The following is a 144,179-nucleotide window of genomic DNA, read 5'->3' as shown; positions in this document are numbered from 1 at the left end:
TAAAGACTGCTTAGTTTCTCTCTGTGATCCACTGGTAAAAAGGTCCAGTGTGCTTTGGCCAGCATGGAAACACATTTCAGTTATAGTGGGATTTTATATTTCCAAAATGGGGGATACAACATTTTCCCCTTTCTGGTTCCCAGCAATCTGAGGGTCAGCTGCAAGTTCCATTAATAACTATCACATGACCTGCATTGCTTACTCTGAATACCTGCAGACCCATCTCCATCACTTCATCTTGGGACTCTGAATTTGCAGACACAGATTTCCCCATCAAGTTGGATTTTCCTCCTCCTCTACTTCCTTACCTCCCAACCTATTCTTTGTAGCATCTTGCCTGATGAAGCGATCTGGGGATCTTGAAAATTTGCATAAGAACATAAGAAGTGTCCTGATGCTGGATCAGACCAAGGGTCCATCTAGTCCAGCACTCTGTTCACACAGTGGCCAACTAGCCATCAGCCAGGGATGAACAAGCAGGACATGGTGCAACAGCACCCTCCCATCCATGTTCCCCAGCAACTGGTGCACACAGGCTTACTGCTTCGAATACTGGAGATAGCACCCACCATCAGGGCTAGTAGCCATTGATAACCTTCTCCTCCAGGAATTTATCCAACCCCCTTTTAAAGCCATCCAAATTGGTGGCCATCACCACAGCTTGCAGTAGTGAATTCCAGAGTTTAACTATGCGCTGTGTGAAAAAGTACTTCCTTTTATCTGTCCTGAATCTCCACCAATCAGCTTTGTGAGATGACCCTGGGTTCTAGTATTATGGGAAAGGGAGAAAAATGTCTCCGTATTTATTTATTTATTTATTTATTTATTTATTTATTACATTTTTATACCGCCCAATAGCTGAAGCTCTCTGGGCGGTTCACAAAAATTAAAACCACAAAAAACATCCAACAGGTTAAAAACACAATTACGAAATACAGTATAAAAATTGCAACCAGGATAAAACCACACAGCAAAGTTAATTATAAGATTAAAATACAGAATTAAAACAGTAAAATTTAAATTTAAGTTAAAATTAAGTGTTAAAATACTGAGTGAATAAAAAGCCACATTCTCCACACACTAAATCTGTAGCCACATTCTCCACACAATGCTTAATTTTGTATACTTCTATCATGTCTAAATACCTTTACACCACTAATACATTTGTGATCTTTTGGTTGACCTAATAAAGGCATCACACTAAGCTGAATTTTGGAATTTTCCTTAGGTCAATATGGGATTATTATTAGGATTATTGTATAATTTGGAGAAAGCCAATAGTAACATCCCTAAAGCTCTATCATTGAACCGTTTGAAGTTACACAGCAAGGTAATCCCAAGTTGGAAAAAATGTAAGTGTAATTTGCAGGGAAAGGACAAGAATGGGGAGAAGTTGTACCCTGTCGTTCTTCCCAGTAATGAACCAAGACCCTGCAGTGTGAGTGAAAGGGGGAATTTTCTAAACCCATTTAACTGATTCCTTTTGTGTGTGCATGGTTGTCCATTGGGTGGGAATGGATTGTGTTTGTAATTTACCTTCATCCCTATGACTGTCGATATTTTGAAAGAATATTTGCAGAGGCCCCAGGAGTGGCTTACTGAAATAACTGTGGAAAAAGCCACAGTGAGTTCTTAGACCATTCACAGTGCATAAGAGTGATCATCTTGTCATATCCTGGTTGTGCTTTTTATATTGTATTTTGTATTTGTGTTTTTAACTTGTTGGTTGTTTTATGATGGTTTTAATTTTTGTGAACCGCCCAGAGAGCTTCGGCTATTGGGCGGTATAAAAATGTAATAAATAAATAAATAAATAAATATCAGACAAGGGGCTTCTCCAAATGAGCAATTTATAGCACGCTAATGATTGGCCACTCACAGAAGTTGGTGGGATAATTAGATAACATCACAAACAGCCAGGACGTCTCCTGCAGTTTCCCCTGACAATTCTGTGTTTTAAAAACACAGAGATAATTCAGTGTCTAATTTATGATGGCTTAATTCTGTCACTAGATGGTATTGTTTCATTGAAAAGAATAGCTGCAATAGCATTCCCTTTTCATTTTGAAATCATGTGGTTGCTGCTGTTGTGAATGTAAAAAGATCTGAGATCTGGTAAGGGTGTGGGGTTTTTTTAATGTAGAGATGCCCAAGTTCTGTGGAATGCAAATGGGGTGGGGGAATCAGAAAAACGTATTTGTTTATGTGCAAAATTGAAAGTATGCGGTCCTACCTTTTAAAACAAATCTCAACACATTTTTTTTCTTTTGGCTGTCATTCAAGAACACATTCAACTTTTCCATAAGTAAACTGGTCCAACTTCTAACCTATTAAGTTTCCATTAAGCAGTACTTCAGCTAAAAGATTTGCTGATGGTGAAAGTCTTTCCTTTCTTAGCTATAAAACTTCCACTAAATCAAGCTCTTCAGTCAAAACACTTCTTGAGGGTATATTCAAAGCCTTCCTTTCCCAGACCGGTTTCTGTTACATGAAACCACAAACAGCATTTTTCTTCAGCAAAAACTGGCCCCATGTGGGGTAGAGCCAGATGCTGGGTGGCCAAGACAGGCTTCTTGACTCTGGGCTTGCTCTGACATGCAAAGGGCAGGTGAAGAGATTTTGCCAGGTTGAAGTGGGAGTGCCTGGATGCTTTCAGTGATTGCGCCAGTGAACGAGGGAGGCAAAGATATCTGAGTGCAAAAGGTCCCCATTTCAACTCCTGGCATCTTTAGGTAGGGCTGGGAAAAGTCTCTGTCTGAAACCATGGATAGCCGTCACCCATCAGTATAATAGGGTGACCAACTGTCAAGATTTCCCCAGATTTGTCCTGGTTTTTGTTCTTTCCATAGTGTCAGGGGGGATTTTCTATAATTTTCAATAATGTCCTGGAATGACACACCTTCCCCTTTAAGGCTGCCATTAGCATGGCAGGAGGGAATGACATGCTTTCTTGAGGCACATCATTCCCCCACCCCGAGCTCCAATTGAGGTCTTAAAGGGGAAAGTGGGTCATTCGTGGAAATTATAGAAAAGGCCCCAATTGGAGTGGGTGGTGGTGGTGCCGAATGAAATCCTTTCCCCTCCTCCACTCCAATCGGGTTCTTTAAGGTGGAGGGAGAATAACGTACTTTTTGCAGGACTCAGAAAGCTGCTTCCCCCTACACACACTAGGTGTCCTCTTTTTTGGTTTCCCAAATATGGTCACCCTACAGTATAAACAAGACTGAACTTGATGCTCTCAGTTGGTAGCAGGCCGCCTCCTACCTTCCTGTACTGGAGGTCTGCAAACTGAGAATTTTCTCCTTGGGTGTTCAGTGCAAAGTGAGAGTAGTGGTCTTAGGGGAAGTGAAGCCCCTCAGCAATCTTGGGTCCCTGGTGGATGCCTCACCTTCCTACCCCTCTGAAGGAAGCCTTGCTGCTGATGTTCGTTTATCTTTAACTGTCCATAAACATTGCCAATGTACAAGGTGTAAGAAACATACAGATGCCAAGTCCAGACTGATCATGGGATGGCTTACATCTTGCTCTTCTAGGCTTCCTCTATCAATACACAGATCATTCAGCCACAGGCCTTTCTTACTTGTTTATATGCAGTTCACTTGGATTCTCTCTAATGGTATGAGCAGTGATTATGAAATATGGAAGATACAGACAATGATAGACTGATGTACTACAACATTTACGAGCTGGAAGGCGACACTATCTGTTGTTCCCTTGTTAGACATCTGTTCTATTAGCAAGTAAAGTAGTTTTCAACACTCTCCCAGCAAAACTGCATATATTTCTATAGCCAGCTATGTAAAAGTAGCTGGTGGGAAAAACCTCCCGCGTGATTATCTAAAATGGGAAGAATGGGATCTGGTGGATCCTCAAGTGCACCTGCTCTGCCTCTGTTGTGCCCAATAAGGTGGATTGCATGTGCTCAACTGGAAGCCTGGTCTGTCATCTGTAAAGAGTCAAGCGGAGCAGTAAATCACCATCACTGAATGCAGTGGTGATGTTATACAAATACACTTAGTAAAATAGATAATAAAATAGACCAAACAAGATGTGGTATTAATTATGTGAATGCAGTGAATGTGCATGTTTTCTGTTCTTGAAATATAGCTCCTGGGGAGCTGAAGCCCTGCCAGGAACGTGTAACCCTTCCTCCTGCCACAGTCCCCCCTCCAAAATCTCCCCCTCCCTCTGCCAGCTGCTCTTTGCATCAGGAGAGAAGCCTCCATTGCTGTCAAGGGCCCACACTGTGTTGGGATCAGAAGCTGAGGTAGGTCTATTGATGATCTTCATTGGGGGAGGGGAAAGCTCTCCCCCCCCCAAGGGCCTTGCCCCATTTGCCTTGCCATGTTTCCAATCGCAATATCATGCATATGAGATTCTGATCAACCAGGCACATATTTCTGGTTTCCTTTTCTTGACCCCTTGGGGGGGGAAAGCTGACTCAAATCTGAAACTTTTTTTTTAAAAAAAAATCTTAGCTGGATATCCAATATTTATGGAATGCAGAGGGAACAAGTAGGCAAATGAGCCCACTCCATAGGATTTTAATGCAAAATTTATTCAAGATTTTGATTTGGTTCCCTTTTGACATTTCCTATCCTATTATTCACCCAAAGCACTGCTTTGAAAATGGAAAAAGGGCTCGTTTTCACACGTAATATTTTCTATTATTAATATTCTATGTCTGACATTTGAGGGGAAATTGCTATTAAGAACGTATCATATGTTTTAGCTATTTTGAAGTGTGGCTTTTTTTTAACATCTGCTTTGTCAGTGTAGTGGTTTGTATATTCAAATTATATAAGCATTTCAAACTGATCTCATTAAACATTAATCTAGGCATTGATAACTCCATTCTCATCAGCTTTGGAGCATACTCCTTATCTGAGACAATTTTATTTTATTTTCCCTCCCTGCTCTCTGCCCCTCTTTTTCTTTCTCTCCCTTTCACCCCCAACTCTCATTCAGTATTGTGGTATAGTTCTCAAGAACTTGTTACAGTTCTGATTATTAGGAAAGAAACCAATGCTCTTGAATGGTACACAGTGCAATCCTAGGCATTTTACTGAGGTCATTGAGACTTACTCCCTAGTAAGTATGTTTAGGGTTGCAGCTGTAACTGGGGATGGTTTTTCTCCCCTGTTGATGCACAAGGAATTCGGCACTTCCATGTTTCCAGTTAAGCACTCAATGCACCTACATTTGTTGTCTCAGTCTGTACATTTGCAAAGTTCTGTTAAAGGTGGATGGTTGCTACTGTGCTATGAAGTCTTTTTAATGTAACTATTGATATTATCGTTGTCTGTTTCTTTGCTCAGTAACCCAGATGATCTCTCAACCACGAGCAGCAGAATGAGATTTAGGCCAGTGGACACAACAATGTTCCCACTTGCCAGTATCAGCCCTGCTATTAGGCAGATTGAACAATTTGCCTCTGGCAGCAGATGCTGGGAAATGGTAGCAAGTGGCTGGAAGAAAGTTGTGTGCCCCATGGCCTGCTTTGTGCTCCCTAAGCTAGCCTGATGGCTTCAGGTGCAGTGGAGAACACTATGCCATCACCAAGAAAGATTCAACTGCTAGTCCAGTTGGCTTTTGTACACTGAATGGGAGGGGCGCCATCTTGTTCTTGCCACAGGCAGCAAATTGTCTTGGGCCAGCCCTGCCATCCACCCACCTCACCTCAGGTTTACGATTGTTCTCACTACATAACGGAGATGAAAGGGCCCTGGCATTACAAAGTCCTTCTAACTTGGGAAACTCTACTTAGTGTTGTTGGACAAATTGTCCTGTTCTTCCTTCTAAGGACGAGGCCAATGGCCCCTAAGAAGACATGGTCAGTCTTTAGAGGATTCAACTCAGAGTTTTATTAGTTGCTTGCAAGCAGGTCCCAGACTGTAGGCTCTCGCTCTAAAGGCAGCTGGACCCAGAACAATGCATTTAGGCAGTTTATATACTTTAAAGTTTACATAGTGTAGAAAACATGCCCCACCTTTGAGGTGCTATATGCGATATATGTGACAGTGTCTGAACAATCGCAGGAAGCTGGTCGACTCGAGCTATGACCTTTAGTCAGCACCAGTAGAACAGAAAGAGAGGCCAAGTACAAATGCGAAACCTTTTTAAAGCGTAGAAATGCCTATTATATTGGAGGACTCTTTTAAAAAGGATTCCATTTCAGAAAAGAAAAAAAAATGCTGGACAAATTGCTTCTTGTGTCACACACTACAGTTCAAGTAAGTCTTACTAAGGCCTGGGGAAGAGTGTGTAAAAGCAGGGATAGGTAAACAAAAAACAGTGGTGTGGAGGAGGTAGGCCCGTAGGGTTGCAGCACTGGTACTTTTTTTATTAGCAGGGGTGCTGATATCATCTGCCTCCCACCCACCCACACTCCAGACTTCCCTGTTCCCTCTGAGCTTAGCTGAAATTCTCACAGTAGCTGGAGAGGAAATGGATTTCCCAATGGCTTTAAAGGGAGGTTGGATAAATTTCTGGAGGAGAAGGCTATTAGCGGTTACTCTTCCTGATGGCTATGTGGTACCTCCACTAGCAGATGCAGTAAGCCTATGTACATCAGTTGCTGGGGAACATGGGCTGTTGCACCCATGTCCTGCTTGTAGATTCCTGGTTGACGGTGGACTAGATGGACCCTTAGTCTGATGCAGCGTGGGTCTTCTTACATTCTTAACAATACATTGTTCCTTGTTGTAATCAAAGTTTGTTGGGATGGCTTGGTCTTGAATGGGCCTTTAAGACCCATTAGTGCCACAAAATACCTGGTGGACATGAAAACTGATAGAACTTCTTTGTTGACCGGAATCAACATAGCTGCCTGACTTTGGGGTCTCTCCTTGGGGATGTGGATATGGGGGCTGCCATGCTGGAGTGCCTGTACTACAGAATTTACCACTACATCACTGTAGATCATTCTTCCTGCTTCCTGCCCCCCCCCCTTGAAATATTTCTGGAAGGCTTAAGAATCCTAACATTCATTCTGTACTAGCTTAGTTTTGTACCTCGAGATGACATTTAATAGAAGGCTCAAATTGGACAAGTACACAAGCGAAATCTGGTGCCCCTCTCTTTCCATATGACATTATACACATTGAAGCAATTTGAGGGGATGGTTGCCTGGAGCCCCTCGGCCAGGTCCTCATTAATCTGCCTCTTGTATGGGGGTTAGTTCCCCTGTGGCCATCACAGGCCTGCGAAGGCAGCAATAGCAGCAACACCAGCAGCCTGTGGAGGTTGTTGTTGTTAAACAGTTTGGTTGGCCTGATATCCTACTTTACAGAGAAGAGTAGTTTGGGGAGCTGGCAGAGGACAGTCCTCTATCTGAAGGCCTGTCCAATCTAAGTTTGGCTTAAAAGCTGAAGAGCCTTAAGAAGGGAGAGGAAAGGGACCTTGAAGTTGCCCATCCACAGTTAACATCTGGACAGCAGACTGAACAAGGCACACAAGTCACCCAATCATTCTTATCTATGATGGTGAGAAGTGTCGTATTTCTGTTTATGCTATAGTTATTATTTATAAGTGTGTGTGTGTGTGTGTGTGTGCACATATTCAAATATTACATAAATAGGTGTCATCTTTTGTACTGTTTCTTAGAATTCCTCTTCTTCTTTTTAGCATGAGTGGCCACACTAGCAGAACAGGGTAAACATGGGGTGGGGTGGAGCACTGGTGGGGAGATAGAGAAAAGGGGAAGGGAAGGGGTTTTTAGGACAGAATTCTTATTCTTTTGTTGTAGATGGGAAGGAGGGGCTGAGAGATAGGGTCCGCCAAAGACTGGCGTTCATGGTTGAGGAGTTCAACTGAACCTGGCACTTTCCAGTTTTCTCTCAGCTACGGCAACTCAGTTTAAAAGCTTCATCCCACGTACCTGCTTCCCTTGCATTATCCCCATAGTGCTAAGCGTTCGCGGTTGTTGTTGTTTTTGCTACCGGGCAACAGTGATCCTTTGCATACCAGGAAGTGAGTTGAAGGGGGGAAATGTAAAAAATCATTAAAAAATCAATGGATGACCCAATTCAATTCAAATTTGGTATGCTTAAAGCTCTCCCTAATATCTATTACTGTGCCAATTTTGGTGTCTTTATCTTTAAAGCTTACGCAGATGTAAGCATTTCTTTAAAATCCTGCTCCTGCGCCCCAGCGGCGTCTCGGAAGATATGCTCAAAATGTAGGGGCTAAATATGGTGAATCTTTTTGCTGTATTGCACAATTAAGGCAGGATGCATGGGAGTACTTCACAATCAAAGCAGATTATAAGGTGGAAAACTTCTGAGTCCTTTGCATGCAATTCGCAGTGATTGCACAGTATAACACTGGTGTGATAAAGCTTTAAGACAGAGAAAGCTGCGTGCTGGTTCTGTGCGATGTCAAACAGCTCTCTGCATTTTCATGACTGGTAAATTGCAACAAAAAATCACTGTTTTTTCCCTTGATGACTCCCCCCTCCCCCCAAAGCAGGCCACTTTCTAAGGCAGAGGTGGAAAGTTATTTAATTTTGCTCAAAGCTTAATTTATTCTAAAAGAGAGAGTTTTCTAAACCAAAAACCTTGAGGGCATTTACATCCACTGCATTCTAAATGAGAGAAGAAATCATTATCCAATCTGCCTGTCCCCATGTCATCCCTCTCTCTACCCCCCCTCTCACACACACTGCATGTGTATGTATATGTGCATGCGTGCATGTGTGTATTTATCTCGCCAGATGCTTATATATCTTTGAGAGCTGGCTTTCTTGTGGCGGGGACAGGATTTCATTTGAATGTTCATTAGCCAAAAACACCTACTTTCCACAGTCTATCCACTTCACATGATTTATAATTCAGCAGGAGCCATGCTGCTGGTGACCTTGCACATCATTTTTAAAATTTCTTATTCGTCAGCTGTTGCATATCAAATAATGATGCAGGTCTGGAGAGTCAAGGAGGTGCCACTTAAAATATCTTGCCAACTTGCTACTTCAAAACATTAATGTTCACATCTAGAAATAATTAAGTATCTAATGACACCAACCTTTGGCACACATTCCTTTTTACAGGACCACAAATAAAATATCAACTTTAATATGGTTTTGTTCAATCAAGACAAAATACTTAACATTTTTACAGCATTTTAAAGAGATAAATAGAAGAGGAGGTGGAGGGAATGGGAGGGAAAGATAAGCAGAAAGACTTAGGCAGGGGGAAAATACAGTGGTTCCCATATAGCAGGCTTAGATTAAAGGTGGGTCTACATTGAAAAAGGCTGAGGATTTCTGCACCATCGTAATGGTTTGCCATGTGGCATAGGGCAAGAATTGTTGGAAGAATATAGTTTAAGATGCTGATCAACCCAGGGCAATTTTAGCATACCTTTATGACATATAAATATAGGACATTTTCAGCAATCTTATCTTTTCAGTATTGGTCAATCCATTGGAGGACTCTTGCACATCTGAACTAGAGAGGATGCAGGGCACTCTCTCAGATTGTACAAAAGGCTGCTCAGGCCTGTTTCTTTCAGCCGTCATCACCTGCACTCCTGGGAAGCTGCATATTGTGAGGGAAAGCGATGGATAAGTTGTCTCTGAAGTAGGTTTGCTGCTAGGGCCAGTACCAAGGGTCAGCATGACTGGGCGCTTGCTAAGGGCCAAATTCCAGCAGAGGCCCATGGACAAGAACCCCCGGAGTTGCTCCTCTTCACCTTTGCAACCTGTTTGTTCACCTGCCTCTCGATCCAACCCAGAAAACAGTGCGGAGAGGGAGCAGCAGATGCAGATGCATACTTTCTCATTGGTTCTCTGCTTGCCGAGAAAACAAGTTGAAGCAATGATGAAAAAGAGGAGGAGGACCAATGGTTGCTGGCGACAATTTGGTTGAGAAGGTAGACCCACTGAGGGAGAAGGCCCATTCAGGATGTCTTTCCCAAAGGCCCTCTACAACCTGGAACCAGCACGACTGATCCACTTGTTAAAAGACATCTCACTTGCCTCTGAGAAACCCTGGGGGTGAAAACCATTAACAGTTACTGCATCTGGCATTCTTTCCCAACTTGGTACTCTCTGGATGGCTATTCTAGCTTGGGATGATGGGAGTTGTAGTCCAGGACATCTATAGGGCACCAGTTTGGGGAAGGCTGGTCTGTGGATTTCCACTGCCACTTTCTACAAACAGCTTAAGAATGGGAGTACTAGTAATAGTTTTTAAAACTCACATGTTCTGTGCAGAAGAGATATCTCCTTTGGGAATACTTGAAACTCACAGGCATTTTCTGATGGAAAATCAGAAAGAATTCAGCTTTAAACACACACAAACATCTTTGTTCACTATTCTTCTCATCTACAAAACTGGAGAAACCACCACTGATCACTCCCTTGGGAACCCCGAAGATGAAAATGTTTTATGCAGGAATTTAATGTCAAGGATTTTCTGGTCTCCTAGAAGTTTACAACATGAATTCATTGTAACAATATTATTCCTGAAGCCCAGACACAGGACTGAAATACAATTAAGGCAGACTTTGATAGGTTCATAAATTTTAATTAACTCTTCACATTATTGAGCTGCCGAAAACAAAAATGGCGCTCCCCATTTGTAATGAGTAGAATCAAGATAGACGACTCGCTAACAGTTAATAGAGCAATGGCATTAAATATCTCAGGCGCCAGAGAACTAAGCCATTGCTGCAATTTCTCTGTGTGAAAGTTGTTAATCAGGCTAATGGCATAGCATCTTCCTGTGTGCTATTCCTGGAATATGGTTTGCATTCTTTCAAATGAAAAACCTGCATTAGCACATTCTGAGACAGTCAAAGAATTCTACAGCCTCTAAGTTGACACAAAGAGCAGATGAGCGGTAAACCTTAGACCGTATGGTTGAACGCTTTTGCATCGAAAAGGAGATCCCTCCATATGGAAAGCTAGTATATCATGGAAAAACATAGAGCATGACCCTCCTCCTTGACATCTAGTTTTCTATGTGAAGGGATTTTTTTTTGTAATATGGAAAATTTCCACCATGTGATCTACACATTTGCCCTCTAAAGTAGCATAGCCAAGGTACAGGTTTACCACTTACCTGCTATATTTGTGCAAACTTACAAACTTGTAAAAATGTCTCCACAATGGCCATTTGATTTGTTCATTTTCTTCCTTAACAGTTTTAGGTCAGCTTCAGAAATACTTAGTTATCTATTATTAAACTTGCATTATTTAATTAATTACAATAAACAAATCAACAATGGCTTTGGCTTTCTTCTCCTTCAGAGAGGTCTGGGAAGAAAGTCTGCACAGTATTCTAATTCTCAAATGTAAAACAAGAAGGCTAGCTGTGTGATCTGTAGTTCATAGTTCTGCTTGAAAACATTGGCTAAAATCTGTTTCTCCCATTTTCTTGCTGATGCTCCTTTGATTTAGCTTTATTGATTTTTATTATTATTTTATTTTTTGCATTTATGTCCCACCTTTTTTCTCTAAGGAACCGAAGGTGGTGTACATAATTTTCCTCCTCTCCATTTCATCCTCACAACAACAACCCTGTGAGGTAGGCTGTGACTGGCCCAAAGTCACCCAGTGCGCTTCTATGGCTGAGTAGGGACTAGAACCCTGATCTCCCAACTCCCGTCCAACACTCTAGCCATTACATCACACTGCTATCTAAGTACCTTTTCCCGATAACCTCTTCTCTCTCATGCTTCTTTTAAAGAAATGCAACCCAATATATCACTGTTAGTCCCCTACCAAGTCTTCTTTTTAAAAATATATATGAAAATCATACATAGAATGATCAAGCAACTGGAGCAGGTCCCCTACAAGGAGAGGTTACAACATCTGGGACTGTTTAGCTTAGACAAAAGGTGAGTTAAGGAGAGACATGATAGAGGTGTACAACGCTATGCATGGTGTGGAGAAAGTAGATATGGAGTTAGTTTTCTCTCTCTCTCTCTCTCTCTCTCTCTCTCTCTCATAATATTACAACCCGGGATTGGTGGGAGATTCCAGACAGATAAAATGAAGTGTTTCATCATAAAGTGTTTCATCATAGGCCGCCTTGAGGCCCAGTATTGGGCAAAAGGCGGGATACAAATAATAATAATAATAATGTGCATTGTTAAACTATGGAATTCAACTCTGTAAGATGTAGTGATGATCACCAATTTGGATGGCTTTAAAAGAAGTTTAGACAAATTCATGGAGAAGGACCATCAATGGCTACGTTATTTCAGCATTGGAGTCAGTGTACTTCTATATCCCATTCACTGGGAAATATGATCAGGAGGGTGCTATTGCACTAATGTCCTATTTATGCGTTTCCACAGACAGTGGCCTGGTTGGTCACTGGGTGAACAGAATGCTAGACTAGATGGACCCTTGGTCTGATCCTGCATGACTCTTCTTATGTTCGTATGTGTAACAAATGTACACAGTTAAATGACCAGCCTATATTGGCACAAACTTTTCATATTAAACATACACATGAAAGATGGCATGGTAAAATTAAGAGCACACTGGGCTTTGACCAGGGGAGAGTTGGATTCCAGTCCCTGTTGAGCACATTAAATGCATTGTTTGACCTTGGGTCAGCCTCAGCCTCTCCCTCTCCCTGCCCAACAGGTTTGTTGTAGTGATAATAAAACGAAGGGGAGTCACCATAAGGCGGGTCAGTTTCTCAGTTTGATCTAAAGCCAAGCAATCCATTACAGAATGACGTAGGATCAATTTATTTTCACACAACTACTCTGCCTGAGGACAAATCATTCTGAAAGGGAGTTTTCACTTCCTTTCTTTAAAAGTAAGACAGAGGGAGAAAGAACTGGAGTATCATATAACAAAGCACAAATGTCTTTTTACATGACATGCTAACCAGAAATCATTAAAAAACTAAAGTTCTAATGGGCTAAAATTGATCCAATGCTCTCTCTGTATGCATCACTTGTATTCTTGTATTATATGTCCCCACCCCACCCTCCCGCATACTAAAGGTGCTTCCAGATTAGGCTTTTATCCTGTAATTGCCCAGTCTCATTGAGGGAATTTTATGGGTAGTGGGTGGAGTCCCAGACATTATCATTGTCTGTTTGTAATTCTCTGAGTTTTCCCACCACTTTCCCTCACCCTTTTACTTTCCACAAAAAAATCTGTTAAGGGGGAAAAGATGGAATGCATTTTGCTTGGTAGTACACCCTAGGAAACCATTCAGAGGGATGTGAAAAACGTGCATCCAGTTACCACTGCAGAGCTTAGCAAATATTATAAGGATGGGTCTCTTTTCCTAGGCACTACCCCCTTTCTTCATGTATTTCACTTTCACCCCTTCCTAGCTAGATCTCCCCTTTTCCTTACAGTTATAGTCAACTCTATACTTCCCCCAACATGGTTTCCCCACCTTACCAACCATACACACTTAGTAATAATCACTCCATTCCTGAATCCATTCACTGAGGAAGATTTTCCTGAGATGTCACTGTGTTAAACAGGTTGGAAATTATTTTGCAATTGTTTTGTGCTTCAAGAATTTCAGGTGAGAATGAATAAACAAAATATGTTGTTGATGAATTAAATCTTAACTCCATGTTTGTTTGTTTCCTTGTCTTGCCAATCATTCCTTGCATTTGAGATGGTCAAGTGGACACAGAAGGTATAAAATATAGGGCTGACTTCATGGGAAGGAAAATCAGAGCCTGCAAAACTGTTTCAAAAATAGTTTTCACTTGCACCTTCAAGATTCTTCTTACCATCTAATTTTTAAAAAGCTATTTCCAAATGTGAGGAGCCATCCAGGGTCACTCTATAATCCCCCAAATATTCTTTGTTGCCCAGCACAGCAGTCAGCCAGTTAGGGCTGGTTAAGCAGAAGGAAATGGAATGAGGGCAGGGACTGTTTAAATGGCTCAAAGACTGAAGGAGAAGGTGAGGCAGAAGCATAGGATAAAAGTTTGAATTTGAGAAACTTAGAGGAGAGACAAGAAGGACAAAGCTAGAACAAAGAGGCTCAGGAGGAGTGGCTGGAAAGAGCAACTGAAAAGGAAGGAAGAACAGAAGGACAAAAGAGCAGCTGGCTCCTTAGAAGGGTGAAGAGCTGAAGAAGAGGAGTGGCTGCTTGGGAAACACAGGAGAAGTCTTCCAATGTAGCAACAGTCAGAAATGCACAGGAACAAGTAGACAAGAAAAGAGTTGCTCAATTTCACAGCAACAATTTTTCTTAAAATATTCTTTTTCACACTTGGTCTTTGTTTTTCTGTATGTCATGGAGTCTTCAGGCAAATCTCAGCTATCTGTCTCTGGGTCACTCCAAACTGTGAAGCCGTGATGTAGTGGAACTAGGCCTCACAGGCTGAAAGGGCGGGACTTTTTGATTAGCAGGGACAATGATGCTATCTGCCCCCTCCATCAACGCCCCCCCCGACTTCCCTGTTCGTTTGAGCTGAAATTCTCACAGTAGTTGAGGAAGAAACCCCTTCTCCTTCCCCCTCCAGTTCATTGGTTGTCTGTAATAGACATTGTGATCAAGACCTCGGAAGAGAGATGAGACCTCAGAAGTAATTATAGGGTTGCAGAGCACTTCTTTCCAGTTTGCTGTTTTAGACTTTAAAAAAAAGCTTCTGAATGACCACACTATAAAAAGCCAGTTCTATACATGTTTACATAGAAGTACATCTCTCTCTATTCAATGGAGTTTACTCAAAAGTAAGCATGCATTGGATTTTATTATAACTTGGTCATAAATGCAGTTGAAATCAGTGAGATTTACTCCTGAGTAAGGGAATCAAGCCTGGGCAATAAATGAGCTCCATTGAACACACACACACACACCCTGCAATTCTGCCTTAAACCAACCATGCGCAGAATCAGAGGTGTGTGTGTTAATGGGAAGGAATGATTGGGGGGGTGGGGGATTAAAAATTCCTAAAAGATCAAGGGATGTACCAATCTGATTCAAACTTGGTATGCCTAAAGCCCTACTTAAGGGCTCTCATGGGCCCAAGTTTCATCTCTTTATCTTTAAAGATGAGGGAGCTGTGGGCAAGGAGGGTGGGGTTGAAGCAGCAAAAGTATGTTATACCGGCTCAGCACAAGCCCATTTCTTCATTTGACATGGGCATGGAGGAGAACTGCCCCGCCCTCCTCTTTCATCAGCAAGCTCTCCCTTCAAAGCATATGCCCCCAACAAAGGAAATAGTGAGATGGAGGCAGTACACTGGGGCTGAAGGGCACTTTAATTCCTTTTGGGGAAAATAATCCAGACTTTTCCCACTCTAGGAAAACATGAAAAAGGGAGGGGAAGAGGCTGGGTGTCTGCAGGACAGGCATGACGTTATCTGAGTGCCGCGCTGCAAAAAGGTATGATGAGAGTGCGATAAAATGCTGGTGTGGTGGAGCCCTTACTCTCATAAATTAGTACTATTGAAATCAGTGAGGCTTCAGCAGGTACAACCAAGGGAAAACTCATTAGTGGTGCTAATGAACTGCGAGCTGCCAACATCCTTTGGCAAGAGAGCAAAAGAACTATGCTCTGTGTAAATCTCATCAGGAAGTGAATTAGATTTGTTGCCCATTGGCAAAAAGCCAATAAACAGTTTCCTTCTCATAGCATTTATTAACATCTATAGTTGCTGTATGTATTATTTATAGCTTCATTAAAACTGATTGCTCTGGTTCCTAATTCTGAAGCAGATTTCTCTTACCCCTACAGGACAGAAGACTTCAGAAGGGCAAATAACCTAGCACTGTTTCAACAGGCAGTGCTGTCAACTTGCTAATGCTACATTATCTTTTTTTCAAATCAGGAACTGTTTTGTAACAAATTTGACACAACAACTAAAATGTGATTTGTAGGGCCAATACTGAGCAAAGTGTGTGTGTGGGGGTTATCTCAGGACCACTCTACAAATTTGGGGATGGCTTTAAAAGGGGGTTAGATAAATTCCTGGAGGAGAAGACTATTACTAGGGCTGTGCAAGCCTTGGGTCTTGGATTTGGAGTTCTGAGGTCCAGGCGACCATTTTATGACTGAACTGCCATTTTACTTCATAGCCCAAGGACTCCGTACTGTTGAAAGGGCCTACAACTCCCAGCATGCACTGCCTGGGAGAGATCAGCTTACCAACGCCCAGGAATGGCGGGCGCTTTACCAGAAGTGGGATGTTCTTGAGGGAAGCAGGCAGCTGCAGGGTGCCTGTGGAAACAGGTGGTGACCCCTCCAGGGACTGGTGCATCCTGGATTGCACTGGTGAGTGGGCAATCGTGGTGGCAGTGGCGAGGCCATGAATGCCCACTGTTCCTGAGCCCCTAGCCGCTATTTTCTTTCTTTTTCTTTTTTTTTAAGGGAGGGGAATTGTTGCACAAAACTCAGGGCCTTGTTTAGTTTGTCCGTGGGTGGAGAGAAGACCATGCAACATTCACTTTTTCTGAAAATAAACAGATTGGGTGCATATATTAATTTCATTCATTCATTTATTTATTTATTTATTGCATTTTTATACCACCCAATAGCCAAAGCTAGAGAGAGAAGCAATAGGTTGGGAAGAGAATAAATAAATAAATCTTTTTTTAAAAAAACACTTTGTCTGGCTTGGGTGGACAGAGGGGCTTCGAAGTTCTCTGGTTAGTCACTCTGTTTCACAGTGCAATCCTATCTATGTCTGCTCAGAAATAAGTCCCATTGAGTTCAATGGGGCTTACTCCCAGTTAAGTTGTAGCCTTAATTTCCAGTAACCTGTAGGGCTATATAGGGCTAGGGAGTCATAGAACTGGAAGGGGCCTTTCAGGGCATCACGTCCAACCCCCTGCTCAGTGCTGGAATCTAGTTTAAAGCATCCTGACAGATCACTGTCCTTTAGCTGCTTGAATACCTCCGATGACAAAGAGCCCACTGTCTCCCGAGGCAATTGGTTCCACTGTCTGGCTGCTGTGACTGTTGGGATGTTTTCCTTGATGTTCAACCAAAATCTGTCTTGCTGTAACTTAAGCCTGTTATTTTGTGCCCTACAGTCTTGGACAATAGAGAACAAGTTGAGGCCATCTTCTGTGCAACAACCCTTTTGTTAGTAATTTATTGATTTTTAGGTGATTTGTATATTGGGAAGTTTTGACCCAGAAAGGTAGCCTATAAATAAATAAATAAATAAAACTGTTGGGATATGATGGTCTAATATTTACAACCTTATTTTAGTTATTGCCAGACTGGGCTTCTGGCCAATAACCTTATAACAGAGTTTTGCAGCGGTTTCCAGCAAAGTCAGCACAGACACAGATTAAGACTGAGACTTTCAGTAGGTTTAAACAAACCTTTACTGGCATATAAAAATATAATTTAGTTATGGCAATCACAAATACTTACATACGGTCAGTCAATACAGCTCTGATACATAGATGGAGTGAGTTATCATCTCTGATACATGTACATGGGAATACAATGCTTTTTATAGGCTAACTGTACAGTGATGCAACTGCTTGCAATCCCTTAATTGAAACAATCAAGTCACCAATTATTCAATTATGACATCAATGTCCAGGTGCAACGTTGACCTTTAAGTTTTCTGCTGAGTCTTCTGATTCCTCCAACTCCTCAGCAATTAGTAAATCCCTAGAAACATAACCAGGATCCATTCCAGGATCCAATACCCCTTCTTATGTTTACACTGGATTTAACAACACATTGTACAGTTATTTACATTTGTCCTCCCTGAAACCTAAAGTTTCACAAACTTCCCTGTGTTTGGTGGGACCTAGTGGTTTTATGAACCTGTCAGCAAGGTTTTCTTTAAACTCACAATAAACTACACAATAAACTCCACTTGTTTTGTGTTCTTTCATGTTTTGAAAAATTGTGGCTATGTGCTTTAACTTTAACTGTCACTGGCTTCTCCACCAGGACCTAAAAGTCCTTTATTTACTGAATTAGCCAAGTAACCTTACCATACACCAGCACAATACTTAGCCTCATAGGAAAAACTTCACTTGCTTCCTATCTTTTCAAACGTCATCATTAACCTGCTGAGAATAGTAACAAAACAGACAATCAAACTGTTCACTGAACATAACATTTTTCACCACCAAATGATACAAGCCTGAAGTTGCTAAAGCTGTTTCTTTTGCAGGTTGCTTCGCACATTCATTTCCATGGGGTTTTTTCCCTTTGCAATCCTGCAATCACCTTGCTTAGCAAAAACTTCTTTCATCTGCTTGATCCTTTTTCAATCCTAGTAAAAACTCTTTCCAACAACAAAAGATTTAAACATTTGGAAGAACATTCAATTTCAAACTGCCTCCTTAACTTTTCTGGCAACCAGCCGAGGCTTGAATTTCTTCACCCCTTCTCTAACTGCTTGCGTCTAAACACCTTCCTGCAGCTTAGAGATTTTTGCCCTACTGGCAAACTCGTCTCTTCTTTAAGACTGTTTCTTTTCTTTTGCTCGGCACTTTCCCACTGCTGCCTCTCTAAAGAATTCAACTTCTTTACTTCAGAGTAAGAACTAGGCTCATAATTCACACAACAAGCTTCAAAGCCGTACCGTTTTGGTGGTATGCCTTTATTAATTCTTTGACTGCGTCTTGGAGCTTCTTCCTGCTGCTCTTCCTGCCTTAACTCTTGAGTCTCAGTACTCTGACGGTTAACCAACAATTCAGGCTCCTGCCTGCTTTCTAGTTCTACCAGCACTTCCGGGTTGTCATGCACCTTTTTCCAATTCGCTTCACTAAAGTTAGCTGACCTAGAGACCACTATCCTTCCCCCTTCGCACAAGAACCTCCAGTTGTTGTGATCATAACCTACGAATCTCAATTTAATTCCCTTCGGAGAAAAAGTACGTCTCTGTGAAATTGGAACATTTACAACAGCAAAACTCCCCCAAGTTCTCAAGTGCTTTAGATTTGGTTTCCTGTTGTAAAGCAAAAAGAAAGGAATGTTATTTATGGTTTTAGTCCAAGTCCTGTTGCAAAGGTAATTGGCTGCCACAAACGCTTCTCCCCACAATTGTGGCTCTACTTCGGCGTCCTTTAATAAACATTGCATTTTTTCTTTAAGCACGCCGATGCGCCTCTCAACATTGCCGTTCTGATGCGGTGTCCTCGGGCTGCATAATTTATGACTTATGCAAGTCTTTTTACAAAACTGCTTAAAGCCATTCGATTGGAACTCGCCTCCACGATCCGTCAAAATCTCACGTATTTGCTTCTGGAGTTTTCTCTCTATGAATTTAACCCATTCCTGCACCATGCCTAAACATTCAGATTTGTGCTTTAACAAATATACCCACGAAAAACGGGTTTTATCATCCAGAATGACTAAAGCATATCTGGCTCCTCCACAGCTCTCTGGAAACGGGCCGGTCAGATCCATGTGCACCAGTCCCAATACGTGTTGACTCCGCCAGTCTCTGACATGTGGAATATTCCTCTCCTTAGACTTGGCAACTTTACAAATTAAACAATCCAGAAAATTGTTGCACTTCTGAACTTTTAGACCCTCTGAAAAATTCAGAGTTTTGTTCAGAACTTTAAAACTTGAATGTCCAAGTCTCCTATGTAAAACATGGATGCAATTGTCATGGTTAGGAACATTTTCAAAAGTTTCCATACAACCTGCTTGCACCTCTGGAATTTCTTCCTCATTTGGATTGTCCTGTATAAAATACAATCCATTCTGCAGCTTTGCAGTTCCTCTTAGGAGTCCATGCTTCCGAATAAAGCATTTGTCTTTTTCAAAAGACACACAGAAACCTTTTTCTGTTAAACTTGACACTCCTAGAAGAGAATAACTTAAACTGGGAACAAACAATGCATTATCAAAGCATTCTTTCAAAAAAGGTAGTCTGCACGAGCCTTCGCCAGACACTTGAACTTTTTTGCCATCAGCCAGCGTGATAGATTTTTCAGAAGAGTCCCTGAAGTCCTGGAAGAAGTCAGGTCTATTCAAAATCACTGTAGAAGATCCAGAGTCTATGAGCCACTGGAAGCTCTTTCCTCCTGCTTGCTTGCAGAGCTGACTCCTTTCTTCTGCCGTCACTAGCTGCACTGATTTATTCTTCCCTCTGTCCTCTTTGTTGGGCTCTGATTGTAATTTAACTCTACAATCCTTTTGCAAATGTCCCAACTTCTGGCACCTGAAGCACCGTAGAAGTTTCTTAGGTTTGGGCTTTCTTGAAGTTGAAAACGCTGACTCATTTTCCTCCTTCTTCATCAAAGCCTTAACCCCAGTGTCATGCCCTGCATGGAAATGGAGTTGGGAGATGAGGGGGAGCTGGCAGAGGCTGGACCCAGTGCAGACGGGCCTGGCTCAGGTGATGAGAATAGACTGGCAGAGACTGTGGCAGAGCCTCAGGGAGAGGAGCCAAGGCCAGCAGGAACCTCTGCCAGCTCTGAGGGCCTGATGCCGGCAAAGACTCTGGAGGAGCCGCAGGGATCTGAGGAAGAGACGGAAAAGCCCGGTTTCAGCCAGTTACGGGCAGAGAAGGCCACCAGACGCCAGTCTCGCCGTCTCCAACAGAAACGCCAGGCAATCAGAGATCAGCTGCGAAACTCTGACTCAGCACTCTGACTGAGGATAAAAGAGCAGCCGGGAGCCCTGCCAAATGGTCAGAGATTATCTGAGTTTCTTGGCGGAAGCTTTGGCTCTTCGATCTCTTGACCACACGTCTTGCTCCAGATACCGAGTTCCTGAACCCAGCCTTGACTCCCGGACCCCGTGACCACGTCTGACTACTTCTGGACTCCTGTTGCGACCTTGGACTGCTTTTGACTACGTTTTGCCTGTGCCTGCTCCCGTGACTCCTGGACTGTATCTTTGGACCTTGCTGACCGTCGGCTGTGCTTGACCTTGGACTGAACCACTGTGCCTCCATTTTGCCACGACCCCTAGACTCTGAACTGAACCAAGACTTTGCAGTAAGCCTAAATCTTGCTCCACTCCGTCCCTGTGTTGTCTTGACTTCTCACGCCCCTTTTCCCCTCTTGCTTGCTTTCCAAGTTTGTACTTACAATAAACTCACTGTTGCTAAGATCCCAGCTGTGCTCATTTGTCTTTGTCAAGCCATTTGGCGGCTTTCCCGGACACCCTTCATACCCAGACCATTTTGCAAACGCGTCTGGTTTATCGCCTGAACTGCTTTGGGCTGACTTTCTCAAAGCCCTCTTTTGACATTCTTCTATCAATCTGCCTGATATCAAATTTAAAGTCATGTCTTGGATCCGCATTGCTTCTAAAGTTGTCACCAGCACGTCCCAGGACGGTGGTAAGCTTGACAAAACCACATACATTTTCATTTCGTCACTCAGAGGTAAGCCTGCTGCATTTAGACTTTCAAAACAGTTTCTTAATTTCTGCAAATGGGCTTTTACATCTTCTCCCTCTTTCATCAGTGTGCGGTAGAGCTTTCTGGTTAAACTTATTCTAGCTCCTACGGTATCCCTAACATAAACAGCTCTCAGTTTAGTCCAAATAACATCAACTGTGTCTTCTCTGTTTATATACGACAGTTGGTCATTTCTCATGGACAAAACATTTTGGGCTTTCGCCCGCTCAGTGTGACGTCTCCACTCCTGTAAATCTGCTGCATTCAAATCTTCTGCTGGGGCATCTGTTACAACCTCCCACAAATCAAGATTTCTTAGGCTCATTTCTAATTTGAATGACCATGACATGTAATTTTCGTCTAAGTAATTCCATAGGGACAGTGTTCCCAACGTTTAATGCCATACTTTCAATTTAACAGGTTGTTTCTGATATACAACCCCTTCGGTGGTTTAATTTCTTTTAGGGCCTGACCAGCTATACAGTTTCAGCTTCCTCAGCGCCCCCTTAAATTCAAAACCACTCTTGCCAGTTCTCTCCGTGTGATTTTTCAGACACCAGCTATACGAAATAACTTTCCGGCTGCCTGTTCCTATGACTTTCAACAAAGACGCTCAGGAATTTAATCAACCACGGCTTAATCCTTCAGTCCTACTGTTCTTGCTGTAACCACTCTGCTTGCTGGTTGTTTTGGGACCTGGGCCCATAACCTGTTGGGATATGATGGTCTAATATTTACAACCTTATTTTAGTTATTGCCAGACTGGGCTTCTGGCCAATAACCTTATAACAGAGTTTTGCAGCGGTTTCCAGCAAAGTCAGCACAGACACAGATTAAGACTGAGACTTTCAGTAGGTTTAAACAAACCTTTACTGGCATATAAAAATATAATTTAGTTATGGCAATCACAAATACAAATACTTACATACGGTCAGTCAATACAGCTCTGATACATAGATGGAGTGAGTTATCATCTCTGATACATGTACATGGGAATACAATCCTTTTTATAGGCTAACTGTACAGTGATGCAACTGCTTGCAATCCCTTAATTGAAACAATCAAGTCACCAATTATTCAATCATGACATCAATGTCCAGGTGCAACGTTGACCTTTAAGTTTTCTGCTGAGTCTTCTGATTCCTCCAGCTCCTCAGCAATTAGTAAATCCCTGGAAACATAACCAGGATCCATTCCAGGATCCAACAAAAACAACCAATACAGTCAGCTTCATGACCATTGGGCATACTGGCTGGGGCTGATGGCACTTGAAGACCAAATAATCTGGAGGGCATCAAGTTAGGGAAGACTGTTTTAGCCTACCATGCAGGTTGTTGTGAAGATGAAATGGGATGGTGCTATTTATGCTCCTCCAAAACTGTGATAAAGAATTTACTTTCCTAAAACATTATGAGTCATTTTCTGACAACCTCACTGGGGGGCAAATACTTTCTTGCTGCCCTCCAGATGTCTGGGCTATAACTCCCGCAGTGTCCCTACGTTCCTAATCCTTGACCATGGGCCATGTGGGCTGGGGCTGATAGAAGCTGTGGTCGAGGATTATCCCTGTTCTGTGGTAGTGGGATAGCATTTGCATTCCATCATGTTGCCTGCCAATCCACTGAATGTGGAAACAAGAATAGGAACTGTCGGTGGAAGTGGTGAATCTGGTTTTTAGAAACAAAAGACACCTTAGTAGTGTGTGTGAGTGATGTTTGGGTTAGGGTGACCATATGGAAAGGAGGACAGGGCTCCTGTATCCTTAACAGTTTATTGAAAAGAGAATTTCAGCAGGTGTTATTTGTATATATGTGGAAACCTGGTGAAATTTTCTCTTCATCACCACAGTTAAAGCTGCAGGTGCTCTGTCCTCTTTTAAATCTGGTCACTCTAGTATAGCTCCTGCACTTTTACTGCTGTGATGAAGAGGAAATTTCACCAGGTTCTCCATATATACAAATGACATCTGCTGAAATTCCCTTTTCTATGCAACTGTTAAAGATACAGGAGCCCTGTCCTTCTTTTCATATGGTCACCCTAGTTTGGGTGCAACTGCTAGACAGATTAATAGAAGAAGCAGTTGTCATGCACATAAAGAGCAGCTGGAAGCAGGTGATGACTGTTCTTGTCTGACTCTTTCTGATCCTTCTACTTAGTGGGTTGTCAGTCAACGCGTGGAGTTAGTTTGCCAGGGAGGTGTAGTCATGTTTCATTGGTCCCTTTGTCAAGATGCCAAGGCCTCCTTGTTCTGGAGGTGCCTTAAAGTGCATGTCTTAAATTGTGTGTGTGTGTGTGTCAGGGGTGGGGGACACACTGCCTATTAAACTCTCCTAGTCTTTTATAATGTAAAGGTAACAGCAGGTTTCATTGTATTACTGGGGGATTTGAGCTGCCTGGTGTTTTGCTTTGTTTCCAGTCATTAAAAGCAAAAGCAGATTCTCTTTGTTAGATGACAGAATGTGTCAGCAAATTATGCCTCCTTCAATAGAGTATTATTTCTCCTTCAGAAAGTGGAATTGCAGGAAGCTGCTACTTTACACCTTGAAGCATCTGAGAGAGACGCAGAGCATGTCCTGGATACTCTTCCTGGATCCTGCAGGCCTTAACGTTGAGGCCTATCCTCTGATCCATTACTATTGCTGAAGCTGGATTTAACCTCAGCTCTGCACAGAGGTTAGTAAATGCAATAAAAGAAAAATCTGCACAGGGCATTTATCAGTTCAATCCATAATCTAGTTCAGCAGAAGAATTTAGTCCAAACAAAGAATAAGCAATGAGGGTTGGTGTGGGCCAGGGGTCCCCAACCTTTTTGGGTAGGGGGGGCATATTTGGAATTTTGAGTGTGTGTTGTGGATGCCCTCACAAAATGGATGTGTTGGCTTGCATGTTCATAAAATGGCTGTCATGGTAGGTATAGGTGATCACAAAGCAGTCATTTCCCAGAAGGTAAATGAGCATCTTGTGACAAGCCAGAGGTGGGGACTGAGTTTCAAAATGCAAAACCACTCTTTGGGATCCAAATAGAGATGGTGCCGGAGGCAGCCCTTCACTGTCCAGCCTCCCAGTATAAAATATATAATTAAAACAAATACTTAAATAAAATAAAAAATCAAGAGGGGCTGGGAGCCTGGTGGTGCCAAGAGAGGTGTCCCTGGGCCTTTTGGTGCTCCTGGGCACTGTGCTAGACACCCCAGAGACACATGGCATGGTTGGGTTATTGCTTCTTTACTTCCTTGAATGGCTTTAGCTTCTGTGACCCACAGGCCACAGAAGTATATACTTAAATAATCCATGATGAGCTGTGTCGTGTGAACTAAGTCACTGTTGTAGCTCTATTTGGGTTGTCTTTGTTAATACCCATTCTTAGACCCATGAGCTCCACTTCTCCACTGCAACCCCACCCTCACCCCCTGATGTTCATGTGCGAGAGGAGAAATCTAAACAGAGAAGCTCCCTGTGTACATCCATAGATTCCTGCACGCATGATTAAAATCACAGCCCCACTGAGCCAAGGTCTGGCAGAGCAGTTGCCATGTGGAAGCTGTCTGAGCTGATGTCGTCTGCTGATGCATTATGTAGACCAGACCTGAAGTGATATTGTATCACTTACCAGGTGTTACGCTGATTCCTGCTGATGCCATAAGAATTAAGGGCTACTTGCTTTTTGCTCTAAGTTTCCCGATGTTCTTTGACTCTAGAAGGGCCGAGATTCATTTCAATAAGCAGACTTGATTATTGTAGAGAAAAAATGTACCATGTTTTAAATTCTGGACTTGGTAAAACAAGATCTGTGTTACAGATAAAAATGGCCTCTGTTTTTATTGGGGCTTGTGATATATGGAAGAAATTATGCCCCGCCCCGTAGTGATTTAATTAGGATTTTCTGTTTTGCCTCTCCAGTCAGTGTGAACATTCTAATATTCTGATCAGTGTTCAAGATCAATAGTCCAAAAAGCAGCTATACAGTTTTTTTAAAAAAATATATCTTTCAACTCTGAAATAAGATACTAAATATTTATTTATTTTGTAAACCACCCAGAGAGCTTCGGCTAGAAATGCAATAAATAAATATAAATAAATAAATAAGACAGAAAGATGAATGGTATATCCTTGTGGAGACCTAATGTTTGAGAATATTCCTAGCATGCTTTCCCCCTTTTCATAGAGAAATAAAAAGCTTGGAGAAATATTGGCAGAAATGTGCTGATAAGTAAGAATGAAGGTCCATAAAATATCTGTTAGCAGTCTGGACTTATTGGGGTGCTGTGTGGCTATCCATCTTCTGTATGGAAGACAAGACATTAAGCATATGCACAGCGGATCACCATTAAAGAGGCAGCATTGGTTGTCTTGTGACTGGAAAAAAAAAGATGGTTGTATGTTACAAGCTGGTGAATAAGTCAATAAGACATGAGCATGTGTGTGGAAGTGTTCTTTTTGGGTTGTCACAGGAGGCTTGTTCTAGGCAAGAAGGGTCTCCTGCCTCCTTCCCAGCTTACTCGATGGACTCCATGGCCTTATAGGCCCCTTCCAACTCTACTATTCTATGATTCTATGATTCTACCAGAGCTCTGCAGGCAAAGCTCACACTCTCTTCCTGCCCACTTGCACTCACGTGGAAGCTTGGATTTTGTTTCCTGTGTTCAAGATGCTGTTGTTTAGGATGGATCAAAGAATGAGAGAAAAGAAATAACGTACAGTGGGAGCATAAAAGGATGAGACCAAATCTGATCAGCCACTAGAGAGCACCACCAGGCCCTGCTGGTTATAGCTAGCATGGCATAACTGGAGAATTAGGGTGATGATATGAAAAGGAAGACAGGGCTTCTGTGTCTTTAACAGTTGTTTTGAAAAGGGGATTTCAGCTGGTGTCATTTGTATGCATGCAGCACCTGGTGAAATTCCCTCTTCGTCACAACATTTAAAGCTGCAGGAGCCCTGCCTAGCGTAACCAGATACAAAAGGGGACAGGGCTCCTGCAGCTGTAACTGTTGTGATAAAGAGGGACTTTCACCAGGTGCTGCATGCATACAAATGACACCAGCTGAAATCCCCTTTTCAGTACAACTGTTAAAGGCACAAGAGCCCTGTCCTCATTGCCATATGGTCACCCTATGCAGAGTTGCAGCCTTTGTGAGATTCTTGGACATCAGAGAAAAATCCTTCCCCTGGTTTGGTGGCACAGATGTCCAGAGGTCCCAATAGCAAAGGTGTAGAAACTCTTTCAGCCCAAGGGATGAATTCCATTTCGGAGAAGCTCTCAGGAGCCACATTCCAGAGGTGGGGTGGGGCGAAGGGCCAAAAAATTGTAGCTTAAAGCTCTTACGACCAGGAACTAGGCTTTCTCAAGCTTTTAGAATGGGGTGGCGGTGAAATGCCACACAATAGCCAGAAGGGACTATGGGAAGGGGCCATGATCTTCTGGGGAACCCCGGAGAACCAGATTGTGAACCCAGCTGTCTGGATTGGGCCCATGGCTCTGAAGCATTAGGGGAACACTCAAGACTGTCTTATTTCAAGTCAGACTATCTACCCACCAGCCCCAGCAGTTTTCCAGGGTCTCCAGCAGAGAGGTCTCAGGTTTCTCCCACAACCCGGGACCTGAGCCTTTCAACTGGAGATGCCAAAGGTCAGCGGCTGGCAGATTTGAGGCAGGAGCTCGTAGATCTGCCTATTTCAGGAATCTGACCAAGGATTGCAACTGAGGCGCGGGACCTGGGTGTTATTCTTGACCAGTCCCTAACTATGTCATCACAGGTGGGGCCGTGGTTCGGAGTTGCTTTTATCAACTACATGTCCTCCGCCAAGTTCTCCCCTTTCTGTCAGAGGCTGATCTTACAACTGCAGTCCAGGCCCTGGTTCTTTCCAGACTGGACTATTGCAACCTGTTGTATATAGGGCTTCCCTTGAAGCAAATCCAACGCCTACAGGCTGTACAAAATGCAGCAGCCAGGTTGATCAAGGGGCTCCCAAAGTGGTCTTCTATCACTTTGGTGCTTCAAGAGCTCCATTGGCTGCTAGGGTGTGCTACAAGGTCTTGTTGACCATGTATAAAGCCCTGCATTGCTTGGGTCCTGGATACCTGAGTACTCGCCTTTCTCCTGTGTCTCACCATTGGCAGACTCGCTCGCAGGAGCAGGGTGACCTGATGGTCCCCCGCTACAAAATGGAATGTGCCAGGGCCAGGGCTTTTTCAGGGGCTGGCTCCTGGTTATGGAATAATGTGCCACTGGAGATTAGACAGGCTCCCACTCTCAATTGCTTCAAACGCCTTTGTAAGGCGTTTTTATTTTCACAAGAGTCTGGGGAGGGGGTGGTTTAAATTGGTTTTGAGGGCTTTTAATGGTTTGTGGGTGAGGTTTTTAATGGGATTGTCTTAATGTGGGTTGAGGTTTTTAATGGAATTGTTTTATATGTTATTGTAAAGCACCTTGATGCCAGAAATGGTGAGGCGGCGCTATAAAAATGCTTTAAATAAATAAATAAAATAATAAACAAAGGTTGAACCTAAGACCTTCTGCATGTGAAGCGTTTGTGCTCTACTGCTGAAGCTAAGCAGGTCTGGATCTGGCCAGTGCTTGGAATGGAGACCCCCTGGGAACCACAAGTGGCCTCCTTGAGTGGGATATAAATGTAATAATAAATAAATAAATACAGCAACAACAATTTTATTGCAGTCAATTGACCATTCCAGCAAAAGTTACATACAAAAGGACTGAGCGTACATTTAGTTATTAAAAGGACAAGTAATCATAGAGGATCTAATAGAAATAAATAAATAAATAGTTCCCCTTGTGATTTATTTTAATGTTCTCATAACATATGATTGTATGGACTCATTGAGGCCAAAGGGTGAAGTATCAATTTTAAAACAAACAATATTAACGGCATAGGATATAGGCAGCATAATATCTCTTTTAATTTAATTTAATTTATTTTATTCCACTTCTATACCACCCAATAGCTGAAGCTCTGTGGGTGGTTTACAAAGATTAAAAAGTTTACCAATACAACATTATACATAGTATATAAATCCATTTGCATACAAATGTATAAACAAATAGTACACACCCACACCTTTAAAGCAAATCTGTTTAATTTGCTTTCCAATGATACTGTTTTATTTGCTTTCAGATATTGTTTTGTTTAATGCTGGTGCTAAGTTTAAAACTACCTATTGTTTTTGTCCCCATCACTGCATTATCTACAGCCCTTTACAGACCTGTAATGCAAATCCTGTTACCTCAGTCACTACTGCCCTCTAGTGGCTGTTAAGAAATGCACACCTGAAAATGCTATCCTGGAGAAAAATGTCAAAAGCCGTGGTCAGGCAATACCTTTATTAGGATCGAACCAAAATGTATTCGTTTTTAAATAAAATAAAAGATTTCTAGATGGCTGTTTAGGGCAAACACCCTCCCAAGATGATTTATATAAATAAAATCCCATCCAATGATATAATCACAAAAATTAATACAATAACCGGCCAACCCCCAATGAATGCTTGGGCGGGAAGCTGGCCGTTGTTTTTGGGGAGGAGTGAAATAAACGCTCCCCCGTTGGCTAGGGGGTCATTTGGGGGACTGGGTGGGGGCTGCTCTATATAAGCAGTCCTCACAGGCAATCGGCCTCTTTCGGGTCGCTGATTGCAGGAGAAGCAGTCACCATGTGTGACTGCTTCCATTGACGTGTACAGTGTTGCCCAGTAAAGCCAATGGTAGAGGCTCTGAAGGTTGCTAAATTAGTAGCAGAGTAGCTGAGAAAAAACAAAGCAAGCTGGCTGGCTTCAGGCCACTATGTCTGGTCCAGTTACTGAGGCTTCTTTATAAGCACTGGAGAAAGTGTGTGTGTGTGTGTGTGTGTGTGTGTGTGGTGTGGTTCAGACATAATGCTACCCCATTAAACCATAGGTTTGTTGACCTATCCTGGCAGATGATTGAACAAATCATGGTTTGCTTTCTCAGTCCCTGGGTTGTTTGTTCCCCTCCAGTATGATGGAGCAACATTATGATTATCAATTATAAGTCAGAGAAAGCTTACTGAGAAGGCCTGTTTTTGAGATGTGAAATTCTGTTGGCCACAGAATGACCAACAAGTTCTCCTCTGAAGAGCTCAGAAGTCATCTGGCTATATATAGGGAAAGGTAGGCAGGACCTACACTACTGCTTTAAAATGGTTTATAACAGTAGTGACAACTGTTGGTGCCCAGGACACACTCCATATACAGTCTTCAAACTGTTTTCAAAGTGTCATATCCTGCTTGGTGTAGATCTGGCCATAGTCTTGAGAGAAAAGTACTTGACTTTCATTAAGGCTGCAATGCTATACCCACTTACCTGGGAGTAAGCTATATTGAACTCAATGGGAATTACTTTTGAGTAGACATGTACAGAGTTGCAATGGATACCAGCTTTCCACCACCTTTGCGTGTGCCCGGGTGATTTCGATTTGCTGGGCTTTGCTTTTGAAAGCACATACTAAATAGATAAGAATTTACCACTGGGATGTTTAGTTTCCTGCCTGCCACTGAAATGTTTAGTTCTATGGTTCTCAGGAATAATTTAGGATTACAGCTGTGCACAAATGGCCTCTCAAAATTCTTCACCCCATTTAAAAGCAGAGAAATTTCACCAAGGGGAGGAGTTGCTCAACAGTTGCTCACAGGTGTGGTTCTCCACTGGCAGGGTTGTAGCACAGTTTATTTCTCCTTTTCAAAGGTTTTTGTTTGTTTGTTTGTGGTAGGGACAGGGGTTTGCACTAGGGCTGTGCTCTGCTCCGATTCGGATCACGAATCTGGAGTGGAGTGACCCAATCTGCCTCCTCCAAAGGCGGATCCAAATCGGGTTGGGGGAGCTGCAGATCGAGGCAAAGCGGTTCGCCTCCATCCGGAGCTCCGAATGTAGCTGCTTTGAGGCCTGGGCCTCAGTTGAAGACTGCGCCAGACCACGATGGAGGCAGGTAAGTGGGGGGGGGGCTTACCTGGCTCCGCCACCGCCGCAGTCCATGCGGTGATGGTGCGGAGCCAGGTAAGGGGGAGGGGGCTTATTCAGCCCCCATTTTGCTCCCCCTTCCCCACTTACCTGCCTCCGCCACCCACTGTGGAAGCAAGTAAGTAGGGAAGGGAGCAAAATCTTGATCCACCCCTCCGGATCTCACTCTGCGGAGTGGAGTGGGGGAGGGTCAGATCGACCCAAAGTGGATTGGCCTGATCCGAAAGTTGCTGATCGGGCCACAGAGCAGTTTGGGGGGGATCTGTGCACACCCCTAGTTTATACTGCTACTGCAAATGGGCAAAAGCACTAAATGTGTTGGCAGGCTGGCCCTGATTTTACATCTTCCACAGTGTCCCATATATAACCTTGTTCCAGGGCATTGTGGGGGAAGAGAGGAAAGTTATGTAACCCTACAAAATTAACTGAACTGCACGAAACTGAGGAAGCTGACTCAGAGAGGTGACTCTACAATGAAAGATAGGGCAGTCACACCCCACACACAGCTGGGCAACCTCATAAGTAAGATAAGCATGAGAACCCTGAACCCAGTCCATGAGAATTTCTGTGAAATGTTCTTCTCCTTTGAATAGGGTTACCATATGAAAAGGAGGACAGGGCTCCTGTATCTTTAACAGTTGTACTGAAAACGGACTTTCAGCAGGTGTCATTTGTATATATGGAGAACCTGATGAAATTCCCTCTTCATCACAACAGTTAAAGCTGCAGTAGCTATACTACAGTGACCATTTTAAAAGAGGGCAGGGCACCTGCAGCTTTAACTGTTGTGATGAAGAGGGAATTTCACCAGGTTCTCCATATATACAAATTATGCCTGCTGAAATTCCCTTTTCTATGCAACTGTTAAAGATACAGGAGCCCTGTTCTCCTTTTCATATGGTCACCCTACCTTTGAATCCTCCCCCGAAAGAAATTTCATTTTTGTGAAACTGAACAACAATCTTAGAAAAAAAATGTGAGATGGAATTTCTTTTTGTCACAGTTCTAATTAGGACTTCGTTCTATAGTAGGGTGACCATATGGCAAGGAGGACAGGGCTCCTGTATCTTTAGCAGTTGTATAGAAAAGGGAATTTCAGCAAGTGTCATTTGTATTCATTCAGCACCTGGTGAAATTCCCTCTTCATCACAACAGTTAAAGCTGCAGGAGCCCGGGCCTCTCTTTTATTTGGTCCTTATGGTCACCCTAGATCCTAAAGTGTACTATCTGGATAATTTTTTGTTTGTTGTTTGTGGGACATGAAGCATTGCTTCCAGTTTATGCAGGCTTGTGCTGAGTTAGTGCTCACCTTGGAGTGTGCTTGTTTAGGAAAATGACAGCCCTCCCCTTCTCCCTGCCCCACATTCCTGAGTATTGAGATTAGCATAGTCAAGCAAACCTGCTATTTGTCGGCTCTTAAACTTCCAGATGTTTTGGAAGACTTGATTGGGCCATTTACTAGGATTTACCATTCTGAATATGAAGCTGATCTTTTTGAGGCAGTGATGCTATTAAACTTTTATAGTGCCATTAGAACGAACGAGTTATTTGTTGCATCCTTGAACAACAAGTCTGACAGGGCTTTAGCTCTATCTGATAGAATTTTCTCAAAATAGGGTGTTGATAATTCTTTGTAGGTGGAAGACCGAACAATGGGGGTCATGGTCACAATATCAGGCCATGAAAAAGTGCTTGTCTGGCTATTCATCCAGTTCTGCCCCTTCTCCATTTCCATAGCATCAAGTGTTCCATTTTAAAAGTCACAGTGATGTTACAGTTCCCATTTTGGGTTGTGCTGTGATCTTGGGCCCTTGTGATTATAGGCCACACTCTATGATTGCTTAAGTTGGGAAGTAGTTGTTTTCTCAGCAGTTTGTTCCATATTTGCTCTTTTCTCCTTTTTGCTTGTCCCATTGCTGGTTGAAGGTGCCTGCCATTGGTAAGGATGTAGCCCTTATTAATCCCATATCAGCCTCATGACTTCATTCCTGGATTTGTGGACAAGGAAGTCAGATTAAGATCAAAGTATTGGAACAGTATTGGCAGAGGAACTTTTCCATAACTCGTTAACTGATTCAGCAAAGGTATGTCATTTTGCCTTGACAGTAAAATTACAATTTTGTGGTGCAATTAAAGTCAATGAATCCAGAATGTTGACATCACATTACCCATCCCCAGACTTATCTGTTCATTTCATTCATCAGGGCATTTGGGGCAAGGTGCTGGTAACACCCAGTGTTGTTTCTCCTTTTATCAGATTCATATACAGACCAGTACAGGCCTGCTGTGCTGCCTGTACACATCCAGGAAAATTCTGCTGAAGCAGGTACCTTCAGAGCTGGGCACAGACTCTTGAAGCCCAAGCAGAATGAGGTGGCAGAATGTGAGACAGCCATCTGACAGTAAGACTACTTCAGCTCTAAGCTGGCTCAGACTTTGGTTAGAGGAAACAATAAAGCCAGGGGTGGGCAGACTTCAGACTTGTGGGATCTAGTTTGTCACCAGAACCCAGAAGTCCACAAATCAGAGGCAGGTGCAAATTAATAGGTATGTGTGGAGGGGGTGGGGAGCACAGTGGTTTCAGTTACCTATTGTACCCCATGGGCCATATATTGTACAAATTTACCTCAGTTACAATACACCAGGAATTCTAATATAAAACTCTCGGCATGTCCAATAGAACTACACAAAATGCCAGTCAAAGGCAACTAATATTCTCATTTCATCATGAGACTGAGGTTCCAAGAACAGAAAAAGGCAGTCAGTGGCCTAGGAGGCAACTGGAGCTCTGTAAGTATTCTGGGCTGCTACTGCCACTAAGGCCTCTGAGTGACAAAAGGCATTTTCTCAAAGCCTTTTTGTGATGGATTGTCCTTTTACTGAAACTTCCCTGTATTTTGGAAGTGAGTGTGTCCCAAACATGTGGTGCTACTTTGGGGGGGAGGGGCTTCAGCAATGGCTGGGGGGCAGGGGCACTGCAAGGAGGAACGGAAAGTCGCCTTAGTGATGGATGGACCTGACGGGAATGGGTTCACTCCTCTCATGGAGGAAAGGAGTGAACCCATTCCTGGTGGCCTCACCTTCCGCTGTTTTGTTTTAATAGTTTTTGTTAATGTGTACCTGCGGAGGTGTGAATCTGCAAATCACACACACACACACACACACACACACACACACACACACACTCACTTCTGCTGGCTTCTCTCCTGTCCCCTTTCCCCTGCCTTTGAAAAAAATAAAGTTTGGAATGTCTTTTCAAGCCTTTCCGTTTTTTTCCTTTATCCTTGCCAATATTTTGCCTCAAGGAATGACTAACTGAAAACATGCCAATATACATGACTGCTCAGAAGTAAATCACACTCTCTTCAATGAGGCTTACTCCTGAGAAAGTCAGCGCATTGCTTTTGGGATTACTTTTTTTTTTTAATCTTCACTCCTTCCAACCATCGCACCTGCACAGGAAGCAAACTTGTTGGTATCTTGAGACTCCGCCTACATAACCAAATTAATCCAGTTTAAGGTTATGTTTGCCTCAGAAAGCAAGATTGCTATGAAGTCTATACCACATTCAGGGTGCAGAAAAGTTCCCTACTTCTCCTAAGATTCCCCAGCTTGTTCATCTAAATTTGCATAGGATTGCATCCTAATAGGCTGTGTGTGCCAGGGGAGGGCTAGATGCAAATTCAAGAAAATGTGTTTTTAAACTGCACCAGCATTGGAAGATGCCTCTGCGTAGATTGGACCCTGATTTTCCCTTAGGCTCCTGGACCTCGCTTAATGGCTGAACCTCTTCCCTTCCTTTGGCTATTCTGTCCCTGGTTCCCTGTTCCTTTGCTTCCTTGCCTTTGGGGACCTTTTCTCCAGATTTGTTTTCTCTCAGATCTGGTCACGGTGACACATGCCTTAATTACATCTCATTTGTAATACTGCATCACATTCTGTGGCGTTCTCTTGAAGAGTGTGTGGAAACTTCAGGTGATCTGGAAAGCTGCAGAAGATTATTGACCAAAGGACAGGTATAGGGAACATGTGACTACCATGTTATAACAGTTTCACTGTCTGTGGGCACAACTCAAAGTGCTGGTTATGATCTAGTACAAAGCTCTACATGACTCGGATTTAGATTATATGAAATATTGTATTCTTCCATAATTCCCACCACCACCAGGAGAGGCCCTTTTTTCTGTTCTACCAAAACCTGAAGTGTGCTTATTAGGAACTTAGGAGAGGGACTTCTCATTGGCTGCTCCATGATCTGAAAGTCCTTGCCAAGGGAGACCCACCTATCCCCTTCTCTAATGACCTACTGGCCATCAGGCAAAGATTTTTTTTATTAGGTCAACTTTGGCTTCCTAAACTGACTGCTATGGCCACAATTTGTTCAACTGGTAGTTGTTTTATCAGTTTCATTTATGTTTTACCTACCAGATTTTGTGGTTTGATTGTATTTTACTTTGTATTTTACTGTTAGCTATCTTGAGCATCATTTGGTGGAAAGGCTGGATATAAATAAATACGTAAAAACAAAATTCTGGGATTATAACTTAACAAAACAAAAACAATTGGTTAGATCCAGACTTACTCACAGACTTACTCATAGACTAGACCCATTGAAATCAATAGGACTTAAATTATGACTAACATGTCCCATTGATCTTGTTGGGTCTACTCTAAGTCTGACTAAGTCTGAATCCAACCGAATATATTTCCTGCCTCTATACACTTACAGTACATGTGTATGTGCTCCTTGAGACTCGTATGTTCATGCTTTGACCCCCAGCCCCAAAATATAGAAATGTCACTGACAGCTATTTGTTCAGCATATTGATCTGCAACCCTAAACACCTTTATAAGGGAGTAATTGCTGCTGAACATAGTGGGGACTTATTTTCAAGGAAATATATAGATTGCGCTGTCGGAGGCCAGAATGATCCTGCTATGGTTGCTAAGAGCAATACAATAGGCCCATTGTGTGATAGTTTTCACATTGTGCTATGCTAATGTATACTGGAAAAGGGGATTAAAAACAAATGATAAATACTTCTGTGCATTTATTTTTATTTTTGCCAACCCTGTTGTATACAGTAGCCAGAGAAGTTCCAGATTTTCAAACAGTTTAAAAAAAAGAAAAGAAAAGAAATCCATTTCCTAGAAGCTAAAATTAGATGGGGACATAAAATGGCACATATGTTAATTTAGTAGCGCCACCTCCACCCTTCAAAAAAAAGAAGCAGACAATGTTGGGTTGGGTCCAGATCCTTTGTTCTGCCAGTGAAAGGACACCACTTGTGGAACAACACTTCTGCATCCTCTTCTCTCCCCTGCAGTCCCCTGAACACCCTTCAAATCAGCCCTGGTGGGTTGGAGGATGAGGGTTCTGGACCCAACCCATGATAACTGCAAGAAAATTAAGTTACCATTTATATATAGCCATTTTGTCTTATCTGATTCAAGCCCAATGCATATACACCATTCTGTTTATACATAGAACAAGCAAAGTCATTAATACAACATTCCTCTAGCAATCTCCCTACCTATTCAATAGTGAAATATTATTTTATAAATTCTATAAATTAACATGCCCTTTCAGGATAGGCTCACATCCTTATTAACATAAAAGTAGCACTTATCCAAAGAAGTTACCCAATGGTCTTAAATGGAAAATTCTCAAAGGGAATTATGTATGTTATAGCTACAATTCTGCATTCAGCCATTCTCATGCACAAATCCCATTGATTCCTTTGGGATTATGTATGCATGCATCATTGGTTGCAATATTACAGTTCGTATAAGATGACATAGTAGAGTCTTAAATCCCCAAATACAGTCTTTGGACAATATTTTAACAGAGGTTAATTCCTACAAGTGTAGTCAGTCATAAAAATGTTTAAAGGCTAAATTACAAATCCTTGTGCTTGAAGCTTAACTGACTAGGTTTCTATGCAATCTTTTTAATATTTACATACATTTCCAAAAATTGGATTGTAATTACTGGCCCAATCCCTTTGCAGTCATGGGAAGCAGGGGCAGGCCATTACGTTTTTAAGGGCACCACGTTGTACGAAGCCATGTTCTGATTGCTTAGCTATCTTTCATCCATTCTGACAAACAATATATAGGGAGGTCCCTTGCATAAGGTGTCACTTGAGCCTCAAAATATAAGAATACATAAAGGCTTACAAAACTGACAATAAAATTACCCTGATATCTGTCCCCTGAATAACAATACCAGATCAGAACATGGTCAGCAAATGCAGTTACTTCGTCTCCAGTTTCCTGAGTCTGTTCCAGATAGGCTTTGGGTCAGGTGCTTTGTAAGCAGATTTAAAGTGCTCTTAATATGGAGCTATATAACATGCACAGACCTGTACAGTGAGGGGTCATTCTATGGTATGAATGAGGCATACTTTTTGAAGCTACAAATGCCTACATTTGTGAGCATTAAATGGAAGCTGATGTAGGAAGAGTTTTAGCCACTACTCATGTGTAGAAGAAAGCATTCTGTATGTTTTCTTGCACTGAGATGTTTTTGAGTGACTCAAATGCCTCGAATTAATACTGCACTGTGTTCCCTAGAATGCTCCTTGCATCTGGTATTTGGGAAGAGAGAGACATGGTGGCCTCTTTATTTATACTTGGGCTGGGTTTTGTTGTCATTGTTTTTACAAAAATGCTTTAAAGTTAACTGAATATTAGTTTCACATCTCATATTCATAAAATAAAATATCCAACTTATGGAAAAAGAAGCATCTTTCTAAAACCTGAATGAATGAATGAATATGTGGATCTTGTCAGACCATAAAAACTATTTAGCAGACAATGAAGCTTTCATTTGTTGGAACTTGCCATGTTGAATTATATTTGGCCTGCCTTCATAGACATTTATGTATAATTCTTAGAAAGCTGTGTGTGTATGTGTGTACACACACACACACACACACACACACACACACACTTCATACACATTTATTGAAATGAATATTCAAATCTATTTAGTTATAATTCCGCTCTTCATGGTTTTGCTTTGTTGAAATTTTACAAGTTTCCCACAGCCAGTTTTTATGCCTCTTGATTGGGCACCCCCCCCCAAATTAAAACAGACCGCCACACTGGAGAGACTTATAGGGAGAAGGTGGGCAGGGATTAAGAAGTCTCTCCAGGATGTCTTAATTACAAGTGTCACCATGCCCACTTCCGCATATTTGCCCTGGAGTTGGAAATCCCATGTTTTCCTCCCAATATGCCACTTCCACCCTTAAGCACAACTAACAGTAATAAGACCAGGATTGCTGCCTGCTCAAATTGTTACTGAGAGTTTGATGTAGAGAATTCAAAGTAAGGCAATGTATTCCAAGTGAGATAGGGATATTCCCAAAACAGTTCTCCTCCCATGTCCCTAATAATTAAACTTTAGGCGCTTCCCTAAAGTGGAAGTAACAAATTTAGAAAGGTTATTTTTCATTTTTGTCTTTATTAATAAGATTTGACATATCACACAATAGAATAGTTTATAATAAACTAACAAACATTCATAGGAAGCAGTCAGTTCCACAGCCCTATGTACTCATGTCTGTAAAGATGGTATGTTGATAACATGAAGTAGAAAATCATGGTCTGAAGTGGAGCAATCTTTTTTCCTTTTGTTAATATGCAAGTTGTTAATATGCGAGAATTTCAATTGAGTGTTGTAAATGTCCTTGTAGAAACTTGTCTGCTTTGATATCAAGGAGAGCTGCCTTTTGTAAACTACTTTGCATATATAGATGAAATCCCTACACAGTCATTTCATCTAGCCAACTAAAGTTAGTTGTGTGCAATCCCTCATGTTTGACTGCTGGAAAACTCCTCGACCAATAGCGCACCTTGGCAGATTGGGCAGCTGGAGAAATGTCCAGCCTGAAAAGCATTTGTTACATTTTTGACTGTCAAGAAATTATTGACCAGTATTTCTTAGGGGTTCATATTATAGCCTTTCAGGAATTACCCTCTGTCTTTAACTAATGATACTGCAGTCTGTAATTAGATTCTAAACTAAGGCAGGAGACTTGTTTTTATATGCAATTTGTCAAATGGCAAGCTCAGATACACTTACTGTATATACATGAATAAATAAATAGCAAAAATAATGTGTATTAATCTTGGACCCCTCACTGGTATCTCTGAACAAGAGCAAATATTAAGAGAAAAGTTTAATAACTGTCTTTTTATCTTTTGTCATGACTTATCATCTGTTTGTGGTCCACATCTTCTTTCAACTGTTTTGTTTTGCAAAATCAAACTAATGTAGGGTATTTAAGTAAAAGTGATATGGATTGAAAATGGAATGAAATAATGCCTCTAGTTGATAAAAAGAAGATCATGTCTAATTCCAGTTTATCAACTTGACAGATTATAATGAACATAGTAATTTTTATCATGTTGAATTAAAAAGAAATTGCTCATTAAAGGTAAATAGGTTCTAGTGATGCATTGGCCCTTTTCAGAAGACATTTTAAACCACAGCTTTAATCATGGTAAGCACTGTGGTTAAAGGTGTCTTCTGAACAGGGCCACGGTCATTAATTGCAGATACTTGAAACTGCTTATTAGACAATATGCGTAGTCCATGGACAATGGGGACAATATTGAATATTATGGCTGTTGTGCTTAATCATGTCACCAAGTGGTCTTGCAATCACACAGTATGTGATACTATTCACGCATATGTAGCCAGTAGGCCACTTTATAAAAGTGAATAACAGTATGCAAAGGCACTAGTCCATATGCAGGAATAAAGCTGTACTAAAAGAAAAGAAAAATTAAATACTTTTGATATGCAATGAAACCTCAAATTATTCACACTGTAATATATTTTGAAATGACTTCCTGGTTTTAACCCAGGCCATGTATGTTTATAGATCATTTTAAGACATATGTACATACATCATACATTTATATGGTATATACATGTATAAAATGTATGTGTGTTGTATAGAAAGAGTATTGAGGTCCTCTCTCCATCACATAAAGCAGAAGTGAGAAACTTGTGGCCCTCCAGATGATGCTGAATTCTAATTCTAGCTCCAGCCAGCATGATCTATGGTCAGGGATGATAGAAGCCTCTGTCAACTGGAAGATGACAGACTCCGCACTCCTGACTTGAAGCCTTTTTACATACAGCATTAAAGTGTGTTTGCATTTCCACATTGGAGAATGTGACTATAAAATCGACATAATGTAGTTACCCCAGGTTAATGTCATATATATATTAAAAAATGTTCTTGAATTTTAGTGAAATTATCTTTTTAATTAAGTGCTATCCCATACGGCAGCAAACCAAACAACTAACTCTCAGTACATTTAACAGCCTACCTGTTGGGAACTTGTTTTATGTATTTCTGGGTACAATCAAGAGCCCAGCCCTAATTCTGTAAGGTTCCACCATTTTTAAAAGATATGTTTGGAATGTGACAAAAAAACAGAACCATAATAGTGAAAAAAAATTACTACAGAATTTTGGATTTTGCTGAGTTGCTAATATCATTACTTTTATCCAGCACAAATTACTAGGATTTCAGCAAAGAATAGACCACAACTTCTGTAGTATGCTGGCTTTAATTTATTTGACTCCTACAGTCTCTCCTTCCATGGACTGAAGGCACAATGATATAGCTGCTATAAATATTCTGGACAAGCATCAGAAACTAAATCTGCAGAGAGACAAAAGTGCTGGTCTTTACTGAACTCAGCTAACATCCACTGTCTAGGATTCCACAAAATTCTGCAAACCTCAATCCAAAATTTTGCATTTGAATTCATGATGCACTGTGGTTAAGTTCTCATCATTGTACTGAACTTGCATGCTTTAATAGGCTGCACTTTTTTCATTTTTGAACAGTAATTTTGTGTATTTAAAATAATAATAATAATAATAATAATAATAATAATAATAATAATAAAAAAAATTATTGGCCCTAGGAAAACTGTGACTTCTAATTTTTAACAGAAATGGTCATTCCCACCCATTCTGAAGACTGTGCGCAAAGTCCATCTTGGTGTTATCCAAAAGGCTATTAAGGATATAAACTAGCAGAGAATTTGACCCCAAATGTCTTGTAGCATTGGGGAGGGGAACCCTAACTATAACTGTGGTAGAATAGCCAGGTAAACAGTGATTGAATTGGAATTAGTTTACAAAATACTATCAGAACACAGCAGAAAGAATGGCTGAAAATAAAACATCAGTGCCCTTAAAAGAAAAATTCTATTCGCAGTCTATCTATTTTAGCTGGTCATTGGCACAAAAACAAACAAACAAACAAAAATCATACAGACAATCTCTCTCTCTCACACCCACACCCACACCCACACCCACACCATTTCTGTGTTTTATGTAGACAAAACAACCCAGATGCCCTGTTAGTAAAGACTGAACACAGCTCCATTACCTGAAATCAGTTTCAGATATCTGAGACAATTTTGGCTCATGATTTATGATGTATTACATTTCAGGGTAGCAGTGTTACAAAAATGACATTATCTTATCTAAAAAACACTCATGAAAAAGGTTTTCCTAATGTTTGTACTTGGAATGCATTCAAACCTCTGTGTACTGCAAACAGCCAGTATCAAACATCTCTTCCACCCAAACAGCAACATGCCAAAAGACAAGCACCAATTCCGGCAATGCAAGCCCAGCATGCATCACTTGGCTGTTGGGACATGATGTTTGATGTGAGAAAAGTGAACGATTAAAGGCCCACTGCTGCAACATTTATCTGTCCCGTCTCTCTCTCTCCAGAAAGGAGAAAGATGAGATGGTCATACATTTTTTAAAAAAATGATTCCAAGCTCTAAAAAGAGTGACATGTAGACAAAATGTTGCAACAGTTACAAAGATTTCTGTTGACATTATGACTGGTAGTACTTTGTAACTTTCAAAATGTTGGGCTAGGTAGAGAATTTGTCTCCTGCAGATGCTAGGGGTTCCCATGTCTGCAGAAGGCTTATGACTCAATGAAGCACTTCTGCTGGTAGATTGGAGGAGACAATTTTGCCAATCCTCCCCTCCCCTTTGAGTCCTTTATGCCTCCTGGAAATCTGTTCTGGAGACTAAAAGCACCCTCAAATGGACATTTGAGATCTGGCAGTGTAATCAGGTGCTATGCTGAGGATAACAAAATGCTACTTTCTCCGTATAAACAAGTGCCCCTTCCACCAGTTTAACTGTATTTTAAATGATCTTCAGTTTACCAATTAAAGTACATCAGTCACACACACACACACACACACACACACACACACACACACTCTACTTAACATATTAAAACTCAACTATATTATTAGTGTCAAATTCTATCATTTGAATTATAAAGTTGGAGGCTAGGATGTGATATGAGATATGACTAGCTGGGGGGTTAAATGATTTCTGAATAAAGAGTGGAACTGAACTTCAAACATTCAATTGTCTTATGATCATCATATGAACACAATTAGCTGTCTTATATTAGGCCAGGCTATTTGTCTATCTAACCCATCTAACTGGCAGAGAGAGACTTTCTGGATCTTGGGCAGAGAGAGTCCTTTCCCAACACCTGCTCAGGTCAGTGGTGGAGGCCCTTCTTACTTGCCTGGCATTGAGGGAAGTTAGACCAAAAAGTACATGCCCCGGGAACAGGGCAGGGGTCCCCAGCCTTTTTGGACCTATGGACATATTTAGGAACTTGAGAAACTGCCGTGGACAATACTACAAAAAACCCTCATGGAGGATGTGGCTAGTCACATAATGGTTGTCATGGGGCCTGGCTAGTGAAAAGCAAGCTAAAGAGGTGATGTTGGGGAGAGAAATATCGATGCTAGGGGCTGGGAGGAAAGGGGAAACAGCAAGGAAATGGGGAGAGAAAGAGCAAGTCTAGAGGCTGGGAAGGGAGGAACTGAGGTAGGGGGAAAGAAACATTGAGAGGGTAGAGGCTGGAAGGGAGAGGGAAATGGGAAGGTGAAGAGGTGGAGGGGAGTGAAAGAGCAAGGAGAGCGGGGAGAAAGGGAGGGAAAGAAGGTAGCTACGGATGGGTAAGGGAGAGAAAGAGCAAGGAAAGACATTGGGGGCAGGGAAATAGCGAGGCTGCAGCTCAGGAGTGGGGAGAGACAGCAAAGGGGAAAGTGGTGTGTGGGTGTAACGTTGGGTGGGGCTGGAAAGCAACTCTTTTCTTCTCTGGCTGCCTCCCTCCCTGCCAACAGTTGATCTGCAGCAGGTTCAGGGAGAGGAAGGAGATGCCCTAACATTTTTCAAGGATTTAATAAAAAGAAATTGGGGGCAAGTTGGCAGAGAGTAGGGCCCCCTCACAGGCACAGTGTTGGGACTTTGATCTAGGGTCAGTCAGACCCCATAATTGGAGGCCTTGAAGAAAGACTCCACCCCCTTGTTCTTGATTTGTGTTTTCTCTTGATTGGTCGTTAGCTGCAATTATTTTAGCATTCTCTAGGCTGGATGTTAATTATTTACTGATGTTTATTATTATTTTTGTACTACTATTGAATTGTGTTTTAATATGCAAGCTGCCTTGGGAGAATTGTACCCTTAAAGGAGGCCTAAAATATTTTTAAATAAATAAATAAAACCTGAAACTGTAGTTATCAAGGATTTAACCTCAGCAGCTCAGAGACTGGAAATAATACAAACTAGGAAATAGAATAATTCATCTTATAACCACACTATTTCTTCACACTGCTGGAAAAAAAATCCAATAGTGACACACAAAATGTTCCATTTCCAACCACACAAAGATGAATGGAATGAAGTAGGAATGTTATGCAGAGCTCCTTCACTGCTTTTTGTGTGAGACAGAAATGAATTTCTACATCAGAAAAAAAGTAACATTTACATGACAGTGGTATTGTTTTTTCTGGCAGGGGCTTTCTAATCTGTGTCTTTATAATTATGCCATTTGGCAAAAGTTATGATGCGATCTCCATACAGAAAATGCAGTGTGCAAAGCAGTTCTAAACCTCAACCACTTCTGAAGAGTATCTGCCACAAAACCAAGCGTGCCAGGAAAGCTTTAGATCCAGATGTTATTGTGGGTATACTTTGCACTGAAACATCCCCTATGTATCTTGGCAGTGGCCAAGGAATGCTTTGCAACAAATATTTCAGGTTTTCATCAGCAATATCTTGTTGCAATTGCACCTCAGGGTTAGTTTGCATTCTCATGGATATGAATCTATAACACACACAGTACACAGTTATCTAGGTATGTACAAAATTATGCCAGATGAAATCTATGTCAAACGGTGTGGCAAAACAAAACAAAATCACACTATCCTTATAAGAGAACATTTCTCAATGTTACCTGTAGAGGTGTAAAATGCTAAAAACCATGTATCTTTTGTTCAAAATAATTTACTTTATCGGGATTATGACAGATCATCACACCATGCTGAAATCCTAATACACTACAAAGAGGGCAAAATATATGCAAACCTGTTTTACTTTTTCAATTTCCATACATTTAAGGAAACAATCCAGCCATGCAAGTCCCACTGATTTCAGTGGAAGGTTGAAGCACATGCTTAATTCTACCCCACTGAAACCAACAGAATGTTAGTTTATCATGTTCTAAAATGTTTGTTGCCTACCTTTATGCTTCCTTTTCGAAAGCACCAAAGGGAACAAAACTAAACAAAAAATTAGTTAATGGTCCCAGACTAATTAAGACCCAATACATCTACTGTGCAGTCTAACAGTGGAATCCCATAGATGTTTACTCATAAGCAAGTCTCACTGTGCTCAATGAGGCTAATTCCTAGTAAATAGGTTGAGGGCCAGGATAGTATTTCATCCTTCAGTTTGGCTTACTTTAGGAGAGCAGTCTACACGTTAATTTCTGCCCAGCATATTAACTTGTAACTTTGCTCAATGGCAAAATATTTAAAACTTTTCAAACTATATTTTAGGATCCAAAATTAGAGTTTGGAGTAAAACTAGGGTGACCATATAAAAAGGAGGACAGGGCTCCTGTATCTTTAACAGTTGCATAGAAAAAGGAATTTCAGCAGGTGTCATTTGTATGCATGTCACACATGGTGAAATTTCCTCTTCATCACAACAGTTAAAGCTGCAGGAGCTATACTGCAGCTATACTGTGACCAGATTTAAAAGAGGGCAGGGCACCTGCATCTTTTACTGTTGTGATGAAGAAATTTCACCAGGTTCTCCATATATATATAAATGACACCTGCTGAACTTCCCTTTTCTATGCAACTGTTAAAGATACAGGAGCCATGTCCTCCTTTTCATATGGTCACCCTAGTAAAACCATAAACTCAGAGACAGTAAATATCAGGAAATATGTGGCATTGTTCTCCTATTGTTTATTATAGACAATACAAGTTGGGTAAAAGAAAAACCGAATATTTTATGAGCTTCTGTCTCAACTAAATAGCTTTACTTTCATGATATAAAATACACAGCTAGTGAGGTCCGTTTCTTAATAAATGTGTAAGAATTGGCTCTAGTATTCAGAGAAAAGAAATCTAAAGACCTCTTCGGTTCTAGTTCCAGCTCTGCCTCAAACTCACTCCAAGCTGGAGCAAATCATGACTTCTCGTCATCAATTTCCAAAGCTGTTTAAATGAAGAATCCTTATTGTACTTTCTTCACAGTAGTGCAACAAAATGTATCCAGTTCATGGTAGAGAGAGGCTTGAGGTACTCTGACAATAAACATTAGAGAGAATCCATAATGGTGCAGCAGAAGGAAAGATGAGCAGGACAGCCATGGGAATTAGACTTAAGAGAAGCTAGCTTGGAATCTTGCCAGCCAATGTTGCCCTTGCAGTGACATGGCTGCAAGATCAATCAGTAATGAGTGTGTGTACACACAGTGGCTGTTTAAACAATTCACGAGTTTTTTTTAAAGTATTACAGTACTAAGAAGCAAGACCATCTTGTGAGTAAACAGCTCACAACAACACATCCACAGTGCATTTGCTCATGGCATGTAAGCACTTGAGCCCCAATTTAGCTAAAATGAATCACAATTGAATCCCATTGAATCCAATGGAAAAAGTTAGTCATGCCTAACTTGAGTCCTATTGTTGGATGGGGGCCTTCAACTGCAAGACACTTTATACCAATGAATTTCTTCTCTTTGTATTTAACATGTCCCTTACTAAATAAGTAAGCCATTAGCAAAATAAGAACTGAGTTCTGGCTTTTGTTCCCCTTCAATATAACATCCAAACACTTTTATGCACCTTAGTACCATGGGGTTCATGTGATTCGAGACAAGTTACATCTTAGAGATTGTCTCAGAGCCAGACCATGGTTTGTCATTTGTTTCAAATAAAGACTTTCAAACATTTTAGAGGAAGGATTAATTAAAAAGGACATTTTGTCAATCAATCAATTATTTATTACAGTCGCAGACCAGCAAAATCAATATAAAACATACAAAGGATAGATAAAAAGTGACATAAAAATTGACTGATTGATTGATTGATAAAAAGGACATTTTGTCAATGACAGGCAAACATTTTCTCTAATTAGCATAAAACAAAAATTATATTGGGTTGAGTCTGTATTTCAGAAATTAGTATTTGATGTTAAATGTTATTTGAAGAGGTAGGTGTATTTCCACACAATAGGAGAAGTTGTAACAGACATGATAGAAAAATCAGGGCATAACCTAGTCTAAGAAACTACACTGAAAAAAGCGGGCAAGAAAAATAGCATGTTTCAATTATTCGTTTTTTCAAAGAAATGTCTGCTCCAAAAGGTCAATTGTATCCTTGGTTAATTGTAATGTTAACCACTGGACTGACAGTATGTTATTCCAGCACTTCTTTCTTACAATACCGACACCAGCAGTCTAAAAGTTTACAAAGATATCATGAGAGTCTTAATAATTACATAATTACAATAGAAATTTTAAGTTGAAGGGTTGTTGTTAAAACAATCTTCATAAATAATGTTTTCTATCTCTTCAATAACCTAAAGGTCAATTGGTATGGATAGGATAACGTTTCTTTCTCTTTTACAACCAAATGGGGAACTCCTCACTGCCAACAATGGTTAAGGCCTGGATCAAGTTACTCTCCTTTTGTTTTCTTCTGCTTTTTTCCATTTTCCACAACTAGACCATTTTCTGGTTTGCTTGTACCATTTGCCACAACACCATTGGTAATCTTGCCATTCTTTACTGGCTGCTTGGGCATCTTGTATGTCCGATAGTAGAAGTTACCAAACAGAATAATGAAAGTGATAGCGTAGAAAACGACACCCCAGTGCATCCACTTAGGAAAGGGACAATCAATATAAATTGACATGGCTGTGTGGCCAAGTGTCACGTGGAATTGAACCTGAAATGCAGAAAAACAGAATGTCAAAGGCCATGAGTCATATGCTCCTGTTAGATTTTATTTTATAATTAATTTTGAAAACATGTCTGAACAGTAATAACAGACTAGAAAGAAAAACAGGGAAAATTGGGAAACAAAAGCTATACTTTTGAAACAATTACAAATACACCTCAGTAAAATGATAGTAGCTATTGTGCAAAAAAAGAAAAGACAAAAAAGACATGCACCTGCTGTTTATAGAAACTGAACTACATTAATGACCAACAGTCAGTCATATGCCTTTTACCATGCATTCAAAATAATGATTTCCATGTTAAAGCATGGATATCCCTAAGCCAAGCCTCAACACCTCTGCAACTCTTCCTTATGGCCAAGGATCTACACTACTGCTTTAAAGCGCTTTATAACAGTTTTGACAACTGTATATGGAGTGTGTCCTGGGCTCCAACAGTTGTCAAAACTGTTATAGAGCACTTTAAAGCAGTAGTGTAGATCCTGCCTTGGTAATGGGCAGGCTCCAAGTGGGCCGATGTGCAAGTGGGCCAATGCGCAAGCTGATTCTTCTCTGCTAGAGGCACCCACAGCTTGCACAATGGAGATTCAATACTTCCTCTAGGAACCGGAAACAAGCTGAAGTGTTCATTTCTGGAATGGGGCAGGTTGGCAGAGCTCGCAAAAGGGAGCTCTGCCTACCTGTCCTGATCCAGAAACAACTATTTCGCTGGTTTTGGGGCTTCCAAAGGAAATGCTAAGTCTCTATTGTGCAAGGGATGGGTGCTGCTTGTGGAACGGAATCAGTGGTGGCCTCTTTTTGTGGAATGGTCCACTTGGATACAGCCCTATATCTGTAATAGAAAGTACAGTTAAGATTAAATTCAAGCTTGCTTGCTTTACTTATTGCAATATCCTAAGATATTGTCTTGGGTTGGGACTTCATAATTTTAAAATAGCTGTGGATAAGAAAGGATTCTGATTGAAAATCTATGACCTATATAAAATATAGGGATCAAAGAGGTCATCTCCTTTTAAACTCTTTTTATATGTGGCCAGTGGATCACCTTCCCCCAAACTATACAGGCTTTTTCATTTGTCCATATATAGCAGTATCCAGCAATGATCAACAGGTACAGAGGGCAGCCTTCTGAATCTAATATTTGTAAGCCCGCAGAGTGGAATTCAGAGAAAGTTTGCATGTGTAAGACAAGCTGTGTGCATAGTGTAATTACTGGATCAGCAAGAATGATTCCCATCAATTAACATGCAGATGGGTTCTATATAATTATATTATGTAAGTAAGAAACAACAGAACGTTCTGCTGATGCATATTTCATGGCACTAATACTAGGTATTTTATGTATAATACTATTTCTTGCCCTACACTATTCTGGCTCAGAACTCTGTTCCTATTCTCGATTGCTCTTTCAGATTTACAATAATCTGGATGATGTGATATGAGTACAAATGATCCTGCTTTAGAGGTGTGGCATGCATGATGATCCTTCTAATTCTGCAATTGTAGTATTGTAGGTATCTAATGCACACCATACATAATAGTTTGAAAAAGAAACATTACTTACTAGCTGCATTATGGTCAAGTATCGTTTCCACCAAAGGTACTTCTGGAATTTTGGGCCACAAGCAGCTAGACCATAGTACATATACATAATAACATGAATAAAAGAATTAATTTGGGCTCCAAAAAATGCTGTTGAGAGAAAGAAACAAAAAATAAAAATAATTGTAAGTTACAGGAAAGTTAATATCATCATTATATTTTCTTTATTTCTATTACACATTAAAATAAAGTTTAAATAATTTGATTTCATTGTGGATTACAGTTATGTAGAATGTAGCATACACACAGTGGGAAAATATTTTCAGTTCTAAATATAAAATATGGGGAATTAACATATATAACAATTCAGCTAAAGTTGAAATCCCTAGCTTTGATTCTCCTTACATATGTAGTTGAATAAGGCAGGGGTCCCCAACCCCTGGGCCATGGACCGGTACTGGTCCGTAGCCTGTTAGGAACCGGGCTGCGCAGGTAAGCTGCTTTCACCCACCCACCACCCACCCCAGTGTACCTGGGCGCGGGGCGCCATCTCGCCTGCCCAGCCGAAGCAAAGCCAGGATGCTGGAGTGGGGTTTCCCCCCAAAAAAACCATCCCCTCAGTCCCTCCCCTTCCCGATCCGTGGAAAAATTATCTTCCACGAAACCGGTCCCTGGTGCCAAAAAGGTTGGGGACAGCTGGAATAAGGTATCAGTGTCCAGAACTTAATAGGCCTACTCATGTGGGTAAACAAACGTGTTCATGCTGGGTGGTTGGGAATCAAGAGTCTATTAAGCCCTTTGCTATTTCTTCCATGTGTTGCACAGTGTTGTCAATGTACATGGGTCTTTACAGAATAATGTGAAGGAAAATAGAAGATGAAATTCCTGTCCCCAAAAGCTTGCAATCTATATTAGGCTCCTGCTGCAGTACAATTGTGCTCTCGTTCCCAGCCCCCTTGCATGACATCCTGTGCATCTTTCTAGACTACCAGATGGATTTCATAGACTTTTACAAGCCTGCACCAGCCACGCATGCAGTTTCTATTGGGAACAGAGGTTAGCATGCAAGTTGTGAAAGGCTACAAAGCTCACTCGTGCTTGCCAAATTATCATTCATCAGCATAGCAGTACTGATATTTCCAGCTATAGCTCCTAATTGTCTACTCTCATGCTTGTCTTCCTAAACTATATTTTATAAACTGCTGTGCCAGCACAGAGGTTCATAAGGCAAGGCTCTTAGATATTAAATTAACAGAGTAGAATCAGATTATGTGGTCTGACATGATAAACAAAAGAAAACCCCAAACTGAAACTATTTTGCAAAGGGGCGGTGGCAATATCTGGATCAGGAAGCAAGAAGCTTATCCGCTTCTCGCCTGATAAGGGATGTTTATAGAAGTGCATTTGAAGAGGTTCTTTAAAGAACGTATCCATACCATGGTCAGAACTATTGTGTTACAGGAAAGGGAGATGAACAGAATGAATTGATATGACTAGAAAACGAACAAAACAAAAGGACCAGGTTCTATATGGTATCTTTAACAAACAATTTCTATGTCTAGAGTGAGGTGATGCACATTTCTGGCAGCAATCCAGTGTAGCAAATCCCATGAAATAAATAGGATCTAATTCTGAATAAAATGGATAAACTTCAGTTGTAAGTCCTTTAGGGTGCAAATCTTATGCTTGTTCAGACAAAAGTCCTACAACTCCCAGCATTCTGGGAATGCTGAGAGTTGTAAGACTTTTTTTCTGTCTGAACAGGCATAGGATTGCACTTTTAATCATCACGCTGGATTAAGCAACACACGATCAGCAATTCTATCTTTTTGTGGTTGCAGAATTCTAGCTCAAGCAAGGGCAGACCTGTGTGTTGGTTCATGCAGCAAGCAGAATTAAAACACAAAAAGAAGAATATGTATGCAAAATCTGAATCATACCATTATGCCCATGTGGAAAAAGTTACATAAGCTCTAGGACTACAGTCACATATTTCTTTCCTCCCCCTCATTTCCCAGAGAAGGAAAGATGTCCCTTTTAAATTCAACATTCCAAAAATGCACATATCCTATTACTATAGTAGGGAAACTATTTACATATGACTATCAAAACGAATATTCATTTCCAGTACAAGTTTCACTTTCTGTTCCTTATCAAAGATTACTCACCTTGTCCACCTGCAACCCATTTTATGCCAATCCACCACAAAGTAAACATAGTGAAATGGTGATAGACATGTAGAAAACTGATTTGGTTAAATTTCTTTCTTAGGATGAAAAATACTGTATCCAGATACTCAATTCCTTTTGATAAGAAGTACCACCATAAAGCTCCCGCTATCTGTAACATAGAAATAAGAACGTGAGAATTCATATATTGAGTCAGACTGATGTACCGTTTAGCCCAGGATCCTGTCACTATGTAGACATACCCACCCCATCAGTTCTGGGTGTGTTGTAGCTATGGAGTGCTAGCCCTCTACAGTGTTCAAAATTTGTATCACTGGAGGGCAAACAGGGATGCGCTTCCTGGCCCCTTCCCATGATGACAGGGAACAAGGGGTTGTAACCATGAACATGGCTGCAGTCCTCCATGGAAACCCCGATTGCACAGAATTAAAAGTAAAGCCTCTTATTGCTAAGGGCTGGAGCAAGGCTCCACCCTTAAACATCTTCCTGTTCATTCTGGAAATAAACAGCATCCTTAGTCTACAATCAAAGTGAGTACAAGTTTTATGTATTAAATGGTCTTCCTATATGAAGAAGAACGAAACATAAGTGACATTTTAAAAAAATATTTCATCCCTGCCTGCAAATATTTAAAACTTTCAAAATATATAACTAACACTTGGAAGATTAATTTGAAATTTTAAACTGAAAATCTGAAAACCATACAAGCTGTTCGTTAAAAGACAACTTTAGCCGTCGGGGTTAGGGAACCTGTAGCCCTCCAGATCTTACTGCACTACAACCAGTTGGAGTGCAATAACGTCTGGAGGTCCAGAGGTTCCGCATCCCTGCTCTACAGCATAGGAGAATGCCTCACCAACTCAATGTCACCTGCCACAGATTACTAATACAGGCACCCAATCCCCTAAATCCTACTGCAGAACCTTAATCATATATTAGAATGTATGGCAGAAACACACACACACACCACCGCCGCCGCCATATTTTCTTTATCACAGTTGACCAAATAAAACATTGGTACTCAGCACAGGTTAAAAAGTATCCTTGTTCAGAAAAGGAAAATGCAGTATACAGCAAATCTCAGAATACCACAAAATTCTTACTGATTTCTGATTAAAGCAAAACATCCTGCCATTCTAGAAGGCAATGGAATTTTTTTTAAAGGAAGTCAAATACACACACCATGGGGCCCTCCAAGTGGGTTTTCTTGAAGGTACAAATGCTGTTTCCCAACATTCCTACTGCCAGTCTTGTTGATAGGAACTGTGGAACTGACAACTTTTGTAGTCAACTGTGAACATGAGTGTTTTGTGAAATGTGAATGTACAAGTATCATGGGCAACAACTGGATAATATGTTTTGTAGTGATCCTTGACACAAGCCTCTCCCCCATCTTTGGCTGTTTTATGATCTTTAGGTTTTGTCCTTTTTTATTTTGTTAGAAGCTGAATGGACCACACTTGCAGTACTAAAGTACAGGAGGCTCATACCTCTCTCTCTCTCTTTTTCTCTCTCTTGGTCTGTTTGCTTTTTTGAGGTTTTTTTGGGCGCTTTTTAAAGAACAATATAGGTTTCCAGAATGGATGTGCACTCTTTCTATTAAAAACAAACAAAAAACAGCAAGCAACCCCTTTGCGGAGAGGCTACAACCTTTGCACCTGAACATCCTACAAAAGATAAAATGTGGTTGATGTTCGCTCTGTTTTTCCCAACAACATGTTATCATACATTTCATGTTCTTTAAGTTTTGAAGTAAAATACTTTAGAGAGCAAATGTAGGGTCCTGGGACAGCATCCCAGGGACCAAAGGATTCTTTGGAGTCCCCTCTCTGAGGCCATAAACACTGCTACAACCTTGGAAGGGGACTCTGGAATCCAATCCCTCCCCAAGCCCATTCCCCTACTCTTTTGCAGCTGCCGTGGAAAGAACTGAGGTGCCTGCATTATGAAGTCACAAAAATGACCTCAGAGGTCTCCAAGAGGTCTAAAAGAGTGCATTGCAGTGGGTGGGGAGGGGGAGAGAGAGAGGAGAGGGTGGAAATCTTCTGGCCTCTACAGTTATTTGAAGGACCACCTACATTTGTATTAACCTGCCCATGCCCTAAGGTAGGCAACAGAGGCTCTGCTTATTGGCCCACCAGTATGATCAGTTAGATTGGTAAGCCCTAAAGATGGGCCCTTTTTAGTGGTGGTCCCGAATCCATGGAACTCTCTCCCAAGGGATATACAGTTTCCCAGTCACTTTTGGTACCAATGGTTTTCAAAATTGTTATCAGTGAAACCGCCTTTGTTTACAACCAGTGTTGGAGCTAGTGTGATGCAATGGTTAAGAGTGTTGGACTACAGCTGTTTGGCTCTCTAATCAGTCATGAAGGCCACTGAGTGACCTTGGGCCTGACACCATCTCTTTCAGTGGCTCACTGCAAGAATAAGATTAGGGGGAACCATAAATGCCACTCTTGAGTTCCTTGGAGGAAGGGTGGAGTATAAATAAAACATATCTGATTCCTTCCCTGGCTATCATGTGCCCTGATACTGCTTGCACGAAATACAGTTTGTTGTCAGCCTTGTGAACCACTACCAACAGGTCTTTCCCTAACATATTATTTGAGAGTTATTACTGAGAGAATTTTAACTGAATGCTATAGAAGACAGACTATTTGGTATATATATTTGAGAAATACCTCCCCAAAAGTCTAAATTACATAGCTATATCTAAATTCGCATCTATCTCTGTCTATTTATGTGTGAAATGACTGGTGAAATGGGAAATAAAGAGGGAAGATGAAGGAAAAAGTGACGCCTACAGAGCGAGGAGTTCCCAGTTATAAAGGCAGCCCTGAAATAGTATGAAAGTGTGCATTACTCAATATGTAGCATGGTTTGCCCCTGGGCCTGGTAGTCATATATTTAACTCCCACATCAAGGCCTGAGGGTCACACCCACTAATCATAGGTATAATACAGTAAGCAGTCTGAAAAGCACCACACTGATGAGGACACCACCTTTTGGGAGAAGATAAAAAGCTGAATGTTGTATTTGTTCCCACAACTGGTCAAATAAATGTTTTTGTCATTTACAAAATGTCTCTAAAAGTATTAATTTCACATATGCACTTACACAGTAAGTATTATAAATTTTAATATGTTGCTGGTCTTACAGGAACTTGTAGGCTGTGATTCCAAGGGGACCACAGACAGAGTTGTTTGGGAAATTAGTCTCTTGTCTCTTTAGAACAAAAGTTTGTAACAGTCATGGAAATTAACTAGTTAATGAACTAGTTTAAAATGTTAAAAGAAGTGGCTAACTCTTTACTTTAACTAGTTTTTTTTCCAGCTATCAAGTTTTAACTTTTACTAGTTTAGGTTTTTTTTAGTATAAGTTTTTTTTAAAAAATTGAAAACTGATTTCCCTAGAGTTTTCCCTAACACAGCCACTCTGACTGTTGGATCTTCCGGGGCCACGGAAGGTCTAGCCTGTTCCACGGCTTTTCCTGGCTACATGGCTTACTCATGAGTAGCCGGGAGAAGCCACACACTGGGCAGAGCGCTCCACAGGAGCGCTGTGCCCATCGGGCCGGGGGGAGCGGGAGCCAGGGTCAGGGGGGGAGGGAGATCGCGGTCGGGGGGGAGGGAGATTGGGGGCAGGGGGGGAGCGGGGAAACCTTTTTTTAAAAAAACAACTTACCTGAGCGCTCCTGCCCCTTTAAAACATTAAAAAATAATGGTGGAAGCAATGGGGCTTCCTTTACCCTGTCGCGTCTGACGTCTAGCTAGGAGTGACAGCCCTTGCTAGCTGCAGCGTGGGCTGGCCCCTCCACACGCCAGGATTAACAGGTACATCTAGCAAAGCCCATGGTGCCTTAAGAACTACAAGTATCAGTGTTTCTTAGTACATGCTGGTCAATGGGCCACAGGAGAGAGAACAAGAACAAGCAAGCAGAGACATTGATCCCTGAATGTTAATAAATTTACAGGACCCAGAAGATACGTGAGTAAATAGGCTATCCTTAATTTACAGGTTTATAAACCTAACTGAGATTTATGCCTGTGGGGTTTTCTGATAAAATTCCTTCAGAGGGCCTTCTTGGTGGTTGCTCCCAAGCTTTGGACCTCCCCACTGAGAGACGTTAGGTTTGCTCCCCCTCTGTTACCCTTTGCCAAAAGGCAAATATGATTTTATCAAGCAGACATGTCGCAAGTAAGCTGGTCTGTTAGGTTGGCTGCTGTTTTTACTCTTTTATTGTTGTGCTTTTAATGGATTTGTTTAACGAAGTCTTTATTTTAAATTTCAGTTTTTATTATTGTCAGCTGCCTTGAATGCCATTTCCTTGATAGAAATTCAATAAATAAATAAATAAAATAAATCACACTGCTTCTATATTTTATTTAAATTAATAAAATGTGTACCCCAATTTTCAGCCCTCACTCAGACCCCAAGGCAGCTTACACTAAAAATTAAACAATGAATACAATGCAATCTGACACCAACCCCCTCACTGAAAATGGAGAAAGCACATCTGAACTCGGAGGCTCCTGAGATTGTTGTTTTGAAGCTGTGAAAGGGCCCATATTAAAATTCAATTTGGCTACTCTTAAGTTCTACCAATACGATGAGCAGTCAGGGAAGGTTATTACTATAGGCTTTTGGACAACCAATTTCCTACACCCCAAGGAAGATATTTTGTGGCAGGAATAACCAAGAGAGCCTCAGAACATGAAGTTCAAATATCATTTACCTCAAAGTATGTGTCCATTACAGTACAAGACTGTAGATGGTCAGGGTTGGGCACAGAAACAGCCTTTGTTGAGCATGATATCACTGAGCATGATATCTTTCTGGGGCAATTGTCTGAGTTGGGAGTGGGAGGTACTTGCATTGCAGTGATTTTACTTCTACTAGTATGGTCAGGACTAGAAGATGCTGCTTGAGGGATATTGCTTGGCCGCATGGATTTTCCAGTATGGGGTTCTGTAATGGTCAGATTTCTCTCCCCATGCTGTTCAACATCTGTGAGTGTGGTCATCCAGAGTTTTGGGGTGCATTGCCATCGGCACACTAATGACACAAAGTTCTATTTCTCCTCATCTTCATCAGGTGAGGTGGTAGGTGTGCTAGATAAGTGCCTGGCTGCAACAATGGAGTGGATGAGGGATAAAAAACTGAAGCTCAATCCAGGGAACACTGGATTGGTGGGTGGTTCTTCTGACCAGATGGAGCATGTTCAATCTGTTCTGGATGGGGTTGCACTCCCCTGAAGGAGCAGGTTTGTAGCTTGGGGGATTCTCCTGGAGTCATCATTGTCCTGGAGTCATCTAAGTGGTGCTGCCTTTAAAGATAGTTTGAATGCTGTTGCTTGTGTAAAATAGGGCAGCCATATTTATACTAGGGACCAGAAGGTCTGAACCAATAACACCAATTCTGCCCCCCTTGCATTGGCTTCCTGTCTGTTTCCAAGTTCAATTTAAGATACTGGTTTTGACTTATAAAGCCTTATATGACTCAGGACCACAATATCTGATAGAGTGCTTTTCCTGATATGAACCTACTGTACACTATGATTGTCATATGAGGACCTCCCCTGAGTGCCTCCTCCGAAGGAAGTTTGGAGGATGGCAACAAGGAAAAGGCCTTCCGGGTGGTAGCCCCCTGATTGTGGAATGCTCTCCCACTGGTGTCAACACTGTCATCTTTTTGGTGCCAGATTCTCTACTCTCCTGCATATGATGGGGTTTTCAATGAAATTTCGTATGTTAATGATTTTATTATGATGCATTTTGGGATTCTAATTTTTGTGAATGCCCAGACAGCTTTGGCTATTGGACCATATAGAAAGGAAATTAATGATTAAATGTAGAGGATGGTTGTTGTTTTTAATTGACAGTAGTGATCTCTTTCCTTTTTTTCTGTAGTCAAAATAATTTTGAAAGTAAATGGAAGTGACACTGCTCTTAATAGATTTGCAATTTTCAAATAGTCTATTTGAAATCTGAAAATGTTTACTCTCTGATGTTTCTATACTTCTAGAATACAATTGTGTTCCGAGGCAGTTAAACATCAGAATATGTTCATCTCTTAACTTAAACGACAAGCAAATGCAACTTGGGAAGGAGGGGGAAACATTCATTGTTAGGAAATAAATCCCACTGAGTTTCAGCAGAAAATTCTTCCATCTAAGTATATTTAGATTTATGGATTCACTACGCATGTCTACTCAGAAGTAAGTCTCATTAAGTTCAATGAGACTTACCCCCCAGTTGCCCATGGACAGGATTGAATCCTGAGCTTCTTAGAGGCCTCATCAAGAGAAAATGAAGTGATTTTAAGGTGCTTTCTGATGAGACTTTTATTGGAAATTTACAGAGGGGGCATATAGACCCTGTTCAGATGACACACTAAGCCACGGTGGTTAAGCATTTTGAGCTAAACATTATGGCTTAGTGTGTTGTGTGAACCATTCCTAAACATGATGACTACATAACTACAATTTAAACATGCTCACTAACCATTTGCTACAAAAGGGTTAGCAGCCTAACAATGGTTTATTGTGTTGTCTGAACAGACCATAATGACCTCTTCCATTTGTAACCCAACCACATTTTCACACACTTCTCCCACATTTTTCTTTCCAGAAAGTACCATTAAGGAGGAAAAGATGGAATAGGTGCACAATGCCTTTTGATAGGTAGCTCTAGGAACCATCTCTCTAGAAACATTCTGAAGCCCTAAGCACTCTATGCACCTTGGGATTAAGCCTAATTGAACACACTAGAGCGGACTTCTGAGTAAACATGCACAGGATCAGGCTGTACACCACATTGCAAGGCTTAAGCCACAGGGCTCAAAAGGGCATGGTTAACTGCTTCAGCCATCTAGAACAGAACACTGTCCTTTATTCACTGGATCGTGCTGCATACTACTAATTTTGTACGCTGTGATGTAATGCAGCTTGCTGAGACACAGCATCTGCACTTTTTTATTAGCAGGGATGCTGATGTCATCAGTCACCCAGTCAGAGTTTCCTGTTGCCTCTGAGTTTAAGCTACAATCCTCACAGTAGTTAGGGCGGGAGGGGGGGAATGAATTTTCACAGCAACAATATATTGTTCCTTGTTGTAATGACAAGTATTGAGTAGGCAATGAAGGCTCATTAGCTTTACAACCCATGGAGATGAAAACTCCTAGAACTGGTTTGTTGGTATGGATCAACACAGCTGCTTGCAATTTTGGACTCTCCTTGTGGGTGTGGCTATGGGGAAGGTCATGATGAGTGACCGTACTTCAAAATGTACCACTTTCTGTAAGATGCTAGATAGTCAGCTAGTAAAAAATGACTAGAGAAAGAAACTCACTAGAGTATACTGACTAAGGTTGTGCACTTACCAACTATAGTTTTCACTGTGACCAGAATGAAATACCAGATCAAAATGGATAAGTAGCTCTTCCCTAATAATGCTTTCTAAAAGGTTCCTACTGATAAAGGGCGACATCAGATGAGCATTTATCGCACGCTCATTACTGCCCACTCAGGGTTTTTTGCATGTCCTTTTGATGACACCATCCGCCTCCCACCCCTTCTAGTCTTTCTTCCGCAATAAAATAGAACCCGGTAAATCCAACTTATTTTTTTAAAGTGAAACTTGCTGCCATTTCCTGCTGTGTGCAGGAAAAGCAGCACAATAAAAACGCCCCAGGGTCATTGCTGCTTCCTCTTTCTTTCCCTATGTAAAGAAATCATTGCTATTGTGGGACAGCAGCAGGAGGCCATAGCAATGGTAGGGAAATGCGATCCCCACCCCTCCCCGGTCTGATGAAGCTCATATTATATACTGTGAATATAGAAAAGATACAAGAGTTATACAAGAGACCCAGTTCCTTCGGTTGATATGCCATATGCTTAGCCCTGTGACTTTATAAAAGTATATCTGAATTCTAGAACTCTACCATTTGTACAGCTCCTAACCAAATGCAGGAATGGAGTTGACCACTGACTTCACTGAAGAGATTTCTTTTAATTATCCAGGTATGTAGAATTAAAATGTCCAGGACTAGTTATGGTTTAGCTTTTCCAGCAGGAAAAAAACCAATTCCTGAAGACCTGAGAGCAGTACCCAAGAGCAGTAAATAAAATGCAAACTTTATTTCAGTACTCTTCATTACTTATATGCCTTCTGCTTTACTGCTACTTGTTGCTGAGAAAATGCTCACCAGGTTCAAAGAGAAATGCAAACATTAATCCAGCCAAGAGCATTATACTTGAGATTATATGTAACTGTTATTATCACAGTTTTCATATGAGAAAAAATGATTAAAAACTCTTTTGGCAGTTTGCTCAAGGCCAGCTAGACAATCAGTGAGATAGGTGAGAACAAAGAGGCTTATATGTGTTCTGCTGCCTTAGATCAAGAACAGACAGGTTGCACTGTTAGTAACAGCAGCAGAAAAATAGAATATAACTTTAAATTGTGCTATTTAAAAACAACAACCATCCTTTAAATATATATTGAATAACTGCAAAACAACAGAATTACCAAATAAACATCAACAACAGAACGAAACCCAAAGCATTGATTATCATATTCCATTGGTTCTATAACGTATTATTGAAGCTGGTCTGACACACAGTGATGACAAGATAAAAGATTCCAGAATACTTAACATAAAATGTCCTAAATATATCCTAACTAAATGATATCAGAAATATAGATGACCATTTCTTTTCAGTGAGCTTTCATATATGCAAAATCTAAGGCAGTTAAGACACCAGATGGCATAGAAAGATTACTTCAGCAACTACGATTAAAGGGTCAATGAGAGGTCTCTGTACCTTGTATTTTAAAGTGAACTTCACATTTGTGATAACCATTTTAACAAAAAGCTCTTTTAAATAATGGTGATTAAAAAAAATATATCTCTTGATCACTACCAGTACAGTGTAGTACTGGTACTAGCCTATTTTACATGGGTGGTACATTTCTTCTGTGCTAGGATTAGTTCCTGTGTAGCTAAATGAAATATTGATGCCTAGAAGCTGAAAACTACATACAATCTATCAGTATCAAGCCCTGGTAGGGAAAAAGTTTGAATATGTTTATGTCTATTGTTCAATTCTAAGGAAAATAGGTATACTCCCATCTAGATACTCACACCGATTTTTTCTCTATACATTTTCATAGAGAGGTACAATCTGTATTTTTATGAACTGGCTTCCTATACTGAACTGGTTGGAAAAGCCTTCTCAGGAAGGGTAGCTTGTTTGTTCTTGGATCCATCACTGCCATTAGAGGCTCAAGTAGCCTCTGTAGCTTGAAGCGCCATTTACCAGCTTTGGCTGATATCCCAGCTACAACCCTATCTGGAGGTGGATGGCCTAATTGCACTGAACCTCCTGGTAACCTCCTGTTTGGATTATTGTAATGCGTTGTATGTGAAGGCTCATCTACACCAAGCAGGATACTGCACTATGAAAGCGGTATATAAAAGGCAGGAGCCACACTACAGCTTTATAGCGGTATTGAAGTGCACTGACAAGTGTTGGGGCCCATTGACAAATACCATATACCTCTTTCATTCTACTATATCCTGCTTGGTGTGGCTCCTGCCTTTTATATATATCGCTTTCATAGTGTAATATCCTGCTTGGTGTAGATGAGCCCCGAGTCTTCAGCTAGTCCAAAATATGGCTGTGAAAATTTTAACTGGGACCAAATGCTATCATCATATCACACCAGTCCTTTTGCGCCTGCACTGACTTATCAAGCTCTACATGGCTCGGGTCCTGATGGAATGCCTCCTCCCATATGTACCAGCCTATATTTTAACTCAACCACAGAAGACATTTCTCAAGTGTCCCCTCATTTTGAGGCTTGAAGGGTGGCCACAAGAGAGACGGCTGCTTTGGTTGTCACCTCTCAACAATGGAATGCTCTCCCAAGGGAAGCTCGCCTGGTACCTGCACTGCTAACATTTTGCTGCCAGGCTAAGACTTCCCTGTCCTCCCAGACTTTTAAAATCTTTTAAAATAATTTTAAATCTTTTAGTATATTTTATTATTTTAGTCCATGGAATGTGGTTTTATCTCTTAGGCTGTATTGGCACATTTAGTTTATATTGTTTGTTTTATTATGATTTTATCTGAACGCTAAAGCACCCAAAGAAATTTATTTTATGAGGTGTTAATAAATGTAATAAATTAAAATATAAATATTGTGCATGGAATATAATGCTGGATTGTGGCAATGACCATAATATCAGCAGTAACTATAAGGCTGGATGCTGAAGCCTTACATGTTTGAACCTTTATGCAGTCAGACCGACACATTGCAAAAAGGAACTCACTACCACAAGATGTAGTGATGACCACCAATTTGGATGGTTTTAAGAGAGGATTGGATAAATTCTTGGCGGCAAAGGCTATCAATGGCTGCAAGCCCTGATGGTTGCGTGCGCTATCTCCACTATTCGAGGCAGTAAGCCTGTGTGCACCAGCTGCTGGGGAACATGGCTGGGAGGGTGCTGTTGCACCATGTCCTGCTTTGTTGGTCCCTGGCCGACAGCTGGTTGGCTACTGTGTGAACAGAGTGCTGGACTAGATGGACCCTTGGTCTGATCCAGCATGGAACTTCTTATGTTCTTAAGAAAAATGTTTGCCTTGTAAATTTTGCTTGCTCATTCCTTTTTCCAATATTTGCAAAAAATTAGACAGTTGTTTTAATTTTATTTATGGCTTACACTTATGCAGCATTAAAAAAAAATCCAGCTATCTGTAACAGTTAGTTAAAAAATAAAGGGGTGAGAGAATCTTTGATCCAAATATTTACTGCCACAGAACATTGCCTTCTGCCAGTACAAACCAATTAACCACCAGCCAGTTAAAATAATGAGCATTCTGCTTCAAAAGATGCCACAAAACTTAACTTTACAAGTACTCTCAGATTTTGAACACAAAGCTTTCAAAGACGTCTCTGACATTATAATGAGGATAGGTATTCTTCATCAATAGTCCATACCCTACATAAGTCTACATAAGTTATAGCTTGTGAGTAATTTCCACTGGAGACTTTGCATAGTCACTGTACATTTTAATCCTTAACAATTGGATGTTGCATAGCACCAGTGCCTACTTGACTGTACCTATTATCTTTCTTCAAGATAAGAATCGGTGCTGACTGTAGATGCCTTTCTGGATTGAGTTCAAATGGAAATTCTGCTTCTTTATATGTCATGCTGGAATTAACTAGTGAGTGAGCCTCTGGACATCAGTTTGATTCAGGGAGGGAACTGAATAATTGTTGCTAAACCCCATGACTTTCTCACTAGACTTATATTATAGCAGCTAGAATTAAAGTTCACCAAAACACAGAGAAGCAAAACTGAAGTGGTTCTCCCCTAACTTGTAATACAATGCAGTGAGAAGAGACTGATATAGTTGTCACTAGTCATTAGTTTATAGTAGTACCCACATCTCTTAAAGACAAACAAAATCTGGAAATCATCACTTTGAATCCATGTTTTCCACCTTCCAGTAGCCATGGAATCTCATAAATGACTTTAAAAGACATTATAGCAGGCAAGCTGGCTATTGCTATATACTCTTTGGAAACCTTCCTTCCTTCTTCCCTTTCTTTCTTTCTAGTCAGTGTTTACGACTCGATTCTCACATCTGCGCTATGTGACTTAGGGCCTTGCTAGAACTACCAGGTAACCTGGGCTAAACCCTCGTCTAGCAATGGCCTTAGTAAGTACATTCACATCAGCATAGCAATTCAGATCTAAAGAGAACTTGTAATAGTATGATGAAACTTGTTTGAACTATCAGTTGGATCCTAGGCATGAAATGTTATTTGCATTTGAATCTTGTCTGTGTCTTTGGGATTACTCTCTGTGAGTAATTGTATGAGCTCTTTTTGTATGAGCTCTGTACCGTCTTCAGATCAAAACAAGTACATGAAAATTCTATTGAAATAAGAAGGTATCATAGCTGGTTTTACATTATTAACTGGCAGTCCCCAACCAACTAGTTTGAATTGACCCTCACTTACAAGAAAATATATTTCAAATAAGAATGTACAAGTCCAAACTAAAACACCTTAGTGTCATGGTTTGTATTCTGGTTTGTAGATTACAGAGTATACACTTTGACCTTTCACCAAGTAGAATAAATTAACCTGAACATCTTTAGCATTTGGGAATAGGATTTACTGATGTCCTCTGGATACACTGTAAATTTAGGTGTAGGAAATCACTGATGTTTCTACTATTTCTATTTCCAAGTTTTAAAACTAATTTGAATTTTGTGATGAAAACTGTAGAGCAATATATTTTATATTTAATAGATATGTTTAAAATACTCTATTGAGACTCTAAACCAGCAGCGGGCAAATTGTGGCCTTCCAGATGTTTTGGCTTACAACTCTCATCAACCCCAGCCAGCATAGCTAATGGTGAGGGAATTTTAGGTCCAAAATACATATTATGTTAAACTTGGTTTTTTTTTAAAGCATGCTTAGATTGGCCACTTCTGTTCTGAGCAGCCATTAGGCCAGGCTCATGATCCTCACCCAAACTGAAGGCCCACAACAGTTTCTCACTAAAACATGCCTCCTGAATTGCTAGTTATCACCAACCCCATCCCTGAAGGTTCCATTTGCAACTGAGGTAGGAGCAGATAGTTTTGATAGGAAACTGGTACAATGCCCAGTTCAGATCAGGAGCTTGCACAGCTGATTTTCATTTAAAATAAAGTGACCAGATGAAGCAGGCTTATCAAAAAGCACTCAGACTGGGTTCAGACAACATGATAACCAACAGTGGTTTTAATAGTCAATATTTGTTTTTGTTTTTTAACCCACTGTTGGGTTAGCGTGTTGTGTGGAGGGAATTTTTTAAATCAACAGTTGGTTATTTGGCCAAAATAACCAATGCAAATAAGCAACTCCGAGGGCACCATTGGTTATTTCCTTGGCTGCTGTTGGTTATTTTGTTGTCACAAAACAGGAATGGTCAAATAACAGTTGCTGCTCTAGTCCAGCAGTCAGGTAGTTTTTCAGCAGCAATAGGTGGTGGGATACTGAGGGGGTGAGAGAGGGCAGGGGATGAGTGAGTCAACTTAGAGTCGATTAAAAGTCAACTGAATGCTGATCCTAATCCATCCCATGGTTGATTATTATCATGTTGTGTGGGGAATACCTACTAGACCAACAACTGTCGAATTGATTATTACCCCACCATTGACTATCATGTTGTCTGAACGCAGCCTTAGTGTTACATGTAGTTTGGCCTCATGTTTGGCCTTTCATGCAAGGCCAGCCCTGCCGGTTCCAGACTGTGCACAGAAGGCTCCTCCAACCCCAGTACGCAAGCGGTACCTACTGCTTTTGTGATACAATATTGCAGTTTCGGGAGCAAGCCCCGAAATGGGCAGAAACACTAATTTCTGGAAGGGCAGAGCTCAATAGATCCCTGCTCCTTCCTGAAACTTGCATTTCCACTCATTTTGGGCTTACCCCTGGAAGCGCAATATTACAACATGCAAATGGTAGGGGGCGCTTGCGGATCAAGGCTGTTAGGGCTTTCTGCGTGCGGACTGGTACCAGTGGGGCTAGCTGGCTGTGCCTGGTATGCCCACAATTGGATACTGACCTTCGTTTGGTGTTCCCAACAGTGATAGAACCAGGTGGCAGAAAACTGGTAGGGAATATTAATTCATTGAAGGGCATTTAAGTTATATATACTTGAGCGATTAGTTGATATTAAAAATAACTACTTACCCTGACTTCATATTCATTATCTGAGTAATCCACACTCTGACAGATATAGCTGTATCCTCGAGCCTTTGATGCCATAAGTAGCTGAAAACATTAAATTCTCAAATTAATCTTGCGCAAGTCCTGGTCATTATTATTCTTGAAAGTAATTACTACTTAAAACAAAAGATTTAAAACAATATTTGAAAAGAATTGCCACAGACTGAAAGGAAAGTGGTCAGCTCCTCCTAATAAAGTTCTGCTCTATCAGACTCCTGTTCTCCCCATCATGTTCCTACTCTTATACTAAGTGTGCTGTGTGACAAGATGGGCCATTTACTTCAAATTGCAGCTCTCTCATGCACACTCACACATCACCTTAGAGCCTCCAGCTGTCTGCTCCTTCTCCATGTCCCTAACATCCAGATTACTCGGCAAGGACAGGTTCTGGGGAAGGCCAGGCAGCTGAATGCTTTATGGTGAGGTGCAGCCTGGCCTTGAAGTGAATGCTCCGCCATGCTGGAGCACACTTATTACAGCAGCAAGATTCTGGGCATTGCAGGAGTCCTATAAAACGTCACTCCATGCTGCCGTCTTCACACAGTGGGGTGCAGGTCTGTGACCTTTATCTGTAACTCAAATTGGATAGTTTAGCAACAGAACTATCATTTCATTAGCATTTACTCATCCAAACATTGAATCACAGACAACTGCAGTCCTGCAAATAATATTTAAAGGAAGAAATTCTGAAGATACCTATCACCATTATTGGCTAGCTGTTTCAAATTCCAGTTCAAAGCTGGTTTATGAGTTGCATATAATTTAGAACATTCCCACATGCAGAAGAATCTATTCTCAAGTCAGTTAAAACACTAAAACAATTTAGCTTTTCTACTGGGAGTAAACGAATTATTAATATTACATTATTTCATGGCTATATTACTTTAATTATTAGTTAGGAACACAACTAGGTATTCAATTTGTTAAACTATAGTGACTAATTAAAAATGAATATTTTCTTATAATCAAGTCAATTTCCAAGGTGAAGAGAATTGGTATTTAAATATGTTGCTCATCTTAATTTATTTTCTTCAGTGGTTCACGTGTAATGGCATCCTAGAGGCTGTTTGAACCATGAGTTGTCAAGGCCATGTGAGTGACCCAGCATGCTCCTTCCCTCGACTTGCCATTTCTGCTTTGAATCAGCTTTCATCCATTCAATGGGACTCACTTCTGAGTAGTCATATATAAGATTGTGCTCATATATGAGACAGATAGATAGATAGAATAGAATAGAAATAGAGGTACCTCTTTGAAAATATAGAAGTTAAGTAGAACCATTCCAAAGTTGTAAAAAATCAACAATGAGCGGAACTGGAAAGGCTCCCTTGTCTTCATCCATTTAGGACCCAGCCAAACAGTGAGGAGGTAAAGAGCACTTATAGTCATCGTAGGAAATGGAGATTGCATCAATGGCCAGTTGTCGACACGTTTGTCTAAGAGAAAACAGACAGGAAATGACTGAAAACATGTTTTTGCACTACATTTTAAACACAATTTTATTTAAGCAAGTGGGTTCTGAAACAAAAGGTGCAGTGTGCTCCCCGTTCAGGAATGCCATTTTCCCTCCAACCATTCCCCTCCACCCCCCTCTTCAACCAGCATTCCACACTCACTGAGCATGCTTAGTCCTCATTGGCTTGTTTGAGGGGCAGAGGAGTCTTACCTCTGAAGTCCCCCCCCTAACGTTTTCTTGTACTTCTACAAACCTCAGGGTCCCCCCAAACTCTGCTGCTACCCCCCTCTTTTGTGTGGGTGGTGATCTTTTGACTACAAAACAACAGCATTCAGGGAACTGATGTCACTATTAGTACATACAGTACATTTACTGGCATAATTGCAGACTCAATGTTTTATACTTTGCATATCATTATGTTAAGTGTTGCACAAATAAACAGACATGTAAAGCAAATAGCTAAATTGATTTATATCGCTTTATTGGCCATTCTATTTTATCCCCCATCAACGGCAATGTAAATTAGATTCCTGGAAGTTCCAGCTTGAAAACATTAGCCTTTTGCTTCCCACATTCCAAATGGATTCAGTTCTTAAAAGAAACACCTAAGCAATATAGATATTATATTTAAATCATCATTAGACTAGCATTTTATAGCACGCTTGTTACTGGCAACTCACATACTCAGATCATACTCTGATGCAAATCATACGCAGATTTTTGTGGGTCCTTTTGTGAAGAAAGAGGAAGCTGTTCGAGAGGGGGGAAATCATGTTTCCCTACCATCGCTTTACCTCCTGTTTCTGTCCCCAGTATTGTGAGACAGAAGCAGGAGGCAAAGTGACAGTAGGGAAACATGATTCCCCCACCCCCTCACCATCGTTTGATGACACTCTCAGATTACTCTGTGCATGGAGTTTTAATGGGCCCATTCAAAAGACACCTTAAACCATGGCTTTAACCATGGTGGTTAAGCCAGGAAGCCAGGCTGTGTTCAGAAGACACCCTAAACCATGGTGAATAAGGCTTTTTGCTTTATTCACCATGGTTAAAGCCATGGTTTGAGGTGTCTTCTGAATGGGGCCATAGAGAGGTGTGTACTTTTTTTAAAAAAAAATCCTCACATGTATAGATTGCACAAATCAAAAGTTATGCTTGTTCAGAATTTCCTATATTAAATCTACCCTACTTCACTGTGGAACTCTCCAAGTGGAATGATCTCCCCATTGAGATCAGGTGAGCTCTTAGTGTGGAGTGTTTCTTCCAACAACTAAAAGCATATCTATTTGCTCAGGCATTTTCCTGACCGCTATCATTTCCAGTTATTTTAATAGTATATTTCATTTTTATTATTATTGTTTTATTTATTGGTTTTAATACCACTTTGGGATGATGATGATGATGATAATTTAAATGAAAAGCAGCACAGAAATTTCTGAAATAAATAGATATCCAGTACAAGTAGTTCTATTCTCAAAGGACGTGGATGTATTTGCACACTATACTTTTTAGGGTGTAATCTAATAGAGGGTGTCCCTGGGGAAAAAAGGATATTGTGGAAGTAGGTCTGCAGAATTAATAGTAGGGCTGTTACTAGAGGTTGTCCCAGTGGTGACAACCTCTGCCATCGTTGTGTCTCTGCTGCTGGTGCTCTGATAACAGTATGAAGGAAAACCATTGAGCCCAACTTGTGCTTGATGATGTGGACAAAGTCCTTGGAAAGCTTCAGCTGACCACATGTACACTTGACCCTTGCCCTTTATAGCTTGTAACATCTAACTGGGGTGGAGGTGGGTCTGATTTGGTGGGTCTAGGGAATGGTTAATATGTCTTAAGAGGCTGTGGTGCATCAACGCATAAAAAAGCCCTCCCTGGATCCAGATGTTTGTGATAACTACTGCCCAATCACAAATATCGACTTTTTTGGCAAGGGCATTGAGAAAGTGGTGGCTGGAGAGCTCCAGGAACACTTGGAGGGATGAGATTATCTACACCCATTTCAGTCTTGCTTCTAGCTTGGGTTTGGCATTGACATGACCTTGATTGTCCCGATGGATTACCTTTGCTGGGAGACAGACGGTAGGGTGGCCCCGCTGATTCTCCTTGGCCTCCCAGTAGCTTTTTATACTAACAACCATGATATCTTGCTGAACTGACTTTGTGGGCAGGGGCTGGGAGCATGGTGGAATAGTGGTTCCATTCCTACTTGCAGAATTATTTCCATAAAGTAGTACTGAGGGACATTTGCTCAACCTCTTGGCAGTTGGGGTTAACAGGAGATTTGGTGTGAGGTATTTTCAATATCCTGTCTGGAGATAGCTTAGTCACAGTGACCCATAACCTCTCGTATGGATCACTGTAATGTGCTTTACGTGGGCTTGCCATTTAAAATGATCTGGGAATTGCAACTGGTGCAAAATGTGGTTTCCTAGATGGGGATATGGACAGCTGGAGGAGAGCATATAACATTGATCCTGAAAGAGCTTGATTGGGCTGAATAAGCAGTGCTGATATTGACCTACAAAACTCTAAATAACTTGGGATCAAGGTATCTGAAGGAATGGCTCTCTCTGTATCAGCCTGCTGTTGCTCTTAGATCAAGGGAATGGGGGCAAGACTGACTCATTGTCCCAACATTAGGGAAAGTATATGAGATATGGCATTCATCATGGTGGTACCCCAGCTTTGGAATGCCCTCCACTAGGCTGAAACCCATCTGTTCACCTGGGCATTTATGAGTGGTTAGTGGCTGCTGCAATCAATCTTGCTGCTGATTGTTTGGTTGGTTTTATTATATGTTTATTACAGTAATGTATCACTGTTGGAAAAGGCAGTTCTCCCCACAAACTCTCCTTTCCCAGCCTCCATAGGATTGCTCTGCCTAAAATGTAGGACTGGTACCAAGGCATCACTTGGAAATCATACGACAAACAGGTTCTCATCTTTCCCCCTCAATCCATGTTTAGAATGTTCCACCTTTGAAGAAGGAAGCAGAAAAACACTACACACCAATTTACAGCCTGGGATTAAAAAAAGCAGGAACAGAATAATCTCAAAATACTGCTGTTTTTCATTTGAATAGCTCAGGAGCTAGAATGCAAGGAAACCATGCTAGGTGGTTACTAACTGCTGCCATCAAAACATTTAATAAGTTATAGAAACATCCTTTCAAAAGATAAGAAGGGAGACTTTGTTCATATATGGCTTCACCCAAAAGGTTAGTTTTCCAGGTATATGGTAGTGAACACAGTATATAGTAAACCTGATAGCCTAAGCAAATGATGGGGACATGAGCTAGTTTTATTAATTGCTCAGCAACAACAGGGAAGAAGCTATACAAAAAATCAATGTATTTTATTAGTGTAAGCATACAACAATTAATGTAAATGTCAGATATTGACATCAAAACCCATTAAGAATGCACTTAGCACACACCCACCCCAACACACACACACACACACACACACACACGTATAAAAGCTTCTGGAAGTACTCAAGTCAACACAGATTTATTTATTAGCCATCTTTCAAGACTATAATTACAATATGATACTGTCTTCAACCCAGAAGAACTACCTTATACATTTTTAATATATTTAAATCTCATTTTTCCGTAGGACAAATGGAGGATTCTTCTCTGTTAGAAGAATCAAACCCATCAGTGAAAAAACGAGGACTTCTATATGCTACTAATTTTGTAACTAACAGCTTAATCCTGGTGCTATATAAATAAATAATAATAATAATAATAATGTATTTATTTATTTGTTATTTTATTTATACTCCACTTTTCTACCAAAAATGGCAAGGTGACTTACAGGGATAATTAAAATTGGTTAAAACAATAAAATATATTAAAATACTATAAAAACATAACAATTACATAATAAATACCATAAAAATGTCTTCAAAGATTTTCATAACGTTTTGGTTTTATGTTTTTAATCAGTTTTATATATTTTATATTTTTGTATTCAATGTTGTTACTTGCCTCGATCTAGAGGAAGAGGCGGGTAAGAAATAACAACAACAACAACAATAATGCAAAGCAATTCAGTACATTTCTGAAAAGAAGCAGATCGACGGAGCTGATGTAAGGAAGCTCCGTTGACGGGCCTCCTTCTGGAGAAGAGCACTGCCACTTATTTCAGGGCTTCCCCTAGGAAGCGCTAAATCTCCCTTCTGTAAGCGGTGGGTCCTGCTTGCACAATGGAATTGGTGGGACTCACCACTTGTGGAAGGAGATCGGCGGGGTGGAAAGTAATTGGCAGGGGTGTAAGCATCCTGTTGGATTCTGCCCAATGTCTTCTGCACAGAGCCTTAATATTGCATCAAACAGTTTGGAAAGGTCATTTTTAGGACATAGGCAAATGGGAACTGGCAACAGAAAGTAGGAGTGTATCTCTGTCCAGCCCCCTAACAGGAGTGCTCTGGTTTAAGTTTACAGCCAGCAGGCCACAGGAACTTTGGGGCATGCAAAGAGGAAAAGAAAGGACAGCTTTGTTTTCTCTCTCCATAGTCCTGAAACTCATTCAGCCCTCGTTGCTGTAGTGTGTTCAAGTGATTTGGTTCATGGCTGGTGGAAAGTCTTGAACCCAAGACCTTTATTGATATATTGGGGGTAGGTGGTGGTTCTGGAGAGGAAAAGGCAAAAAATGTTTTCCCCTTTCTCCTCTTTTGAACCCTCCATATATTGGGGAGGGGGGCGTATTTAAACCTTTGGCTCTTTCTTCTGACCCTAATCTCCTTCCAAGATACCACAGACTGAGTAGGCACTTGAGTGAGCCAATCCCCTCTCAATTTTATATTTTCCCCATCATCTGGCATTCAACTGTTCTCAACAGACCATGGCATCTGGAGGCCACTGAACATGCTCAGTATGTTTTGGGCATATTTTAATTTAGAAACTATTACTGACCCTGTTCAGATGACACGCTAAACCACAGTGGTTAAGCATTTTGAGCTAAACATTATGGCTTAGCATGTTGTATGAAGCATTCCTAACCATGGTGGCTACATAACCATGGTTTACACACACCTGCTCACCATTTGCTGCAAAAGGGTTAGTCACCTAACCATGGCTTAGCATGTTGTCTGAACAGGACCACTTTATGTATAACAATGGGCTTCCTCAAATATGCTGAAACCACTATCTTGTATATGGGTTTCCTTATTATGTTCAGATCTCTGTACCACGTCCCACCACTACCACCACAAAACGTGGGTGAATATTGGTAAGGATCACAATGTTTTGTATTAGACTGAACAAATGGGCTCGCGAACAAAATGTTGCAGCCATGCTTTTTTTTGCCAGCCATGCCTTTTTTCAGGACACTCCAGTCCATTCATATATTCCCTCGCTTGGTTTTCTTTCACCCCTCCAACAATCAGCAAGCTCAGTATTTATTGGGCTGTTTTGCACCTCACCAACTTAGCGGAATGGCGGGGTCTACTAAAATTCTTTTGTACTTCTGCAAATCTTGAGGATTGCCCAAGCCTGCTGATAACATTTCTTTGAAACTGGACTGCTTAAGGATCCACATTCAGAGAATTAATTTACTATTAGTATACAGGCGTAGGAAGATAATTAAACAAGCACAATTATCATGCACATTACAGGACATATAATATACACATTTTCTGATTACATTTAATTACTATCATTGTGTGGTGTGCCTTACAGTTCTGTCTTTTATTTATACTTCATACTACCCTATTTGTGTTTTATGCTGAGATTACTGCCTTGCCACCAAGTGGAGTTTGCAGCTGAATGAGGATTTGCCTGTATCTTCAAAATCCAAATTCTTATCCACTGCACTGCACCGTGTACCCAGAGTATAGAATCAAAGAACTGGAAGGGACTTTGGAGGTCAATGCAATTCTATGCATTTTAGGGCATAATTATATGAACGTTTAAACAGAAAACAGTCCTACAACTCTCAGATAGAAGTTGTTGGACTATTTTCTATCCATAGGGTTGCACCCAGTATATTTACTAAGGTGTTACATACATATAATATTTTACAGGAAAAAAAAACTAAGGCAAGAAAATAACATTTGTATTGTCTTCCTAAACCAATGACTTTGAATTCTCAGCTGTGTATGCTTTATCAACTGAATCATGCTATCATAATTCCTTCTGTAATAGGAATGATTAAAATTATTACATACACAGTTGTAGCATCTTTTTTTCTAACTGGCAAACACTGTCCCTCATAAACAGAGAATCCTTCAGTTGAGCATCCAAAAAACCAACTGTTTGTGGTTATTCCCTGGAGAGTCCTATTTCCACTGAAACAGTTCTACATTTCAAATATTTTCTGGGGTTGGGTGGGAGAAGGGAGACAGATGGAAGTTGAGTTATTGTCTTACATCACAATGCCTTAAGACATTCGCACTGTCTACCCATAAAAAACCCCAGCATCTGATCACGGAATGGATTCACCCTCTCTGTGCATCTCCCCAAAAATCTGTTCCGGCGGCAGGGGACCAGGCCACTATACAGCAAACATGAAACTCTGATTCCTTATTTGTAACATTATTTGGCAGGAAAAAAGAACCCTATCACGCTGTTGGGGTACATTGGACCCTTTTCCATTGTGGGCTATGAACCCAGTATTTAATCTATGCATTTTAGGTTTCTGTTTTACTTTCTCGTCTCTTTTTTCCTTTCCAATAGCTCAATGATGATCGCTTAATTGTTGTCAACAAATTTAAGTTAACAGTGTGAGGTCCCATGTACCCCAATAGCTTTTCAGTTACATTACGTTTTTGGAAAGTGGAACCAATTACTTTGTGTTCACGTTAAACTAGAGTCATTCTGACTACACTCTTCCCCCACCCACAGCTAAAAATTAAGGTGTTCATTGGATCTCAACAGCAGGCTGATACTGTCTATGTTTGTTAAATGAGTCCTACTTTCTCCCTTGCTTAGTGGATGGTAGCCATGACTTTATAAATCTCTCAGGACTGACTGAACTTATGAACTTCTGTAAAAACTCATAGATATAATATACTGAGAAATTAGCCTGTTTGATGTCAACTGCATACAACTGCTTCATTTCAAAATTACCACTGCCTTTGCCTGATTAGGACTGACAAGAGTGACCGAATGGTTCAGTGGATTAATGCATTTGTCTTTCAAATCCTAAGACCCAGATTCTAATTTGATCACAAGCAAAAAGGCTGTGTTGTTAAGAAACAGCTCAAAACAAATCACATTTCTAAACCTAGTTATATTAGCACTCCTTATGATAGTAGACAACGAGTTTGTTGTATAATGTAATTTGGAGAAGTACCAGTAACAATAAGAAAGCATGTACAAACATTGATTTTCATAAAATTGTGATGGGTGAATGGAATTTGAAAACTGCTGATGTCAATGTGTTACATATTAAAATGTGGTGCTTTAGTTTGCATAGGTATGCACATTAAAATATGATGAAGTGATTTAAAACCGCCTACCAATAGTTTCAAGGAGATGGACACTGGAATATTTGCTATGAGAAATCTGCATTTTATCTTTAAGGGTAGTATCCAACTCTGGTCTCCCTCTGATGCGATAGCATCACCCTGTAGCCCCTGTCAATCCCAAAATCTGCTCTAGAGGGTTGGGTGACCCTCCAAAGAAGATTGGGGGCAATGCAGGGGAGAGGAAAGAAAATTTTGTTGCATGAACAAAAGTCTTCTTGTGCAGTATTAGATATCCCTCTCGATGTACAGTATAGTGATAAACAAATACATAAATAAAATTTTTAAAAGTACATTCCAAAGTTAGCCACTTTTACATCTCACTAATTTCACCAGGCAAATAAGAATGCATATAATTTTCTGAAATAAATATTTATAGGATGCAAAAGTGCTGGATCAAAACATTGGCTGGATTATAACTATGAACTGCATCCTGAGCATCTTTTTAATCTCAACTTTGCATCCTGACTTTGGAAAGCATTTTTTAAAAAGCTATAGCAGAATACGCCATATATCATGTTAAATGTGCATTTGGTCAGTTAAACTTTCATACAAAAAGCAAATTAATTCCTTAGCTATAAACCGCTACTCACTAATTCATCAGGGGAGCCTTACCAAGTATTAATAGCGATGGCTGCTATTTTCAGCACAAAGGCACTTACAGGGCCAATCTAGCACATCCTTCTGTCCAATCAGCATTCCTTCTTCTGATGCCTGCTATTGCATTACTAAGAGGGGAACATTCTCTGTGAATAAATCTTTGTAGGCCTTCCAGAGCACACTTTTCTCTGGAACAGCTTTTTAAAAGTTGTGCACATCCACTCAAAAGATTTTAACGAATGTTTCAATAAAATGCTTAAGTACACTTTGCTTGACATCACTGATATATCTGATCGTCCCATTATGATAGTTTACAAATACTGATTTGAATATATTTTTCTGGCACTTATCATTAATTCTGATAATCTACTGAGAAACCATTGCTAGTAAAAGAGCACAAAGAAATCTGAAGGGTTCATAATTACTGTCGGACATGCATGTTGGTAGCTAACATCAATAAAACGTTTTACAGGGCTTCAGCCAGCATCCTCTAAATAACCTTACACATTTAATAAGAATATACATTGTTAAACTTCAGAACATGTGGGTGTGGTTCTATATGCAATAACAGGTGTGAATCTTCACAATATATATTATATACTCTTCTGAAAGTGAATTAATCATTGTAGAAAGTTTGCCACTCAGTAATAAATATTTGCAGAACTAGTTCCAATCTTACATACTGGACTCCGCAAACACAAGACAAATGTCAATTATCGCCTCTAATTTAACTATATCCTTTAAATATTTTTTCCTGATCAGAATTTTACTCTTGGAAATTCCTGCATGTACTATACAGAACTTTTAGAAAGACCAGAAGTGTTTGCCACAGAAAATTTGAACTTGGTCTTATAAGTGATCACATCTGTCTAAGTGAATATTTGTTGAAAATAACTTCTGAACTCATTTGTTTTCCTTAAGCTCTAATTCTATACACACTTACCAGGGAGTAAGCCCCATTGATCAGAACGGGATTTACATCTAAGTAGGCATGCACAGGATTGCTTTGTTAAACACATTTTAAAAACTGTTGTGGCATTTTAAAGACTAACAGATTTAGTGTGGCATTAGCTTTCTTGAAATACAGACCACTGCATCAGCTGCATCATCAGTCAGTAAATCTATCCATGCGCGCACACACAGAGGCTGCGTTCGGACATAAGGCTAAACCACAGTTTAGCATTATATGAATAAGCCTAGTCTTCCCCCCTCCCCCAGGCTTCTGCTCCCTCTTCCCTTGGCATGGTCACAAGGAGATAGTTTTACATTAGCCAACTTTAGTGAGCCATCTGAACCCTTAACTGTGATTAATATTAACTATGGTCAGTGAAAACAAGCCATCTTCATAAACTATGGTTTGAAGTTGGCTTATTTCCACTAATCAAAATGAAAGTGAAAGCTTCCAAAGTCAAAGCTTGAGGCTGAATAGAGACGGGGGGAGGGCAAATGTGAACCTGAGGCTTGTTCTCATAACACTAAACCATGGTTTTGCAGTTATCTCCAAATCTGTCTGATCAAACATACTGCACACATGGGCATAATGGCCAGGGAAGGAAGGATGACAACAATGTAACAACATAAGAAGAGCGAAGCTGAATCAGACCAAGGGTCCATCTATACCAGTATTCTCGTCACACAGCAGCCAACCAGCTGCTGACCATGATGCAACAGCACCCTCTCACCCAGGTTCTCTAGCCGTTGGTGTATATAGGCTTATAAACAGTGGGTCCAAAAGAGCATGAAATTTAAGAGGCATAGTCTATGATGTTACTATTTAGTGCTAAAATGCATACGAAGTAAGTACAGTGACCATTCACAACAGCAATAATTTCCAACAACACCATCCTCCAACGTTTGATATGTTAATTTAAAAACAGTGGGACAAAAATCTATGGGCTCGATAATAATAATAATAATAATAATAATAATAATAATAATAATAATAATAATATTTTTTATTTATTTCTTTATTTATTTCTTACCTGCCTCTCCCTCTGGATCAAGGCGGGGTACAACACAAATGCAAACACCATAAAATACATATAATTGATTAAAACATTTAAAACTAATACATTATTAAAGGCAGCAAAGTATTAAAAGGCATCATAAATTTCAACTGGGTAGGACTGCCGGAAGAGATCAGTCTTTATGGAGTCCTAAATGAATACAGTCAAATCAACACTGCTGCAAAGGCAGTCAGAAAGATGAAAGCTATTGCCTCTTGGCCCGGCTACTTTTCAGGAAGAGCTTCATCTTGAAGAACTTAATACCAATTAGAGCACAGCCTTGAGTTCTACTGAAGGTTGAGTTGAATTTCACTAATAGCTGAATAGTTGTAATAGCAATAATGAAAAAGCAAATAAATCTAGTTCCAGCTATAAACCTCAGACTTTTTTTAAAAAAGCTTAAGCAATGAAAGGTAAATGTAGTTTTCCCCAGTGAAATAGTCTGAGATCTTAATGGAAATTCATTCTGATCTTTTAACATTTTATTTTAAGTTATCTAGATTAGGAGATAATTGAGAAAATTTATGCTACAAATACATTTTATATGGCATTCAAGAGAGACCAGAACAAGTATCCTTGACTGTGGCCTCCTGTTGCAACAGCACCTCTGAACCATTGCCTTCCTTATGTAGTATTCTATGATTCTAGAATACCACACAAGGATATCATCCCCAGCCTCTGTTCACCCTTCCAATAGTTAGATCAACACTTTCGTGCCATTTCCTGGCTGCCTACCTGATGATGGGATCTATCAAATGATATTCTTGGGCTGTAAAGGATTTGGGGTTTAGAGTTTAGAGAATTCTAAAAAGAACTCAGAATATTTCTAGTGCTCATGGAGTTACTTACCAACAGTTTTAATTATCTTTTCAAACCAATATGTTAAATTGAAAAGAAGTCTGTAAATAATACTTCCTTGAAGTTTCTTTCAGCTATCTTATTTTCTCCTCTGTTCTCTCTCATTTGCTCTATAATTTGTTGAAACTTTTTTTTCTAGGGTTCATTGAAAAGTTTGTATTTTGCTTTGTTTAATTTCACATATTTATACATTTTTTTTTTTTAAAAAAACATTGTTTGTATATTTTCTCTCCCAATGGATGGGAAAATAAATATGCTAGCTGCTCTATTTTTCCCCTGAATCTGAGAGCATCTTGGTGGAATGGGAGGGCTTTGGATCCAGCAGATCCAAAGCACCGACTGATCCATCCCTTAAATGCCCTTAAAATGCCTCCTTCTTGTCAAAATGATTTTTTGGTGAAATCAATTTAAGAGTTGTTTTAGAATTAAGCACTTAAGTTTAATTTAGATATCCAGTTCAAGTTTACTTTTAGAAATATTAGTTTTAAGGAGTGTTTTATGTATTTTAATAACTCATGAAATTTTGCCTTGATCTATCTATATAAATATATCAGCATAACTGCAAAACTGCTGCAATGATCAAAAGAGGATTTCTAAGTGCAGGTAGCTTTGGAGTATGATAGATTCTCTAAGCTATAAAGTAGCCAGGGCCCTTTTGGATAAAATGGGCCTGCATTCTATTTTCAGGATCTCAAACAGACTGAGGCACCCAGTGGCCCTGTTCAGACAACAAGCTAAACCATGCTGCTTAACCACAAAATGGTTAATGGAATGCAAACCATTTTATGGTTAAGCAGCATGGTTTAGCGTGTTGTCTATATATTACCATGTGTAGGGCAGGTGGATCAGGTTGCTATGAATTTTTATATACTGATTAAGGAGTGGTATGACAAGCAGTTTTTACACCAGCAGAGACTAGAGTGTTTGGCTTGAAAGTGGAGATTCAAAGCTGCCCTTTAGTATGGAGCTTGGTGGGTGATTTGGGCAAGTCCCTATCTTCATACCTTGCAGAACTGTTTCAATACTTAAACCTGGGTCCTCGCTTCACAGCACCACTTCGCCGCTTCTTAGAATCATCGAATAGTAGAGTTGGAAGGGACCTATAAGGCCATCGAGTCCAACCCCCTGCTCAATGCAGGAATCCATCCTAAAGCATACCTGACAGATGGTTGTCCAGCTGCCTCTTGAATGCCCCCTGAAATCCTGTGGTATTGCTGCTGTGGGGTGGGCCTGGGAAATCCCCATGCCAGGAAGGAGCGCATGGTTTCCAGTGGTCATCTGGATACTGGAAACCCCCCCCCGCCCTCTTCCCAGTTTCTGGCGACCAATCACTGGTCGCCATCCACTCAGGAACACCCACGGATTGACCCTGGAACGAGATCTCTCAGTGGAAGGGCTGTGGTGACCTCACTTCTTCAAGAAAAATTGGGATAAGTCCCTGACTTTTCCAAGGCACAGTTTTGGGGAAAAGCCCCATGGTGGCTGCAAATCGGCAGCTGCATCGTATGACCGCAGGCACTGCAGGGCTGAGAAAATGTATAGACATCCCTGCACTCCTTGGAGAAAGAGCGAGCTACCAATGTTACAAACGTGATGCATTAACCACACTATAGCATAGGAGCTGACATCTTTTGGTCAGAGCCAGACTTCGCTCTTACCAGTAGGAGCATCCCCTGAGAAGTGGTCCACCAGCAGAATGGGAACATTTGCTGACACCTTCTTCACCCTGCAGCTGCTTGCACCCTCTGAAAATCTGCTCCAGAGGGTTGGGAAATGCTTGAGCAGATTTTTGGAGGGCACAAGTGGCTGCAGGAGATGGAGGGAACTTACCAAATGTTGCATGCTACCTTCTACCAGTGAGAACCCTCCACTTGATCAATTGCCTTCCATGGACAGAAGAACCCTTCTGTTCATAGAATGTGAAGTTTGGATCCAACTCTTTGTTATTACCAGCAATTTCATCTCAATCAGCCCTTAGCACAGAAGGATACATCTAAAATACAGCACACCATGTTTTAGCAGAAGGTTCTACTTCTACCCATCTTCTCTATAATGATAACAACCTCAGTGGTGTTCAACCCAGAATACCGACAACATGTCATTCCTGTCAAATATTCTAGGGTACCGGAAGTAGGTTCTGCAACTGAAAGCACCTTCTTCACCCTACGCATAATAGGGTGTGTATGCATGTGTTATGTGTGTATGCATGTGTGTATGCATGTGTTATGCATGCACACACAAGTATGCATGTGTTTCTATACTACCAGCAGTCAGTGTCGGGCTCAGTACAGTGCAGCAGGGACTACATCTGGGCAAGAAATCCCTCTCCTCATTTTGCACTTATTAGTTATGTATAATCACACATAATGACAATTGGCTTAGGGCAAAGCCTTCCTTTACAGTGCTAACAGGCTTAGGGCAAAAGTCGGGCTAGCACTGCGGCAAGAGAGGGAGCACTGGTCTGATTGTTGGGGCAATGGAGAAAAATCCCCTTCCAAAAAACAGAATTAGGACAATAGGAAAGCTTTATTTTCTCTTACGGATGTCATGTCATTTGATTGGCTAGCTGGGACCATGATGTCATCATGGCTGGATCACACCCTCTGAATAATAATAATAATAATAATAATAATAATAATAATACAAACACAGTAGCTTATTGAGAAACAATAGTTCTGAACAGGCATGAAAAGTGCATGACAGGTAGAAGGCAAGAATCTTTTATGGATTCTTTACCATTCCAGGATGGCAATGTATCAAAAAACAAAAAAACAACCTCACAAAAATTTGGAGCAGTGTTAGTACAACAATATATCCTGTAGCTAAATCAAGGAAGAAACCAGAGTGGTAGCTGCTTCTACTCAAGCAACTTAATCTACTCAAGCTGCTTCTACTCAAGCAACTATAATGTTTCTCAGAAAAACACAATGTCTATTATTGAATTTTAATAGCAATTGTAAAATACCACAGAAATACAGAGTTCTATCATAATTAAATATGTCAAATAGTATGCTTCAGTCCTATGTTCTAAACCAGACATATATTAAACCATATCGATTCCTTTCTTGGTTTACAATAGTCAGCTGCACACAGCTGCATGTGAGAATTACCTTTGTCAAAAGATGAGCAGTGTGTTAGTTCTAATTTATCGTATTTGCATCCTGTCTTCCTTCCAAATTGCTTAGAGAAGCCAATAGTGTTATTCCATTTTAAAATCATGACAATCCTGTGAGGTAGGTAAGGTTAATATATTGACCCGGCTTGCATAATCATGGAGGAGAAATAAGCTAGGTGGCTTATTTCCCCCACCACACGTGCTGGTGCAGATTTGCAAAATTACCCTTGCCAGTGCAGCTTGCCATGTCATGAGAATCTGGAGAGGATGGCTTGTTGCCATGGTTAACAAGCCATCCAGAAGCCATGGGTCCTTTTTGCCCATGATCTTCCTGTCTGATAAGTGTTGATTGCCGTTTGTTTAGCAGTGTGTTTACAGGGCAAGAGCACCACAGAAACAAAATAGTCACATTTGCACAGAAGGATAAGCCCAAACTCCAGAGAATGTTTCTTGAAACTCCTTCGCTCTCACTTTGCTATTCCTACCAGCAGGGGTGTCTAGGTTAACCAGGAATTCATAGCTTACCATGTCACCTGAACTGGAGCTCCAGCTTGTTTCCCCCCCAAACAACCCAAGAATCATAAACCAAGAACAAACCATGGTTTGAATGACATGGAAAGTGTTGAATTCTGGTTAGTTTTGCTGCTCCAGCTGGTGGGAGGAGCCAAACAGGAGCAAAGGGGAGGAACAAAGCAGGAGCACAAGCTCATAACTCATTCTTTGGAACCCTGGCTCAACATCTCTGTTTGAATGGTACCACTAGTGTGCTATTTGGAATTTCCACTGTGTAGTGTTGCTTCCAGAAAGATAACCCAAATATAGAGGAGGAGCTTCCTTATTAAACACACATCTTGTTAATTTGAGACAACCAAGAAAGGATACAATCCAACTGAAACTAAATTAATGGGAATTTGGGGAAAGCACAGTTGCAGCAGCCTTAGTCATGTTATCATCTTTCTACAGTGAAAGTTCTTTGTGAAATTTCCCTTCATTTCAGCATAAAAATTGCACAGAAGAATTTCCCAATGAAGTACAGTCATAATATCTAACTAATGGTGGTAGTACAAAATATTGTTTACTCCAAAGAAATGTAAACTTAATCACCACAGATATACAGAGATTCCATGCAGAAATAGATAAAATCTACCCTGATCTTGATGGCAGTGAGAAAACTCACAGGAGTTCAAAGTATAAAGAAAGATCCAGATAAAAGTGAATTGCTGCTATCATACCAGTGTTACATGAACTGGACCACTTTAAAGGTCCAACATTCCTGCTTTTGCCTTAAATTGAGAAAGCTAATTAAATGCTTCAAACCATAATTAGGTTATGAAAGAGAGAAAAATCTCAAGCTGTAAGTAAATGTTCACAATTAAGTAGAAAGATGCCTGAAAGAAGCTTGCCATAGTTAAAGATAGCTTTCCCCCCCAGGGTCATGTCTTAAGAGCACAAAATTTCAAAACCTGTTTATCCTTAATTTATCTTCAGCATTAGCAATAGAAGTAAAACAAATGCAATTTAAAACCACAAATATATAGCTATACGTTTTATGGGAAATAATTTCATAGAGATTTTAGCAGTTCTATTATTGTTGCTGGTGGCTTAGACTGTCTTATTATTATTATTATTATTATTATTATTTATTGTCTGTTACTGAAAATCCATCAAGAAGCAGCTTCATTTTATTTTATGGTCATAACTTCTAGTTTCTGTGGTGACTGCTAATCATTTATTTATTTGAACTATTTTTGCACCATCCTTCAATATAAATTCCATGGAGAGTTTACATAAAAGATCATAGAAAAACAATTAAAATGCAAATACTAAGTGAATAACATATCTCAAGTTAATGTTGCCAGTGTCAACAGTATGGAAAAATAATTCTTTTGGAGATTCTTTTCCTAAGGAGGATTTTTAAACACCATTTTCACCAGTTTAAATAGTCTTAATGGAAATTAAATTGTTAAGGAGTTTTAAATTGCTATGGAGTAAATTAAGTGTGATGTTTCTTTGCTGTTTGATTGGAAACATGAGGCTATCAGTCTGCTCTCTTGTCCCTTGTATGTGAATTTGGAAATGAAATTTGACTCTTAGAATTCTGCAACTAAAGTAGATATGAACCTACACCCCCCATGTTTTTAGGGGGAGGGAGCTCTAGTAAAAAAATAAATCTTATTTTCTTTAATGTTCTGAATTCCAAGTAACCCAATTTCCTTAGAATAAATTTATTTTTAGTTGCAATCTAAATTACTTCTGGATTTGAACCTTCTGTGCATGCATTTGCACTTAAACACTATCCTGTACTGTACTCTACCGGTCACATAATTTTAGATAAAATTAAGCACCTCCAAATGTCTAAATGGCAACCAACATAACATTATTAAGACTGCAAATTTACTTAAGAATGTGACCAGGGAACATAGTAGGACCTGTTTCTGAGTAAACATGCAATGGATTGCACTCTAAATTCCCATTTGGAGTGGTGGTGTAGCACTAGGCCTGGATTTTCTAGAACATGTATTTGACTAGTGTAATAATAACTCAGTTTGTTTTAATGGTTATACAGTTCTTGCTGGTATCTCCAAGTAGCAACTCCTTTAAATACATGAATTATGCGTTCTCCCCACCCCCTGTCTCTCTCGGAAGAACACTCTCTAGGCTGGGCTCTTGAATGAAAATGTACTGCCATGGGTTAAAATAAACATTGCGAGGCAGAAATCTGTATGAACTGTACTCCAGGCTTGGTATCCAAGTCCTAGAAGTATGATTACCTAGACAAAAGTGCAACTAGCTTCTGAACAATTCTTCCACATATGTTTGGTTAGGATAGCAGTTTAACAGAGAAATCCTTATCATTCTCTCTCAGATGGAAATACCAATGATAATGAGACTCATGTATAAGAGTGCGTACAATCATAACCTACATAGTCATAGGGACCCATCCATAGCAAGGTAACTTGTTTCATATAATCAATTATCAGAATATGGATTTATGTGGAACATGAGCTCAATCTATTCCAAGTCTAGTGATGCAGATTTGGAAACGTTGTAGAAAGCAGCAATAAAAATATCAAGGGGCAAGATAAACTATTTTATGAGAAAACATTACATCTATTTTTGGGCTTCCCACAGGCATCTGGTTGTGAACAGAAGACTGGACTAGGTAGGCCTTTGGTCCAGTTCAGCATGGTTCTTCTTGCATTCTTTTGCCTTATAAAATCTCCCTTTTCTTCTTCCATTCCAGCCTTCCCATCCATATTTATTGCTGGCAGCTTATGGTTGTGTCATATATTGCCCAATCTACAGTTCTATGGATGTTCAAGTGTGCATAGAGCTTCTGGAAAGAACATCTCTCTACCCTTTTCCTATCCCAGCACTGCAAGCTAGGATACAGTTTGAAATGCACTAAATTAGTTACACTGAGAGACTATGAGCTCCATCAGATGAATGTTTCATTGCACGCTCGTTACTGGGCATTCATGGATTTTTGCAGGTCCCTCTCATGTTGTTGTCTGCATCCCACGCTCCTCCTGCCCCTTCTAGACTTCTTCACACCACAAAAAAAACACCCCAGTGTTTTAAAGACGGAAGTTGCCACTATCTTCTGCTGTGTGCAGGAGAAGCAATGGGATCAAAACGGCCCACTGAATGGGCCACGTGCAAATGATTTACTTCCTCTTTCAAAAGAGGAAGTAATGGGGGACAAACACACAGATGGAAAAGTGTTGGTAAGCAAATGCTATTTTCCCCTGTGTGATGAAGCTCTATATGAACAGTGCCTCTGGAGCAATTGCTTTTGAGTAAAAGGCTACAAAACCAAAACATTTTTCACAGTTCTATTCATATAGTCATTAGCTTCGTGAAATAACATTCTTGTAAAACTAGAGGAAATATGGGGCAAACATACTTTACCATCAAAATACACAGCTCTATGAATGCTTTCCTGGCTGTATCAAATTTTATATTTTAATCCAAATAGCTACAAAATACCACAATATATGAGAGTATCCGGAAGTAGACTGTATCCAGAGGTGCTCTTCCATGTGTAGAATAAAAGAGCACATGGTCCATGAATGAAACAAAATAACAACGGATGAGGTATGCTTCTGTTTCCCTAAGGTGTTGTACAATCTCTGGCAGAAGATCTTCCACACACAGCCTTTCACTAGCTCTTGCACAACAGAATACAGAACAGTTGCACCAACAGAATTTATTCCACTAGCACAACTTTGGATCCAGTACAATGCATTGTCATAACAGGAGTTTGAGAAATAATTTAATAATCATCTCCAGTTCAAGGTGCTGATTTTGACTTATAAAGCCTTACATGTCTCGGGACCACAGTATCTGATGGAACGCCTCTCCCAGCATTAATCGACCCGTACACTACACTCTTCCAAGGCTCTCCTGCAGGAGCCTCCTGTGAGGGAGGCTCGGAGGGTGGCAACAAGGGAGAGGGCCTTCTTGGTGGTGCCCCCCCATTTATGGAATGATCTCTGTGACAAGGCCCGCCTGCTGCCAACATTGTCATCTTTTAGGTGCCAGGTTAAAACTGCCCTCTTCTTTCAGGCATTTTGCAGCATATGATCAGGATTGTCTTTGGCTGAAGATTTTTAATTGTTTCAGATATATGCTGTTGTGCTATCTGTTTTATGTCCTCACATGAAAGGGTTTATACTTTATATAATGTATTTTAATGGTTTTTTTAAAAAAAAAATCTGGGAATTTCCCAGAGAGTTTTGGTTATGGGGCGGTAGAGAAGTATAGAAATATAATAAATGAATGAATATATAGGTCAAAACCAATACAATGATGGCAGAGTGCTATGGCACAATTCATTGTTCTTTTGCCATAAAACTGTATCCTAGCACCAGTTGTTCATCCTACAGATTGTGCAGTTTGAATGTTAAACTGGAAATGGGAAGAGATAATGGGAAAAGAGATTCAAAACAGGTTTGTACAACTATCCTGGAGAGTCCATTAGTTGGACTGTGCCAGCTGTTCTTCATGATAGGGATTGGAATTGTCTCTGTGGAAATTTTACATATGCTTGTAAACTATAAATACAATTATTTTCTTATCAAGCGACTCCTCACCCTCCATTCCAAAGCTGTTCCTGAGAGTTGTGAGACTCTTTACAGTTGCATCTGATATAGCACAAAGGGAACCAGCCTGTTGCTCACAGGGCTCTTTGGGTCCTGTTAATTATTGCTCACTGACAGTACATTGTGAATTGCACTGTTATTTCCATAATCCGGAGAATCTTATGCACTCAGATGTACACACAGGTATCTTGTTCATGTGGATTGCCCCATTCATTTAAATGGAGATGTGATCTATATGCACAAAGGAAAAAATGTGTGCCTTGAGTCCATCTAGGATCTATCTAATCCAGGACAAGATATATACACTACTGCTTTAAAACGGTTTATAAGAGTAGTGACAACTGTTAGAGCCCAGGGCACACTCCATATATAGTTTTCAAGCCGTTTTCAAAGTGTCATATCCTGCTTGGTGTAGGTATGACCCTGCATTCTGTTCACACAGTGGCTGACCAGCTGTCATGTCCTACTTGTGGGTTGTGTGTCAACAGAGTTATGCATGTTTGAATACCCTAACTTCATTTATGTGATTTCTAAAATATATTTTAGCATTCATTTTTTTAAAATATGGTCTTTTGAGAACTAATTTTGTATTCTATCATCTTACTCACTCCTTGTAATCATGTGATATAGACAGCACACGGAACTAAATCATAAGAAGTTATGTGACTTTAATAATTACTTTGTACATATTTATTAATGGCACTAATAATCTGTCAAAAACTATTCACATTTCTATTAAGCTCCTACTCCTTAGGTTTCAGGTCTGTAATTATATAATAAGAATATAATGAAAGCATTAAAGGTTATTTTTCCGGTCATTCTTCATTATTTGCTGCAACCTGAAAGTTCTCAATGTAGAGAAAAACTGGAATTTAAATAACAAGATGAAGACAAATGCTGGGGAATAAGAGTGGAGGCTCCAATAGATTTGGAAAGGATCAAAATTTGATGCTCTAGATAAGGCTTTTCCAACCTGGTGCCCCCCAGATGTGTTGGACTACAACTCACATCACCCCAGCTTGCATGTTGTTGTTGTTGTTGTTGTTGTTGTTGTTGTTGTTATTATTATTATTTATTTATTTATTTATATAGCACCATCAATGTACATGGTGCTGTACTGAGTAAAACAGTAAATAGCAAGGCCCTACCGCATAGGCTTACAATCTAATAGAATCATAATAAAACAATAAGGAGGGGAAGAGAATGCGAAAAGGCACGGGGTAGGGTAAGCAGGCACAGGGTAGGGTAAAACTAACAGTATAAAGTCCGTACAACATCAAGTTTTGGCAGATGATGGGAGCTGTTGTTAACACATCTGGCAGGTGCACAGTCGGGAGGCTTGATCTGGATTCTAAAGAAGGTAACTCTCTTTTGGAACTTTAAAGTAGCTAAAACCTGATTCAAACCTTCAATTTCACCAAGAAGTACTTTTTGAGCAGTCAATTTTCAATAGAGGCCCATGCTGTATTCATCACTGTGAAGGGATTTATTTCACATCCCACTGCCCTGCCACTAGAAACACTTGTAAGGCTAAATTGAAAGGCATCCTGAGCGTGGAAGACAGGGTGGAATTGTGGGGAGTCACCAGGACATATGGCATTAAAAAGTCACATCATGATGATAATATGGGTGAGTTGGCTCTGAGGCATCTGATTAGAGATGGGGAGGTAGAACAAAAGATATTGGGGAATCTGATTTTAGAAATATGGGAATGTTGGAACAATGAAGGGAAACTGTGTAGGTGTCTAGGTGAGAATAAAGTTTCTTCATTCATTGTGCAATGTTGCTGTGCGGTGATGTTTTCAATATGGTGAAATGTTTAATTCATTAAGCAATATTAACACATTGCAAGGACTTTATGATGTGATTGCTGGGCAAGGCTGTAGCAGCGTGGTATAATTTCAAGATGATGTGGATTAGGAAATTATGCTGCAGAGTTCTGATTCATCTGCTGAGTAGTATTACTACTATTATCAGGGAGTTCTACAGTCAGGTTTAAACAAAACCATATGCCTGGGGACAGAAAGCTGATTATTTAGATTTTACTGGACTTGTATGCTATTTGGTTCCCCCCCTTTTTTTTAAAGAGGTTTGGGATTCAAATAACATTACAATAGATGTGTGAAGGCAGAGGACTAGTGAGATATGGAAGAACAAGAATAAAGAAGTACTCATTTCTATCCCATAAAAGCTTCATCTACAACCCTCTAGATTTCAAAATCCTGTCAATACAATAGAAAATGGTAGATGTCAGTGCCAAGTCCACATTTTAACTGTTAGAGAGACTGGAGGAAATTGTTCCATTCTTTTTCCAAAATAAAACTTAGAAAGGACAGTGGTTAAAAGCATGACCTATGGTGGAAGTCCTTGGCTAAGAGTGTTCTTCAGCCAAGAACTCACTGGGAAGGGTTAGGAAAGCCATGCAGTCTTTTGCCCACACCTGTAACATGTGAATAATACATAATACTGGCAGGAATACCTGGCTTACAGGGTTGTTGTAACAGTTACAGTTTGTATGCCTAGGAAAAGCACTATGTGTAACTGTATAGTTGTAAATTTTACAAACATTAACTTGAATATAAAAATTACAAATGCCTGTGATTACAGAAACACAAACACTCTGAGAGCCAGAGCGTAACCATATTCCTATCTGTTTGGACCTAGAGTTTTGGTGTGCTGGCAGGAGCATCCCCAAGTTGAATTCCACTTAGAACACTTCTACTGAAGGAAAGGTGGAGGCAAGGTGATTTTTGCTGATTTGCCCTCCCTCCGCAGTTACCAGCATTTCCTCCACTACTGATCCAGGGGCTCTCCCAACTCTCTGGAGCAGATTTTTGAGGCACATAGGGAACTGCAGGGGGAGGTGGAAGTCAGCAAAGATTGTCTCCACCCCTGTTCAACCAGTGGAACAGGGATCAAATAGCTTTACATTACCAGAAGGACTCCTTCCATCTACAAGATGCTTTTTGTGGATCCAACCTAGTAATTTGGAAGTCAGTATGCTTATTTATTTATTTATTACATTTCTATACCGCCCAATAGCCGGAGCTCTCTGGGCGGTTCACAAAAATTAAAAACATTCGAAGTATAAAACAACAGTATAAAACCATAGTACAAAATAAAATATAAAAGCTCAACCAGATAAAAACACCAGCAATGCAAAATTAAAAATTTAAAACACCAAGTTAAAATTTATTTATAGACTGTTAAAATACTGGGAGAATAAAAAGGTCTTCACCTGGCGTCTAAAAGCATTTCATGTAGGTGCCAAGCAAACCTCCTTAGGGAGCTCATTCCACAGCCGGGGTGCCACAGCAGAGAAGGCCCTCCTCCTGGTAGCCACCTGCCTCACTTCCTTTGGCAGGGGCTCGCGGAGAAGGACCCCTGAGGATGACCTTAGGGTCCAGTCAGGTACATATGGGAGGAGGCGTTCCTTCAGATAACCTGGCCCCAAGTCTTTCATTCCTCCTCATCCATCCCATGTCCCCACAATCTTATGCCTACCCAAAGATTCAAAAGAAACAATACACTAAAAATTCTTGCTTTAATATTTTTAACTAAAATATGTTGTTATAATAACCTCATATTATGCTATTCTGGTAACAACTATGAATGAAATTCAAATACTCTATTAAGCAAGAGAAATTAGACACTGTTTTCTCAAAATGGCAGTAAGTATTCCTTCAGAGAGAAGGAAACAGCAAAGTGATTTCTGTTGTAAGTCCATATTATGATATTTTTTGTGCTGCCAGGTGATCTTTCGGCTGCAGCTTATTGCAGCATATTGATGAGTTATATTGAGGAGGGGAATTAACAAGGATGCAAAAACATTTTGTTATTAAAACCTTATCTTTAGAGCTGACTAGCACAACAGTTTGCTTATATTCTAAACAGTAATATCATAAAAACACTATGAGGAAGAGGAAAAATGGTTCACTAAAAAAAATATACAGCTACTGTATTTTACTTGAACTTTTAAGTTTTGGGAAAATGTGGATTTGGGGTTGTGATCCATGTTAATCCTACTTTGAGTAGACCCATTGAAATGAATGGGAATCAAGTTTGATTAACTGTGGTTACAACCCATGAGGTACAATAACGCAGATCATGCAAGAATGTGCTCTTTGAAGTGAAACATAAGACTAATCTACTATCTGACAGATGGCAGAAACGGGTGGAAGCAGGAAGGAAGGCAGCTCATGTACTAATGAACTCTTGGAATCTATAACCAAGACTACATGAGTTCCATAATTCCACAGCACTAAAATTCATCTTACATTGTAGAATCATCTTGGTGTTTCAAATAAATGGTTAACTATCTTTAAAGGTGTAGAAGCCGTACGAAGAGAAAAGTATAACGGCTACCTCACACATTATGCTTTATGTGTACATAAAATGCAATCCTGACTCCAGAAGGGAATACATGCATGATACATGAAGCTTAACATATGCATTTGCCAAGTACCCAGTTGCCCTTTAATGGGTGAAATGTTTTATTTATCAAGTATACCTTTCAGAAGCCAGGACTGTATGCATAATACTCTAAGGCTGCAATCCTATGCACACTTACCTGTCAGTCCCACTAAACAAGTTGGGACTTGCTTCTAAGTAAACATGTATAGGACTGTGCGCTACATAGCTGCATTATCTTCCTGACCTGTTATCTGCCTAGAATTGTGAACTTGTTCTACTCATGCCAATCCTAAATGACACTCTTGTTTTCTTATAGATCACACTTTGTTATTAAGTTTCTATTCTACAAATCTGTTTTATTATAGACCACACTTTGTTATTAAGTTTCTATTCTGCAAGTCTGTTTTATTATAGACCGACTCCAGCTTCTGTTCTACTTTCAGCTTCCATTTTGCAATGAGAGATCAACTCAACATAAAAGAAAGGGCCTGACCAACCACACCTTGAAAACTAAAATGTTGAAACCAAGCCCACATTTCACTTAATTATAAAGAGCATATAACCATTTAATCTAACTATGCTATAAAGCCATCATTTTGCAGTGTTCACTACGACAATGGCTCAGAACATTTAGTTTACCTTGGAAAACTGAGATCAGTCTAGAGCTTGCATTTACATCTAATGTGCCATGGCAAACACACAGATCCTGAGTTGCTAAAAAACAATATAAAAATGAGATGTTTTCAGCATGGCCTCCACATGTTCCCAAAGCGAATGCCATAGCAATGGGAGATGTGTACATGGACATGTGGTAAACATGCAGCTCCCTCCACTTATTACAGGGTTCACTGAGCCATGATGAACTGTTTGCAAACATCTTTTTAAATATTATTGTGTGGATCAGCCACATGACCTTGTGTATTGGCACATCCCAGTTAAAAGGTGAATTCTTGGAAAGAGCAGCTATGCAGTAATCAACACACATCAGCGGTTAACATAGCTATAATTTACCAAAGTCTATAATACAAAGGATTTTAGATTTTCCTTCCCATTCTAGGTGATTCTAAATGCTTCCTAAGTGATTAATCTTTGCAGAAGTCAGGCAAATATTAAGAAGAGGTTTTTACAGAACCCCACACAGCAAACTTAAATGGAAATGCTCCTTCTGCTGTATTAAGGGCTGGCGTTTCGCAGGCCTAACGGATAGTATGACAATGATAACGATGATGACGGAGAAGAATATCCACTTTCAGAGGTAGAGGAATAGGTGAAAACGGGCCCAGGCTAAAGACCTGCCGGCAACGTTCCGACCTTGCTTCATAGACGGGCACACAGCAGCCGGGTTTAGACATGACAAGACAAGAGCCACAGAGCCATTTTGACCGCTGTGTGACAGTGACAGCAGGCAAGGAATTGGAGACGGAGGGGAGAGGACAGGAAGGGGGAGAGAGGGAGGCCGCCTCTCTTTATGGGCTGGCTGGGGAGATGATGGAGGGAGGCGGCGGGACCGCCGGACCCAGGAGAAGAGGCGGCTGGCAGGTGTTCTCGAGCCAGGCGCGCTAACGGGATGCCTGGGCGGGAGCGAAAGAAAGAGGGCCGGCCGGCCGGCTGCGGTTCGCACCGGAGAGGGGGCGCGCGGCGGCGGAGAGGCTGAGGGGAGCTTAACAAAAGCTGGGCTGCGCGACGCGGCTCGGCGCTTGGTTACCTCTGATGCTCCAGGTCCAGCGGTATAACGCCAAGGTGTCGTTCACCACGTTGGCTATGAGGCCCGGTTCTCCGGCGGCGGGGTGACCCATGGCTGACTAGCTGGCTGGCTGGCAGGCGAGCGAGCGAGCGAGCAGCAGCAGCAGCAGCAGCAGAGGAGCCGGCAAGACGAACTGAGAATGCGCGTGGTTGGGGCTGGTTGCCGGGGCGGCTGCTGCTGCTGCCCTCCTGGAGCTGAGAATGAAATTTCAGTCTCTGTCTCTGGGTATCTATCTCCAGGCTCCGCCTCGCCACAGACGACTCCCGCGCCCGTGGGCCGGGAGGGAAAGGCAAAGCAGAAGAACAGGCGCCGAGGCTGCGGCACCTTGGGATGCACCGTAGCGCTGAGCTCGGCTTGCGTCACGTGACCTCCCTCGCTCTCCCCCCCCCCCTTTTCCCGGTGGCATCTCACTTCGCTCTTCCAGCCTGCCTGGGCTGCGCAGGCGCACACCTTGTGGCACCGCAGGCTGCTGATTCCCGTGCTGCACCGACGATAAAGAGGGGATTCCGCGAGCCTGCGCTGTGCGTAGCTTCGTTATGGCAGCATCAGGGGGTCGGCACACTGATACTACCGCATCAGTCTGCCTAACTAAACTAGGGACTAACTAAACGTTATATGTATTTGGAAAGGGGTGCTCCAAGCTCCTGCTTTTATTTCTAAGGAAAAGGAGCAGCGGGGGGGGGGAGACTCCCCAGCCAGGGACCCCTCCCCCAATGGTACCTCCTCTGAACTTTGCCACCTGAGGGAAGTAGGGCGAACAGATACAAAAGAGGGAAGGGCTCCTGCAGCTTTAATTGGTGTGATGAAGAGGGAATTTCACCAGGTACTGCATGCACACAAATGACACCTGCTGAAATTTTATTTATTTATTTATTACATTTCTATACCGCCCAATAGCTGGAGCTCTCTGGGCGGTTCACAAAAATTAAAATCATTCAAAGTATAAAACAACAGTATAAAACCATAATATAAAATACAATATAAAAGCTCAAGATACAGGAGCCCTGTCCTCCTTTCCATGTGGTCACCCTGGAGGGAAGGGTACTGCAAGCAAGGCCAGGTGGCAGCTGCTCTTCCTCCTCTCTCTTGCTCACCCTGTCCTGAGCACTGCAGCAGGGGGGACTGAGCCCACAATGCTACAATGCCACCTCCTGCTCACTCACTCGCTCTCTCCCTTTCTAGGCAGTGCAGTCTATAGGGTTGATCATGGGGACACACTAATCAACCGGGGTGGTGGTGGTGGTAATAGGAACAGAATGGGAAACAACTGTTGATTAGTGTGTCGTCCGGTCCGAACTCGGCGTCTTATCCCTTTGGCCAATGCAGTGGGAGAAATCGGATATAGCTACCCAGTGGGAGTGAGCGAGAAAAAAGTGGCTCTTGCTTTGAGGAGCATCATCCACCATCTTTCCTACAGACTTGCCCTGTCTCGCTGGTTAGGCCCCAATCCCCACCACCATGCCACTGAAGAGGAAGAGTGCAGGTGAGTGATTGAAGGGGTGAGGTGGCCTACCCCTTCTACAAGCATCCCTCTATGCTTGCCAACATTTCCAGAGGGAAATGTTGGCAAGCGAACAAGAGCAAGCAGAGGTGACTGCTCTGTGCACCCATGTTTCCTCTCTCTCTAGGCAGTGTTGTGGGCTCAATCCCCCCTGCCGTGGTGCCCAAACAGGGTGAGCAAGAGAGAGGAGGTATGCTATAAGCAGAGTATATGATTGCTTTCCCCAACACTAAAATGCAATAAAAAGTATAACAACTAAATAGATATTTGGGTGCTTCCAGATGAGGCTTTTATGGCTCCAGATTGTCATCTTCCACTCAGTCTTCTCACTCCCCCCCACCCCTTCTTAATGTGGAAAATCTGTTGAGCAGTAAAAGCCAGAACAACTGCGCAAGGCCTTTGGATTGCTAGCACAAGGAGCCCTCCAGCTTGAAGCATCCTCCAATCTTCTTGTACATATATATATAGAGAGAGAGAGGGAAGTGTTTGTATATCCTCGATGGACTCAAAAACCACACATTCAATTGTTACGAAACTTTCAGGATTTGTTCTACCTCTGTCTGGGATGGTTATAGGCATAGTCTTTTTGTTCGTAAAGAAAGTGGGGTAATGTAGGAGGAGCTGAAATGGGGCAAGGGAGCAAGTTGCCCAGGTAACAGAAGAACGATGGCAGTTGGGGTGGTAAGGGGAAAGAACGAAGAGTGGAGAAGAAGGGAGTCATGGCTGGCAAAGAGGGAAGCTCAAGACAGTCTTTAGGACCCTTACAGTGGATTCCTGCATTGAGTAGGGGTTGGACTTGATGGCCTTGTAGGCCCCTTCCAACTCTGCTATTCTATGATTCTATGACCCCATGGCAGAAGCTGTGCCTTGGGGCCAGGGCAGGCATAATGTGTCCAACTCTGGCAGCTGTGTAACTTTGCTTGAAGGCTTCGCTCTGTAAGGCTTTGTTATATCAAACTAAGGGCTCTTCCTTGTGCGAAGCTAGGCCCTTTTGCTATTAGCAAATAAAAGGAAGAACAGTAAAGCAACTTAACCATTAAATGGTTGAGCCAGAAGAAATCAGAGCCTGGGTGAATGAAATGGTTTTAACGTGCTACCAAAAAGATAGTAATGGTTGACACCGTACAAATACGTCTGGGGAGAGCATTGCAAAAAATGGGGTGCCACAGAGAAAAGGACTTCTCCCCCATCATAATCTGGTTAACTTTTGAAGCCAGGGACATCCAGAGAAGAACCCTAAAGCAGGTCTTAAAGGCTCATATGGGAAAAGGTGGTCGTTCAGGTACCCTGCTCCCAAACTGTTTCAGGCTTCATTGATCAGTATAATGCATTATATTCTAAAAGCAAACTAGAAATGAATGAAGGTCTTTCAAAACCAGAAAAATATGCTCAGAGTGACATAACTCAGTTTAAAATCTGTCTACTGAATTCTGAAATATTTGAAGCCTTGAAGTCTGCTTTACATTAAATTAACCTATAGCAAAGCCATATCTGCCCAGGAAGGACTTTTGTTGGAAGCCAGGACCTCTCTCATAAGAATGTAAGGAGAGCTGTGCTGGAACTGACCAAAGACCTATCTAGTCCACTGTGGGATCAGTGGACAACCAGCTGCCAGTGGAAAACCCACAAACACCCTCCCATTCATTTATTCAAAGGCATACTGCCTCTGAGACTGGGGGGGGATCTACACTACTGCTTTAAAGCGCTTTATAACAGTTTTGACAACTGTTTGGGCCCAGGACACACTGCATATACAGTTTTCAAAATGTTTTCAACGTGTTTTAAAGCGCTTTAAAAGCAGTAGTGTAGATCCCCCCCCCCGATGTATAGCCATCATGTTAAGTAGCCTTCTTGTAATGAGTCCCTTACTTCCTCCTGGATCAGCCACTTGCAGTCCTCCTGGTCCTATATAATCACAAAATAAACAAACAATGATAGCACATCCGATTAATAAATTTATAGATTATAAACAGATTTTAAAAATGTGAAATGTTTTGGCATAAAATGGCAGCTTCAGTGATGGGTTGACATTTCATACTGAAAAGTTTCTCATTTTTAAAGTGTTTATCATTTTTAAAAAAAATTATAGAAATATAAGCTGGATGCGCTATCATTAATAATTTGCTTTGGTTTCAGAGTGTTGTGCAATGTGCATTGCATCGCCTATATAATGGTTTATCCTGTATCATCATGCAAGAAGGGCAAGAGCAGAGTATAGAAGTGGTTGGCTACATCTCCACATGAACTGTATCTATATCCTTAGGCTGCTATGGCCATGGCTAGATCTACCGGGTCTAGCACGACGGAGGGGGAAGATTCTCGCGATATGGTTAACGCGAGATCTCCCCCTCTGTCTACACGTGGTGCCCAACATCCCAGGAAGAAGAGGACACCGTGCCTGCCATTTTATTTTGTTTTTAAAGGAGAAGGAGTGCACAAACGCTCGAACGCAAAATGTAAAGGGAGCTCTGTGTCCCATGCCTGGGTCCCAGCTCCTCACGATTAATTGCGAGGAACCTGGACAACCCGCGATGCCTGCTCACATGTTTCACAGTCTAGGGATCATCCTGAGACCGGATGAAAAAGTGGTCTAAAAGGGTAGGGCGATATCCCGGGCCAAGGAAGGGATCATCCTTCGCTGCTCCTGGGATCCCCTGTGCGTTATGTGAATGCACAGGGGCGATCCCTGGGACATTGCCCCGTCTAGCCATGCCCTATAACTCAACTGACCTAGATTTCCACTCACTGGAAGCTAGTGCAGGTTAGTAATTGAGGCACATCCTCTCTTGCTTTTTAAATGAGGACTTCTATTTTGATTGGCTGCAGCGGAAGTTGGGGCAAGCTAGCTAGAGCTATATAAGGAGGCAGACTTACAAGGAAGCACCATTCTTCAAGTGTGACGAGCCCCAGTGACAAAGCATCAGCACACAAATAAATTAAGCACCTGTGTGAGGTGACCGGGTTCCAACGACATAATAGTCAACGGTTGATTAAATAGTCCAAAGTAGACTAAATAGTTCACCATTGACTATTGTGTCATCTGGCAAGCATTTTCCACGCAACGGTTGGTTATTTCCCTGAAATAACCAATGCAAATGAACAACAGTGTGCAGAGTTGACAATCTGCAAAACCATTGATTACTGTGTCATATGGCAGGCTCCGCTGACTATTTCACATGCCTACAGAGTCACAAGGCAGGAATGGAAGAAACCCCTGCCACTCTTGCCCTTTGGTGCTCTGTAGGCATATAGCATTCGTCCCAGGAAGCATGTGGGGAGCTGCCGATTGTTCCCAGGACGTGCACAAACGGAGATCGGGGTGGAGGGATGTAAGGGTCTTTCCTATGGCTGCAGCGTCAAACTGCGGGAGAATTCCCACCCCACCCCGATACCTGAATCCCATTTGTGGGTATCGGCAGGGCATGGAGGGAGACACTTGCTGACTTCCTCCATGCCCTGCCAATATCCACAAATAGATAGCTGTGGGGGGTGGGGGGAGAGATATGCTCACCTGACTCTGTCACAGACAGCATCATGTGAGCGTCTCTCTTCCCCGCCCTCTGCTATCCATTTGGAAATGGGGCCAGGGGGATGCCTCCTTCCCCCTGACCCCATTTCCAAATCAATAGCCCGGCGTGGTGGAGGGAGACGCTCACATGACACTGTCCTTGTCAGTGTCAGGCGAGCATATCCTTCCACCATGCCGGGGTGGAGGGAGATGTTTGCCTGACACTGTCAAGGATATAATCAAGGATGGGATGTGCATGTCCCAGGGAACATGGGGCCACCATGATTGTGCCATGCGGCACTGTTTCTCATGAGAATCCCCCTTTGTGCTGGGTCGTCCCACCATCAGAACAGGAGGAGAGTGTGGTGCCAGGTACTGACAGTGCAGTGACCCAGCACGAAGGGGGATTCTCATGGGAATCAGTGCTGCTGTTCGGTAGGGAAGACAGAAAGGGGTTGGGGGTGGGCAATAGTCAACTCTGTACACTCCACAGATAGCTATTTAGGTGGTTACCCAAGACGAAATGATAACAGTCATCTGTGGAGTTGACTATTAACACAGAGTTGACTACTGTGTCTTTCAAACATGGCCTGTTATTACCATTTACTTATTTATTTGTTAAGTTCACTAAGGTAATTATTTAAATCCATAAATCATCAGATGAAGCCAGAGCAAGGGCACAGCAAAGGTAGCTAAATTCCAGAATGGTAACCCTTTACAAACTTAAAGTTGCAAGCCAAATCCTAAGAGGGAAATACAAAGGAACTTAATGCTCTAAATGATTGTGGTCCAGAACAGTTGGTCATGAAACCAAACAGAGGGCAGGTGACCTTGGACTGAATCCTAACTGGTGCTGCTCAGGACCTAGTGCAAGATACGTGTGCTGCTGGATCAGTTAGAAACACCACAGTGCAGTGATTGCTGATGAAGCTAACAAGATCACTAGAGATAGTCAGTGTAGAGATAGGCAAAGAGGAATCTTTCCAAATGCTGGGTAATCAGTTGGATCAAAGGCAGCCAGAAACCTTTCCATCCATGGGATGCTATCTTTCCTAACCTGTGGCATTGCCAAGCATCAAGCCTCCCGTCATCTTTGTAGATCAATGACCAAGGCCGGTCATTTTGCACCCTAGGCAAGGTGAGCTACTTTCACCACCACCACCCAAAAAAATGCCAACTTTGATTTTTAAGAACATATGTTTCCTGCAAAAAATAAGAAGCACAAAACTTGAAACTGCTAAATTTATTTTAAAGTGCAAGAAATACATCATCCCAATTATAGCAACACCTATGGGTCTAAAATGCATTATTTAATAGGAATATCACCTCCAAATTATCCCCCCCAGCTCACACACGCGTGCACACACACACTCAGCATCACTCACTCCAAACAAACACACGCATGAACACATGCATTCACTCAAAGATCCCATGCACCCCATTCACCCATACATTCTCTCTCTCTCTCTCTCTCTCTCTTTTCTGGGCGCGTTCTGGAAGTTTGAACGTGGAGTTGCCCCACCCCCACCCCAGCGTTCCTGGCTTTGCTTTGGCTGGGCGGGCGCGGGGCACCATCTCGCCTGCCCAGGCCCAGCTGAAATCTCAGGCCAGGCTGGCTCACAGCCAACGCACGTGAGTGCTGCGCTGCACCCGGCGCCCCTCTTAGCTTGGTGCTCTAGGCAGCTGCCTGAGTGGCCTCTATGATAGCACCGGCCCTGTCAATGACAAATATCTCTTAGTGAATAGCTTTTATTATGCAAGCCAGAGCCAGATCAGCCATACTTTGGGTTTCAGACAGAATCTGTATACAGCAACACAGAGCTCGGTTCTCTAATCAACCTTGCAAACTACTAATTAGACTACAAGAAGCTACCATTGATGAATACACTATGTTAAGAAGTTGCAACGAAAACTGGTGTCAGCCAAGAGTATGAAATCTGAGTAGCCTTTCTAGGTCCACCCTCAGGGCCAACCTTTTAGAATGCCTTCCATCCCGAAGTTGCTCCTCCCTTATAACATAACATCTGATTCTTGGGTTTGTCACTCTCAACCTCTAGCCCACCATAAGATCCAGTATACATTGTTTACTCGGGAGTTTCAAAAGGCTTTTGACAGGGTCCTGAGCAAACGTAATGGTTATGGAATAACAGGAGAAGTCCTCTTATGGATCAGTGAATAACAGAAAGCAAAGAATAGGAATAAATGGTAAATTCTCCCAATGGAGGGATGTAAATAGTGGGGTCCCACAAGGATATATATCAGGACAAATACTTTTCAACTTGCTCATAAATGATCTGGATTAGGAGCGAGCAGTGAAGTGACAAATTTTGCTGATGACTCCAAATATTTTGAGTGGTTAAAACAAAAAGGGATTGTGAGGAGCTCCAAAAGGACCTCTCCAAACTGTGAGAATGGACATCAAAGTGGCAAATGTGCTTCTATGAAAGGAAATGTAAAGTGATGCAGATGGGGGAATCCCAACTTCAAGTATAAATTGATGGGATCTGATCTAAGAGTGACTGATCAAGAAAAAGTTCTTGGAATTGCGCTGGACAGCTAGATGAAAATATCATCCCAGTATGTGGCTGCTCTGAAAAAGGTAAATTCCCTGTTAGATATAATTAGGAAAGGAATTGAGAATAAAACTGCCAAGACTCACCTTATAGAAATCTATGGTGCAACCCTACATGGAATACCATGTAAAGTTCTGGTCACTGCACCTAAAAACACACACATTGTAGAGCTGGAAAACATGCAGAAAGGGGTAACTAAAGGGGGTGGAGCAACTCCCCTATGAGGAAAGGCAACAGTAATTCATTTATACATTTATATCCCACCTTTTTCCCACCTTAAGGAACCCAAGGCGGTTTATATAATCCTCCTCTCCATTTTATCCTCACAACAACAACCTTGTGAGGTGGGTTGGGCTGAGAGTCAGTGATTGGCCTAAACTCACCCAGCTGGCTTCATGGCTGAGTGGGGACTAGAACTTGGATCTCCTGACTCCCAGTCCAACACTCTAGCCACTACATCACACTGGCTCCCATGAAGCTGATTGGTGCGAAATTCAAGACAGATAAAAAGTACTTCTTCACAGAATGCCTAGTTAAACTATGGAATTCACTTCCACAAGATGTAGTGATCGCCACCAATTTTGATGGCTTTAAAGGGGGATTGAACGAATTCAAGAAGGATAAGGCTATCATTGTCTATTAGTCCTGATGGCTATATGCTGCTTCCAGTATCAAAGGCAGTATGCCAAAATACACCAGTTGCTGGGGAACATGGACAGGAGGGGGCTGTGTACTCATGTCATATTTGTGGATTTCCCATGGTTGGCCACTATGTGAACAGAATGCTGGATTAATTGGACCTTCATCTGATCCAACACAGATCTTCTTATGATCTTACATTGTTAACTGAAACTCACCTTTCCAGTTCTAATGCTGGGAAAAAAGTACACACAGCACTGTAGGAGGGAAGGTGGAGCTGGGCTGAAAAACCCACCAAACATGTGTTGGTACATCTGCAGTACTTAGCTTGAACACTCAGAGAAACTGAACCTTAGCTCAAGGCTATATGGAAGCTATGTCCCAAGATAGGTGGGGGCTGGCTGCGGTTACTCAGTGCAACATCATTCATTACAAAACATGGAAGCACACTATGTGTATTGTGAGAAACATAAATAAACATGGGCGAAGAATGAACATGCAGTTGTGCAGTTCTTTCACAGACGTAGGGTAAACTGGGTCTATAACCTGGTTTACACGTAACAAGCCAATATAAGTGAAATGCACTGTTGATTTTTTTGTGGCAGCAGCCAGCACCATTTTGAATATTCGAGCAGTGGCAGGAGTACATCATAGCTGGTCACATGCAACCCTGCCATGGTTTCATTGTTGGGGTGGCTAAAAATTCAAGTTCTTATTACTCAAATGAGGTCTTTGCGTCATTTTCTCATGCCTTGGCGGCAGTCATTTCCTTGGTCTATTGATAGGCTGCACACATAAAAACTGCAGAAAACATGGCTTGGACAGAGGTGGCAACTACCTCCCCTTCGCTCCAAGATGCATCTGCATGAACCTGGCAGAGAGCACACTTGAAGGCCTGTGTTGGGGTGATAACGGCAGTGTGTATGTGTGTAGGGAATCATTCCTGTCTGCCACTATTGTGGCTCGGGTCCAGGTTATCTGAGAGACTGTATTCTCCCTTATGATCCTGCCTGTACTTTGAGATCTTCTGGAGAAGTCTTTCTTTCAGTCCCACCATCTTCACAGGCACGCTTGGTGGGAATATGGCAGAGGGCCTTCTCGGTGGCTGCTCCAGTGCTTTGGAACTCTCTTCCCGGGAAAGCTAGACTGGCTCCCTCCTTGATGGGCTTTCGGAAGCAGGCAAAAACTTGTTTGTTCCAGCCGGCCTTTGGAGAATAATCTGGTCCTCCATTTATGTTAAGGACTTGTAAACTGTTGTGTATTTTAAAAGTTTATGTTTTAATATTGTATTTTTTTTAAAAAAAAAAATTTTTTTTGTCCATTTCTTTTCCTAGATTTAAAAAGTATATGTTTTTAAATTTTGAAAGGCCACCTTAAGGCCCAGAATTGGGCAAAAGGCGGGATAATAATAATAATAATAATAATAATAATAATAATAATAATAATTCTATCTGTACAGTAGTATTCAGCAGTTTTTCTACATTATAGTTTTCCAGTAAATTTTAGAAACTTTGTTCCCTAGAATATGAGGAGGAAGCACTGATGGCCAAATGTAGGATGTTTTCAAGGCACTTTGTAGATGAAATTCTGTATGCATCATCTACACTTAAGACACACCTCCAATAAAACAGGAGTTGAACCAGATCATCTGCTTGGTACTTTTTCTGGTAACAGTATCAATTCGTTTCACAAAAGGATATAGACAAGATCCTCAAAGAGATCCAATCCTTGCCCTATTTAATTTGAGACTAGCATTAGATGTCCTACTCTCAGTCCCATAATTATGCAAACTCAGAGATGCACATGGAAGAGATAAGACCATCTTGATAATGGTGCCAAGATTCTGGAATACCATCCCAGTGGCCATCTGATTAGTTCCCTCCCTTTATAACTTATGATTTGTTATGGCGCATGCCGGTTGCCTTCATCAGCCTTTTTGGATATTCAACCCCCAATTGGACAGAATGAGAGTTGCTATGTAATGTCCGAAACCAGACAGTGGGGTAATAATTAGGTTAACTGTGGGTTAAACAACCCACAGTTAATCTAATTATTAACTGTAGGTTATCAGCCTTTGCTCCATAATTGTCTGTTTAGCTCCAAAATTGTGGAATCTCATCCATTCAGTGGGAGTGGGGGGAAATGTCATTAGTGTAATGAAGAAGAAAAAAGAAGAAATTATATACATACATAGATTTGTATATATCCATATCAATGAATACATATGAAATGCATATATATGAAAATGCAACTTCCTATCAATTATACTTAAGTTTTGACAAAAACAAATCAGATATCCAAATAAGTATCCATTCAAAGCAGGCATATATGCCACCCATTCAAATATTGAAAGCACTGTAAGGTCTTCAATCCATTGGGTGATAGGAGATGAGTGTTTATCCTTCCAATGTTGTAATATCAGCCTTTTAGCTATCAAAAGGGCACACAGAATCCATTTAGGCTGACATTTCATTAATTTTCAAGAAGATAGATAATTTAAAAGAACTTGTTCATCAGCAAATATTAAAGACTGTTCCAGTACAACATTTATCTGTGTAATAACAAAAAGAAGCAACTACTGGACATTGCCAAAATAAATGTTTAAAAGAATTAGTTGCACGTTCAGCAGTTAGCTGAATTAGACAAACCACTGTGGCATCCAATAGACACGAAACAAACATTCTATGGCCCCATTCAGAAGACACGTTAAATCACGACTTTTACTATGGTGGTTAAGCCAGAAAGCTGGGCCGGGTTCAGAAGACACCTTAAACCATGACTTTAACAATGGTGCATAAAGCTTTTTGCCTTAATCACTGTGGTTAAAAGTCATGGTTTAAAGTGTCTTTTGAACACAGCTCGACTTTCTGGCTTAACCACCATAGTTAAAGCTGTGGTTTAAAGTGTCTTTTGAACGGGGCCATAGAATAGTGGAGTTGGAAGGAGCCTATAAGGCCATTGAGTCCAACCCCCTGCTCAATGCAGGAATCCAGAAGACAATGCAAGCCATGGCAACCCCCAGCACCATTAGGGTGCCAGATGACCAGGAAAACCCCAGAGACCTCTGGAAAAACTGTGATCTCTGGAGCAACCGGGACTGGGCCCCAATTTACTGGGGAAAAGGCCAGGAGGATGCATTCCCAGAGGATGCATTCCTCCAGCCTCCCCCACCCCCCAGTTGATCTGGCCTTCTCCTTGGCTGGCATGATTGCACCAGCCAAGGAGAAGGTCTGGATTGGCCTGGGGGTGCTGGAAGACGCATTCCCGATCAATGTAACTTGTATCACAGAGGAGGACATGATCTGGTAGAGGCCTCATGTGGCTGCCACGCTTTTACAGCATCTGATTTCACAGCTGCATTTGCAAGACAGGGAAAAGTTAAACCCTTCAAAATCATGAAAAAGTATCATGAATTCCAAGAAATTATCAGCCAGCTAGGTGAGTCATTAACTTTAACCGAAGAAAAGATAGCTGGGTTGGAGAAATTTGTCTGTGCCATGTACAGCCACCCTAGATACTCCTCTGTGAGTGAAGTAAGATACAATCCATTTATGAAGAAAACAACACCTAAGATCCAGTCTAAGGCATTCTCCAAAGTTAAAGGGATTGACAATGCTGCCTCCATCTAAGCCTGCTTTGATCCAAAAGGTTAAGAGAAGCAATTCAGTGTCATGGCTGTGGAAATGAACAGATTGTAGAAAACCTGACAACATCCTTGATCCTGGTAAACACGGCTGGTACTTGGAAAATGGCAGGTACCACATAAAATGGTACGATGGTCCAACAGTCCCTGAAAATCTTGAAATGGACATAGAAGAGGACAGTGAAAAAGAAGACGAGGAAAGTGATTTTGACAGTGATGATAGCAGTTCCAATGAAAGTGAAGAGGACATCCAATGAAATTTATTTGTTAACCCTTCTCACAGAACAGTTTTTATTTTGTAAATTGTAAATTTTTGCTGAAGATTTTAAAAACATTTGTTAAAAACAATTCAATCTCATAAATGGTCTTTTAAAATATTTCTTCATACTCGTTTCGTTTGAAAGTTTGTAAAGAACTTTTGAACATGTTCAATTGTAAAAATTACAGTTGAACATGTTCAAAATGATCTGTGCATCAGATCGAGAGATATTTAGGGTAGATACTGTAGAAATGAAAGCCCTGTATGATGAACTGCAAAATCTACAATCCTGAGAAAGTGGACGTATAACGAGATATCACTCATAATTCCCTAAGCGTTGGGGTAAACCCCACATTATTATACATTTTCTTAATCCTCATTAAAAAATGCAACTTTTTTGTTATTGAGTATTCTTTTAAAAGTCGTATAATTTTTGAGTAAATCATGGTTAAACGTCACATATAACCAATGTGAACACTGATTTTATACGCTCAAATGAAATTATCTCCCAAACTCACCTGATGTGGGCATCTCACTCTGCTTCATGGGAGGGCTGGCCCTGCAAGTAAAACAACCTTGTTGATCTTTCTAAGAAGCCCTTCTGGGATTGCTAAAGTCCATGGCAAAGGACCTATTGGAAGGCAGAGTATATGTGCCATCTGAAGTTTCTGGCTCTGTGCCATCACAATGAGGAGACCAAAGAGTACCCTGTCTACTTTCAGAACTCTTGTTCTTCCATTGCTTTTTACCTGCTCCTTCTTGCACATATTGTTGAAAGTTTACAAGGGATTCATTTTCAAGATATCATGGATATTCTTCAGAAGTGGATTATTCTCAAATTTATCAGTTGCAAATTTGGCATAATTCTGCTGTCCTGTTTCATATGCTCTCATCAGTTTGGAGGCTATTTCCTGATGAACTGCTTTTGTTGTGGAGTTGATAATGATATCATGTGTACTAGCAATGGCCTTGGCCTAATTTGAAGATCCACCACTGATGATGTTGTATCCTCTTTTTTTCAGCCTTTGTTTTGTGCAACTGTGCATGATGAAGATTCGATTTTTAGTTCTGCAACATTTCTCTTATCTGACTCAGGAAGGCACTCCTGTGTTCTGCTATGATGTAATATCTCATCACCTAATTTTTGCCTGAACTTGGATGTCCACCTACAGTCTGTGTGGCTTTGTCTTGTAAACTGCCTAGACAGCTTCAGCTAGCGGGCAATATAGAAATGTAATAAATGAACACTGATTGTTTGTTCAGCAGGAATGCATCCATAAGAAGAGCCATGCTGAATCAGACAGTGGCCAACCAGATGCCCATGGGTAACCCACAAGTAGGACATGAGTCCATACTGCTCATGTTCCCAGCAACCGATATATTACCTCAGATATTGGAGGCAATATATAGCCAACAGACTAGTAACCATTGACAGCCTTACCCACATGAATTTCACTAATTCCCCGTTAAAGCCATCCAAGTTGGCAGCCATGATGACATCTCGTGATAGCACATTCCTTAGTCAATTATGCACTGTGTGAAGAAGTACTTCCTTTAACATGTCCTGAATCTCCCACCATTCAGCTTCATTGGAGGACTCACTCTTTGAGCATTATTGATAGCCAGCCAAAAGGATTGTTGCTAGCTGGCTGAACTCAGACATATCCATCCAGAACGCTCTGATAGAACTATGGTAGAACTGGTAACTAGCAACTTCTCCTATTGACTATTTTTTGTGTAGACTATCATCAACATTTTTATGAACAACTGTTTGAATTAAAAAAGAAGCAATTTTTCAAGATCCCAAAATCCCTTATTTCTACTACCGAGAAGGCCCTCTCCCTTATATTCACCAACATAACTGACCTTTGCAGCAGTTTGCTGCTTGATGAATGATTAAAGCAAAGAGCAACTCACAGCTTGCCACCTTCCATCACAGCTATAGCCCATAGTGGGCCATAATTGTGGCCTTTAGCTACTAGTAAATGTTTAATCTTTCAAATAAACCAATTATTGATAAAGTCGCATAATGGATAGATTTCCTGTGTAAAATTTAATTTGTACCATGCATGTGTGTATAATGCATTTATTTAAAAGCTCACTTTAAAAAGGTATCATTGTTACAACATCTAACATACTAGGTGTGGTGAATACACTTTTGGAAGATATGTATGCCTACTTGGGTATAATGATATGCCAATCTGATGTTGGGATGGTGTTATGTTGAAATTATAGTAACATGTATGATCAAATCTTAAGTGTTTCTCTACCTAATAAGCCTGCTACTGTCATATACCGCAGGTGTGTGCTATTCTTACAACATCCGCTTTAATGGGTGTGCCAGCTACCTGAAGGTGTGTACTTGTTTGCAAGGATGATTTTGCATCCCAATCTCTGAAATAATATTCAACTAATCTTTGTCTGAATAGCTTGTGGCAATCTAGTTGAAGGGGGAGATGAGTGTTCATTGTGCAAGTTGTATGCTATTACAATTGGCCTTTGATTTTGAAATTATTTAAGGGTGGAAATTTAATTATTTGCATAATGTGATGAGAGCAAAGTTGTGATAATGGAGTTAGGGTCTAGTAACCCGAATGACCTTGATTTTTTTAAAAATATATTCTTATATCAGAATGTGATTCCAAGGGAGAAGAACCAAATATAATTCTCCATCATATATAAAACTGACAAAATTATTTAACAAACCTTGAGGCAGTATTTACATTTACAGTTAGACTTTGTAGATTATACCCCATGGTGCCCGGCCACACATTCCGTGGTCTCAGGCTCAGCCCGAGACCGCAAAAATACCAGAGCTAAAGGTGAGGGCGAGATCCCGGGGCAAGGGAGGGATCCTCCCTCCCTGATCCCGGGATCCCCTGTGCGTCATGTGGATGCACAGGGACGATCCCGGGATTTCGCCCCGTCTAGCTATGGCCTCAGTTTCACTAGTGAAAAACGTGATTGTTGCTGATTGTGATGGTAACTGGAATCTGCATGTTGACACTGCTGAGTCTTTATTTCCCATTTTTCGTGAATTTGACTGCATCAATTACCTATGGTATGGCAGCTGGTACCTGGAAAGAGTAAAGAAATGGGAGCATGAGAACCCCTTCCTTTGCCAAAAATTCATTGAAGGACATTTTGTTGTGAAGGGGAGGTTCAGTGCTGTAGCACCTGATACGAAGTTGGAGCAAACCATTCAAAGATCCCAGTAAAGTTCAAAAGGTATTGTCGGGCCTTGATGTCTTAAGACATCAATCAGACCTGTATCAGCACCTCAGGCAGGAGAGATTTAAATCAAAAAATAAAAAGCTGTCTGACACAATCTCTAAAATAAAACTTCCATCTTTTGCTACAAAAAGCATCACAGAGCCTACCACACCCAAACTGATAACTAAGAAAGTAATTGCTCAAGCACACAGAGATATGGAAATTGCAAAAGAAAGGGGAGAATCAATAGAGAAAATTATGGGGCATGATGTACTGCCAACAAACATGCTGTTTGATGTTGATGCACCTACAAAACCAGCAAAACACATTCTCATAGCACAGCTTGAGAAGCATCGCTCCCCTGAAGATTTTGAATTCAATGCATATTTGCCATTGAAAACCACTGTTGTAGTTGACTTTATGTCCCAAGTACAAATGGTTAGGATGTCAGCAATGAAGAACATTAGAGAAGTTAACAACATAGTGAAGGGATCAACATCTGTATGTTGTCTTCAAGAACTTCATTTTGTTTTCGACAGCTATTTTCAGTTGTCAATAAAGGAATGCGAGAGGATAAGAAGAGAATCTACCAGTGGTACAGTAGATCTGGGTGTAATTGAAAACAATATACCAACACCTGTTCAGCTTGAAAAATTCTGGTCATCTACCTCAAACGAGACAAATCTGCAGAAGCTAGCATCATCAGTTGTTGATGATGAGCTGAAACCTATTGTTCTTCTTCGTGGTCTCTGTGCATCACACATATGGGCTCTGCGCCTGCGCAGGGCCAGCTCCGGGACTTATAATAGCTGAAAACATTTTTAGGAGGGAACCCCTCCCCCACCGTCTACTGAGCATGCTCGGGGCTTCCCGCCTTAACTCCTCAGTTCTCTTCAACCGCCTGTGGGTCAACAGCTCTTGCGTGGACTCCTGGTTTGTTGGTTACTTACCTTGCTGAAAACTCCAGTTTTCTTCTCTTTTCTGTCTTTCTTCTTCTCCAGTTTTCTAACTTTTCTATAAAAAATAAATAAAAAAATTGTTATTAGTATTGTTAGTTAGTTGGAGTACGTGCCTATGGCACCAACAGCACTATTCAAGAAGTGGACAAAAGATCTCCGCTACCGACGGACATTCGTTGTGTTTATTGTGTTTGGGAGAAACACATGTGGTGGAGTCCTGTGCCTTCTGCCTAAAGTTCTCTAGGCAAGCCAGGAAGAACCGCTCAGATCGCCTTCGGGCAATGCTCTGGGAAAGGGCTCTGGCGGCAGTAGACACTCCGAGACTGGCTTGAGTGTCTAGCTCTCCAAAAGTAATGGAGTCACAGCCCCAGCCTCCTCCTGTACAGAATGAAGCCCTGTCGGTACCACCTGCTCCAGCTCTCAGTTCCTCCATTAAAACAGCAAAAAAGCTGTCTAAGAGAGCTAGGGAGCGTAACGGAGGAGACAAACCGCTCAAGAAAAAGAGCAAAACAAAGCATATCAAAAAGGAGATATTGCATTCGTCTTTGTCGGTGCTGAAGAGCCCGATACCGAATCCTCTGATACCAAAGTCTCCATCAATACCGAAAAGCCCGATACCGAGACTTTCGCTACCAAGATCCCTCTCGATACCGAGGCGAACAACGCCAACCTCACAATCAAACTTTATCAGTCACGCAGCGTTTCCGCATTCCAAGTGCAGAGACTACTCGGATTCATGGCAGCGACAGTGAACGTTGTACTGTGGGCACGCCTTCACACGAGGCCCCTGCAGCTATGGCTGCTGCGGGAATACGACAATACCATGGATGCCCATCGGGTCCGACTGTCGATCCCTGTAGACATAAAGAGGTCCCTCCTTTGGTGGACAAAGAGAGCCAATATCATGCAAGGCCTGGACTTTTGACCTCCATTGCCATCCAAGACCTTGGTGACAGATGCATCGTTAATAGGCTGGGGCGCCCACTGCGGAGAGAGGAAGATTCAGGAGCGTTGGAATTCAGCCGACAAACTAAAACACATAAATGTGCTAGAGTTATTGGCTGTGCAGAAGGCACTACATTCCTTCCAACTATCTCTTGCAGGGCACGCAGTGAAAATCCGCACGGACAACGTGGCAGTTGTCTGGCATGTCAACAAGCAAGGGGGAACCCATTCCATGGATCTGATCACCCTGACTCTAGAGATCTTCCATTGGGCCATCGCTCAGGGTATGATTTTATCCGCCCTCCATATAGCAGGACAAGACAATATCCTGGCAGACAATCTCAGCCGAAATTTCGTGGATACACACGAGTGGCAGATGTCACAACCTGCACTCACAATGATTTTTCACGCATGGGGACACCCAGAGCTAGATCTGTTTGCGTTGCCGGAGAATGCCGACTGCAACCGTTTTTGCACATGGGCAGGGCACGGACTAGCATCCCTGGGAGATGCTTTTCAGATGATGTGGTTGGGGCAACTGTTTTATCTGTTTTCCCCTATACCTCTCATTCCCAAGGTAATAGTGAAATTACGCAGGGACAATGCCAACGCCATACTAATAGCCCCTTGGTGGCCAAGGCAACCATGGTTCACGCCGCTTCTCAAACTGTCATCAGTGGAATTCATCAGGTTGCCTCAATGCCACAATCTAATCTCCAAGGAGAAGGGGTCTATTCTCTACCCGGATGTGCTTTCCCTGAATATCACAGCCTGGAGGATACGGGGATGTTAGATCAACAATCCTTGCCTGCTGACATTTGGAACATGATGCTGGCAGCTAGAAAACCAGCAACCAGAAAATCGTACGCTACCAAGTGGGGGTCTTTCTCAGCTTTTGCCTTAGCTAGGAACGAGAATCCCTTTTCAGCACCTATCTCCACCATCCTGGGGTTTCCATATTCTCTCTTTAAGAGAGGCCTCAAGTTTTCCTCACTTAGAGGCTATTTGGCAGCAATCTCTGCCTCACATCAATGGGTTCAAGGTTGCTCTATTTTTTCTCATCCGTCACTTAAACGTTTTATGAGGGGAATGAAAAACACCATTCCCCCTGAACGTCCTTTCGTTCCCCTATGGAGCCTCTCCGTGGTGCTTAAGGCGTTATTGGGTAAGCCCTTTGAACCACTGGCAACCACTGACCTCCGGTTATTAACTTTTAAAGTTGCATTCTTGGTTGCCATTATGCCAGCTTCGCGTGGGCCCTCCTTATACGGTCTTCCACACGGACAAGGTGGTCCTTAGACCAGACCCGGCTTTTCTGCCAAAAGTTGTCTCGTTGTTTCACCTTAGCCAAGATATCATCCTTTCAAGTTTCTTTTCTTTACCGGCCTCTCCTCTAGAATCAACCCTACACACATTGGATGTTAGATCCAGAACAGCTCCTTTTCAGAAATCTCAACGGCTTTTTGTTTGTTATGGTGGAAAACAGAAAGGCCTTCAGGTTTCCTCACAAAGAATATCAGCCTGGGTCATACAGACTATTAAGTTAGCTTATGACCTTGCTGGCCTCCCTCTAGAGGGCAGAGTGCGTTCCCACTCCACGAGAGGGGTTGCTACTTCTACGGCATTTGAGAAGGCGATTGCCATACCAGACCTCTGTAAAGCGGCTACCTGGCCAACACCTCTGACGTTCGCCAGTCACTATCGCTTGGACATTCGAGCACGTCAGGACTATCGGCAATATTTTGAGCAACAAACCTCGTTTGACACCACCCTCTTCCGGTAAGTCAGCTTGTTATTTGCCCATGAAGAAGAAAGACAGGTTGCTTACCTGTAACTGTAGTTCTTCGAGTGGTCATCTGTGCAGTCACACAACCCTCCCACCGTCCCCACTATGGTGTCATACTGATTACGTAGTGGTTTACCTCAGTGAGACTGTTTAGATGGTTTGCGAGAACTGAGGAGTTAAGGCAGGAAGCCCCGAGTATGCTCAGTAGATGGTGGGGGAGGGGTTCCTGCCTAAAAATGTTTTCAGCTATTAGAAGTCCCGGAGTTGGCCCTGTGCAGGCGCAGAGCCCATATGTGTGACTGCACAGATGGCCACTCGAAGAACTACAGTTACAGGTAAGCAACCTGTCTTTCTATTCACAAGAGAAGGGACTCATGTTCTTGAACAACTAATAAATAGATTGGAAGAGGCTAACCTTAGAATTGTTCCACATGTAGATTGGGCAGTTCGCAACAGAGAGTTGTTGTGCTTTTGAATGATACTGATGTCATTGCTTTCGTCGCCAGCTGAAGACCTTTTTATTCACTCAGTATTTTAACACTTAATTTTAACTTAAATTTAAATTTTACTGTTTTAATTCTGTATTTTAATCCTATATCAACTTTGCTGTGTGGTTTTATCCTGGTTGCGCTTTTTATACTGTATTTCGTAATTGTGTTTTAAACTGTTGGGTGTTTTACTGTGGTTTTAATTTTTGTGAACCGCCCAGAGAGCTTCGGCTATTGGGCGGTATAAAAATGTAATAAATAAATAAAATAAAATAAAATTGTCTTGCTTCTTCAATTTATGTCCAATTGGGTTTCCAAGGGTATGTCTCAGTTATGGGTATGTTTTGGAACAGTGGGGAAATCATCACTTCATTCCAGTTCATGAACTCTTCAAAAAGTTGGGTCCACAGATGTCAAGAGTAGTCATAAAGGCTCATATTTTAACAGGAGATGATGAAATGAGCAAAACTGGGACAAGAGCTCTAAGTGCCGAACCAACAAAACATTTTACTGAATTTGGGGAAACACCTGATGACTGTCATTATGAGGAAGTGGAGAAGTACCTTGTACGCGACTGGAAATCTCACTCAAAATGTGACACTTTTGACTGTGTTTCAGTGAATATAAAAGATCTGAACCAATCAGTGAGTTTCCTCCCATATCATGCTCCATAAGAGGGCTTATCACAAGAGCATTTTATCTGGTAAGATGTATGTACCTCTTAGCAAGTGTTTATCCAGAAATAGACCCATGTAATTACAGTTGGGAAAATGATAATGATGTCCTACGATCAAAGAAGTTCTTGAATTTCCTGCCAAGTGATTTTTTTTTATGTGTAAGTAACTGTAAGGTTTGTGGTACAATGAGATGCCCATGTTGAAATACAGTGGTCAAATGCACAAATTTCTGTAAATGTTTTTTTTTTGGGGGGGGGAATGCAAAAGTCCTTATGTTAAACTGCTTTAATATTTTTATATACATGTGTTTTTTTCTGTTTTAGCAAGTCTTTAGATACATAGTAGCACCTGATAAGCATACAAAATAAAATATATTCAAATTTCATTCCTTTTTTTAAAATGAATGATCCAATAAACTATAATGTTTTAGCATACATCATGAAAAAAATGACCATATAAGCTAAACAATCACATTACATGGCTACTGTAGGGATAAAAGTTTGGGTGCCATTTTTAAAAATGGTGGAAGGACTGTCTTTCCATCAAAATTAATGACATTGTTGACCTGCTCAACCCCCAAAACCGATAGTTTAAAGCCAAAATCACATTTGTATGCTGATTTGTCGAGAAAAGGAGAAAATGAGACATTTCAGCACCATCTTGGAAAATGGCAGAAGGAGTACTTCGACAACTAAAATAACATATTCTTTGAACTCCTTGACCCTGAAAACCTATCATTTGATACCAAACACTGGATAGTTCCTTCTGTGATTGACGAAAACTAGTGACCTAAAGAAAATTGTCCGCCATCTTGAAAATAGCCCCTAAAAAAGTTCTGTGCAAGAATCAGAATGTCTACCCAAATTATTATGTTAATCTAACACCTCAAGGTCACATAGCAGCAGAGAAAAACTCTGGACCTCAAAATTTTTACAGGGGTATATTGTGGGGATAGGATTAAAAATGCCTAATCAGTGGATCTGTCTTTGGTGTTTACCTATCACACCTATGGATGTTAAGCTACATCTTATTCAGCAAAACATGTTGTTTCACATCTATTGGACACCACAATATTTCTTTAATAAGGGATTGTCTAATTCAGCTAATTGCTGGTGGTGTAATTCAGCTAATGCTTCTTTAAATCATATATTTTGGCAATGTCCACTAGCTGTTTCTTTTGTGGTGAGGTGGGGGAGGTTATTAGATGGATATTTTTTTTAACTGGAACAGTCTTTAATATAAACTGATTGATGTACATGCTCTTTTAAAGTATTTACCTGCTTCATGGAAATTTACAAATGGCCAGCATAAATTGATTCTCTGCACCATTTTGATAGCTAAAAGGCTGATTATTACAACACTGGAAGGATAAACACTGATGTAATGGATTGAGGACTTTACAATACTTTCAATATTTGAACAGGTGGAATATAAGTATCCTTCAAATGAATACTTATTTGGATATTTGGTCCTTTTTTGTTGATGCCTATGTATAATTGCTAGAACACTGTATGCACTTCATACAAATATATGATACAATGTATAAATATAAAATAATATAAAATAATAATTTAAAACTTTACAGAAAGAATGTCAATAAAACATAATGACAAGTCAGAGAAAGCTTGGGTGAACAAGTATGTTTTAACAGATATTTGGAACTTAAGAGTTTCTGCTTCTTGAATCACATATCGGAAAGTGTTCCAAAGTGTGGGTGCTACTGAAAAGGCCCACTTATATGCTGTTACCTCCCAACATTCTGTTGGTTGCAAAACAACCATTAAGGTCTTCTCAGAAGATTACAGGGGTGGATATTATTATTATTATTATTATTATTATTATTATTATTATTATTATTATTATTATTATTTCTTACCCACCTCTCCCTTTGGATCAATATAGGGGAAGAAGGTCTGCTAGGTACCTGGCCCTCAGTTATTTAGGGCTTTGTATTTCAACAACAGAACCTTGAACACAGTGTGTAGCTATTAGGCAGCCAGTGCAGTTATTTTAACACAGGTGTAATACGTATATAGCTTGGTGCTCCTCTGGGTAGCCTAATTGCGTTCTGCTCTAGCTGCAGCATCTGAACCAGATATAATGGCAGCCTCACATAGAATGCACTACAAAAGTCTAGTTGTGAGATTATTAGTGCATGGATCACAGTGGTTAGGCTATCCTTATCCAAGAACAAATGCATTTGGTGCACTAACCAAAGTTGGTAATGGGCACTATGAGCTGCTGAGTTCACCTGGGACTATTGTGTGAAAAATGGATCCAGGAGCACCTTCAAACTACGTACTGGTTCCTTCAAAGGGAGTGCAATCCCATCCAGGACAGGAAAACAACCCATTTCTTAGCCCTGGGAATTGTCCACCCATTGAGTCTCTGCCATTAGGATTTAGCTTCAGGTTATTAACTCTCATCCAGCCAATAACGGCATCCAGGCACCAGTTCAGAATGCTTGTGGCCTCTCCTGATTCAGTTGTCAAAGAGAAATAGAGCTATGTGTCATCAAGCTTTCCTCAAATCTAGTTACCACTCCTGATGGGTTCATATAGATAGATGTTGAACAACTTTGGGGACAAAATGTGTCCCCACTTTTTTAAAAGAAGAAGTGGAACCTCATAGAAATCAGAGATAATTGCTAGGTATTATAATCTTAATAATATCTAGCACAAATGTCTTGATGACCTCATCCAATGTTTAATGTTTAATGAACAGCATGGAAGACAAGATAACATCCTACAAGCTAGATGTCACATATGAGAGGAGTCTTCCAACACCAGCTTCTGAGTGCACACTCCCAATGGATCAGAGCCTATGCAATACAGGACCTCTCAGACCCATCCTACCAAGACAATCCAGAAAGGTCCTCCAATTCAGGTTATTGAATACCACTAAGAGATCCAAGTTATTTGGGCTTCCTCAAAACTAGGGACATGCGGATTTTATTAAATCCATTCCATCTGTGTTTTGTGGATTTTCAGGCATCTTTTGTTCTGTCATCCTGCTCATTGATGGAATCAGTTTTTAGGGTTGAATGAGAATATTGTTCCAGTTGTGCAAGTGCATGAATGCGCATTAGCATAAGTGTGAATTTGTACAAATTTCTGCCCAATAATAACAAACCAGTCCGCAAGTCTGCAGAATCTGCATGACTTGAAAAAAACTGGTCTGTTGCAGAATCCACAGAAGAAATCTGAACTCGTTTGAATCCGTATTCAAAATATACTGGGTATATCATTTCTCCATGCTGAATATAATGCTAAAACAACTGTTTGATTGGAAAGCTCTAAAAGTAGGAATTTTCTCCACCCTAAGTAATGCAGAGCCATTAAGCTCACAGAAACCAGTATATACATAAGACTGTAGTATTTAGGATAAAGATGCTGCCAACTGGTATATGTTTATATTGTTTTTATGGACTTATCTCTGAAAATAAACAATTGGCTGGTTCACACATTGCCCCAACCCATAGCCATTATGCAAGCAAATCTTAGATTCCCAAACTCCACCATCACTCAACCTATTGTGCAATTCAATTCAATTAGTTATTGCTCTTGAGCAGATAAACCTGCTTGATCAGAATGAATATGATTTTGGATCACACCTTTCAATTCATTTGCTAAATTTCCTGCCATTATCTCAGAAGTGATATTAGTCAACAAGAATCTATACTGGATGGATCTATTGTTTCTTTTAGTATGAGTGCTATTCTTTGCCTGATTTGAATTATCAAATATTGTTCCTTGCCTTAAACTATAATTAAATAAGTCTTTCTTAACTGATACAAATTTTCTGCTAAATGACTGATAAACCTCATCCCCTAGGCCATCAAGTCCTAGGGCCTTATTTTTCTTTAATTCTTGAATATGTTTTCATAAATTCATGTTTTGAATATATATTATATGAAACACATTTAATTTTGCTCATTAAAATGATTTAACTTTAATCAAAAGTTAATACCCTGTAGTAACATTCCAAATAGGCACCACCACCACCACCACAACAGAAAGTAAAAGAAAAGGAACAGAAAGTAGAAAAGATGGTGGGGGAATATTATTCAGCTTTCCAAAATTGATGGATTCCTGTCTTTACTGAATAATAATGGGTAGTCCTGATACCCTCCAGGCCTGTTGGACTACAATTCCAACTAGCCCCAATACCAAGTGCAATGGTCATGGATTATGAGGGTTGTACTTCAAAACATTCTAGAGAGTGCTGGGTTGCCTACCTCATTAACTGTCTTACTGGGTGATTTTCCTTCTCTTGATTCTTCCTCTGCTCTAAATGCCCATGTTGGGCTGAAATGTTAGAACCATCTGTTTTTACTTCAATTGCTAATTAAAGGCTAGATTTACACTATTGCTTTATACCAATATTGAAGTGTGCTGATAACTGTTGGAGCACATTACACATTATTTATTCCACTTTCATATGTTATTCCACATTATCCAAAATATACAAGAAATGCTATTGTGTGTCCTACAAGATATAGTGCATAAGAGGGATAAAGTGTAACCGTGATGGGATTGTAAATAATAATAATTTCTTACCCGCCTCTCCACTTGGATCGAGAGTGGAGATTTGACACATTGAAAAAGCTCTCCTTGATTCCCACGGTATTGGATAACTACTGTCCAGTCTCCAACATTCCATTTTTGGGCAAGGTATAAGAGTGTGTTGTGGCCTCCCAACTCCAGGGATTTCTGGATGAGACGGATCATCTTGATCCATTTCAATCTGGCTTCCAGTCTGGTTATAGGACAGAATCAGCTTTGGTTGCCTTGGTGGATGATCTTCGCTGGGAACTGGACAGGGGGAGTGACTCTCTGCTGGTTCTACTGGACCTCTCAGTGGCATTCGATACCATCGACCATGGTATCCTTCTGGGCCACCTTGCTGGGATGGGACTTGGAGGCACTGTTTAACAATGGCTCCATTCCTTCCTGGATGGGCAGACCCAGAAGGTGGTACTGGGGGACTCCTGTTCAACTCCTTGGCCGTTGGCCTGTGGAGTCCCTCAGGGCTCTGTTTTGTCCCCCATGCTATTTAACATATACATGAAACCGTTGGGAGAGGTTATCTGGAGTTGTGGTTCCACCAGTACACTGATGACACCCAAATCTACTACTCCTTTCCACCAAATTCCAAGGAAGCGGTTTCTGTGCTTCTGTGCTGTCTGTTGACAGTAATGGATTGGATGAGGGCGAACAAATTGATACTTAATCCAGATAAAACAGAGGTGCTCCTGGTCAGTCAAAAGGCAGATCAGGGAATAGGGATTCTGCTTGTGCTGGATGGGGTTACAGTCCCCCTGAAGACACAGGTCCGCAGCTTGGGTGTACTTCTGGATTCAGCCCTGAGCCTGGATGCCCAGGTTTCGGTGGTGGCCAGGAGTGCATTTGCACAGTTAAAGCTAGTGCGCCAGCTGTGCCCGTTCCTAGAGATGTCGGACCTGGCACATGCCTTAGTTACATGCTGATTGGATTTCTGTTGCACTCTACGTGGGGCTGCCTTTAAAGAGTGTTCAGAAACTCCAGCTGGTTCAAAGAGCTGCAGCCAGATTGTTGACCAGGGCTGGTTACAGGTAGCATACAACTCCCCTGTTAAAACAGCTCCACTGGCTTCCAGTCTGTTTCCGGGCACAATTCAAAGTGCTGGTTATGACCTATAAAGCCCTATATGGCTCAGGTCCAGGTTATTTGAAAGACCGTACTCTCCCTTATGAGCCTGCCTGTGCTTTAAGATCTTCTGGAGAAGCCCTTCTTTCAGTCCCACCGTCTTGTGGGAACATGGGAGAGGGCCTTCTCGATGGCTGCTCCAGTGCTTTGGAACTCTCTTCCTGGGGAAGCTAGACTGGCTCCCTCCTAGATGGGCTTTCGGAAGCAGGCTAAAGCTTGTTTGTTCCAGCAGGCCTTTGGAGAGTAATTTGGGCCACCATCTATGTTAATGACTTATAATTTTGTTGTGTATTTTAAACTTTTTTTTACATTTCTTTTCCTAGGTTTTAAAATGTATGTTTTAAACTTTGTAAGACCGCCTTGAGGCCCAGTATTGGGCAAAAGTATATTTATTTGTATATTAATAATAATAAATCTGGCCCAGATGTAATTCATCATTAATACCACTACTGTCCAGAACAGGATGTAATTACAGTAGAAATTGCAAGCAGGAAGCTTCTAATTAAAGGGAGAGGAGCTATTATTTTAAAGCAATTATATCACCACCTTTGGTAAAATCCAACATAGGTGTTGCTTGGAATACACTGACTGAAATTAATGGGATTTAAATTACTCATGACTAATTTGAATTCCATTCATTTCAGTGGGTCCACTTCAAGTAGCATTTTACTTATTATCTAGTAAAACCAACCCAACATCATATGGTAGTGTACGGCTTATTACTCGAGAGCTATCAGACCAATTTTGCTCATTTTGTTTTAAACTGAAGCTTGAGCATTGTAGATGTACAGAATTTTTTTTAAAAGTTCAAGATTTACTGTCCATACAGCCAGACTTCTCTCTTGGTCAATTAAGTCACAGAACCACTTGTTCAAAAAAGAGAAGCAAGCTAGTCGAAGGAGTAATCTGTCTCATCAGGAGAGGTGTTTGTTGGATCTTCTGCCAAAATTGACTTGTGGGGGTGGAGTTTACACTGCTTATTGCTTTACCTCAGACAGCAAAATATCTTGGGTCAGCCCTGGCTTTTTTGCAGCAACTGACAGATATAGGATGTCCACAGTAAACACAGAACACTTTGGGCCAGTTTACATGGCATGGCACAAGTGGGAGAGAGCAGACCAGCATGCCCGCCACTTCCAATGTTCCTTAGGAACCCATGAATAGTTCCACTGCAGGTTGCTTAGCGTGTCATCCAAATGCAGAGTGCTGGTTTGTTTTGGGTCTAAACAACCCAGCAGCTAACCCATGGCTTATTGTTGGGTTAACGACTGGGTTGTTTAGCCCCTAAACAACTCAGCACTCCAGGTTCAGATGACATGCTAAGTAACCTATGAAAAAGCTGATTTTGGGTTGCTAAGGAGAAGTGGAAGTAGCATATTTGCTGTCTCCTGCTCATGCACATGTCATGCGAACCAGTCTGTGGTCGTTCAGCTAAAGTTGACCTTTTTACCTACCACTGTTAGTTTTACTGTTTTTACAAGTGGGCATTACCTTTGAAAACAAAGGTAGTGTGACGTTACACATCTTTATATATGGAATCTGTAATGTGTCCCTGTTATGAGTCTATGGTTATGTATTCATGTTACAGCTTTGTATTTTATTTCTATGATGAGAATGGGATGAGTGACAGGAACTATGGTGAACTGGTATGTGTGATGATTGGCTGAATGAGTGAAGGCATTAAGTGTGTGTGGTATATAAATTTTATGCTGTGTGAGTCAAGAGAGGGTTTGGATTAGAGAGATTGGATGAGTTAAAGATATTGTGAAGGTCTGTGGTGATTGTGTAGTTAATGATTGTTATCTGGAGTATTGCGTATGAGAAAATATACATTAACAGAACTATGAGGTGTCATTTTTCAACAACCCTACTGCTACAATCAATAAATGTTATTTGTTTATACAAATTGTATCCCTTCTGCACTTGGTTACTTAAGAGGAAGGTACTAAAGGAAACAATACAAGTGAAAATATAAAGAAGTGTGTCTTCGCTGCTTGAGGTCAGAGTAAAGGATTGAACTTGAGCATTAAAAGTCTAGTTAATACATGAAAGTGTGTTGGGAAGGTGTTTCCTGTTGGGGAAAGAAACACCTTAGAGAGGGGAATTATCACTGGGAAGAGGCAGGGAGGCCACAGATAAGTTTTCTATTGGCAAACGCCAGGAGTTCCACTCCAACCATTGCAACAGAATACTCATATTCCCTTTTGCTTTAAGAACCACATCTTGGATGCATGGAACAGAACAAACAATCCATGAACATACATTGTTCCACTGCAACATCAAAGGGAGAAAAGGTGTATCTGGCTACAGTCAGCACAGTATTCTCTTCCCCCCACCCTTATCAGCCTGCCCATTCAGATGGCACTGTTTCTTCTCTTCTCTCACAAAGACTTGCCCTGTATGTCCAAGTACCATGTATTCCAGGTATGTCCAGGTACCATGTATTCCAAAGCTCTTATTTATTGCCCTCTGTGCCTTCCTTTGCTCTCCACAGGCCACTCTCCCACGGTTACAGGATCTATCCTTTGCCCAATTCCTTACAGACCAGGAGTGAGCCCATCCCATAACTGGCAGCCATGAACATGATACTTCCAGCTGCTCCTCTGTGCAGCTGCTAATCAGCAATAGAAACCCTGTTGGGTTGATTAGCAAACCCTTACATGTATCTTTATTTTTGTAGGATCCATTCAATATTTAATGAGCAGCACAAGGTACCAACAATATCTCACATGTGCTGTTTCTGTTTGATAGGTCAGTCCCAGTGCTCACTGACTTCAGCTGGCCTTAAAATAACAGAATACCACTTGTGGTCACCTTTAGTGTCCAGCAAGGACTACTCAAACGTATCATCAGCAATCTGCAGCTCATCCTGGACAATGACACTCCCTTCTCACTGATCCTGGTGGTAGGCCTGTACTTGCTTACAGACAGCCACTCAAGCTAAAACAGATACTCACTACCAACAAAGGATCTCATAATGGAGATGCAGATACAGGAACCATATTCTGTGGCAGACGAAATGTTAACTCTGTCCACATATCTTATTTTATTTATTTATTTATTACACTTATATACCGCTTCCATAGCCAGGGCTCTCTGGGCGGTTTACAGAAATTCTAAAATTGAGGTAAAAACAAGTATACAAAATTTAAAACTCTAAAACACAGAACATACACACATAAAGCATTAAAAACTGATTAAAAACTAAACATGTGGGTAATTAGGATGTGCCGCCATATGCCTGGGCAAAGAGGAAAGTCTTAACCTGGCGCCGGAAAGATAGCAGTGTTGGTGCCAGGCGAGCCTCATCAGGGAGATCATTCCACAGTCTAGGGGCCACCACCGAAAAGGCCCTATCCCTTGTTGCCACACAACGAGCCTCTCTCGGAGTAGGCACCCAGAGGAGGACCTTAGATGTTGAACATAGTGACCGGGTATATTCACGTCGGGAGAGGCGTTCCGTCAGGTATTGTGGTCCCAAGCCGTGTAAGGCTTTATAGGTCAAAATCAGCACTTTGAATTGGGCTCGGAAACATACAGGCAGCCAGTGCAAGCGGACCAGAGCAGGTGTTATATGGTCAAACCTTCTGGTTCCCGAAATCAATCTGGCCGCTGCATTTTGCACGAGCTGCAGCTTCCGAACCATCTTCAAAGGCAGTCCTATGTAGAACGCATTGCAGTAATCTAACTTGGAGGTTACCAGAGCATGGACAACTGAAGCCAGGTTATCCCTGTCTAGATAGGGGCGTAGCTGGGCCACCAACCAGAGTTTGTAGAAGGCACTCCTTGCCACTGAGGTCACCTGAGCCTCAAGTGACAATGATGGGTCTAAAAGAACCCCCAAGCTACGAACCTGCTCCTTCAGGTTCTACCCTAGTAACACTATTACAGGACCTAATAATGCCATCCTCTATATCAGGAGTTCATACATCTGCTAATCTTCCAATGTGATACATGCCATCATTTGCCAGCAGTACCCCATTACAATCTACATAGGACAAACAGGCCAGTCTCTTCTCAATAGAATAAATGGTCACTAATCTGATATAGGGAATGGCAATGTTCAGAAACTAGTGGGGGAGTATCTCAATCTCTGTGGATGACCTCAAAGTGGCTATTCTTGAACAAAGGAATTTCAAAGACAGATACCAATGTAAAATTGCTGAAGTACAATTAAGAAATCCAACTGTTATTTCCTGTAGTTTGAAAAAGGACAAAGCTGTTTTTAAAATAATCATGCTATATATATATATATATATATATATATATATGTTAATCAGCTCACCATTGCAATTATGTCTACTAGCAAACAACATTTGTGAATGGTGACTATTATGGTAATAACCACTGCATTTTCCTGCATTTAAATTTTGCTTTTCTATATGTCAAATGGCTCACCATTACGATTGCATTATTGCCCAACAATTGTGACTAACAACTGTTAAGGTAATTATTATTTACTTATTTATTTATTGCATTTATATACCGCCCCATAGCTGAAGCTCTCTGGGCAGTTTACAAAAGTTAAAAACAGTAAACAGGAAGTGAGGCAGGTGGCTACCAGGAGGAGGGCCTTCTCTGCTGTGGCACCCCGGCTGTGGAATGAGCTCCCTAAGGAGCTTGGCACCTACATTATATGCTTTTAGACGCCAGGTGAAGACCTTTTTATTCTCCCAGCATTTTAACAGTCTATAAATAAATTTTAACTTGGTATTTTAAATTCGTAATTTTGCATTGCTGCTGTTTTCATCTGGTTGAGCTTTTATATTGTATTTTATATTATGGTTTTATACTGTTGTTTTATACTTTGAATGTTTTTAATTTTTGTGAACCGCCCAGAGAGCTCCAGCTATTGGGCAGTATAGAAATGTAATAAATAAATAAATAAATAAACATTAAAAACAAATATACAAAATTTAAAAACATAAGAAGCATAAAAACAGTATACTTGTGAAAACAGCTATTCTGGGGTCAATTAGAAATGAGCAAACTCAGCCCATGTTGTTAACTGCCTGGGAGAAGAGAAAGGACTTAACCTGGCACCGAAAAGATAACAATGTTGGCTCCAGGCAAGCCTCATCGGTGAGATCATTCTATAATTGGGGGCCACCACTGAAAAGGCCCTCTCCCTTGTTGGCATCCTCCAAGCTTCCCTCGGAATAGGCACTCAGAGGACTTTAGATGTAGAGTGCAGTGAGCAGGTAGGTTCATGTTGGGAGAGGCATTCTGTCAGGTATTGTGGTCCCAAGCCGTATAAGACTTTATAGGTCAAAACCAGCACCTTGAATTGGGCTTGGAAACATATAGGCAGCCAATGCAATCAGGCCAGAATGGGTCTTATATGTTCAAACCTTCTGGATCTGGTTATCAATCTGACCGCTGCATTTTGCACAAGCTGCAGCTTCCGAACCATCTTCAAAGGCAGCCCCACGTAGAGCATGTTGCAGTAATCTAATTTGGAGGTTACTAGAGCATGGACAACTGAAGCTAGGCTATCCCTGCCCAGATAGAGGTGTAGCTGGGCGACCAACCAAAGTTGGTAGAAGGCACTCCGTGCCACCGAGGCCACCTGAACTACTTTTTGTAGTTCTTTGCATTTCAATTCCCTCTGATAACACTTTATATCTCCACCTATTGCTGATTTTGATGCTAGAGACTTCACAGCTACCCTTCTGGAAAATGTGTATGATTATGATTCTAGAGACCATCTTATTATATGCCTCACTGACAATGTTAAGTTTTAATGAGTATTCTTTTAGCATCCCCCATGACCCACTGAACAACAGAGGCGACCGTCATGGTTTACAGTGCAATCCTAATATGCCTATTCAGGCACAAATTCTGTTGTTTTCACTGGTACTTACTCCTAGTTAAGTGTATTTATAGTACTGCAGGCTCAAGCTCAATCCTTAGGTTGCAATCCTATATAAATTCAATTTAGTATAAACCTCCGAAAACAATGACGCTTACTGCTAAGTAAACACGCATAGCTCTGTCTCTGAGCTCCAGCTTAGAGAGCCGTGGGTTTATTTTGTCTCTGGATAGGAGGGAAGGCCGGGCTGCTGATTTTTGAACTCTCGTAAGTAAGCTGGAAAGCAGCTCTGGAGGATATTCAGCTCCTCATGATACTCTGAAATTCTCTTCGCATTCCCTCATGACGCGCCGAGACCTTATATTTTTAAACTCTGTATATTTGTTCTCCCTCACACTTTCTTTCAGCTCCACGTTCTCTACGAGTCTCTTTTATGTCAACGCTCCCCAACCGCCCCCATCACGCTCTAACTGCTCGGAATTGTTTTGAATCCAGCCCCCGCCCCCTTTAGATTAAACAGAACGGAGGGCCCAAACGGTTTGATTGGCTGGGGCTCAAGCGCGTCATTAAAGCGCGCGCTCCGGCGGCTTGAGGTTTTACGAGGCTGGAGTGGATGCCGTCATTTTACTTCCGAGAAGTGAGGAGAGCGAGCGGCCCACTGACTTGCCAATCAAATGCTTCTCCAACCAGCAGTAGGACACATCTCCTTACCGTTTACTGTGCTGGCCAATCGCAAGCCACTTGGCGAAATTCAAACACAGGAAAGCGGTTCCCCGTCCCCACCCCCTCCCTGGAGTGTTTCAGGAAAGAGAAAACAACAAACGTTAGCGGTGAGTCTTGTCTTTTCCCGGGTTTGTCAGTGGTCTGGCAGCGGATGAGGGGAACGGGTCAGCTTGTGCCTTTGTGAGTCCGCGGGTATCTGGCCCGTTGCATTCGGCAGGGAGCTTTCGTTTGCATGCAGCGTCTCTCAGAGCGGCCTGGGGAGGTGGCAACGGCCTCCCTATGCCAGAGAAATGAAGCGGGTGTGTGTGTGTGTAGTGAACCCATTCCTTGTTCAGGTGTGTGCTGGCCTGGATGCTTCTAATTAAAAATAAAAATTTCCCTACAACAAATATGAGGCCAGAGCGGAGGAGTTTTTTTAACGGTCAGGGAACAGAGCGAAGTTATGACACGCAGGCGCAGATATCCAGTACCCGGCGCGTGGGATCCTTCTAAAACGTTATGTAGATCTACATCCATTGGCTTTGAGTTGCTCGCGATGTGCAGAATCGTCGCTTTTGTTCACGTGCGTTCTTATTTTGCTAATGTAGTGTCAGCACTGTCTGAGCTCAGAATTAGAGGGATAAATGTAGATTTAAAGTGTGTATGTTGATTTCATGGCAATTGATTTTCAGGTTATACAATTCCCCCGGGAATATTCTGTTGAAAGGTGGGTTATGCAAGGCTATCTGTATTAAACTTATATGAAATTAGACCGTTAGTCCAATTAGAGTGCAATCCTATGCATGTTTAGATAGTGAAAAGAACTCATACAACTCCCAGAATGCCCAGTTTCAAGCACAAGGGCAAAAGTGACTAAGAATTAATGGTGTTCATGCTGATGGCAGTTTGCAGGGCAATACCTAAAGTTGGAAAATTGAAAAATTTCTAGCATTGTAGTCTTTGTATGTTGAGCTCTGGGAAATCATTTTATCAACTTAAATCAGCTAAAGGCAGGTATTTATACAAAATTGCATGATTTCATTTCATATGAATCAACAACATAGCAATATCTAGCAAAGTCTTTCATCAGGTTATGGAGAATAGACAAAGGATGCAGTCTTATGCATTTTTAGAGAAGAAAAAACTCATACTATAAGCCATAGTGGCTGGGAGTTTTAGGACTTTTTTCTGTCTAAACGTGCAAAGTATTGTGCCCTTAATTCATAGAATCATAGAATAGCTATAGAGTTGGAAGGGGCCTACAAGGCCATCGAGTCCAATCCCCTGCTCAATGCAGGAATCCACCCTAAAGCATCCCTGACAGATGGTTGTCCAGCTGCCTCTTGATAGTGTGGGACAGCCCACAACCTCCCTAGGTAACTGATTCCATTGTCGTACTGCTCTAACAGTCAGGAAGTTTTTCCTGATGTCCAGCTGGAATCTGGCTTCCTTTAACTTGAGCCCGTTATTCCGTGTCCTGCACTCTGGGAGGATAGAGAAGAGGTCCTGGCCTTCCTCTGTGTGACAACCTTTTAAGTATTTGAAGAGTGCAATCATGTCTCCCCTCAATCTTCTCTTCTCCAGGCTAAACATGCCCAGTTCTTTCAGTCTCTCTTCATAGGGCTTTGTTTCCAGACCCCTGATCATCCTGGTTGCTTTCCTCTGAACACACTGCAGCTTGTCTGCATCCTTCTTGAATTGTGGAGCCCAGAACTGGACACAATAATCTAGATGAGGCCTAACCAGGGCCGAATAGAGAGGAACCAGTACCTCACGTGATTTGGAAGCTATACTTCTATTAATGCAGCCCAAAATAGCCAGCCATATCGCACTGTTGGCTCATAATCAGCTTGTAATCTACAACAATTCCTAGATCCTTCTTGTTTGTAGTATTTTTGAGCCAAGTATCCCCCATCTTGTAACTGTGCCTTTGGTTTCTATTTCCTAAATGTAGAACTTGGCATTTTACCCCTATTAAATTTCATCCTGTTGTTTTCAGCCCAGCACTTCAGCCTATCAAGATCACTTTGAAGTTTGTTTCTGTCTTCCAGGGTATTAGCTATCCCACCCAATTTTGTGTCATCTGCAAATTTGATAAGCGTTCCCTGCACCTCCTCATCCAAATCATTAATAAAAATGTTGAAGAGCACTGGGCCCAGGACTGAGTCCTGCGGTACCCCACTCATTGCCTCTCCCCAGTTTGAGAAGGTTTCATTGATAAGTACTCTTTGAGTCCGATACTGTAGCCAACTGTGAATCCACCTAATAGTTGTTCCATCTAGCCCACTTTTAGCTAGTTTGTTAATCAGAATGTCATGTGGTACTTTGTCAAAAGCTTTGCTGAAGTCAAGATATATGATGTCCATAGCATTCCCACAGTCCACAAGGGAGGTTACCCGATCAAAAAATGAGATCGAATTTAGTCTGACAGGACTTGTTCTTGACAAATCCATGTTGGCTTCTAGTGATCACCGCATTGATTTCAAGGTGTTTGCAGATTGACTTCTTTATAATCTGCTCCAGAATTTTCCCAGGGATGGATGTCAGACTGACCGGTCTGTTGTTCCCAGGTTCCTCCTTTTTGAAGATAGGGACAACATTAGCCCTCCTCTAGTCGTCCGGCACCTCACCCGTCTTCCATGATTTTGCAAAGATAATAGACAAAGGTTCTGAGAGTTCTTCCGCTAGCTCCTTCATTACTCTAGGATGCAGTTCATCGGGCCCTGGAGATTTGAACTCATTCAAGGAAATTGAGTGTTCTTTGACCATTTGTTTATCAATATCAAATTGTAATCCTGCTTCTCAACTTCTGCTTCACTTTTTCCAGGGGGGTCATAGACCTGCTTTTGGGAGAAGACTGAGGCAAAGTAGGAATTGAGCACTTCAGCCTTTTCTTTGTCATCTGTTATCAATTTGCCATCCTCATTAAGCAGTTGAACCACCATTTCTTTCCTCTGTCTTTTACTATTCACGTATCTGAAGAAAGCCTTTTTATTGCTTTTAGCATCGTCAGTACACGTGAGGTACTGGTTCCTCTCTATTCGGCCCTGGTTAGGCCTCATCTAGAGTATTGCGTCCAGTTCTTGGCACCACAATTCAAGAAGGACGCAGACAAGCTGGAGCATGTTCAGAAGAGGGCAACCAGGATGATCAGAGGTCTAGAAACAAAGCCCTATGAAGAGAGACTGAAAGAACTGGGCATGTTTAGCCTGGAGAAGAGAAGATTGAGGGGAGACATGATAGCACTCTTTAAATACTTGAAAGGTTGTCACACAGAGGAGGGCCAGGATCTCTTCTCGATCCTCCCAGAGTGCAGGACACGGAATAACGGGCTCAAGTTAAAGGAAGCCAGATTCCAGCTGGACATCAGGAAAAACTTCCTGACTGTTAGAGCAGTGTGACGGTGGAATCAGCTACCTAGGGAGGTTGTGGGCTCTCCCACACTAGAGGCATTCAAGAGGCAGCTGGACAACCATCTGTCAGGGATGCTTTAGGGTGGATTCCTGCATTGAGCAGGGGGTTGGACTCGATGGCCTTGTAGGCCCCTTCCAACTCTGCTATTCTATGATTCTATGATCCCTCGCTAATCTCAGCTCATTCTGAGCTTTAGCCTTCCTGATGCCGTTTTGGCACTTCTGTGCCACCTGTCTGTACTCTTCCTTTGTAGCCTGGCCTTCCTTCCACTTCCTATATGTATCCCTTTTTGTTTTCAGGTCATCTTTAAGCTTTTTGTGGAGCCACATTGGTTTCCTCTGTTGTCTTCTATCTTTTCTCCTTGTTGGAATTGTTTGTAACTGTGCCTTTAAAATTTCCTTTTTTAAATACTCCCACCCATCCTGCACTCCTTTTCTCATTAGGCTCATTTGCCACGGGACCTTACTTATCATAGTTCTGAGTTTATTAAAATCAGCTTTCCTAAAATCCAGAGTACGTGTATGGCTACACTCAACTTTTGTCTCCTTCATAATCAAGAATTCAAGTATGATGTGGTCACTTTCCCCCATAGTTCCCCTAATTGCCACTTTATCCACTAAGTCATCCCTATTGGTCAATATCAAGTCAAGGATTGCTGATCCTCTAGTTCCTTCCTCCACTTTCTGTAGGAGAAAGTTATCACCCATGCATGTCAGGAATTTCTTGGAAGGGCCGCTGTTGGCAGTATTGTCTCCCAACAGATATCAGGGTAATTGAAGTCCCCCATCACTACTACATCACACTTCCTTGAAACACTGGCAGTTTGTTTCTCAAAAGTTTCATCCTCGTCTTCTTGATTGGGTGGTCAGTAGTAGACTCCGATTATCATGTTCTTTTTATTCCTTGCCCCATTTATTTTAATCCAGATGCTCTCGATGGGGCTCCCAGTCTCATCTGCCTGTATTTCTGTGCAGGGATAAGTATTTTTAACATATAATAATAATAATAATAATAATAAATGTATTTCTTACCCGCCTCTCCTTTTAGATCGAGGCGGGGAACAACATTAGAACAGGAATCAATACATCTTAAAAATTCATGATTTAACATTGATCTGGATAGGCCTGCCGGAAAAGGCTAGTCTTTAAAGCTGCCTTAAAATCACACATAGAGTTAATTTTACGAATCTCCTCCGGCAGGCCATTCCACAATCTGGGGGCGACAGAAGAAAAGGTCCTCTGGGAAACTGATGTCAGCCTAGTTTTAGCTGACTGAAGTAAGTTCACCCCAGAGGACCTGAGTGTGCGGGGCGGACTATATGGGAGAAGGCGATCCCGCAAGTAACCTGGACCCAAACCATTTAGGGCTTTAAAGGTAATGACCAACACTTTGTACTTTGCCCGGAAACTAATTGGCAGCCAGTGGAGTGATTTTAATGTTGGTGTAATGTGGTCATCCCTAGGTGTACCGGTGACCAACCTGGCTGCCATATTTTGAACTAGTTGAAGTTTCCGAACTAGGTACAATGGTAGCCCTATGTAGAGCGCATTGCAGAAGTCAAGCCTTGAGGTTACCAGCGCGTGCACTACTGTCTTTAGGTCTTCTGACTCTAAGAAGGGGCGCAGCTGGCGTATCAGCCGAAGCTGATAGTAGGCACTCCTGGCCGTCGCATCTATCTGGGCTGTCATTTGGAGTGACGGATCCAGGAGCACCCCCAAACTGCGAACACAGTCTTTCAGGGGGAGTGTAGCCCCATCCAGAACTGGCTGGCACACCTCCAAACCTAGGTCAGAGCCCTTGACAGCAAGCACCTCTGTTTTGTCTGGATTCAGCTTCAGTTTGTTTTTCCTCATCCAGCCCATTACTGCCTCCAAGCATTCATTCAGAGGAGACACACTATCCTTAGCTGATGCTGTTACTGAAGGCATAGAGAAATATATTTGGGTGTCATCAGCATACTGATAGCACCCCGCCCCATGCCTCCGGATGATCTCTCCCAGCGGTTTCATGTAGATGTTAAACAGCATTGGGGATAGGATGGCACCTTGTGGTACGCCATACAACAGCTCCTTTTTTGAGGAGCGACTATCCCCAAGCATCACCATCTGAAATCTACCTGAGAGGTAGGACCGGAACCACTGGAGCACAGTGCCCCCGATTCCCAAAGCCCTCAGGCGTTCCAGAAGGATACCATGGTCGATGGTATCGAAAGCTGCTGAAAGGTCCAAAAGTACCAGCAGGGACACACTTCCCCTGTCAATACTCATGCGGAGATCATCCACTAAGGCGACCATAGCTGTCTCAACTCCGTATCCTGCCCTAAAGCCAGTTTGAAATGGGTCTAGAAAATCTGTATCATCCAAGACTGCTTGGAGTTGGAAGGCAACGGCCCTCTCAATCACCTTGCCCAAAAATGGAAGATTTGATACTGGTCTATAATTATTAAGGTCCAGGGGATCCAGGGAGGGCTTTTTGAGAAGTGGCCGTACCACTGCTTCTTTTAAACATGGTGGAAAACTCCCCTCCCTGAGAGATGCATTAATAATATGTTGTAGTTGTAGTCTAACTGCATCTCCTCCCTGGGTGACCAGCCAAGAAGGACAGGGATCGAGAGGACAAGTTGTCCTCCTTACTCGTCCAAGCAGCTTGTCCACATCATCAGTACTCACCAACTGAAACTGATCCAGTGTAATCCTACTCACAAAGTTGCTGGACACTTCAGCTTCAGCTTCTGTTATAACGACGGCATCTAAATTGGCTCTTATATAGTGCAACTCCACCTCCCTTTCTATTTCTTCTGTTCTTTTTGAACAAGTTATATCCTTCAATTGCTATATTCCAGTCATGGGAGTCATCCCACCAAGTTTCAGTTATACCTATCAAGTCGTATTTGCCTTCATGTAATAAGAGTTCAAGTTCATTCTGTTTGTTTCCCATGCTCTGGGCATTAGTATATAGACATCGAAGACCATGTGTTTTATAGTCTGGCTTTGTTCCTACATTGTTGCGGACACTATTTTGGGGCACTATTGGAGCTATTCTCTGTACTGTGGTGTATTGGCCTTCATTCATTGTTGCCTCGAAATTTACGTCTCCCACCCCCGTAAGATTCAGTTTAAAGCCCTCCTGTTGAAGTTCTTCATGCTGTGGCCGAACACATTCTTTCCAGCCCTTGTGAGGTGCAACCCATCCCTTGCCAGCAGTCCATGTTCCAAGTAGCATAGCCCGTGGTCCCAGAATCCAAAACTCTCACGTCAGCACCACCTTTGTAGCCAGTCGTTCATCCGGAGTATTTTTCTTTCTCTTTCTAATCCTCTTCCAAGAACCGGGAGGATGGATGAGAAAACTACCTGGGCCCCAAAGTTCTTCAGTTTCCTTCCCAGAGCTTCAAAGTCTGACATGATTTCTTCGTAGCTCTGCTTGGCGACATTTATTTTATTTATTTATTTATTTATTACATTTCTATACCGCCCAATAGCCGGAGCTCTCTGGGCGGTTCACATCGTTTGTTCCCACATGGATGAGAAGAAAGTGGTATGTGTCCGTGGGCTTTATGAGCTTCGGTAACCCTTCAGTCACATCTCTAATCTGTGCTCCAGGGAGACAGCACACTTGGCGAGTCCATGGGTCTTCATGACATACTTGGGTTTCAATCCCACGCAGCAGGGAGTCTCCCACAACGACTCCTCTTCTCCTCTTCTAGGTTGACCTACCTTCTACCAGGACCAACAATACATTCAGTATTGTTGGTACTGGCAAGCATCAGCTCTCCAGGTTTTCAGACAGGACTCTTTTTCCAGACTTATCTGGCGATGCCAGTGTTTGAAACTGGGACTTTTTGAATCCAAAGTATATGTGCTACCACTGGGTTGCAGCTCTTCCCCTTTCTAAGCAAATTCTAACTAATATTCCAGGATGTAATCTGCCCAAGTCTGCATTCTAACCACACTTAAATAGTAACAAATTTCATTTCAATCATTGGGGCTTCCTTCCCAGTAAACAATACAATTTAATCATTGACAAGAAAACAAAATTCACTCATATCTGGTTTTGTCTCCCTGCTGTAGAAATGTCATGTATGTAAGTAGATCTACTCAATTAATATAACTCAATTGTTTACTGGAATTATAAGTATATTCTCATGGTCAGCAGGAGAACTTCAGAGATACAAGATCCCACTCCCAAAACACCAGGATTATCTTGCTTGAAGCATGTAGCTGACATAGGATAGAGCACCATTGTGCAGATGAAATAGCATTTCTTACTGTTACAACAGAGTTTAACGAACTTGTGTAGTTGTGACACAGTGCTTTAATTTCCTGTCATGTATCCTAAACATATTCATATTCATTCAGAAGTCAGTCCCAGTGCTCTCAATAGGATTTACTCACAAGTAAGTATGCATCGGATAATGGTTGACGTATTTCTGGACACTCCTTTGGCTGCAATTCCTATGCAGTGAAATTTTCTTCTGAATAACCATGTTTAGGATAGTGCTGATACTCTGAAAACAAAACTGCTGACTTTGCTAGCTGTCGGAGAAGTCGTTTAGTTAATTGTTAAAATTGTTAAAAATAAAGGTAGAGCTTGCTGCTTGTGTGTGGAGAACTGGTGTTGTTTCAGGTAAGTAGGATTAGGGTAGCAGCCTACCTGTTCTTATACAGTGCCGCCATTTGACTAGTCCACATTTTATTGTGTTACAACCCGGAATTAAAATGGAGTTAATTGGCATGTTTAACATTTGATTTACACAGCATACTTAACATTTTGAAGTGCAAAATATTTTTATTATGGCACAAAAGTTAAGTAAGCAAAATGAATTGCTAGTTATTGGTTGTGTAAGTATTCACCTCTATGCTGTAATATTCCTAAATAAACTCTGGTGTTACCAACTGCCTTCAGACTGGGATAAAGTTCAGGAGAAACATCAAATCAGGGTTAGGTTATAAAAAATAATAATCCCAAACTGTGTACATCCCCTGGAGCACTGTTAAATCCATCATGACAAAATGGAAATAATATGGCACAACTGTGACTGCCTAGAGAAGTCCATCCATCAAAATTCAGTGACCAGGTAAGGAGGGTATTAGTCAGAGAAGCAACCAAGAGGCCAATGGTAACACTGAAAGAGCTGGAGTGTTCCAAAGCTGATATGGGAACAACCATCCATGAGACTACTATCACCTAGGCGCTCCACAAAGCTGGGCTTTATGGAAGAGTGCGAAAAGAAAGCTATCTCGGGGGGTGGGGGAGAACTATATCAAATCCCATTTGGATTTTGCTAACAGTCATGTGGAAAAAAGCAAACACGTGGAAAAGGTTCTCTGGTCTGATGAGATCAAAATCATTTTTTTCGGCCTTAGTGCAAAATTCTATGTGTGGATCAAAGCCAACAGGGTTCATCGCCCTGAGATCCCCATCCCCATGGTGAAGCATGATGGTGGCAGTATCATATTGTGGGGATGCTTTTCATTGGCAGGTTCTAGGAAGCTGGTCAGGATTGAGGACAAGATAGATGGATCCAAATACAGGGCAATTCTAGTGGAAAACCTGCAAGGGATCTAGAACTGCAGCAAAGGTTCACCTTGTAGCAGGACAATGACCCTAAACACAGCCAAAGTTACACTGGAGTGGTTTAAAAACAAGAACCCGGATGTCTTGGAATGGTCCAGTTGAAGCCCAGGCCTTAATCTGATTGAGCGTCTGTGGCAAGACTTGAAAATTGCTGTTCATCAACAGCCCCCATTCAACCTGACAGGGTTTGAGCTATTTTGCTAAGAAGAACAGAAAGATATAGCAGGATGCAGATGGGCAAAGCTGGTAGAGACTTATTCCCCAAAGACTCAGTGCTGTAATTGCTCCCAAAGATGCTTCTACCCAGTCTTAACTCTGGGTATATGTGAATATTTATGCAACCAACAAATGTCAGTTTGTTTTTATTAACTTTTGTGCCACAATAAAAAAATATTTTGCACTTTCAAAGTGTTAAGTATGTTGTGTAAATCAAATGCAAAACATGCCAATTAACTCCACTTTAATTCCAAGTTGTACAATAATAAAGTGTGGACTATGCAAAGGTGGGTGAATACTTATTCAGAGTGTTGTGTTTAGAAGTTCTTCTTTGTGACATTGCAACGATGACAGCTCCAAGAGGATGGCAGCACTATTTATGGTAGTTGAGTGACACAAATATTCCTTGACTTATAGTAGACAGAAGTATGCCTCACAGATTGTTGTGTCTTGCATTTTGTCGCCTTTACCGCTCTACTGTTTACATTCTTTCTTTTCACTCCATATCCATAGAAAAATGTATTTGTAAACCAAAGAAAACATTTTGATGCCTGTCAAAATGAACTGTACTCTATGCATGTTTATGCTACGTCATATCTGTTGTGCTGCAACGTTGCTACCACCTAGAATATAAAAGTACCACATCAGGAAATGTGCCAATTGAGCTTGAAAAAGCACTTGCTTGCCTTACAAGTCTGCATTTGTTCCAAGATGCTGGGATCACTTGAAGGCAAGGGAGTGGTTTGTTGAAAAAAAGCTATCCAGTTTAATCAGTGGAACAAACTTAGCAAAACCCTTTATTGCCAGTGGGAAAGGTTGCATAACTTACTCGTACTGTAATGATTGAATTTTCCCCTTTCTTCCATGTGATTTTCTCCTTGCTTTTTTCCCCTTGCTTCCATGTGAGTGAGATTTCGGGCATTAGTTTTAGGTGTTCACAGTGGGTGTTTCTTAATTCTTCTTAAGTGAGAGTATGGGAAATCCTTAGCTGTTAAGGGCAAGTCTGAAAACTATCTATAGCGTCATCGGGATTAATTCCAAAGGATTATTTAAGGTTGTTCCCTCAGTGCTTTGTGTTTTATAAGTACATGTGCATCTAAGATTGTATGAACTTATTATTGACATTTTCCTTTCAGTTGTTTCATTTCAAGTGGCAGTGGAGACACCCTTTATATGTCTTTCCCCAGCATGAACAAAAGTGATTTGAGTGTAGCATTTTCTCAACCAAGATGTTAAGCTTTGTCACACTTTAAAAACAACTTTCAACAAAATAATTTCTTGGTTTACTCTAGCTAATTACCAGAGTCAATTGGTAATCAATCTTATTCGGACAACATGCTTAACCATGATTAGGCCTAGAGATGTAACTTTTGTGGAAATCTTGAAGCCATTGGGGGTGGGGGGAACAGTTTTTTCCCAGGTTTTTTTTCCTTTTGGGGAAAAAATGGATTTTTTGGGGGGGGGGAATTAAAAAAATGCAATATTAACACTTTTTACAGATTGAAAGTCACTTTGTTACTTTACATAAAAGGTAATTATGTACAAATTAGTTTTGCATAAATCATCATATTTGGTATATTAAAAGTACCGTGTATTGAAAGAATTATTACAAATTGAATTTACTTTTTACTTTTTTTTGTAACAAATGGAGCTACAAGCTTCTGAACCTTTGGTTTTCCCAGTTTATGAGGAACAGGCAAAAAACAAAAACAACCCCCCCCGCCTCCATCAACATTAGTAACAAAGAAAATTATTTATGTCTTCGCTAGTCCCCCATAGTGTCAGGCAGACATAAAGCACCTATTCCCATAAAAAGAACTAAGAAAACAGAGGGACCAGAATTCAATGAATATGCATGAAATTTAATCAGACTCATTTTCTGAGCTATAGCTATCAGTTACAGTCTCTGCTTCAGTGGCAGTGCCGTCTAGAGTCAGAAATGCATCTTGCTCTTGTATTTGAGAGTTGTAGTCCCTAGTTTGCAACCTAGGACTTGCTTATCCTCAGTGCACAGAAATTGTAAAAATCTGATACTGTACATAGTTTTTAGACATCATTTGGAGAAATAAATATCTGAACACCTTGTCGTAAACATTTCATTTATCATGTTAAAATAAAACATTACATAATCCCTTTTTTCTTCATTTTTTTCTATTTCTTGGGAAAAAACAAAGGCTTTGAGGGGGAAAATGTGTTCCCCCACCCCAATTTTTTTTGGGTTTTTTTTCTGGGCCTTCACATCCTTAGTTAGGTCTCTAACCCTTTTGCAGTAAACGGTTAGTGAGCATGTTTAAACTGTGCTTATACAGCCACCATGGTTAGGAATGGTTCACACGACATGCTAAGCCATCATGTTTAGCTCAAAATACTTAACCACCGGGGCTTAGTATGTCGACTGAACAGGGTCTATATCTTTGATTTCTCAGTAGGCTTTGGCTATTTCAATCACTTTTCAGAAAACGTTTCCTACCTAATTCTAAGTCCAGAATCCGACCTGCACATGCCTGGACATTTCTGATCTCACACTACTGGTAGTGTGAACTATCAACCAACAACGTAACTTTCACATTCCATAATTGCTAATAATTTGTGGCCCCGAGAAACAACTCTGTAATCTAAATGGCCTGCAGTGTAGAGCTAAGAGAAAGGCACATTTCACTCTTATGAAGTGAGATGTGTTATTTTATATATCACTTTTTTGTATCTTAAAAGTGATATACATAGAGTTCCCAGGCTGTGTTGCATCCAGGCACTAAAAAATTCTCAACTTTAGCAAGGTTATTGTATCACATGGTTTTAGTCCATGCCCTGAGTTTTTTGTGTTTCATTTTTGTGCTCTGAAGGAAGAAAGGTGGGAAGAAGTGTATAGCATTTCTAAATGTAAAGTAAAATTCATAATGAAACGATGTATTATGTTCTGAAATTATTTGTAAGCCTGATAGGGAGGGACATGTTAGAAACAATAGAAATTTACCTATTATTGCATCCAGAGACATTTAATCTTTTGAACCCTACTCTGCTCCTGTTTTTTATTCTTAATGTGATTATTCCTCCATTTTAGTTGAACCTGATATTAAAATTGCTCTAACAATTTATTCCAATTCTGCAATAAGTGGAAGCTAAAAGATCAATCCTTTTAGGCATTTAATAAGTTAACTTAAGTGGATATGTTCAGGTGTATTGTGAATGAAGCAATACTTCTTGCAATACTTCAGACACTCCTTTTATAAAACTGTAAAGATGCTAGGCACCCGCCCTTAAGGATATATGTGTTTCTGTAATTCACAGGCATGCTCCAAATGAAATGAAATGCTGACTATGCCGCAGGGTTTACTACAGAAACTAAGTTATTTGCTTACGTTATGGAGCTAAGCAGCTCTTGGCCTACTTTGCTGCTAAATCAGAATCCAAAGCCAATCTGTCCTTTCCATGTAAAATCTTGTAATTGGAAGTTCATCTTCCTGATAACCTAATTAATCAGATGAAATATATAAATGTAATTTCTTTCATTCATTTCACGAAGAGCACTAAGCAACATATAAATTCCTAAAATTTGACATTTGTTAAGCAAGAACGTACAGCTAACAGTATTTCAAAGATCAAAAGATAATGCTACATATACATTTTTGTGTTACCCTCTCTTTTTTAAATATCCCAATACTGAAAGCCTTTCAAAAGGAAAGACTGCAGTGTGTGCTTGTTCTGCAGGCTTCAAAGTTATATGGATAGGTAAGAAAGGATATGTGAATTCTAAAGTTTGAAACAGCCTTATATTCATTTTTGGCATACACTCATGCCCTTATAGCTGCTTGCTTGTTCTGTTTATTGTATTAAAATTATAACCTACCATATACTTAAAGCCATATACCCATAGAAACTGGGTTCATACAACATGCTAACCTACCCAGTGTGGGTTGTTGTTGAACCATGAGTTATCCTGTTTTCTGAATGCAGCATGTTTTTGGTGGGGTCGCTCAACCACCCTGAACTACTCAACAACAAGCCACCCTACAGAAAACCTGCTACGTTCAGACAACACACTAACCCATGATGGGTTAGTGTGTTGAGTGAACCCACCCTAAAAGTAAAAGTTACACATCCATAATAGTGGCAGGATTCAATAAAACATCAGTTAAGACTGGAATAAAATTCACCCTTTCTCCTTGAACCCCATGGTATTAAATAACCTCATAAAAACCAAACCTGTGTGGGTCTATTGTTATATTTGTTTGGGATGTATGTATTTAACAACTATCTGATCTTAGCTTCATGTCATATGGATTTTTTATGCAGGAACTATGGGGGATTGGGGGATTAGTCTGGTGCTAGGGGAACCCTGTTATCTGCAGCTCCTGGCTTTATTCGAGGACTGGCCGTTATCTGTCCGGTCAGATGTACTAACACTTCTGCCAAATTAAAAGGAACTGTAGATGATACTTAATCAAACCATAAGTTTTCCAGGATGGAAAACAGCTAAGACATCAGGATTTAAACCAGACACCATTTATTAAGCGAGAGGCAAAAGAACATTAATTTATGCACATTTCATTATGAGACAAGAGTTGAAGGCTATCCCAGAAAGGAAGGGAGAGGCTTGAGAAGGAGAGAGAGGATGAGTAAAAGGACAAAGAAAGTGGTTGTGGGAAGAGAGCAAAAGGAAGGGCAATCTTACTATACTTGGTGTGCTGATAGCTATGAATACCAGTGGAGGAAGAAAGTCCTGAGGCAGGGTAAATCCAAAAACAAAGGGCAGAGTTGAGCATTCCAGGTCACAGTGCAAGAATTTGGGTGATGGGATGCAAAGATGGGCACCCAGATAGTGAGGTGGAGTAAAAATATAGTTCTTCTTCGTGGTCTCTGTGCATCACACATATGGGCTTTGCGCCTGCGCAGGGCCAGCTTCGGAAACTTCTATAGCTGAAAACGTTTTAGGCGGGAACCCCTCCCCCACCGTCCACTGAGCATGCTCAGGGGTTCCCGCCTAATCCCCTCAGTTCTCTTCAACCGCCTGTAGGGTCAACAGCGTTTGGAGACTTCTCTGTTTGGTGAATAATACTATTTTTCACTCTCTTCTTAACCTCTACAATTTTCTAATCTTTTCCTATCTAGTTAAAAAAAAAAGAAAAAAAAATTGTTTTGCTGTCGTTCGTTACCTCAGCCTTGGTGCTTATGGCACTACAAGGCCTCTTCAAAAAGTGCTCCGGTTGTGGGCAGAAGATTTCCCAAACCGACGGACATTCTCGGTGTTTACTGCGCTTGGGGGAGACGCATGTCTTCGAATCCTGCTGTTTTTGCCTAAAATTCTCCAGGCAAACCAGGAAGAACTGATCAGATCGCCTTCGGGCGTTACAGTGGGAAAAGGCGTTGGAGGCAGTGGAGAAACTGAGTACGTCTCGACGCTCTAAATCTCCTAATACAATGGAGTCTGTGCCCCAACCTCCTCCATCACGGAGTGATGCCTTATCGGTTCCCCCCTCCTCCTCTCTTTCCGCTTCGTCAAAAGTGGCCAGGAAAATCTCTAAGAGAGCGAGAGAGCATGTTGGGTCCGAAGAGCCCCAACGGAAGAAAAGTAAACTAAAATCAAAGGAGGGGAAGAAAAAATCAACAAAGTCAATTCCGTCGATACCGAAGACTCCGGTACCAACAACTTTGGTACCGAAGTGTCCTACGGCACCGAGGAGCCCGATATCGAGGCCTTCCCTGCAGAAAACGCCTCCAATATAGGCAAGTCCTATACCGATACTTTTGGTACCGAGAGCCTTCTCAATACCGAGACGGGCGACTCCGTCTTCTCCACCAGTCTTGACGCCGTCATGAACGGAGCAAATATTGCCCTCTCCGGTACCGTCTCTCAATATCATTACGGTACCGACAGAGGAGACAAGTTTAAGGACATCAATCTTGGAAGGAGAGATTAGAGCCTCCTCACACGATCCGACACTGACAGAAGAGGGTCCTACCTCCCCTTGATACCACCAAAGCCAACAACCAACCATCGGTACCGATGGATATTGATACCGACAAGTACATGAGTCACGACCGATGTTCGACACCGACACACACCGGTACCGAGACTTCGATACCGACACACATCGGTACCGAGATATGCCATTCCCTGATACCGACGGCTGTCGGTACCGTCCTGTGTCACCTTATGCCTACAACTGAGACCGTTCACCGGCTTCGATTCATTCGACTCAATATTGGCATCCTCCGCAGTATCCTCCTTACTACTACGAGGATTGGAGATATAGACGGGACCAAGACCCCTATTATTATCAGGAACAGTATGCTCCGTACCCGCGTTTCCGGCAACCTCCATTGGAGATAGTTTCCCGTCCTCCACCCGTGGAAGATGCTACCGCTATGCCACCGCCAACGCAACCCTCGGTACCGAGGCCTCCACCTCAACAGGTGCAAGCTATGGCACTGACAACGTCGGTACCATCGCAGGCTCTGCAAGCTCTACCCGCATCTAGAATGAGGGGAAGTGTGCTGGATGAGCTCTCTGATGAGGAATATTGATCAGACTCCTCTCAGGAACCATCACCCCCACCATCAATCCCTTCACCAGATGACTTGGTGGTAGCCACAGATGTAATTTCACCCTTTGAGGACTTGACCCATTTCGCAGATCAAGTGCAAAGAATGGCGAGGTCCCTGGGGATCGAAACTTCTCAGCCATTAAAGAAGTTAAATGACCCGGTATACGACGATTTATACTGTGAGTCGTCTACCCCAGTGGCAATCCCATACCTACCTGTACTATTGCGTACTGCCCAACAGTCATGGAAAATGCCCTCCTCTATGCCACCTACGTCGAGGAAACTTGATAACATCTATAAGATTCAAGAAAAGACAGCGCCGTTCCTTTTCACCCACCCCAAGCCTAATTCAATTATAGTTGAGGCATCCCAGGGATGCACTCAGAGGAAACACAACGCTCCGGTTGACAAAGAGGGTCGTAGACTGGACGGTTTGGGAAGAAGAATATATTCTTCTACATCTCTGTCACTAAGAGTGCATAATTACCAAGCCACCATGGCAAAATATCAGTCCTTTTTCTGGGAGAAAATGGCATCTCTGTCTGGATACCTGCCATATGATCAACGAGAACTAGCAAACGTGTTCTACACGGAAGCTTTGAGGCTGTCACGCCAACAACTAAACACAGCAAGGCACGCCACTGACTGTGCTTCAAAAGCAGTGGTAGCCTCCATTGCGTTGAGGCGACATGCGTGGCTCAGGTCCGCAGGACTGTCTCAGGAGGCACGCACACGCATTGAGGACCTCCCCTTTGATGGGGAAGGACTTTTCCACTCTTCCACGGATGAGTCCATGGAGAGCATACAGAAGGCCAAAAATACGGCTAAGAAAATGGGGATTGGTCAGCAGCAACATCTTCAGAGACCATTCCGCCAGAGACGCTGGCTGAGAACGCAACAGCAGTTCCAACCTAGGCAGCAGCAATTCCAACTGCAAGACCGCCCTGCTGCCTACCAACCTCAGGGTCAGTACAGGAGGCAACAGTACCCGGGTCGGTTCAAGCAAAACAAAAGCAAGCCTGACCCGAATCAAAGACGGCGTCTTTGACTGTCATAAACCAAACAGCCTAACACCCAAGTTTGGTGACATCCTTGCCCCTTTTTTCTGCAATTGGACCACTATTACATCAGACAGATGGGTCCTTAACATCATATCTCGGGGCTACAAAATAGAATTCTCCACCCCCCCTCCCCTCGGAACCGCAAGGTTCTCACCACCTACAGACGCTCTTTTGCAAGAGACAACGTCTCTATTAGAGAAGGGCGCCATAGAGCGATTACCAACTCGCACACTAGGAAGCGGGTTCTATTCCCGCTACTTTACGGTTCCGAAACGGAATGGGGGGCTGAGACCTATTTTGGACCTCAGGGAGCTAAACAAGTTCATCAACCCTAAAAAATTCTGGATGAACTCTTTAGCAAGCATCCTACCTTTCCTCTCCAAAGGGGATTAGTTCACATCTATCAACCTTAAGGATGCATATTTTCATGTTTCAATCTATCCTGATCATCGCCAATACCTCAGGTTCATAGTAGGGGAAGACGTTTTCCAATTCAAAGTGCTTCCCTTTGGGCTTTCGACTGCCCCCCGAGTCTTCACAAAGTGTATGTCACCAGTTTGCGCCTTTCTGAGGACTCGAGGGGTAGAGATCTACCCCTGCTTGGACGATTGGCTGATAGTGGCTAATACGGAGCAGGAAGCCGCCCGTAATACCCGCCTTACCATAAAATTACTCAACGAATTAGGCCTTTGCATCAACAAGGAAAAATCAAATTTTCAACCAACCCAAAAAATTAAATTCCTTGGAGCAATTCTGGACTCAACTCACTCCAGGGCTTTCCTTCCAGAGGATAGAGCTAATACGTTAATTAAACTTGCAATTAAGCTCTTCCGCTCTAAAATCACCTCTGCCTTCCAGGTGCAAAGGTTATTGGGTTTCATGGCAGCGACTGTCAACATCGTCCCTTGGGCGCGTCTGCACATGAGACCTCTACAATTGTGGCTTCTGCGGGAGTACGACAATACATTGGACGCTCACCAAGTGAAATTGTCGCTCCCTGCCAAAATAAAGGACACGCTCCTTTGGTGGATGAACTTGCCCAATATCACGGAAGGCTTGGACTTCAAACCCCCAATACCATCACAACATCTAATGACAGACGCATCCCTATTGGGCTGGGGAGCCCACTGCAGGGATCTAACCATCCAGGAGCGCTGGAACTCCATCGACAGGGAAAGACGCATCAACGTCTTGGAGTTGATGGCTATCCAAAAAGCTCTGTATGCCTCTCAGCAGACCTTATCGGCTCATGTAATCCAGATCCATATAGACAATATGGCTGCTGTCTGGCATATAAACAAGCAAGGTGGGACGAGGTCTATGGACCTGATCTCCCTCACTCTGGACATTTGGCATTGGGCAATTGCCCACGACATGACTTTGTCTGCCATTCATATCGCAGGCCAGGACAATATCCTGGCAGACGACCTCAGCCGCACTTTTGTGGATACACACGAGTGGCGGATGAAAGACACTGTTCTGGACTTGATCTTTCAGGCATGGGGACAGCCTGTAATAGATTTATTCGCGTCACCAGAGAACGCCATCTGCAGCCAGTACTGCAAGTGGGCGGGCTACGGGGCAGCATCTCTGGGAGACGCTTTCGAGAGGACGTGGACAGGACAGCTCCTGTACCTGTTTCCCCCAATACCACTCCTCTCAAGAGTTATTATAAAGCTGCGCAGCGACAACGCCAACACCATCTTAGTAGCGCCTTGGTGGCCAAGGCAGCCGTGGTTCACTCCGCTACTCAAACTGTCCTCAGCGTTTATCAGACTACCCCAATGCCACAACCTCATATCCAAGGGGAAGGGACTCATCTTCCATCCGTATGTCCAGTCCCTAAACCTAACAGCTTGGAGGATAAGGCAACATTAGACAACCAACCGCTGCCTACTGACATATGGAACATTATCCTAGCAGCTAGGAAACCAGCTACTAGAAGGTCATACGCAAAAAAATGGACAGCATTTTCTGTCTTTGTCCTCAGTAGAAACGAGAACCCGTTTTCAGCACCAATAGCAACAGTACTTTCCTTTCTTTTTTCTTTATTTAAACTTAAGTTTAAATAAGTTTAAATAAGGACTTAAACTTAACTTTAAATAAGGACTTAAGTTCTTGTCACTTAGAGTTTATTTAGCAGCAATCTCTGCTTCACACCATTGGATTCAGGGCTGTTCGGTCTTCACACACCCTTTGACAAAGCGGTTCATGAAGGGCATGAAAAACACCATCCCACCAGTTCGTTCCTTTGTCCCTCAATGGAGCCTCTCGGTGGTGCTCAAGGCACTATCTGCCAAGCCCTTTGAACCTTTAGCAAGGACGGACTTGCGGCTACTAACATTTAAGGTGACATTCCTTGTTGCAGTCACATCTGCTAGGCGTGCATCCGAACTAGCAGCACTTTGCATAGACTCACCATACACGATGTTCCACGCTGACAAGGTGGTCCTTAGACCGGACCTAGCTTTTCTGCCAAAAGTTGTGTCTTCCTTTCATCTTGGGCAGGACATTACGCTCCCAAGTTTCTTTCCTTCGCCGACGTCCCCTATTGAGTCTGCTCTTCATACTCTGGACGTAAGACGGGCCCTTGTCTTTTACCAGTCTAGAACTGCCACCCTCCGGAGATCCCAAAGACTCTTTGTTTGTTATGGGGGCAAGCAAAGGGGACTTCAGGCATCTCCTCAGAGAATATCTGCTTGGGTGGTTCAGACTATTAAGCTAGCCTATGAACTCGCTGGTCTCCCGTTGGAGGGTAAGGTGTGTTCCCACTCCACGAGAGGAATGGCCACCTCTACAGCCTTTGAAAAGGGGATCGCTCTACCAGACCTCTGTAAAGCGGCTACCTGGTCAACCCCACTGACTTTTGCCAGCCACTACCGTCTGGATGTCAGATCGCGTAGAGACTGCGCCTTTGGGCGTGCCGTCTTATCGGCAATTCTGTGACATTCATCTATGACCTGACACCACCCACCTCCGGTAAGTCAGCTTGTTAATCGCCCATATGTGTGATGCACAGAGACCACGAAGAAGAAAGACAGGTTGCTTACCTGTAACTGTAGTTCTTCGAGTGGTCATCTGTGCAGTCACACAACCCTCCCACCATCCCCACTATGGTGTCATTATTTTTGATCACCTGGTGGTTCTCCTCAGTGAGACTGTTTAGGCGGTTTCAGGAACTGAGGGGATTAGGCGGGAACCCCTGAGCATGCTCAGTGGACGGTGGGGGAGGGGTTCCCGCCAGAAAGTTCTCAGCTTGTGAAGTCTCCAGAACTAGCTCTGCGCAGGCGCAGAGCCCATATGTGTGACTGCACAGATGACCACTCGAAGAACTACAGTTACAGGTAAGCAACCTGTCTTTTCTGAAGGCAATTGCAATTTAAGAGAACAAAAGATCAGGGTGTTTCCTGAAAATGCCCCCCCCCCCCCGCCTAAGTGAAAAAAGCCCATTAAAAGTAGGGTTCTGAAGGCAATTTTACTTTAAGAGAGCAAAAGACCAGGGTGTTTACTGAACACACACACACCCCACCATAAAAAAGGACAGATGTCAAAGCTTTTTTCTTTTTTTAAAGTAGGTTATAGATATGATGTGTGAACTAGTAGTAGGTGGAATGGTCACAACAGTCCTCAGGGCACTTGGTATTGGCAATTAATGGATCACAGGGTCTTGTTCTCATTGTATTAGGGTGTCTTAGGGCATTTGGGTGCTACTGGAATTATTCTCTTATCCATTTCAGTTGAGAGTGGTCCAGGCAGTTGTGCCCTGTTGCCATGAGCTGCTGGTCCTTGCCAGCTGCAAACAGACAAAATGGAGATGTGTGGACCAGATGCTCTGGCAACGTTATGTAGGATGCCGTCATTAAGAAAGCTCTGCCTCTTGTGTCAACCAGCTGAACAGACAATGCTAGCGCTTGGAACTGGGTCCTGTCTGATGAGAGAGTTCATTTGGAAGAAGGCTTTCCCTGGAATACCCCATAGTCATGCTGTTGAGAGTTTTAAAAGTAAAAAACAGTGGTTTGAATTCTACCAGAAAATTTTGGAGCCAGTGTAGATCAACT

The 144,179-nt window shown here is 41.5% G+C and overlaps 1 protein-coding gene across 1 annotated transcript; it reads right to left on the bottom strand.

Annotated features, from left to right (window-relative positions):
* Positions 1 to 45,962: 45,962 nt before the first annotated feature.
* ELOVL4 (ELOVL fatty acid elongase 4) lies at positions 45,963 to 91,053 on the bottom strand. Its single transcript, XM_063125794.1, has 6 exons — positions 90,881 to 91,053; positions 65,401 to 65,588; positions 64,117 to 64,197; positions 50,327 to 50,498; positions 48,181 to 48,308; positions 45,963 to 46,603 (listed from the first exon to the last, which is right to left on the bottom strand). Exons 1-6 carry the CDS (start codon positions 90,969 to 90,971, stop codon positions 46,334 to 46,336), a joined length of 930 nt encoding a protein of 309 aa, XP_062981864.1. The 5' UTR covers positions 90,972 to 91,053; the 3' UTR covers positions 45,963 to 46,333.
* Between the last annotated feature and the right edge of the window lie 53,126 nt (positions 91,054 to 144,179).

This window comes from Elgaria multicarinata, chromosome 4, assembly GCF_023053635.1.
Source record: "Elgaria multicarinata webbii isolate HBS135686 ecotype San Diego chromosome 4, rElgMul1.1.pri, whole genome shotgun sequence".
Taxonomy (NCBI): Eukaryota; Metazoa; Chordata; class Lepidosauria; order Squamata; family Anguidae; genus Elgaria; species Elgaria multicarinata.
Note: the sequence above shows the minus strand (reverse complement) of the source record. Positions and strands in the feature narration are given on the sequence as shown.

What these genes read in the sequence shown, in the direction of transcription:
- ELOVL4 (XM_063125794.1), bottom strand. Translation starts at nt 90,971, where the DNA reads ATGGGTCACCCCGCCGCCGGAGAACCGGGCCTCATAGCCAACGTGGTG. An exon ending in ATAATGAATATGAAGTCAGG is followed by an intron (nt 50,499 to 64,116) that starts GTAAGTAGTTAT and finishes TCTATGTTACAG; the next exon opens with ATAGCGGGAGCTTTATGGTG. An exon ending in ACTTGACCATAATGCAGCTA is followed by an intron (nt 46,604 to 48,180) that starts GTAAGTAATGTT and finishes TCTGCATTTCAG; the next exon opens with GTTCAATTCCACGTGACACT.